This window comes from Panulirus ornatus, chromosome 6, assembly GCF_036320965.1.
Source record: "Panulirus ornatus isolate Po-2019 chromosome 6, ASM3632096v1, whole genome shotgun sequence".
Taxonomy (NCBI): domain Eukaryota; kingdom Metazoa; phylum Arthropoda; class Malacostraca; order Decapoda; family Palinuridae; genus Panulirus; species Panulirus ornatus.
The window spans coordinates 15,570,036-15,714,214 of record NC_092229.1 but is presented as its reverse complement, the minus strand read 5'-3'; the positions used below and the strand labels follow the sequence as shown (position 1 = coordinate 15,714,214).

Below are 144,179 nucleotides of genomic sequence, written 5' to 3'. Positions count from 1 at the left end.
TGAACATTCTTGCCTGCACTTTTCCTGGTATACTTAACAGACTTATTCCCCTAGTAATGCTGCATTCATCTTCAGCATCTTTTCCTTTGAAGAAAGGAACAATGATAGCTTTCACCAAATCGTCAGGTAGAACCTTCTGCTTCTATGCTAAATTACATACCAGATGCATCCACTCTATGACACTCTCCTTCATACTTCAGCATTTCAGCCATAATCCCATCCACTCCAGGTGCCTTTCCCACCTTTAGCCTCATTATTGCCCTTCTTACCTCCCTTTTTGTTATAGGCCCTTGCACTTGAATCCTCTTCCCTCCATCCTCCATACCTGTGCAAGTAACAACTACTGCTTTCCCTTCCACATTCATAAGTTCTTCAGAATACTCTTTCCATCTTCCTTTCACTTGCTCCTTTTAATTAATCTACTCCCCTTCCTTACTTCTCACATTAACATTCCCACTCTTACATCCACCTATCTCCTTTTTCACCTGCGTCCAGTATAGTTCCTTATTATCCCAAATTTTATCACCTAACTTTCTTTCAAAATCTTCATCTCCTCTTTCTTTGCTTTCCTCTATCAGCTTCTTAACATTCCACATTTATAGTTTATATTCTTCCCTCCTTTGCTGAACTTCCACTGGTAGATTTCTATTGAGCAGTCTACCATATGCGTTTTTCTTCTCTTCCACATCATTTCCGATCTTTCTGTCCACCATGCATTGCCCTTTTTATTCCTGTCTCATGACCTTGTATTGAACTACTAATTCTGCAACTTTTAATGATATTTCTCTGTCTCTAAACAGTTTGAAAATTTTATTCACACATTACTACATTCCTACATTCACTGCACTTCCATCTAAGCTTTCAGTAACCTTCCTTTCATACTCCTCCCTGCATTTTTCTGATTCATCTTCTCACCTGCCAACGCTATGACCTCTCCATTCTTCCTTACACCATACCTCCATTTCTCCGTGATCCTCATCCTCGCAATCATAGCCTTTTGCGTTTCTCTTCCTTCATTCCTCATCTATGTATATCTGTAGATTATCTTCAGCTGAGTGTTTACAAGGAATAAAAGTCATCTCTACAAATATCCACAAGATAACTTTCATTCTCATTTACCTTAGGCACTTCCAATTTACCAACTATCTTACCAATTTCATCACATCCCACTTTCACATTCATATTATCCAATATGACCACATTTCTCTTATTCTCAAAACTGTTTATACAGCCATTGAAATTTCTCCAGAAAAGTTTCATTTCATCTTTACCTCATATAGCCTTCATATTTACAAGTGCATATACACATGCCCATGCATGCTTTCCAATCCCAATCTTTCATTTCACCCATACATTTCTTGATCCATTCCATCCATGCTCTGTAGCACCTTCCAGCACTCTTAGTTAGAGCAGAATTGCACATCCCTCTTCACTGTTCCCTGATAATTTTCACTCATTCCCGTCCTTACCATGTGTCCTTCCATACCCTCCCATAACTTGCATATGTCATTTCCATTTTCACTACACACACCCTACCCAAGGATATGGGTTTCCCCCATCCCAGGCACATCCAACTTTTAAACCTCTCCACAAACTCCCTGCTGTTACTCTCACCAGCCATCCTGTTCACATTCACTGCTATCACACTCAATCGCTGTGTGCTTGACCCATTTTATCACACCCTGGCTAGCCTTTTCAGTCAGACAGCATCCTGACACACTTCTTTTTTGGCATTGTTACTCATTATTTGACTAATCTGTCTCACTCCACATTTCTTTGAACATTTTGTTTCCAACACATTTATCCTCATTCCTTTTCATTCAAGACCCAAGACTTACCCATACTGTGCTGTTAGGATTACTGTCCCCTCAAACATACCCATCTTTGCCCTAACATATTCTGACTTTTGCTTTAAGTTGCTCCATGATGCACTCAAGATATGGAACTTAATTTAGTCCTCATGATTCCATCTACCGTTGTGTACAATCCCAGGTACTTAAAACTCTCCCCTTCCTCCAGGTCTTCCACATTTAAAGTTATAGCACACTCAAACCAACCTGTCCTGCTCTGTTGCACATCATCACCTTAATTTTGATCACATTAACTTTCAGTGCCTCCTTTCCACTCTATCACAGACTATGCCACTTGCTTCTGGAGTTGCTCTCTGTAGCAATAGTCATTTGATATATAGCTGTAGCATCTTCAGTAAACTTGTCTTTATGTTCTCTCCTGTACTTTTATGTCAATTGCACCCTCCCTGTGCCACTTCTTATCCATGTCTTTTTTTTTTACTAATAGATTGTTGTTCATCCCTGCTAGCACTTAATTCCACAAGTACTGTATGAAATTTCTCTTCATAATTCTCAGATTATATTTTATTACAGAAGGTATCAAGTTTCAGATGTCCTTAAGAAAGCCAAGGAAAGAAGAATTAGATGTGATAAATTCAGTTGAGTCACTATCTGATCTTGACTTCAGAATGTCCAAAACAGTGCGTGTAGCTGCAGGAACTTTGGCTGTGTTTGTCATTCCAGAGCTAAAGTTGTTTGAGAAAGATAATAGCAGTATGATTGTGGGAAGACACCGTCTTATATATGTGAAACCTGATGTAGGTAAGATTACTAATAATTTGATGGTATAAGGTTGTGGAACCATTCAACATAACCTAAGAGATGATATTGTGTTATATGCAGAAAAATTATCTGAAAGAATTTGGACATAAATTGTGTATGTTAAAGATTGATTATTTAATCATACATGTAGCAGATACTTGATTAGGTAAAGCTGTCAAGCTATGACAGTGGAACAAACAAGCTTTGTCTTAAGTAATTTGGGAATCTTTTAACTAATTCACTGTTCTTGATAGATAATGTGACTGTATCAAGTAGAGATTGAAAATCACTCTTCCACTTTCAGACCTGCAGGTTTTAGCAACTGTGGTGAAGAGTATGGTGATGGACCCACTAGCTAACCGACGGGCTCATGGGAATAAGGTGCTAAACCAGCTGCCTGGCCAGCATAAGAAAGAAGCAATGAGGCAGGTAAGCCAAATTACCATACCCTTTATATACTTTTTGTTGCTTACAGAGGGAGACCAGTCAGATAAGAAATTTTGTTAATGCAATTATTGATGTTTAGAAGGGGCTGCTGAGGGTGGAGTCTCTGTTGAAATAGATACAATCATAAGGGTGTAGTTAAATGGACCAACGGGGGGTGAGCTTGTGTAGCTGTAGTGCAGTGATTAGAGATGAAAAATGGATCTAGAATATTAGGAGAGAGATCACTGCAGTCAGGAATATAGATGGGATGGGTGACAGTTTGTTCTAGATCATTGAGAATGGAGAATTTGAAAGCTTCGATCCCCCTATTAAAAAATCCAACAAGTGTGGATCAGACCCTTCTCCCTCAGTAAGCACCTCCAAATAGGTCCGAGTTTCATTTGAAAATTATTTTTTATTTTTGTATTATACTGAGTCGCTGTCTCTTGCATTAGCAAGGTAGCCTAAGCAAACAGATGAAAGAATGGCCCAAGCCCACACATGCACATATACATACCTATACATTTCAGCGTATACATACATATACATACACAGACATATACACATACACACATGTATATATCCATACTTGCTGCCTTCATCCATTCCCGTCGCCACCCTGCCACACATGAAATGGCCCTCCCTCCCCTGCACCCGCATGAGTTAGTGCTAGGAAAAGACAACATAGCCCACATTCGTCCACACTCAGTCTCTAGCTGTCATGTGTTAATGCACCAAAACCACATCCAGGCCCCACAAAACTTTCCATGGTTCACCCCAGACGCTCCACATGGCCTGGTTCAATCCATTGACAGCATGTTTGGTGTATATGCAATAGAATTTTAGGTAGTGACAATAGCGTTAGAAGGATTTTACAATGATTGCCACTTCCTGATCTTAGATAGATATCAGCAATAATGAATTCCTTGCTGAATGCTTAATTCTTGTATCTACCATGTTTAATAGGGATAGAGGAAACAAAGTAGGTGGTGGTGCCCTGCTGTTTGTTAAAACTCACTTGAAGCCCATTGTAAAAGCTGTTGTAACCATTAAGATTGTTGAATTTGATTTTGAAGAAATTAAAGATAAACTGTGTAAGAATATAAAGATTGTTGAATTTGGTTTTGAAGAAATTAAAGATAAACTGTGTAAGAATATAACAATAAGACACTAGAGATAGACAAAAGTTTTTATGATTAGTTAGCAGAAGTTTGTAGTGAATGAGATTTTATCATAGGAAGAGATTTTAACTTACTAGTATCAAAATTGGGAGAATCCATTTCCAGTAGCACTGGGTGTGTACTCTGCCTAAATTTGCTTGATACTGCCCTAATCCAATTAGTCAGGAAACTTACTCGTGACAAGAATATATTAGATTTAGTTCCAGCCACAAGGAGGATATAGTTAATGATATAGAACTCAGAAAAGTTTAAGTGATCACTAAAAAATTATTGTAGAGGTCATTTCAAGACAGCATGTAATGTTGGTCAACATGCTAGTCATGAAAAAATGCCCGATTTTGAATGTGTAGATTTTGATGATTTTCACAAAGCTTTTGACAGGGTACCTTGGGTTGATATGTCAATGACTATGACATGAACGTAGCTTGGAGAAACTCTAGTAAAACCTTCAAAGCAGTAGAGGGAACATACGTGCCAGTGTAGTACTGTTTATTTAAAAATGAAGCCAGGGTTGTGGAATGGTGAAATAAAGAAGTGCCTGTTATCTAAGAAAGTAGCTCTTAAGAAACTTGGATGATCCAATAACCAAGATGGTAATCTTATGTAAATTTGCATCAAGAAAGTAAAAGAGTTGTATGACAAAGAAAACATCAGTATGATGCTTATGTTGCTGAAAATAGCATAAGAAACCTTTAAGAATTTTAGAGGTATGTTTGAAGCTAGGTATGTTTGAAATAGGCGAAAAATGGGATAGTTAATTAAACCCTTGACCCCTTTTCAATAAGTCACTTGCCTGAGATGAATGGTAGTTTGCCAATATAACATTGACATTAAAAAGAGGTAATAAAGCACTGCATGGAAATTATCATCCTATTAGCTTAATGTCTGTAGCTGGAAATTCATGGAAGCTGTCATTTGAGATAGTCATAAACCATTTAGAGGACCACCTCTTGATAAATGATTCTCAGCTTGGTTTTCAATGTCTGTTAAATCTGCATGATTTCTTTTATGATATAATCAGTGTTTGATGAAAATGAAGCATTTGATGTTTTCTTTCCAGATTTTCAAAAAAGCTTTTGATAAGGTACTGTATCAAAAGTGTCTAGCAAAATTAAGTCTCATGGCATTGATGGGTTGTAATTTAGCAGATAGGAAATCGGTTGACTGGCGATGAACTTAGTTGTGATTGATGGTCTAGCCTAAGCATGGTTGCATGTAACAAGTGGAGTGCCACAAGGATCAATCTTTGGACCAGTTCTCTTTCTCATATATATTAATGAAATTGATAATAGGCTGCATTGCAAAATACTAAAATCTGCTTGTGATACAAAGCTTGGAAATAAAGAAGTAAATCTACAAATATACTTGAACTTCCACAGCTTCAAGCTGATATAGACAAACTGATGAACTGGGCTAATAGATGGCAAGTTCAGAGTTCTACATATTGGTACTAAAAACAAAAAGACAAGCTTCAGTATGAATTATGTTGAACTTCAAGAGGTAAATCAGGAAAAAGACTGGGGTGTTATTATCTGGAGTGACCAGGTAAACAGTGCACAGAAGCAACCAAAAGAGTGAACAAAATTCATGTATTCATGGGTTGAGCCTTCAAGTGTAAGTCCAGGGAAAGCATCCTTACTCTTTACAATTCATTTTCTCATCCACATCTTGAATATTGTGCTTAGTTTTGGCTACCCTACCTGAGAAAACACAGAGACAGAATGGAGAGAGTACAGTTCAAGCCACCTAGATGATTCCTGGACAGAGAAACATGTCTTATGAGAGCAGATTAAATAACTTGAATCTATTGAGTTCAGAAAGGAAAAGGTTAAGAGGTGATCTGTTGCAAGTACAGTATTTAAAATGATCAAAGAGGAAGGACTTTGATATCTTGATTGATCAAGCTATATAAGACTTGGTTCATCTGATTTTACTCATGGTAATGAATATGAAGTGGCAAATGTTTTACCTCGAATGAGGCAGAGTGAATTTTCTTCAACAGTATTGTTAACAGATGGAATGATTTGCCAGTTAGAGAGGTTGAAAGCAGTAGTATAGCTATGTTTATGAATAACCTTGATAAGTACTTCACTTCAATTTCACAACTTACATGTTGCTGTGTGAATTCCTTTGCATTCTTTTGAGTCCAACTGTTCCCTGTGGTGAACGTTGAACTCCCCTAGGAAAAAGATCTTAGCTTGCAGGTGGGAGAATGTCATAGTCTCATGGTATGAGTTTATTTAATATAAGAAAGGTACAAAATCTGTAGAATTATGGGAGCAGTAGACAAAACAAAGGAAAACAGTGGTAGTTGGGAAACAGACCTTGAGCCAGATTTCATAGTTTGGGGACTCAAAGTCCTCAAAGCATAACACAGGTGTGTTGATGTTAGAATAAGAACAGACACCACCTTTGAACTGATAGAATAAGAACAGACACCACCTTTGAACTGAAATCATGAATAGAGATTACATTTGGGTATGAGAAAGGGGCTAGAGAGAACATCAGTGGAGAAATGATTCTTAGAGAGAAGTAAGATATTAGGGCAGATGGTGTTCAGTAGAAGAGAGGTTACTAGAAAGACTGCAAATACTAGTATAGTGAATAGAAAAAGAGGCAAGTCTATTAGAGGGTGAAATGTCGTTGGAGAAGCTACTGTCTGAGTTTCTCATTGGTATTAAAGTCAGGTGGGAACCCGAATATTCTTAGTGCCCAAAGATACTGGTGACTAGGGTTCAGAGAAACAGTTGTACAGACAAGATATTGCAAGAGAACTTGCTTGAAGGGACTTGATGAGATTTGAGTATGGTGCTTTTAAGAAGATGGCAGGACTGACTTGGTTGTCCTGTTTTGATGAGACAAAATTTAAATATTTGAGAGCTATCTTGGGATGGAATTTAAATATTTGGGAGCTGCCTTGGGTGCTGTGGAAAGAGAGATAAAGGAGAGAGCAGTAAAGGGTAGAAGGGTCATTGGGTTACTTAATAGAATAATGATAAGTAGAGATGTAAGTATGGGAGTGAAGAAAGGATTAAGGGACAACATAGTTCTCCCAATCCTAACCTATGCAGCCAAAACATGGACGTAGGATGAGTCAGAAGGTTAGGAATGCAGGCAATGGAAATGACTTATTTGAGAGGAGCATGTGATATGACTAGATGGAATGAGGAAAGTATTGAAGGAATATATGAAAGACTTGGAATGGCAGTGAATGCAAAAGGGAAGAATTGTGGAGTGGTAGAGTGGGTGAAATATAATATTTTGAGGTGGTTTGGGCATATGGATTGAATGCAAAGCGTTGAGATTACAAGGAAAATTTATGATAGTCCTATTAAAGGGTTTGATGTGAGAAGACTTCCTGTGACATGGGGAAATAGATTGGTAGAGTACTGGAGGGAGACTCTGGTTGATGCATGCTTGGAAGGCATATGTGTATGTGAGGGAAGCACGTAAGGACAAGGATAAATGGAGACTCTTCTGCTGTGTCCACCCTGCTTGATGGGAATTCCTGTGGCAACACAGACTTGGAATCACAGCTTTGTGTAGAGAAGATCTATGAAATTTGCAGTGAAGGGGTAGGAACATGGGTATCTGTTGCTTCAAATAGAAAGGGAATGGTAAGAAAGAGGAAAGAATTGTTTCATAAAATATGTCAAAAAAAGGAAAGGAGCTTTGAGATGTGCAGCGGGGAAGATGTAGATAGGTATCCAGCCAGTCAGCATTTGTTTGATATAAGAGAGTAGGATAAGAAGGGAGGAACAAAGTAACCTTGAGAAGAGTAGTTTGAAGAGGACAGGAGAAAATTCAAAACTTTTCCATGTGTTCATTAGGAGTCATTTATCAGTTAAAGAAAGCTAAAGCTAATCAGGCTACGTGATTCAGAGGCTAGAATATTTGAGGATAATGTAAAGATATGTGAGGAACTGAAGAATGAGTTCAAAAGTGTTTTCACTATGGAAGACACTATAACTGCAACGCTGGTGAGATGGAATGGGGAAGAGGTTTTAGAAAACAATGAGATATCTAGAATAGACGTTAACAGTATATGCAAAGGTCTTGACCTGCACAAGGTTCATGGTGCTGATGAAATTTCATCATATCTGCTGAGGATGGTGAGAAATCTCTTGAAATACTGTTCAAGATGTCACTGGAGAGACAGAATGTCAAGGAATTGGGAAAAGGCAATTGTCATACCAGTCAGATGGGGAACAGGTACTGAACCACAGACTGGCCTCTGACAAGTGTGGCCTGTAAAGTTCTGGAAAAGATATATCGGAAGCAAACAGATGAATTCTTCAAGGGATAAATTATTGAAGTAAGAGACAGCATAGTTTAAGAAAAAGGAGGTCATTTGTAAGAAACCTTAGATTTCTTTGAGGGAGTGAGCTCTGTGTTAGGCAAAAAAGAGGGATGAGTGGATTGTTTATATCTGGACTGCCAAAAAAGCATTTGGCATTGTATTAGATGGGAGGCTGATTAGGAAGCTGGACTACCAGAAAGGAATAAGTGATGAACTGAAGATTATCTAAGTGGGTGGGTATAAAGGACGCATGTCAGAGGAGCCTTCTCCAAATGAGTTGAGGTGACCAGTAGAGTGGCATAAGGTCCTGTTCCTTTTGATGTGAATGATTTACCTGAAGGTATGGACTCCTACCTGAATACATCTGCAGATAATGCAGAGGTGGTAAGGTCAGTGAAAAGTGAGGAAGATTGCATCACTTTACAAGGAGATCATAACAAGCTCCAAAGATGGTCTAAGTGGTTGGTGAAGTTCACCCCAAGTAAATGGAGGAAGCAGGCTGCAGGAATCTCTCTGAGAAAAACAGGAGTTGACATTGGCCTTAACCTATTACTAAGGTCTCATCTTAAGAGAACAGTTAAGGAGATCAAGTGTCTGATAGCAAATATTAGAACTGTTTTCAAGTTTATGGATGAGAAAATACTCAACAAGCTTTTTACATCACACAAGGCCGAAGCTTGAAGATGCTTCTCAAGTTTGGTCTTTGTACCTAAAGAAGTGCAGATGTAATGGAGATAGTCTAGAGGAGAACAACAAAGATGACACCAGAATTATGGGAGATGATGTATAAGGAAGGCTTCAAGCCTCAAAATTTTCCACCTAGGAAGAGAGAAGAGTGAGGTTTAGCTTGCTCACAATGTGTAAGTTTTTAAACTGGTTGGTGATGAAGACTGTGAACAGTTCTTTGAAAGATGTAGGGGTAGGACAACCAGAGGACATGATTTGAAATTAAGCAAGAAATTGTTGAAAAAGACGTAAAGTAATACTTTTTTAGTATAAGAGTGGTGGGTGAATGGAATAAACTGAAAGGGGATGGAGTCACTGTCAACACCATGAGTTTAAAAGTTGTGCATTGGAAGAGAATGCTCAAGAAATGGATCCCCACAGGTATAAAACACCCTTCCCTTATAGTACAATTAAATGATTACAAGTAGGTAATAAAATACCTATTACTTTTTTTATTTCATTCTTTTAAGATTTTGAACCTGGAATAAAAAGATTTTGGAATTTTATTTTAATAATGGCTCTTGCAGGTACCAACAGAACCTGGTTATGATGTAACCTTAACACTAATGGTGCCAGAGCCCCATAGGATCGGCATTAACTGGGATGCTAGGGCTGCTGTTGATGGTAAGTACAATATTGTAGTTTGAAATGTTAATCACAACTTTAAAGCCTTGTTCTTATTGTATGACAAGATGGTTTCTGCAGATTTTTGTACACATTTCTTTCAGTTGTGGCACATATGTACAGCTTTCTGCTGTAATGCATGGCTTTAATTGTCCCTCCACCTTTCCATATACTTTTGTATGTCATGTGCTCTTACCTTATTCGTATGCACTTAAGGATATTGCATCTCGTTAATAATAGTTTTATTCTCAACAGTTTGAGGTCCCTTTGTGACTTTTGCAGATCACATGCTAGTGTATTACTCAGTTTTTGGACTACATGACCTTATACTTGCTGTGACATTAGTATGTACCAACATATATCATCATTTTGGGGTTAGTGAGTGTGTGCTGCCATACCAACAGGTTGTTTAGGCATGTGTATTTGCAGTATGCATGTTGTTGGGAGTAAAGTTAAGTTTCATGTATCCCTTCATAATTTTTCATTCTCCCTGAGCTTCTTAGTACTGCTTTTGTCTTTTCAATGGGAATTTTTTTTAACTAAGTTCTCTCAACATGATTTTTATACCCACTGACTACTGATGTACTGTTTATAGTTAGGGATGCCTCTGGCAGTTGACTGTGAGTGTACTTACTTGGTTTGGTTCATTTGAAAATCCCAGGTGTAGTAAAGCATATATGGGAAGTTATGAAAAAAACACTGGCAACTCAGTGTTTCCACATCCCTTGCCCATATTTTTCAACTTGGCTATTATTGTTCATTTATTCAAACAAAGAAGGTGCTAAGAATGTATGTAGCAATTATTGGGGAATGAGTCTTTTGAGTATACCAAGAAAAGTGTATGTATGTAAGAATGTTGATTGGTAGAGTAATGGAAGAAATTGAATACAGAATAAGTGAGGAGCAAGGGTGTTTTAGAAAAGGTGGAGATGTGTGGATCACAGTTTTTGCAGTGAGAATAAACATGGAAAAGTATTTAGCAAGAGGTAAGAGGCTGTATGCAACTTTTATGGATCTGGAGGAAGTGTATGACAGAACTGAGTGGAATGTTTTATGGGAAGTGTAAAGGATATATAGGGTAGGGGAAAACTTTTCAATGGTGTGAAAAACTTTTATAGAGAAGTAAATACATGTGTAAGAGTGGATAGGGAGTTGATCAAAAGTATCAGTATCCATATGGGTGCAAGAAAGGGCTGTGTGATGTCACTGTCTTTTTAACGTATATATGAATGGAGTGATAAGAGAGATGAAATTACAACTAAGGAAAAGGGGTGTGGAGGTGGAGTGTGGAGGTGAGATATGATGGTTAGTGACAAGCCTGTTTACAGATGATACTGCATTGTTTGTTGAGAGTGAAGAGTTGCAGAAGGTTGTAAGTATAATTTATGATATGGGTAAGTGTAGTTGTGAAGGTAAATGTAATGGCGTTTGAAAGGAAACATGGTGAAAGTATAAGTTTTGCAGAGCCCTGTAGAGTGAAAGAAAAAAGTATACTATACCGTCTTTAAGATATGGGGGGAGAAAGACTGGAAGAAGGGACAGAATTTAAGTACTTGGGAGCTAGGTAAGTTTGGTGATATGGAAAGAGGGATAATGGAGAGACTAGTACAGGGTATAAGATTTACTGGATCTCTTAATAGAATAGTGAGAGGTAGAGGTGTGAGTATGGAAGTGAAGGAAGGATTAAAGGACAGCATAATCCTCCCAACCCTGACCTATGCAACCAAAACATGGACAGTGGATGTGGAGGTCAAGAATCCAGTCTGTGGAAATGAGATATATGAGAGAAGCATGTAGAATGACTAGGTGGAATGAAGTAAGTACTGAAGGGATGTATTATTACCAATGAGAGATTTTGTATGGCAAGGAATGCATGGGGAATGAATTGTGAAGTGGTAGAGTGGGTGAAATATAGTACTTTTAGGTGGTTTGGATATGTGGAAAGAATGCGGAACATAGTTTACAAGAAGAGTGTATGGTAATACGTTAAAATGTGTTGGTGTGAGAGGTGTGACATGGTTGAATAGAGTGGAAGAGGGAGAGAAATTATGGAAAAACGCGTGAAATGATGTATACAAGGGAAGCATGTAAGGACAGGTTTAAACACAGACAAACATTTTTGCCATATTCATCCCCTTGATTGGAGTTCCTGGAGGGAGAAGGCATCAGAGATATACGTAGATGAATAGATAGCTAGTCAATGACCATCAAAATACCATGCAGAATAATACATGATTTTTGCACTGCCAAACTAAAAAAATACATAAAAACAACATACTAAGATTTGTATAGACTTCATGTCTACCTGCCAGAAAGGCAGGGAGAGTAAGGACCATCTGTGGAGAACAGATGTCCCTTTGGCCTATATACCTGGAGGAAGGGGGTTTCATAAGTTGGTGTAGGGGGTTGGGACACCTCCAACCCCCAGAACCCCCTAAGACTTCCAGTGGGTTTTGGTGACATGAATAGATATATAGGTAGATCGTGACAGGTATGCATGCTACATCCATTATAATAAGATGATATACATATTTATATTTATTCATTATTCTTAAGTCACTGTTTTCTGCATCAGTGAGGTAGTGTTAGGAAACAGATGAAGAATGGCCCATCCACTCATACACATATATACACATAAACGCCCATGCATGCACATATACATACATTCCCAAGAGTCCACGGGAAATCTGCTTTTTCAACCACACTCGTTTTAATTCCACACATCTCTCTTACCCTTTCATTACTCACTCGATCAAACCACCTAACACCACATATTGTCCTCAAACAGTAACCTTGTACAATTTGATTGTGCTAAAATGCAATTTCTTCCTCTATCTCTTTCTAATCATCATTTGTTTCGTTCTGTTCAGTGTCAAAAAACCATGATTAACCCTGTGATAACATAAACATGTTGGGGACAGCCATATCCTCAACTCTGTCTTGGAAACCCCATATAATCAACTTTACAAAGTCTGCTTCCCAAAAGCTGGGATTGTTGCGTAGGTGCTGTAATTATTTTTCTTGTGAGCAGCTATTTCTTATGTACATGGGATTTATTCTTCCAAGAATGGAATTCTCACATATCTTGGATGGTTCATCCTTGACCCATATGTTAACAAGTGGAATCAAAATCCTTCCATACCACTAGTGTCACCTAGTATCCTAATATTGCTTCTCTTCAACCTTCCCTTTCCGTCTCCTCAACCTTCCCTTTCCATACACTGTGATATTGCTGCGCTCTCTCTCAGTTCTGTTGATATTATTTTGGCAATTGTTCTCATGGTATGTCTGCTTGTTTCCCCACCCCATGGTTTGTACCTGTAACATGCATTTGGCTGTTGCTTCCCACAGTTACCCTAAAAGACTGGCTATTTAAGGGTTCACAGTTATGATACCATCTTCCTTTAAACAGCTACTCTGGAATTCACTTCCTTCTTTGGTCTTTCGCTCTTCGTACAACCTTTCTTCCTTTAAGAGTCAGGTTTGCACGTGGGTTTGCTTCATTGATGCTAAGGCTGCTGAGGTACCTGATTCACCTGTAGGAGTATGTCACAGCACTGCTGGTCAGGGCCAGGAAGGCGATGAGTCAACACATTGGGCCTTGAGGTGTGCCACATGCTTTTCTTTTCCAGTCACTAAGCTTATTGGAGGGACTGCATGGTTAAGATGGTACAGCAAAAAAATACTGGGGCAACAAGTGCTGCTGTGCACTCTGTAGCTCTTCTGAATCATTCTTTTTTGATTATCCAAGATAAAAGGGTTAGGGTAACTTAATGCATAGGAGTTGTGTGGCATAAGTGACTATGTACTCATGTTGGGTAAAGGAGCTTATGCTTATGTTCTTAATGTATTTTCAGTGTGGCTGTAAAAGCTAGCTCCACCCTTCTTTGCCACATTGAATAGTTTTTATTTTTTAGTTTTTTTTGAACTTATGTAGGTTTCATAAATGTATTTTGTCAAAAGGATTAATTAGAATCATTTTAGGATTAATTAGAATCATTTTTTCAGAATATGTTAAGAAGTATTCATTATTCTTTTATTGATATAAATTTCACAGATTACCTGAATCCATTTGTGAAGCAGCTGGAGAATGTAGCTAAGCTGACTGTGAGATCCCAAGTTTTATATATGACTGGCCTTAATGTGTCTCCACAGTGGTCAGCAGCCCACCAACATTATGCACTACCACAGGATCAGTTGCCTCTCACTATCAATGCTATTGAGGCTAAATTAGGTAAGAAAAGTTTTGGTGTCAATTAATCCTACAAATTTCTTTTCAACATTCAGAATGGCCATTTTTCTTTGTTTTAGGTCCACAGCTGAAGACTTGCTGTGTTGTATTTCCTGTCATTTCCAAAGAATGATGGCCTTAAACTACCATCCTTCCTCCTTCACTTTTCATGTAATCATCAACCCTCCTTTTCGCATATTGATCACATCCCCTTGGAAGGTTTATTGCTGGACCCCTCAAGCCAGTCCTCTTTTTGCTTTCTCCTGATGTACCTTAAGTGTTTCAAACTCTCTTCCACTCTTCCATTTACCTTTTTGATTATTTTTTTCAAGTTCACCGACTTGGCATGATCAAAATTTACCCCAATCAAACCCATCTTGGGTGAAAAGAAGGTTAAGGGAGAAATGTAAGAAGCAAGTAAACTGGCTCTGTAGGTGTTTGTAGACCTGACTCTAAAGCTAGAAAGGTTATAGGAAGTGGGAAAGACCAAAGAAGGAAGAATATTTTTCAGCTTTGGTGTTCAAGGAAAGGAGGAGGTACCATAACAGTCAGTCTTTATCCATTTGATGTATCTATTGATCCTATAACCCAAGCCCCTTTAACATTTCATCCATCAAGTGCATCTCCTGTTCCATCTTCTGAATTATGAATGAACAGCCTCCCCACGCACAGGGTATATCCATCATTTGTAGCTTGCATGTCTCTCACTTCAACATTACTTTGTTCTGCCCTACATTCTTTGTATCAGTCCACAGGTATCTGTCTTGTCTCTCTGTGTATCTTTCTAAATCTCTGTCTTTCTGTGTCTGTCTTTCTATCTATCTATCTATTTGTCTATTTTGATCTATCTCTTTATCTGTTTGCTTAAAGATTTGATTACTTATGGGGAGAGAGTTTTATACTCATAGGGCTTCACCTCTGGATCATTTTCTACTATCATACTATTTCTTAGATTTATATGCTGCTGTCTGTTCTTGATATTTAGTTGAGCAGCAGCAACAAGAATGGTAGAATATTCATTAACATTTACAGCATAACAGAGAGGTAGGTAGTGGCATATTTATATCATTTATGTAACACCTTTAATGATCATAAGCAGGACATTTTTCAACGCTCCCAGAACTTTCGCCCCCTCCCCCACCCTGTGACTCACTTCTGCTTCCATGGTTCCATCTGCTGCCAAATCCACTCCCAGATATCTGAAACACTTCACTTCCTCCAGTTTTTCTCGATTCAAACTTACCTCCCAGTTGACTTGTCCCTCAGCTTTACTGTACCTAATAACCTTGCGCTTATTCACATTTACTCTCAGCTTTCTTCTTTCACACACTTTACCAAACTGTATCACCAGCTTCTGCAGTTTCTCACCCGAATAAGCCACCAGTGCTGTATCATCAGCAAACAACAGCTGACTCAATTCCCAAGCTCTCTCATCCACAACAGACTGCATACTTGCCCCTCTTTCCAAAACTCTTGCATTCACCTCCCTAACAACCCCGTCCGTAAACAAATTAAACAACCATTGAGACATAATGCACCCCTGCCGCAAACCGACATTCACTGAGAACCAATCACTTTCCTCTCTTCCTACACATACACATGCCTTGCATCCTCGATAATAACTTTTCACTGCTCCTAACAACTTGCCTCCCACACCATATATTCCTAATACCTTCCACAGAGCATCTCTATCAACTCCTATCATATGCCTTCTCCAGATCCATAAATGCTACATAGAAATCTATTTGCTTCTCTAAGTATTTCTCACATACATTCTTCAATGCAAACACCTGATCCACACATCCTCTACCACTTCTGAAACCACACTGCTCTTCCCCAATGTGATGCTCTGTACATGCTTTCACCCTCTCAATCATTACCATCCCATATGATTTCCCAAGAATACTCAACAAACGTATACCTCTGTAATTTGAGCACTCACTTTTATCCCCTTTGCTTTTGTACAATGGCTGTATGCAAACATTCCACCAATCCTCAGTCACCTCACCATGATTTGTACATACATTGAATAACCTTACCAACAAGTCAACAGTACAATCACCCCCTTTTTTAATAAATTCTACTGCAATACCATCCAAAACTGCTGCCTTGCTGGCTTTCATCTTCCGCACAGCTTTTACTACCTCTTTGTTTACCAAATCATTCTCCCTAACCCTCTCATTTGCACACCACCTAGACCAGAACACCCTATATCTGCCATTCTATCATCAAACACATTCAACAAACCTCCAAAATACTCACTCCATCTCTTTCTCACATCACCACTACTTGTTATCACCTCCCCATTAGGCCCCTTCACTGATGTTCCCATTTGTTCCCTTGTCTTATGCACTTTATTTACCTCCTTCCAAAACATCTTTTTATTCTCCCTAAAATTTAATGATACTCTCTCACCCCAACTCTCATTTGCCCTCTTTTTCACCTCTTGCATCTTTCTCTTGACCTCCTGCCTCTTTCTTTTATACATCTCCCACTCATTTGCATTATTTCCCTGCAAAAATCGTCCAAATGCCTCTCTCTTCTCTTTCACTAATAATCTTACTTCTTCATCCCACCACTCACTACCCTTTCTAATCTGCCCACCTCCCATGCTTCTCATGCCACAAGCATCTTTTGCGCAAGCCATCACTGCTTCCCTAAATACATCCCATTCCTCCCCCAATCCCCTTACGTCCTTTGTCTCACCTTTTTCCATTCTGTACTCAGTCTCTCTTGGTACTTCCTCACACAAGTCTCCTTCCTAAGCTCACTTACTCTCACCACTCTCTTCACCCCAACATTCTCTCTTCTTTTCTGAAAACCTACAAGTCTTCACCTTCGCCTCCACAAGATGATGATCAGACATCCCTCCAGTTGCTCCTCTCAGCACATTAACATCCAAAAGTCTCTCTTTCGTGTGCCTATCAATTAACACATAATCCAATAATGCTCTCTGGCCATCTCTCCTACTTACATACATATACTTATGTTTATCTCTCTTTTTATACCAGATATTCCCAATCACCAGTCCTTTTTCAGCACATAAATCTCCAAGATCTTCACCATTTCCATTTACAACACTGAACACCCTATGTACACCAATTATTCCCTGAACTGCCTCATTACTCACCTTTGCATTCAAATCACCCTTCACTATAACCCGGTCTCGTGCATCAAAACTACTAACACACTCACTCATCTGCTCCCAAAACACTTGTCTCTCATGATCTTTCTTCTCATGCCCAGGTGCATATGCACCAATAACCACCCATCTCTCTCCATCCAATTTCAGTTTTACCCATATCAATCTAGAGTTTGCTTTCTTGCACTCTGTCACATACTTCCACCACTCCTGTTTCAGGAGTAGTGCTTCTCCTTCCCTAGCTTTTATCCTCTCACTAACCCCTGACTTTACTCTCAAGACATTGGAGTGTCTAAATGTGTGTGGATGTAACCAAGATGAGAAAAAAGGAGTGATAGGTAGTATGTTTGAGGAAAGGAACCTGGATGTTTTGGCTCTGAGTGAAACGAAGCTCAAGGGTAAAGGGGAAGAGTGGTTTGGGAATGTCTTGGGAGTAAAGTCAGGGGTTAGTGAGAGGACAAGAACATGGGAAGGAGTAGCACTACTCCTGAAACAGGAGTGATGGGAGTATGTGATAGAGTGTAAGAAAGTTAACTCTACATTGATATGGGTAAAACTGAAAGTGGATGGAGAGAGATATGTGATTATTGGTGCATATGCACCTGGGCATGAGAAGAAAGATCATGAGAGGCAAGTGTTTTGGTAGCAGCTGAGTGAGTGTGTAAGTAGTTTTGATGTACGAGACCGGGTTATAGTGATGGGTGATTTGAATGCTAAGGTGAGTAATGTGGCAGTTTAGGGAATAATTGGTGTACATGGGGTGTTCAGTGTTGTAAATGAAAATGGTGAAGAGCTTGTAGATTTATGTGCTGAAAAAGGACTGGTGATTGGGAATACCTGGCTTAAAAAAAGAGATATACATAAATATACGCATGTAAATAGGAAAGATGGCCAGAGAGCATTATTGGATTACGTGTTAATTGATAGGCGCACGAGAGAGAGACTTTTGGATGTTAATGTGCTGAGAGGTGCAACTGGAGGGATGTCTGATTATTATCTTGTGGAGGCAAAGGTGAAGATTTGTAGAGGTTTTTGGTACCAGGAGGGACTGAGTACAGAATGGAAAAAGGTGAGAACAAAGGAGGTAAGGGGAGTGGGGGAGAAATAGGATGTATTTAGGGAAGCAGTGATGGCTTGTGCAAAAGATGCTTGTGGCATGAGAAGCGTGGGAGGTGGGCAGATTAGAAATGGTAGTGAGTGGTGGGATGAAGAAGTAAGATTATTAGTGAAAGAGGAGAGAGAGGCATTTGGATGATTTTTGCAGGGAAATAATGCAGATGAGTGGGAAATGTATAAAAGAAAGAGGCAGGAGGTCAAGAGAAAGGTGCAAGAGGTGAAAAAGAGGGCAAATAAGAGTTGGGGTGAGAGAGTATCATTAAATTTTAGGGAGAATAAAAAGATGTTTTGGAAGGAGGTAAATAAAGTGCGTAAGACAAGGGAACAAATGGGAACTTCAGTGAAGGGGGCTAATTGGGAGGTGATAACAAGTAGTGGTGATGTGAGAAAGAGATGGAGTGAGTATTTTGGAGGTTTGTTAAATGTGTTTGATGATAGAGTGGCAGATATAGGGTGTTTTGATCGAGGTGGTGTGCAAAGTGAGAGGGTTAGGGAGAATGATTTGATAAACCGAGAAGAGGTAGTAAAAGCTTTGCGGAAGATGAAAGCCGGCAAGGCAGCAGGTTTGGATGGTATTGCGGTGGAATTTATGAAAAAAGAGGGTGACTGTATTGTTGACTTGTTGGTGAGGTTATTTAATGTATGTATGACTCATGGTGAGGTGCCTGAGGATTGGCGTAATGCTTGCATAGTGCCATTGTACAAAAGCAAAGGGGATAAAAGTGAGTGCTCAAATTACAGAGGTATAAGTTTGTTGAGTATTCCTGGTAAATTATATGGGAGGGTATTGATTGAGAGGGTGAAGGCATGTAAAGAGCATCAGATTGGGGAAGAGCAGTGTGGTTTCAGAAGTGGTAGAGGGTGTGTGGATCAGGTGTTTGCTTTGAAGAATGTATGTTAGAAATACTTAGAAAAGCAAATGAATTTGTATGTAGCATTTATGGATCTGGAGAAGGCATATGATAGAGTTGATAGAGATGCTCTGTGGAAGGTATTAGGAATATACGGTGTGGGGGGGCAAGTTATTAGAAGCAGTGGAAAGTTTTTATCGAGGATGTAAGGCTTGTGTACGAGTAGGAAGAGAGGAAAGTGATTAGTTCTCAGTGAATGTTGGTTTGTTGCAGGGATGTGTGATGTGTCCATGGTTGTTTAATTTGTTTATGGATGGGGTTGTTAGGGAGGTGAATGCAAGAGTTTTGGAAAGAGGGGCAAGTATGCAGTTTGTTGTAGATGAGAGAGCTTGGGAAGTGAGTCAGTTGTCGTTCGCTGATGATACAGCGCTGGTGGCTGATTCGTGTGAGAAACTGCAGAAGCTGGTGACTGAGTTTGGTAAAGTGTGTGAAAGAAGAAAGTTAAGAGTAAATGTGAATAAGAGCAAGGTTATTAGGTACAGTAGGGTTGAGGGTCATGTCAGTTGGGAGGTCAGTTTGAATGGAGAAAAACTGGAGGAAGTGAAGCATTTTAGATATCTGGGAGTGGATTTGGCAGCGGATGGAACCATGGAAGCAGAAGTGAATCATAGGGTGGGGGAGGGGGCGAAAGTTCTGGGAGCGTTGAAAAATGTGAGGAAGTCAAGCACATTATCTCGGAAAGCAAAAATGGGTATGTTTGAAGGAATAGTGGTTCCAACAATGTTATATCGTTGCGAGGCGTGAGCTATAGATAGAGTTGTGCGGAGGAGAGTGAATGTGCTGGAAATGAGATGTTTGAGGACAATGTGTGCTGTGAGGTGGCTTGATCGAGTAAGTAATAATAGGGTAAGAGAGATGTGTGGTGATAAATAGAGTGTAGTTGAGAGAGCAGAAGAGGGTGTTTTGAAATGGTTTGGTCACATGGAGAGAATGAGTGAGGAAAGATTGACTAAGAGGGTATATGTGTCAGAGGTGGAGGGAATGAGAAGTGGGAGACCAAATTGGAGGTGGAAAGATGGAGTGAAAAAGATTTTGAGTGATTGGGGCCTGAACATGCAGGAGGGTGAAAGGCGTGCAAGGAATAGAGTGAATTGGAACAATGTGGTATACCGGGGTCGATGTGCTGTCAATGGATTGAACCAGGGCGTGTGAAGTGTCTGGGGTAAACCATGGAAAGTTGTGTGGGGCCTGGATGTGGAAAGGGAGCTGTGGTTTCAGTGCATTATACATGACAGCTAGAGACTGAGTGTGAACGAATGTGGCCTTTGTTGTCTTTTCCTAGCGCTACCTCGCACACATGCGGGGGGAGGGGGTTGTTATTTCATGTGTGGCGGGGTGGCGATGGGAATGAATAAAGGCATATAGTATGAATTATGTACATGTGTATATATGTATATGTCTGTGTGTGTATATATATGTATACATTGAGATGTATAGGTATGTATATTTGCGTGTGTGGATGTGTATGTATATACATATGTATGTGGGTGGGTTGGGCCATTCTTTCATCTGTTTCCTTGAGCTACCTCGCTAATGCAGGAGACAGCAACAAAGCAAAATGATATGACCATAAGAATTTTTGTTTATTTTATTTATTTTACTTTGTCGCTGTCTTCTGCGACATAAATGGAACTATTTTAGAAATGTTTAAAAGGAAACTTCGAATTACATAGAGTTGCATTGATATACAGACTCCACAGACCCAAAGTCCAAGCGAGGTTGTCTTACTTTACTTAAAAAAGAAAAAAAAGTCCCCTTAAAAGCAGTAGAAGAAAAGGATAGCAAAGCAAAGGCTCTCTCCCCACCATCCAATCCCTCATGGAACACATTAGACAGAAAACAAGTAGAAAGAAAATACCATGCAGGATTAATATGTCTGAAGGAAAATCTCTGTAGGAAGGTCATAAGGTAGAATGAACATGAGTATGTCATGCATTTCATCACCAAAAATATGCAGTCCTTCACTTTTTGTTATAAAGACAGTAATAAGGATGAACTTGAATTCCAATCTTTCGACATACCATGCTTATATTATTCCTGATGTTGAAGAGTGGTACAATAATTTTAACAGTCTCACAGAGCAGGTGACATGGAATAATCAGAGTTAATATGTTACTACGGCATGGCCAGGGAGAGATCGGTGGTTGAGAAGGTAGCATGATATATCACTATGTTATGACCGATTCATTGATAGTTCAGTACCAAAGAGTGACAAGAGCTTATCAAGCCTAACTTTGAAGATGTCCAGGTTGTTTCTGTGGACAGTATTTTCTGGGAGCTTATTCCATGCATCACAGATGTCATTGAGAAATAAGTTTTTCATACCGTCCAGATGAATTCGGTGACGTGTAAGCTTTAGTACATATCCTGTCATTCATAATGCTGGCACTACTTTAAAGAAATTTTCAATATCACTGTTGTTGAATCCTTTAAGTATTTTAAAAGATTCTGTTAATTTGCCTCGAAGATACCTCTTGCTCAGGAGAATATGCTTAATTCTTGATGTCTCTCCTCATATGGCTTGTTACACAAGGAAGGAATCAATTTAGTTTCTCCCCTCTTCGCTGCTTCCAATTTAAGAATATCTTTGCGTAAGTGGGAGCCCAAAATTGCACTGCATATTTAAGGTGTGGTCCAATTAGACTTGGATGTAGTGGCAATGTCACTTCCTTGCTTTTATATGTAAAGTTTATGTTCATAAATCCTAACATCCTATTTGCTTTCTTGGCAGCTTCATTATATTGTCGAGAGAATATGAAGTTGTTAGAGACAGAGACCCTTAGATCCTTCAAACTGAAGGTGTCCTTTATCTTATGGCCCATCAATTCATAATCAAGTTTTTTGTTGGGTTTTATACTTGTAACAGGTGACATTTATTGATGTTAAAAGTTCCAGTTATTTATTGGTTCACCTTGCCTTCAGTTTCACAGTCTTCTTTGTCACTTCGTGATGGGAGAGGTTGGTGTGTGCTGATCTTTAGTGGATCAAGTACTCTATGATCTGCAAACATCTTGTTGCAAAGTAGACAGGTGAGAGGGCAGTCATAAGCTTACCCCATTACTCCATTACTGTGGGTGATACCAGCATACTAACAAACACTAGTTTGAATGTCTCTACTCCAAAGAGGTTGTTTTAGTGTCACTGACACCATAGGTTGAAAGCCCATGATGTGGGTTGACAACTTTAAAGGTTTACAGAGACTGCCACCAGTGGACTAAAGCGCTGCCACAAGCTCAATACTTTTCTGTAGTGCTTGGCCTCTGTACCATGGCCCTGTTTATCACTGTTTAAAACAAGGTCTCTTTCAGACTCTCCACTACTGTTAGCATTGCTGGGTTACCAAACAATGGTAATGGGGTTCCCTCACTCTGGAGTCTGTACTTTTCCTTTAACATGGTCTAGAATGGATATTTAGCTGGTTAAGAGAATTGCCACCTTTTGTATTTACCTTCAGTTACATGGAAGGACAGTGGTATTTTATAGAGAACTTTGCTGCATAAGAAGCTTTCTTTCCATGTACTAAGGGACATATTATCCTTTAGTAGCTTCCTCCTGCACCACTATGCATATTGGCGCATATGTTTTGGTAGATGATTCTCTGTGTTGGTATTTTCTGTTACTAACTCTGCAAGCTGTATAACTTGTGTCATTTTCACAATGAAGGATGCATACTTGTCTTACTTTTGATGGGGCAAAATAGAAAATTACTTGTGGCCATTGTCATGGTTGCATATATAGAGTATTTGTGTCCTGTGCTACTAATGAAGTGATTTGAAAAGATATAGTTTTATAATGATGTATGTTTTTTTCGGATGGTTCTTTAATTAACCTTTTCTTACAGGATCGTTTGTGTGGACTCGACCATCATTGCACTTTGTCATATATATTCCACGGGAGAAACAATTACCTCTGCACATCCACAATGTAGATGGCACACCACTTCAAACCAATAGGTAAGCATAATCTTGAACTATGTTGTAAAATAAAGTTTCAGGCACATTCTTGTTCATGTATTTCCCAAAGACAGATTAAATCCTGATTATCTGGTTATGCTTATTCGTATGGTACAGTATAAGAAACTTTTGAGAAAGTTAGTAGCGTAGAATTCAGAAACTTTTGAGAAAGTTAGTAGTGGAGAATTCAGAAACTTTTGAGAAAGTTAGTAGTGTAGATTTCAGAAACTTTTGAGAAAGTTAGTAGTGGAGAATTCAGAAGAAATATGTATGGACTGTTTAAAAGTGGTGTTGCAGAAATCAGGTTTGCTAATTGAGAAAATTTTTTAGAGTAAAAAAGAGGCACTGAGGTATTGTAAACATTAAAGAATTTTTTACTCATATTGCATATTGTAATGAATATGATTTCTGTAAACTCAGTTTTGAATAGTGTGTGCGTGTGTTTGTGTACTTATAACAGTGTCAAGCATATGTGCATATGTATATATTCTCAGTGTTGTAGAAATGTAGTATTTGTTCTTAATATTTTTTAGTTGTTATTATCTGTAAAATTATAGTTTATTTAGAACTTATATTGCTTATATTGTTTATAATATGTATATGTTTGCCTCTGGAAAACACTGTCCCCACTGCCTGTGGTCTGTCCAGGTTAAGGCACTAAAGGCTAAGAAATGGCACTTTAGTCCACCAGTTATGCCAAAGAGCATAAGAGATGAGCAGTTGAGGGTGATGGCTCAAAAATGTTAATGGGAATACTGGCAAGAGTAAATGGAGGTAGCTTGTGGGAAAATCTAAAAGTTTTAGTTTGGATGTGCTTGGGATTGATGAAACTCACATCCTTGGGCATGGTGTATGGAGTAGAAAAATGGAAGTGATGAATGCAAGTTCTGGGAGGGCATGGAAGGAGGAATGGTATGGATTGGAATGAATGAACATTATCAGGGAAGAGAAAAAGGAGGATATGCAGCTGAGCTATTACCAAGAATTTGGAGGATGTTACAGAGCATGGATGGAATAGTTCAAGAATAGTGCAGATGAAAGGGAAGATTGGAATTTTTATATGAAGTATGCATGGGTATGTGTATGTGCTTGTGAATCTGAAGAGTGTGTGAGGTTAGGATAAAATGAAGTGTTTTTGAAGAAATTTGAATAACTGTATTGATGAGCTGAGCTTGAGAAGGAGAGGAAGATGGTTGTAATGGGTGAAATGAATGCAAAGGTGGGATGTGATGAAACTGGTAAGTTAGTTGGAAAATGAGGAGTGCCTGGAGTATATGATAATGAAAGATATCTTGTGGATGTCTATGCTGAGAGGGAGTTATTACATGGAAACACCTTTTTTTTTAGCAAAAGATGATTCACATATGCACATGGACAAGAATGATGGAAGAGAAGAATAAAAGGGTTTGATTGATTATGTGGCAGTTGTTGAAAGATTGAGAAAGGTTCTGCTGGATGCTAGAATTGTAAGAGGATTCTTTGGAGATTCTGGCAATTTTGCAGTCCTTAAGGGGATGAGGGTTAGGGAGAAGTGGAAGTATGGCATAAGGAAGAATGGAGAGAGAAAAGGGTTGGAAAGAGGGAAGATGAAAGAATGCAAGGAGGAGAATGAAAGAAAAGTGATGGGAAGTTTATAAGGCAGCACAGTAAATTTAGGGATGCAGTCATGTGTGACTGAGGTGTGTAATTTTTTCACACTTGAATCACCATTTTCCACGTTAGCAAGGGTAACACCATGAACATACGAAGAAAGGCTACATCTGCTCACAGCCATTCTCAAGCTGTCATGTGTAATATGTTTCAAATATCTAGAGAAAGATTGATAAAGATTTTAGTTTTTTGTAGTTGGATACAAGGTTGTAAGATATTAGAATAAAAGTGGACGTGTATGATGGATGGATGAAATTAGAAATGCTGTGGAAGAGAAGAAAAAGGTATATGGTAGATTTCTCAAAAGGAATGTACTGGTAGAAGTCCAGCAAAGGCAGAGGGAAGAATGTAAGATGTGTAAGTGGAATGTTGAGAGGCTAATAGAGGAAAGCAAAGGAAGATTAGATGAAGACTTTAAAAGAAAATTGAGTGAAAATTTTAAGGGGAATAAGACATTGATTGGAAGGAGGTGAAAAAGGAAAGATATGGATGTAAGAGTGGAAATATTAATGTGAGAAGTAAGAACGGAGCTGCTAAATCAAAAGGAAGAAGTGAAAGGAAGATGAAAATAATATTTTGAAGAACTGCTGAATATGGGAAAAGGTGAGGCAGTGGTTGTTATATGCATGGGTATGGAGGATGGAAGGTAAAAGGACACAGGTGCAGAGGCCTGAGGCAAGAAGGGAGATAAAGAGGGCAATAATGAGGTTGAAGGTAGGAAAGGAGTGGATAGGATTACAGCTGAAATGTTGAAGTATGGGGGAGAATGTGTGATAGAATAAATGCACCTGATATGTAATTAATCCTCTATATTTCAAGTAAGGCCTGGCCTTGATGTGTACTTTTGTCTGTGACTTGAACCTTAAAAAAGATGTGCCTGAGGATTGGCTGAAAGCTATTTTTGCTCCTTTATTCAAAGGAAAAGGTGCTAAGGACGTATGTAGCAATTATAGCAGCTGTAGCAAAAGTGTTGATTGATGGAATAATAGAATTGGATGAATGCAGAATAAGTGAGATGCAATTTTTTTTTTTTTTTTTTTTTTTTTTTTTTTAGAAAGGTAGAGGATATGTGGATCAGAATTGTGCTGTGTGAATACCTGTGGAAGAGTATCTAGCAAAAGGTAAGAAGCTGATGTAGCTTTTATGGATCAGCAGAAATCATATGACAGTTTACCGGAATGCTTTATGAGATGTATTAGGATACGTGAGGTTAGGGAACAGTTTACTGGAATGCTTTATGAGATGTGTTAGGATATATGAGGTAGGGGAACAACTGGTGGATTGTGTAAAGGCCTTCAATTAGGGGAGTAAATACATTTGTTAGAATGGATGGATACATTTGTTAGTGTGGATGGAGAGTTGAATTAGATTTTTTATATACAAGTGGATATGATATGGAGCTTTGTGGTATCACTATGGCTTTTGAGCATTTATATGGATAAAGTGGCTGAGATTGAAGCAAAACTAGTGAAAAGTGGTGCAGTGATGGAGTGTGGTGGTGAGGTGTGGTGGTTAGTGACAAGCCTGATTATAGGTGATACTGTGTTGTTTGCTGAGAATGAAAAGGAGTTGCTGAAGGTTCTTATTATGTTCTTGATGTGTGTAAGTGAAGATGATTAAAGTTCAATGTGAGTAGAAGTATAGTAATGATATTTGAAAGGAAACAGAGTGAAAGTGTAAATTTTGCAAAGCCTTGTAGAGTGAGAGAAGGAAGTGTACTAAAATGTGTTATAGTTATAAGGGCAGAGGGACAGAAAGAGGTAACAGAAATTCAGTATCTGCGAACTGCCTTGGGTGCGTTTGGTGATATGGAAGGAGAGATAAAAACTTTTTACTGCTTCTAACAACTTGCCTCCCACACCATATATTCTTAATACCTTCCACAGAGCATCTCTATCAACCCTATCATATGCCTTCTCCAGATCCATAAATGCTACATACAAATCCATTTACTTTTCTAAGTATCTCTCACATACACTCTTCAAAGCAAACACCTGATCCACACATCCTGTACCACTTATGGAACCACACTGCTCTTCCCCAATCTGATGCTCTATACATGCCTTCACCCTCTCAATCAATACCCTCCCATATAATTTACCAGGAATACTCAACAAACTTATACCTCTGTAATTTGAGCACTCACTTTTATCCCCTTTGCCTTTGTACAATAGCACTATGCAAGCATTCTGCCAATCCTCAGGCACCTCACCATGAGTCATACATGCATTAAATAACCTTACCAACCAGTCAACAATACATCACCCCCTTTTTTGATAAGTTCCACTGCAGTACCATCCAAACCTGCTGCCTTGCTGGCTTTCATCTTCCACAAAGCTTTTACTACCTCTTCTCTGTTTACCAAATCATTTTCCCTAACCCTCTCACTTTACACACCACCTTGACCAAAACACCCTATATCTGCCACTCTTATCATCAAACACATTCAACAAAACTTCAAAATACTCACTCCACCTCCTTCTCACATCACCACTACTTGTTATCGCCTCCCCATTAGCCCCCTTCACTGAAGCTCCCATTTGTTCTCTTGCGTTACGCACTTTATTTACCTCCTTCCAAAACATTTTTTTATTCTCCTTAGAATTTAATGATACTCTCACCCCAACTCTCATTTGCCCTCTTTTTCACCTCTTGCACCTTTCTCTTGACCTCCTGCCTCTTTCTTTTATACATCTCCCAGTCATTTGCATTATTTCCCTGCAAAAATTGTCCAAATGCCTCTCTCTTCTCTTTCATTAATAATCTTACTTCTTCATCCCACCACACTCTACCCTTTCTAATCTACCCACCTCCCATGCTTCTCATGCCACAAGCATCTTTTGCACAAGCCATCACTGCTTCCCTAAATACATTCCATTCCTCCCCCACTCACCTTACGGCCTTTGTTCTCACCTTTTTCCATTCTATACTCAGTCTCTCTGGTACTTCCTCACACAAGTCTCCTTCCCAAGCTCACTTCTCTCACCAATATTTTCACCCCAAAGGCTAAGAAGTGACACTTGATTTCACTAGTTATAAAGAACCTATTGTAGTAGCCACCCCCTTGAGGGGTGTCAGATATATAGATAGATTGTTACAGTAAATACAGTAATTAACATTGCTTGACAACAATTTCAGATTGGTAACAGCCTGGTATTCACTTTACAGACTAGTTTATGGTAAATCTGTGTTGCTTGAGGTAATTACATAGCAGATGACTTTGCATTTGCAATAATTTGCTGCTCTCTGCTCATTATGATATTTCTGTTAGAGCATTCCTACCTATTTGATTTTAACTTAAATGGTTCTACATTTCAAGCTACAGCTGCTATTATTCATTTTGTACAGCCTGGTATATTAAACATGATAGCTAGAGATTGGGCATGTACTGATGAGGCCTTTGTTACCTTGATTTTGATATTATGCTAAGGCAGGTGAGGCAGTTAGGTATCAAAGATAAATGAATATATTAATTAATCCTGGTATTAGGGCAATGTGAGACAGGATGTTTGTTAAAATGGGGAAAGTAAAAAGTGAGAAGGTAAGTTAGATATTATTTCAGTGTTTTGAGGAAATGATACCTCAGTTTATAGTGGGAAGTAATATATGTAGCCAGACAAAGAGACACATGCTTACAAAAAAGTTATTGTACAGGAGTAAATAATTGTATTTAAGATTTTTGGTTCAGTCAAAATTACAAATGACATCATAACACCATAAATAATTGTATATGATATTTTAGGGTTAATCTACATCACAGTGAAAATGGCATCATAACACAATGAGAGTGACCTCTTAGGTCAATACTTGTGACTGAAAAAATATTTTCTCACCATTTTCTTTGTGTATTTCAGCTTCTTGGTACCACGTTGGGGTGGGGTAATGATTCACAATGTACCACCAAATGAAGCAAATGCATCATTGGCCCACCATGTTACACTTGACTCTCACTGGATCATGAGCACTGTTCTAACTCATCTGCACAGACTGTTGCCAATACCATTTGTAGTGAGTAACTCATAATGTGTATGCTGTATCATTCTTATGTTGTGTACTACATGTCTTCTGAACTTGCTGAGGCTAGTTTGTGGAATTTGGTTAAGAGGGGACTGTGGTATGCTTTGTATTTAATGTATCATCTCATTCTGGTAATGAATGACCTTTACTAATCATCATTATTTTTTGTTATCAGTTAGAGAATAGAGGAGTCCAATTTGAGTTGATGATATCTGTTTACAAAATTATTTTTTTAGGATTTTTGGTATTGATACATTACTAGTACTTTTCTTTCAGAAAGAAACAGAAAATGTAGCAATACTGCCTCCAAAGAATGGATGTCTGTTGACTGATTGGCAGCTTGATGGTTTAGCTCGAGCAAGAGTATCTTCCTATTTGACTAATATCCGTATCACTCTACAGGTAAGATATAGCATCGAATGTTTGTAAAGTTACAGACTTTTTAGCTGTGCACAAAATTATCATTATGCATCATAATGAAGCAGCTTTCTATAAAACTTTGGTGGAGATTTCTGTCAGTAGTTTTATTTACCTTGCTTACCTATATTACATTAAAGGAGAAAGTTTATATTTTTGCTGTTGTGCAACAATATGGTTAACACCATCTTTATTTCTTTCCTTTGCAGTCTGTAACATGAGCAAGAGAGATTCTCTCAGTCATTCTTTAGAAAAATCAGGATTAGAACCTTCTTCCTTTTTACCCTGTCTTTCATAGGAGAAAACATTGGCTTTCCATACCTGATGATGCCTGGAAATCCTCCCCTCTCGTTGTCTTTTAATTTTCCAAAAGAATGAACAGAGAAGGGGGCTTGGTGAGGATATTCACTCAAAGGCCCAGTCCTCTGTTCTTAATGCTACCTTGCTAACCTGGGAAATGGCAAATAGTATGAAAGAAAGATGTATGTATATATATATATATATATATATATATATATATATATATATATATATATATTTTATTTTATTATTTTGCTTTGTCGCTGTCTCCCGCGTTTGTGAGGTAGCGCAAGGAAACAGACGAAAGAAATGACCCAACCCACCCCCATACACATGTATACACATACACGTCCACACAGGCAAATATACATACCTATACATCTCAATGTACACATATGTATATACACACACAGACATATACATATATACACATGTACATAATTCATACTGTCTGCCTTTATTTATTCCCATCGCCACCTCGCCACACATGGAATAACAACCCCCTCCCCCCTCATGTGTGCGAGGTAGCGCTAGGAAAAGACAACAAAGGCCCCATTCGTTCACACTCAGTCTCTAGCTGTCATGTAATAACGCACCGAAACCAAAGCTCCCTTTCCACATCCAGGCCCCACAGAAATTTCCATGGTTTACCCCAGACGCTTCACATGCCCTGGTTCAATCCATTGACAGCACGTCAACCCCGGTATACCACATTGTTCCAATTCACTCTATTCCTTGCATGCCTTTCACCCTCCTGCATGTTGAGGCCCTGATCACTCAAAATCTTTTTCACTCCATCTTTCCACCTCCACCTCCACCTCTGACACATATATCCTCTCGGTCAATCTTTCCTCACTCATTCTGTCCATGTGACCAAACCATTTCAAAACACCCTCCTCTGCTCTCTCAACCACACTCTTTTTATTTCCACACATATCTCTTACCCTTACATTACTTACCGATCAAACCACCTCACACCACATATTGTCCTCAAACATCTCATTTCCGGCACATCCACCCTCCTGCACACAACTCTATCCATAGCCCACGCCTCGCTACCATACAACATTGTTGAACCACTATTCCTTCAAACATACCCATTTTTGCTTTCCAAGATAATGTTCTCGACTTCCAAACATTCTTCAAGGCTACCAGGATTTTCGCCCCCTTCCCCACCCTATGATTCACTTCCGCTACCGTGGTTCCATCCGCTGCCAGATCCACTCCTGGATATCTAAAACACTGTACTTCCTCCAGTTTTTCTCCATTCAAACCCACCTCCCAATTGACTTGACCCTCAACCCCACTAAAGCTAATAACCTTGCTCTTATTCATATCTACTATCAACTTTCTTCTTTCACACACTTTACCAAACTCAGTCACCAGCTTCTGCAGTTTCTCACATGAATCAGCCTCCAGCGCTGTATCATCAGCGAACAACAACTGACTCACTTCCTAAGCTCTCTCATCCACAACAGACTGCATACTTGCCCCTCTTTCCAAAACTCTTGATTTCACCTCCCTAACAACCCCATCCATAAACAAATTAAACAACCATGGAGACATCACACACCCCTGCCGCAAACCTACATTCACTGAGAACCAATTACTTTCCTCTCTTCCTACACGTACACATGCCTTACATCCTCGATAAAAACATTTCACTGCTTCAAACAACTTGCCTCCCACACCATATATTCTTAATACACTCCACAGAGCATCTCTATCAACTCTATCATATGCATTCTCCAGATCCATAAATGCTACATACAAATCCATTTGCTTTTCTAAGTATTTCTCACATACATTCTTCATAGCAAACAACCGATCCACACATCCTCTACCGCTTCTGAAACCACACTGCCCTTCCCCAGTCTGATGCTTTGTACATGCCTTCACCCTCTCAATCAATACCCTCCCATATAATTTCCCAGGAATACTCAACAAACTTATACCTCTGTAATTTGAGCACTCACTCTTATCCCCTTTGCCTTTGTACAATGGCACTATGCAAGCATTCCGCCTATCCTCAGGCACCTCACCATGGATCATACATACATTAAATAACCTCACCAACCAGTCAACAATACAATCACCCCCTCTTTTGATAAATTCCAGTGCAATACCATCCAAACCGGCTGCCTTGCCGGCTTTCATCTTCCGCAAAGCTTTTACTACCTCTTCTCTGTTTACCAAATCATTTTCCCTAACCCTCACACTTTGCACACCACCTCGACCAAGACACCCTATATCTGCCACTCTGTCATCAAACACATTCAACAAATCTTCAAAATACTCACTCCAGCTCCTTCTCACATCACCACTACTTGTTATCACCTCCCCATTAGCCCCCTTCACTGAAGCTCCCATTTGCTCCCTTGTCTTACACACTTTATTTACCTCCTTCCAAAACATCTTTTTATTCTCCCTAAAATTTAATGATACTCTCTCACCCCAACTCTCATTTGCCCTCTTTTTCACCTCTTGCACCTTTCTCTTGACCTCCTGCCTCTTTCTTGTATACATCTCCCAGTCATTTGTATTAATTCCCTGGAAAAATTGTCCAAATGCCTCTCTCTTCTCTTTCACTAATAATCTTACTTCTTCATCCCACCACTCACTACCCTTTCTAATCAACCCACCACCCACGCTTCTCATGCCACAAGCATCTTTTGTGCAAGCCATCGCTGCTTCCCTAAATACATCCTATTCCTCCCCCACTCCCCTTACCTTCTTTGTTCTCACCTTTTTCCATTCTGTACTCTGTCTCTCCTGGTACTTCCTCACACAAGTCTCCTTCCCAAGCTCACTTACTCGCACCACTCTCTTTGCCCCAACATTCTCTCTTCTTTTCTGAAAACCCCTACAAATCTTTACCTTCGCCTCCACAAGATAATGATCAGACATCCCTCCAGTTGCACCTCTCAGCACATTAATATCAAAAAGTCTCTCTTTCGCTTGCCCATCAGTTAACACGTAATCCAATAATGCTCTCTGGCCATCTCTCCTACTACATACGTATACCCATGTATACCTTGCTTTTTAAACCAGGTTTTCCCAATCACCAGTTCCCTTTGAGCACATAAATCTACAAGCTCTTCACCATTTCCATTTACAACACTGAACACCCCATATATACCAATTATTCCCTCAACTGCCACATTACTCACCTTTGCATTCAAATTACCCATCACTATAACCCGGTCTTGTGCATCAAAACCACTAACACTTATTCAGCTGCTCCCAAAACACTTGCCTCTCATGATCTTTCTTGTCATGCCCAGGTGCATGTGCACCAATAATAACCCATCTCTCTCCATCCATTTTCAGTTTTACCCATATCAATCTAGAATTTACTTTCTTACACTCTATCACATACTCCCACTACTCCTGTTTCAGGAGTAGTGCTACTCCTTCCCTTGCTCTTGTCGTCTCACTAACCCCTGACTTTACTCCCAAGACATTCCCAAACCACTCTTCCCCTTTACCCTTGAGCTTCGTTTCACTCAGAGCCAAAACATCCAGGTTCCTTTCCTCAAACATACTACGTATCTCTCCTTTTTTCTCATCTTGGTTACATCCACACACATTTAGACATCCAAATCTGAGCCTTTGAGGAGGATGAGCACTCCCCGCGTGACTCCTTCTTCTGTTTCCCCTTTTAGAAAGTTAAAATACAAGGATGGGAGGGTTTTCAGCCCCTCCCCCTCCTCCCATCCCCTTTAGTCGCGTTCTATGACAAGTGAGGAATGCATGGGAAGTATTCTTTCTCCCCTATCCCCAGGGATATATATATATATATATATATATATATATATATATATATATATATATTTTTTTTTTTTTTTTTTTGCCGCTGTCTCCCGCGTTTGCGAGGTAGCGCAAGGAAACAGACGAAAGAAATGGCCCAACCCACCCCCATACACATGTATATACATACGTCCACACACGCAAATATACATACCTACATAGCTTTCCATGGTTTACCCCAGACACTTCACATGCCCTGATTCAATCCACTGACAGCACGTCAACCCCGGTATACCACATCGATCCAATTCACTCTATTCCTTGCCCTCCTTTCACCCTCCTGCATGTTCAGGCCCCGATCACACAAAATCTTTTTCACTCCATCTTTCCACCTCCAATTTGGTCTCCCACTTTTCCTCATTCCCTCCACCTCCGACACATATATCCTCTTGGTCAATCTTTCCTCACTCATTCTCTCCATGTGCCCAAACCATTTCAAAACACCCTCTTCTGCTCTCTCAACCATGCTCTTTTTATTTCCACACGTCTCTCTTACCCTTACGTTACTTACTCGATCAAACCACCTCACACCACACATTGTCCTCAAACATCTCACTTCCAGCACATCCATCCTCCTGCGCACAACTCTGTCCATAGCCTACGCCTCACAACCATAAAATATTGTTGGAACCACTATTCCTTCAAACATACCCATTTTTGCTTTCCGAGATAATGTTCTCGACTTCCACACATTCTTCAAGGCTCCCAGGATTTTCGCCCCCTCCCCCACCCTGTGATCCACTTCCGCTTCCATGGTTCCATCCGCTGCCAGATCCACTCCCAGATATCTAAAACACTTTACTTCCTCCAGTTTTTCTCCATTCAAACTTACCTCCCAATTGACTTGACCCTCAACCCTACTGTACCTAATAACCTTGATCTTATTCACATTTACTCTTAACTTTCTTCTTTCACACACTTTACCAAACTCAGTCACCAGCTTCTGCAGTTTCTCACATGAATCAGCCACCAGCGCTGTATCATCAGCGAACAACAACTGACTCACTTCCCAAGCAAAATAGATAAATAAATGATAATTTTTTTTTTATTTTGCTTTGCCGCTGTCTCCCACGTTTGCGAGGTAGCGCAAGGAAACAGACGAAAGAAATAGCCCAACCCACCCCCATACACATGATACACATGTATATACATACACATCCACACACGCAAATATACATACCCATACATCTCAATGTCCACATATATATACACACACAGACACATACATATATACACATGCACACAATTCACACTGTCTGCCTTTATTCATTCCCATCGCCACCTCGCCACACATGGAATAACATCCCCCTCCCCCCTCATGTGTGCGAGGTAACGCTAGGAAAAGACAACAAAGGCCCCATTCGTTGATAGAGATGCTTTGTGGAAGGTTTTAAGAGTCCATGGCGTGGGAGGTAAGTTGCAAGAAGCAGTGAAAAGTTTTTATCAAGGATATAAGGCATGTGTACGAGAAGGAAGAGAGGAGAGTGATTGGTTCCCAGTGAATGTTGGTTTGTGGCAGGGGTGTTTGATGTCCCTATTGTTGTTTAATTTGTTTATGGATGTGTTGGTTAGGGAGGTGAATGTATGAGTTTTGGAGAGAGGGGCAAGAATGCAGTCTGTTGGGGATGAGAGGGCCTGGGAAGTGAGTCAGTTGTTGTTTGCCAGTTATGCAGCTCTAGTGGCTAATTCATGTGAGAAACTGAAGAAGTTGGTGACTAAGTTTGGAAAAGTGTGTGAAAGGAGAGAGGTGAGAGTAAATGTGAACAAGAGCATGGTTATTAGGTTCAGTAGGGTTGAGGAACAAGTTAATTGGGATGTAAGTTTGAATGGAGAAAAATTGGAGGAAGTCGAGTGTTTTAAATATCTGGGAGTGGACTTAGCATCGAATGGAACCATGGAAGCGGAAGTGAGCCACAGGGTAGGGGAGGGGGCAAAGATGTTGGGAGCGATGAAGAATGTGTGGAAGGAGAGAACGTTATTGTAGAGAGCAAAAATGGGTATGTTTGAAGGAATAGTAGTTTCAAGAGAATACGGGGTTGCAAGACATGGGTTATAGATAGGATTGTATGAAGGAGGGTGGATGTGTTGGAGATGAGATGTATGAGGACATGTGGTGTGATGTGGTTTGATTGAGTAAGTAATGAAAGGGTAAGAGAGATGTGAGGGAATAAAAAGTGTGGTTATGAGAGCAGAAGAGGGTGTGTTAAGTGGCTTGCACATATGGAGAGAATGAGTGAGGAAAGGTTGACAAAGAGGATATATGTGTCAGAGGTGGAGGGAACAAGGAGAAGCAGGAGATCAAATTGGAGATGGAGGGATGGAGTGAAAGAGATTTTGAGCGATCGGGGCTTGAACATACTGGAGGGTGAGAGACGTGCAAGGAATAGAGTGAATTAGAATGATGTGGTATACTGGGGTCGACATGCTGTCACTGGACTGAACTAGGGCATTTGAAATGTCTGGGATAAACCATGGAATGGTCTGTGGGGCTTGGATGTGGATAGAGAGCTGTCATTTTGGTGCACTACACATTACAGCTAGAGACTGAGTGTGAATGAATGTGGCTTCTTTTTTATCTGTTCCATGGCACTGCCTCACTGAAGCAAGTTGTAGTGATGCTGTTGGGTGGGGTTGTCCCAGGAATGGATCAAGGCAAGCAAGTACGAGTATGTATAATCCTGAGTCCACATGGAAATGAAACATGATAATTTCCCAAGTGCACTTTCGTGTAATGATCACACCATCAGGGGAGGTAGAAGAAAGAAATATAACAGTCAGTTGATATACAACAAAGAGATGTAGCTAGGACACCATTTGGTAGACAGGTGACTTGTTTACGAAATGGTGTCCTAGCTACAACTTCGTTGTATATCAACTGACTGTTATATTTCTTTCTTGTATCTCCCCTGATGATGTGATTATGACATGAAAGTGCACTTGGGTACCTGTCATGTTTCATTTCCCTGTGGACTCAGACGATTATATTTGATCATGCGCTAAATTGTAATCCTTTCTAATATATGTTGATATGTATATGTATATGTATGGGAATTTATGTATTTACGTGTGTATATGTGTGGATGGGCCATTCTTTGTCTTTATCCTGGTGCTACTTTGCTGATGTGGGGAACGGCGATCAAGGGTAATAGAATGAATAATATATACAGATGCTGTCTGACGTACGTCCGAGTTCCATTCTTACCGACCAGTTGGATATCGAAATGAATTCGTCTACCCATACAGCATTCTTTTATCCTGCTCACTTTCTATCATGATTATCTCATTTATTTTATTAACCAGCTTTATCACATGATTCAGTAGTTTCTTTTTACCTTTTATTTAAGATTCTTTAGCTCACATTGATTCATCCAAACTTTCAGTCAATTTATGGCAGCTCCTTCGTCAGCACTTGCTGCTTTACCTGTGACTCGAACACTGTGCAAATTTTATCTTCTTTTAAGTCTTTTGAACCTACTGTGACTTGCTGTGAAGTTCTTGATGTAATCCTCTGCAGCTCTTTCCTTCAGAGTCTCAAAAAGACTTCTAGCCTTTGCTTGATTGTTAGTAAAATTAGTGGTTAATGATTTTGAATTTGATCTTCCAACCACAGCATCAACAACTTTTCCATTTCGTGGTTGGGTCCTTGTTGTTGCTTTGTTATTATTGTAGATGTCATACTTACCGAACCTTTTACTGCTTCATGTATTTTTTCTTTGTCCTTAGAATTGTGGAGACTGTCGAGTGGGACAACTGTAGATCACGTGCAATCACGTTAACTTTTTCCTCCACATTGGGTGATTACCTTTATTTTCAATTCCAAATCGAGCATCTTCCTTGGCTTCTTGCCAGATCTATCAACATGTGATGGGTTTTTTCTCATGCCCATTTTCTTTTGGGCTTTATACAAAAATGGTTTAATCCAGCATGAAAATTTGTGAGATTCACATGAATAATGCAGGCTTACTGAATGGCAATTGAGTGCGAGAACTTAGAGAGATGCTGTGATGTACACAGTGCCAGGATCGTCTGACATTCACTATCATACTCACAGAGTAGTTAGCTTTGGTGGATGTATGACCAAGCGTTATTCTTGTCTTTACTTACATTCTTTTGAATTATATGTTTTTTGATGGTCATATGTAAGGATGGTTATAATTGCATAGGTCATAAGTTGAGGAGCATCCATTTATTGATATGTACATACATGCACATACCCATATACACACATATATGTTTCTCTTTCAATCTTGATTGCTGTGTCTTGTTTTAGCAAGATAGTGCTAATTACAGACATAGAACAGCCACATCTGCTCACATATATTTTCGAGCTGTCATGTATAATGCACTGAAACCACAACTCCCTGTTCACATCCAGGCTACACAGAACTTTCCATTATTTACTCAGGATGTTTCACATCCTCTGGTTTAGTCCATTGACAACACATTGACCCTAGTACACCACATTGCTCCAATTCACTCTGTCCCATGCCTGCCTTTCACCCTCCTGTATATTCGGCCCTGATAGCTCAGGATCTTTTCCACTCCATCATTCCATATCCAATTTGGCCCAACCTTTCTCAGTGTTCGTTCCATTTCTGACACATATCCTGTTTGTCAACCTTTCCTTACTCATTCTCTCTATACGTCCAAACCATTTCAGCACACTCTCTTATGCTTTCTCAGCCAATTCTTTTATTATGACGCATCTCTTTTACCCTTTCATTACTTACTTGATCAAACCACCTCATACCATATATTGTCCTCAGACATTTCTTTCCAACTCATACACTCTCCTTCGCACAATGCTATCTATAGCCCATGCCTTGCATCCATATGACACTCTCCTTTGCACAATGCTATCTATAGCCCATGCCTTGCATCCATATGATATTGTTGTGACTACTATTGCTTCATGCATAACCATTTTTGCTCTCCTAGAGAAAGTTCTCTCTTTCCACACATTCTTAGCACTACCAGAGCTTTCGCCACTTCCTCACTGTATGACTCACTTCCGCTTCCCTGGTTCTGTTATTTGTCGTGTCCCCTCCCAGATGTTAAAAATGCTTCACTTCCTCCAAGCTTTCTTCATGTAGACTTAAACCCCAACTAACTTGTCCCTCAACTCTGGTGAACCTAGTGATTTTTATTGAGCTGTCATTTTTTTATGTCCTGATTCATAGAGTAAGTTGATATAGATAAGCAAGGTGTCAGAATGATGAATTGCAATTGGTAAAACTGAACCATGAAACTGGGTCAGCCTTACTGAACTGGAAAGGTAATGAGCCACCTTTGATTCATGTTTAAGGTTAATTGAGCAATGAATAGGGCAGGCCCATTACTTTGTCATAATGTTATTATGCCTTTTACCATAATATTAAACTCACATTGCTTGTTTGAAATGTTATTCTCATGAGGATAGTCTGAAGTTGTTGTGAAAAATTGATATGAAGAGATGAGCAAAGCACTAAAAATATAATTTTTTCCCAGTCCTTGTGTGAACTTGTTGGAGAGATCAGCAACATGGTGATAAGTGACGAAGTTGGTGGATGGGTATGGGGAGCAGTGGAAGAATGGGGCGAGTGTGGCCGGGCTGCGAGAGAAGGCAGGCTGCAAGAGGCAACCCTTTATTGCAGTCGATCCTTTATTCAGGCTGATGCTGCCTTCTTTCATCCTTCTATGTTAGCACTGCTGTACTTTCCTGACAACCAAAAGTGAGTTGATTGTGCATTTATTGAATTATCCAAATATGCATGTACTGTGAACCCTTTCTAGTTTGACATGATAAAGGGGAAGGGATGTGTGTTGACTTAGCTTGAAAGGCTAAATGAGGCCTTTTTTGGGGAAAAACTAGCAGATAAAACACCTTGTGGCAGCCGTGCATGTTAAAACCTGTTTGTATGATACATGGATGAAGTTCTGTGTGCTGTAAGAGGTAACTAATTGGGACAGGAATCAGGGCCTAGAAGCCTTCCTCTCCTTTTATGAAGACCCAAGCAAGGATGGTTACCAGAACACGCAGGCTGATATGTCTTTGCACATGGATGTAACCAGGACGGGAAGAAGGGATGATTAATGTTATGTTTGAGGAGAGGAACCTGACTGTTTTTAGTGTGAATTAAAGAAATCTCAAGGGGAAGGGGGAAAAGTGGTTTTAGAGTGTCCAAGAGGTAAAGTCTGGGGTTAGTGTGAGGACAGAAGCAAAGAAGGTGGGTGACATGAAGGAGGAGCTGTGGGATGTGTTAAAGTGTGTAAGGAATAGAGTTCAACACTGATTTATTTGAGAATGAAATTAGAATGCAAGAGTTAAGTGATTGTGAGCATAAATGCATGTAGTACCTAGAGGATTAAAGAAGAGACAGAAGGCTAATGGGAGATAAGTTAGTGCTTGGGCAATTTTGATGCAAGGGGTGGAGTCTTCTTGATGTGTGATTTGGCAGTTTAGGATATGAATAGGGTGTGTGGGATTCCCAGGGTGAGGAAATGGGAACAAGCTTGTCAGAATGTGTGTTGAAAAATGATTGGTTTTTAGGTATACCTGGTATACAAAAAAAAGGTAAATACATAATATGTATGGGTGGATGGGGTTGGGAATCAGTGGGCATTATTGTTTACGTACTAATGGACAAATGTGGAAAGGAAAGGTTGTTAGAGGCAGATAGGCTGTGGAGGGGACAGCAGGTAAGATGTCTTGTCATTTTCTGGTGAATGTAACAGTGCAAGTTTGTAGTGTTGTAAAAGAGTGAAAATGACACAGATGGTGAGAGTGAGTGAGCTTGGGAAAGACACGCTGGTGTATAGATACCAAGAGATTGAGTGAAGAATGGCATAAAGTGAGAGTAAATAAAGCAGGAGAGGAAAGTATTTATGGAAGCTGTGCTTGTGTGTGTATGTGAAGTGTGGTGTGCAGAAAGTAGTATGTGGGCGTATGAGAAAGGATAGTGAGTAGTGGGATGAGGTTGTTGACTTGTTACTAAAAGAAAAGAGCATTGCATGAAGGGTATCTACAAGGAAAGAGATTGGGTGACCGAGAAGTATTGAAGAAAGAGCAGCAGGAGGTCACAATGAAGGTGCAGAAACTGAAAGGCTGGGTTAAGAGAGTATTAATAGTGTGAGGAGGCCTAAATGAAACAGAGACTTTTCCAAATAGGGCTCAGTTTTGTCTAAAGATATTTTATATTAATGCTCAGAGTATACTAAGTAAAGTCTCAGAGTTGGTGACAACAGCACTAGAAGGGAAATATGATATGATTGCTGTTCCAAATCATGGTTAGATATCAACAATAGAGATATCCTCACTGAATACTCAATTCCAGGTTACATTCTGTTTGATAGGTGGTGGTGTCCTGGGATAGGGGAAACAAAATAGATGGTGATGTCCTACTCTCAGTCAAATCTCATTTAAATCCTATAGAAAAAGCTGCTGTAACTGCTGAGCATATCAGCTTCATTTGTGTAGAAATTATAGATAAACTACATGAAAAATAACAGATTAGTTTATAGGCCCCCCACACAGACACCAGAGGTAGAAGAAAGATTTGATGATCAGATAGCAGAGATTTTACTATACCGGTACCTAAATGGGTTGAATCCCTTTCCATTAATTACGGGCTTGGACTCTACTTGAATTTGCTTGATAGTGCCTTAATCCAATTAGCTGAGAAGCCTTTTGCAACAAGAATTTGTTAGTTTTTCCTACAAATGAAGATCTCATTAATAATGTTGAAGTTGTTGAAAGGTTTGGTACAAGTGACAAACAAGTTTCTCTCGAGGTCACTTTCAACACTGCATGTAATAACAAAATGATAGTTGCATAAAAATTCCCAATTTTAAATCTGCAGATTTTAATGATTGCATTGCTCTTGACAGGCAAATCTGGGATGATATGATTAATGAAAATGACATGAACATAGCTTGGAAAAGCTGCAGAGGCAACTTAAGTAGCATTTTGTAGCAGATGGTCTATTTCTAAAACAAAACCAAGGTGGTGGAACGGTGAAATATAAAAGTGCCTGTTGTCTAATGAATTAGCTCATAAGAATCTCAGAGAATCCAATAACCAGCATGATAGGATAAGGTATGTAAATTTGCATAGAGAAAGGAAGAGAGTTATACGACAGAGTATACATCAGTATGAAGCATATATTGCTGAAAATAGCAAACAAAACCGCAAGGAGTTTTACAGGAATGTTTAGAAGCAAGAGTGTCATTACCCAGTGGATAGGTCCATTAAGTAGAGAAAGTGACTTGGTTGAAGACAACAAGTCTATGGCAAAATTAGTAAATGCCTTTATTCATCTGTATTTATAATCAAAGATACAACCCCTGTCCCAAATCCCTTTTCATTGATAAGAGAGGGGAATTTCTTCAACAAATTGACATGAAGGGTGAAGATTTACTTTCAGCTATAAACAGAATGAAAATAAATAAAATAGACTGCCTTTAGAAGTTTTATTCAAGAACAACAAAAGAGGCAAAAAAGGAGAGTTGAGCCCTTAACTGCCCTTCTCAGTAAGACACTTACCACCGGAAAAGTTCCGGATGAATGGAAGTTTGCCAACATAACATTGATATTCAAAAAAGGTAACTAGTCACTTCCCGGAAATTTTTGTCCTGTTAGCTTAACATCTGTAGTTGGAAAATTTATGGAAACCATCATTCAAGATAGAATTGTTAACCATTTAGAAGACCATCACTTAATAAATGATTTTCAGCATAGTTTTTGATAAAGTTAATTCATATATGACAAATTTGCTTGATTTCATTTATGATATAATCAATGTGTATGTAGAAAGTAAAGCAGTTGATGTTGTCAATCTAGATTTTCAAAAAGCTTTCGATAAGGTTCCCATCAAATATTATTAGCAAAGTGAAGTCACATGGCATTGATGGGGTATATTTATGTGAACTGGGAATTTTTTTTAACATGCCATGAACAAAGAGTAGTGATTAATGGTCAAGCCTCAGAATGGTTAGATGCAGCATGTGGAGTGCTACAAGGATTAGTCTTGGGAAAGGTTCTCTTTCTCATATATTATGATATTGTAATGGGCTGCATTGCAAGATATCAAAATTTGCTGTTGATGCAAAGCTGAGAAATGAATTTACAAATGTACTTGAACTTCTACAGCTTCAAACTGACATAAACAATCTGATGATTGGGCTCACAAGTGGCAAATGGGCATAAACAAACTGATGACTGGGCTCATAAGTGGCAAATGAATTTTAACGTTGGTAAGAGCAAAGTTTTATGTATTGGTGGTAAAATCGAAAAGGCAAGCTACAGTATGAATTATGGTGAACTGCAAAAGGTAAAAAAGGAAAAAGACCTGGTTTAATACTCTCTGGTGACCTAAAACCAATTAAGTGGTGCACAAAAGCAGTGAAAAGAGTGAACAAAATTCTTGGTTTCATAGGTAAGAGTCTTTAATTTGAGTCCAGGGAATCATCCTGACTCTTTTGTAATTCATTGGTTTGCCTACATCTTGCCTACATGTGGCATTTATGGATCTGGAGAAAGCATATGATAGGGTTGACAGAGGTGCCTTGTGGAAGGTGCTACAAATTGATTGTGGCAGGAAATTTAGTAGATGCTGTGAAGAGGTTTCATTGGGAGATTAAGGCATATGAATGAATAGAATTAAAGGAGGAGGAGTGTATCTAGGTGAAAGCGGGCCTGTGTTAAGGGTGTGTGATGTCACCATGGGTATATAATGTTTATGGATGACGTGAGGGAGATGAATGTGAGGGTTTTGGAGAGAGGGGCTGATCCAAAGTATGAAAGTATGTGATGTGACAAGTTGTGGTGAGGTTTTTTTTCTTATTTTTCCGCTTGGATAAGCAGAATTGAAGGACAAGGAGAAATGCATTGTTGAGTAGTCATTGTATGAGTGTATTTAGTTATTTGTGGAAGAGAGGAAATTGTTGATAAAAAGGAGAAAAAGTGTAATGGACAGGACAGAACCTTGAGGGATATTGCTGTTGATGGAGAAGGGGATGGGGAGAGGCTGATTCATCAACAACCATGGAGATAGATCAGCTGGAGAGGAAGCTATATGTGAGGGAGGGAAGCCAAAAGTTGGGGAGCTTAGAGGTGAGACCTCGATACCATCAAAAGCTTTGGATATGCCAAGGCAACTACACAGGATTCCCAAAAAACTTTCAGGGATGATGACCAAACATTAGTAGGATAGGGAAGAATATCACTCATGGATCTTGCTGTACAGAAGCCATACTGATGATGAGAGAGAAGACTGAGATTCAAAATTTCTGAGGATATGGGAGTTGAGGAGGGATTCATAGATTGTACCATGTAACATATGAGTGTATCCCTTATTTGAATACGAGTGCTGAAAGGTGCTTAAACGCAATACATGTGGATGAATTTGGCTAGGTTTCAAAATTTGTGATGGCAGCTAGACTGGAATGAGTTAACAACATTGATCACAGAGGTTAGGTCAGAAAATGTATTTCAAGGTAAATAAGTTATTGAATTTTTTAATCAGTTAGGACATATGTATTAGAATAAATAAAACTTACGTTATCATCACTTACATTCTTCTGTACATGACCCTTCTCAAACACTAAGGGTAAACTCTGTATTTCTCCCCTGCACCTCACAGTATATTGTCTCTGTGAATTGTATGTACATGTTTCATTTTGGCCTCTAGTGTGAAGATCAATTCATTTTGCTCAGTATCTTTCTTTCTTCATTTTTTTTCTTAATCGATGAGTGGTAAGTGTGACATGCATCTCTTTGCACAGGTATGCCATCTATGTTCCTCTGTTCCTGCCTGTGAGCATCCCTGTCATCTTATCCTTAAAGATGGTTTTAAGTCTCTTTTGGAGACCTGCAGTGGACAAGGAAAAGAAAGAGTAGGTCATAATATATGTATACTTTGTTTAGGGGTACATTAAAAAAAATTGAAAACTTGTGAGTGGTTGGATTTTAATTTTGATTGTTTTATTATCAATCATTATTGCCTACTCCATCAACAATTTTAGTATAGATAATTTAGGCTGTAGAGCTTGAAATTGAAGTTTTAATCATTGAGTGATCAGATCTATTGCCTAGAACATTTTGTACATTTCAGAATTTTTTTGAAATTTTAAGTGGAATTGATATTGGCTTAAGTATTCCCATTGGATTTTTTTATGATTATTACAGCGCTACACACAAGTTTATGGACATATAATGCCAAATGTCTTTTGTGTCATAATAGGAGCTCAATGAACTCGGGTTGCAGAAATGAAAGTAATCTTGACTATCAGTAGGATCGCTGACAGTTGGATCTACAACAAAATATGTTTGAATTGTGTCACATGGAAAAAGTCTCACTGGGTAGTTTCCTTTTAGTACTGTGATATCAAGAGCTTTGTAACTTAATGTTTGTGAAAGTATGTTGCAGCATTAGAGAAAGTAGAAATGACATGTTAAAGAAGCTTTGAAAGTAGCACATGAGTAGGGTTACCTGGAGAGTATGAACTTTGTGAGAAGATATTTTGGGAAGTGATGTTTAAGTGTATGGTAGCAAGTGGTGGAATGAGCAAGTAAATTGGTCAAGAAACAGAAAAGAGAGCTATACCCTTAATCAGTGCTTTTTTGGCGTTTTGCTTATATATTCATGAAGAAATAAATTAGTAATGTGAACACGAGGAAAATATAATTTAAAAACCACATGCGAATGGCAGGCACTCACGTTTTGATTGATTGTTTGCTGGGGAGTATGATTTCCATCAAGGCAGCCAGTCTGGTACATGTGAATTTTGATGGTTGTATTCATATATTGTAATATGTTTAACCTTCCCAAACCCTTCTGCAACTACTGTGTGAGGGGAAAGCCTCACATTTTTTGGGAAATAGAGGACTAGGAAGAGCATCAGTTTGGAGGATATATGTGTCAGAGTTGGAGGGAACAAGGAGAAGCAGGAGACCAAATTGGAGGTGGAAGGATGGAGTGTAAAAGATGTTGATGATCATGGCCTGAACATACAGGAGGGTGAGAGGCGTGCAAGGAATAGAATGATTTGGAATGATGTGGTATACTGGGATTGATGTGCTGTCAATGGACTGAACCAGGAAATGTGAAGCATCTGGGGTAAACCATGGAAGGGTCTGTGGGGCCTGGATGTAGATATGGAGCTGTGGATTTGGTGCATTACACAAATATATATATTTTTATGTATATATATATTTTTATTTTTTTTTTATTATACTTTGTCGCTGTCTCCTGCGTTTGCGAGGTAGCGCAAGGAAACAGACGAAAGAAATGGCCCAACCCCCCCCCATACACATGTATATACATACGTCCACACACGCAAATATACATACCTACACAGCTTTCCATGGTTTACCCCAGACGCTTCACATGCCTTGATTCAATCCACTGACAGCACGTCAACCCCGGTATACCACATCGCTTCAATTTACTCTATTCCTTGCCCTCCTTTCACCCTCCTGCATGTTCAGGCCCTGATCACACAAAATCTTTTTCACTCCATCTTTCCACCTCCAATTTGGTCTCCCTCTTCTCCTCGTTCCCTCTACCTCCGACACATATATCCTCTTGGTCAATCTTTCCTCACTCATTCTCTCCATGTGACCAAACCATTTCAAAACACCCTCTTCTGCTCTCTCAACCACGCTCTTTTTATTTCCACACATCTCTCTTACCCTTACGTTACTTACTCGATCAAACCACCTCACACCACACATTGTCCTCAAACATCTCATTTCCAGCACATCCATCCTCCTGCGCACAACTCTATCCATAGTCCACGCCTCGCAACCATACAACATTGTTGGAACCACTATTCCTTCAAACATACCCATTTTTGCTTTCCGAGATAATGTTCTCGACTTCCACACATTCTTCAAGGCTCCCAGAATTTTCGCCCCCTCCCCCACCCTATGATCCACTTCCGCTTCCATGTTTCCATCTGCTGCCAGATCCACTCCCAGATATCTAAAACACTTCACTTCCTCCAGTTTTTCTCCATTCAAACTCACCTCCCAATTGACTTGACCCTCAACCCTACTGTACCTAATAACCTTGCTCTTATTCACATTTACTCTTAACTTTCTTCTTTCACACACTTTACCAAACTCAGTCACCAGCTTCTGCAGTTTCTCACATGAATCAGCCACCAGCGCTGTATCATCAGCGAACAACAACTGACTCACTTCCCAAGCTCTCTCATCCCCAACAGACTTCATCCTTGCCCCTCTTTCCAAAACTCTTGCATTCACCTCCCTAACAACCCCATCCATAAACAAATTAAACAACCATGGAGACATCACACACCCCTGCCGCAAACCTACATTCACTGAGAACCAATCACTTTCCTCTCTTCCTACACGTACACATGCCTTACATCCTCGATAAAAACTTTTCACTGCTTCTAACAACTTGCCTCCCACACCACATATTCTTAATACCTTCCACAGAGCATCTCTATCAACTCTATCATATGCCTTCTCCAGATCCATAAATGCTACATACAAATCCATTTGCTTTTCCAAGTATTTCTCACATACATTCTTCAAAGCAAACACCTGATCCACACATCCTCTACCACACTGCTCTTCCCCAATCTGATGCTCTGTACATGCCTTCACCCTCTCAATCAATACCCGCCCATACAATTTGCCAGGAATACTCAACAAACTTATACCTCTGTAATTTGAGCACTCACTCTTATCCCCTTTGCCTTTGTACAATGGCACTATGCACGCATTCTGCCAATCCTCAGGCACCTCACCATGAGTCATACATACATTAAATAACCTTACCAACCAGTCAAGGTTGGAAAGAGGGGCAAGTATGAAGTCTGTTGGGGATGAGAGAGCTTGGGAAGTGAGTCAATTGTTGTTCGCTGATGATACAGCGCTGGTGGCTGATTCATGTGAGAAACTGCAGAAGCTGGTGACTGAGTTTGGTAAAGTGTGTGGAAGAAGAAAGTTGAGAGTAAATGTGAATAAGAGCAAGGTTATTAGGTACAGTAGGGGTGAGGGTCAAGTCAATTGGGAGGTGAGTTTGAATGGAGAAAAACTGGAGGAAGTGAAGTGTTTTAGATATCTGGGAGTGGATCTGTCAGCGGATGGAACCATGGAAGCGGAAGTGGATCATAGGGTGGGGGAGGGGGCGAAAATTTTGGGAGCCTTGAAAAATGTGTGGAAGTCGAGAACATTATCTCGGAAAGCAAAAATGGGTATGTTTGAGGGAATAGTGGTTCCAACAATGCTGTATGGTTGCGAGGCGTGGGCTATGGATAGAGATGTGCGCAGGAGGATGGATGTGCTGGAAATGAGATGTTTGAGGACAATGTGTGGTGTGAGGTGGTTTGATCGAGTAAGTAACGTAAGGGTAAGAGAGATGTGTGGAAATAAAAAGAGCGTGGTTGAGAGAGCAGAAGAGGGTGTTTTGAAATGGTTTGGGCACATGGAGAGAATGAGTGAGGAGAGATTGACCAAGAGGATATATGTGTCGGAGGTGGAGGGAACGAGGAGAAGAGGGAGACCAAATTGGAGGTGGAAAGATGGAGTGAAAAAGATTTTGTGTGATCGGGGCCTGAACATGCAGGAGGGTGAAAGGAGGGCAAGAAATAGAGTGAATTGGAGTCATGTGGTATACAGGGGTTGACGTGCTGTCAGTGGATTGAAGCAAGGCATGTGAAGCGTCTGGGGTAAACCATGGAAAGCTGTGTAGGTATGTATATTTGCGTGTGTGGACGTGTGTATGTACATGTGTATGGGGGGGGGGGGGTTGGGCCATTTCTTTCGTCTGTTTCCTTGCGCTACCTCGCAAACGCGGGAGACAGCGACAAAGTATAAAAAAAAAAAAAAAAAAAAAAAAAATATATATATATATATATATATATATATATATATGGAGGGATGTCTGATCATTATCTTGTGGAGGCTAAAGTGAAGATTTGTATGGGTTTTCAGAAAAGAAGAGTGAATGTTGGGGTGAAGAGGGTGGTGAGAGTAAGTGAGCTTGGGAAGGAGACTTGTGTGAGGAAGTACCAGGAGAGACTGAGTACAGAATGGAAAAAAAAGGTGAGAACAATGGAAGTAAGGGGAATGAGGTAGGAATGGGATGTATTTAGGGAATCAGTGATGGACTGCGCAAAAGATGCTTATGGCATGAGAAGCGTGGGAGGTGGGTTGATTAGAAAGGGCAGTGAGTGGTGGGATGAAGAAGTAAGATTATTAGTGAAAGAGAAGAGAGAGGCATTTGGACGATTTTTACAGGGAAAAAATGAAATTGAGTGGGAGATGTATAAAAGAAAGAGACAGGAGGTCAAGAGAAAGGTGCAAGAGGTGAAAAAGAGGGCAAATGAGAGTTGGGGTGAGAGAGTATCATTAAATTTTAGGGAGAATAAAAAAATGTTCTGGAAGGAGGTAAATAAAGTGCGTAGGAAAAGGGAGCAAATGGGAACTTCAGTGAAGGGCGCTAATGGGGAGGTGATAACAAGTAGTGGTGATGTGAGAAGGAGATGGAGTGAATATTTTGAAGGTTTGTTGAATGTGTTTGATGATAGAGTGGCAGCTATAGGGTGTTTTGGTCGAGGTGGTGTGCAAAGTGAGAGGGTTAGGGAAAATGATTTGGTAAACAGAGAAGAGGTAGTAAAAGCTTTGCGGAAGATGAAAGCCAGCAAGGCAGCAGGTTTGGATGGTATTGCAGTGGAATTTATTAAGAAAAAAAAAAGGGGGTGACTGTGTTGTTGACTGGTTGGTGAGGTTATTTAATGTATGTATGACTCATGGTGAGGTGCCTGAGGATTGGCGGAATGCGTGCATAGTGCCATTGTACAAAGGCAAAAGGGATAAAAGTGAGTGCTCAAATTACAGAGGTATAAGTTTGTTGAGTATTCCTGGTAAATTATATGGGAGGGTATTGATTGAGAGGGTGAAGGCATGTACAGAGCATCAGATTGGGGAAGAGCAGTGTGGTTTCAGAAGTGGGAGAGGATGTGTGGATCAGGTGTTTGCTTTGAAGAATGTATGTGAGAAATACTAAGAAAAGCAAATGGATTTGTATGTAGCATTTATGGATCTGGAGAAGGCATATGATAGAGTTGATAGAGATGCTCTGTAGAAGGTATTAAGAATATGTGGTGTGGGAGGCAAGTTGTTAGAAGCAGTGAAAAGTTTTTATCGAGGATGTAAGGCATGTGTAGGTGTAGGAAGAGAGGAAAGTGATTGGTTCTCAGTGAATGTAGGTTTGCGGCAGGGGTGTGTGATGTCTCCATGGTTGTTTAATTTGTTTATGGATGGGGTTGTTAGGGAGGTGAATGCAAGAGTTTTGGAAAGAGGGGCAAGGATGAAGTCTGTTGGGGATGAGAGAGCTTGGGAAGTGAGTCAGTTGTTGTTCGCTGATGATACAGCGCTGGTGGCTGATTCATGTGAGAAACTGCAGAAGCTGGTGACTGAGTTTGGTAAAGTGTGTGAAAGAAGAAAGTTAAGAATAAATGTGAATAAGAGCAAGGTTATTAGGTACAGTAGGGTTGAGGGTCAAGTCAATTGGGAGGTAAGTTTGAATGGAGAAAAACTGGAGGAAGTAAAGTGTTTTAGATATCTGGGAGTGGATCTGGCAGCCGATGGAACTATGGAAGCGGAAGTGAATCATAGGGTGGGGGAGGGGGCGAAAATCCTGGGAGCCTTGAAGAATGTGTGGAAGTCGAGAACATTATCTCGGAAAGCAAAAATGGGTATGTTTGAAGGAATAGTGGTTCCAACAATGTTGTATGGTTGCGAGGCGTGGGCTATGGATAGAGTTGTGCGCAGGAGGGTGGATGTGCTGGAAATGAGATGTTTGAGGACAGTGTGTGGTGTGAGGTGGTTTGATCGAGTAAGTAATGTAAGGGTAAGAGAGATGTGTGGAAATAAAAAGAGCGTGGTTGAGAGAGCAGAAGAGGGTGTTTTGAAATGGTTTGGGCACATGGAGAGAATGAGTGAGGAAAGATTGACCAAGAGGATATATGTGTTGGAGGTGGAGGGAACGAGGAGAAGTGGGAGACCAAATTGGAGGTGGAAAGATGGAGTGAAAAAGATTTTGAGTGATCGGGGCCTGAACATGCAGGAGGGTGAAAAGTGGGCAAGGAATAGAGTGAATTGGATCGATTTGGTATACCGGGGTTGACGTGCTGTCAGTGGATTGAATCAGGGCATGTGAAGCGTCTGGGGTAAACCATGGAAAGTAGTGTGGGGCCTGGATGTGGAAAGGGAGCTGTGGTTTCGGGCATTATTGCTTGACGGCTAGAGACTGAGTGTGAATGAATGTGGCCTTTGTTGTGTTTTCGTAGTGCTACCTCGCACACATTAGTGGGAAGGGGGTTATTATTCCATGTGTGGCGAGGTGGCGATGGGAATGAATAAGGGCAGACAGTATGAATTATGTACATGTGTATATATGTATATGTATGTGTGTGTATATATATGTATACATGGAGATGTATAGGTATGTATATTTGCGTGTGTGGACATGTATGTATATACATGTGTATGTGGGTGGGTTGGGCCATTCTTTCGTCTGTTTCCTTGTGCTACCTCGCTAACGCGGGAGACAGCGACAAAGCAAAATAAATAAATAATAAAATAAATAATATATATACGAGTGGATGGGCCATTCTTTGTCTGTTTCCTGGTGCTACCTCGTAGATGTGAGAAAAAGCGGTTAAGTACAATAATGATAATAATGATAATAATTGTAATAATAATTATGGCGAATGTATGAAAAAATAATGATAACTGGATATGGCACCGGATGGAACCGTGGAAGCGGAAGTGAGTCACAGGGTGGGGGAGGGGGCGAAAGTTCTGGGAGCGTTGAAAAATGTGTGGAAGGTGAGAACATTATCTCGGAAAGCAAAAATGGGTATGTTTGAAGGAATAGCGGTTCCAACAATGTTATATGGTTGCAAGGCGTGGGCTATAGATAGGATTGTGTGGAGAAGAGTGGATGTGTTGGAAATAAGATGTTTGAGGATTATGTGATGTGAGGTGGTTTGTTTGATCGAGTAAGTAATGAAAGGGTAAGAGAGATGTGTGGTAATAAAAAGAGTGTGGTTTAGAGAGCAGAAGAGGGTGTATCGAAATGGTTTGGTCACATGGAGAGAATGATTGTGGAAAGATTGACAAAGAGGATATATGTCAAAGGTGGAGAGAATGAGAAGTGGGAGACCAAATTGGAGGTGAAAGGATGGAGTGAAAAAGATTTTGAGCGATTGGGGCCTGAACATGCAGTAGGGTGAAAAGCGTGCAAGGAATAGAGTGAATTGGAACAATGTAGTATACTGGGGTCGACGTGCTGTTAATGGATTGAACCAGGGCATGTGAAGCTTCTGGGGTAAATCACGGAAAGTTTTGTGGGGCCTGGATGTGGAAAGGGAGCTGTGGTTTCGGTGCATTATACATGACATCCAGAGACTGAGTGTCATTGAATGTGGCCTTTGTTGTCTTTTCCTAGAGCTACCTCGTGCTTGTGTGGGGTAGGGGGTTGTCATTTGCTTTGTCGCTGTCTCCTGCGTTAGGGAGGTAGCACATGGAAACAGATGAAAGAATGGCCCAACCCGCCCACATACACATGTATATACATACACGTCCACACACGCAAATATACATACCTATACATCTCAACGTATACATATCTATACACACAGACATATACATATATACACATGTACATTATTCATACTGTCTGCCTTTATTCATTCCCATCGCCACCCCGCCACACATGAAATAACAACCCCCTCCCCCTCATGTGTGAGAGGCAGTGCTAGGAAAAGACAACAAAGGCCACTTTCGTTCACACTCAGTCTCTAGCTGTCATGTAATAATGCACCGAAACCACAGCTCCCTTTCCACATCCAAGCCCCACAGAACTTTCCATGGTGCTTTCCCCAGATGCTTCACATGCCCTGGTTCAATCCATTGACAGCACGTCGACCCCGGTATACTACATCGTTCTAATTCACTCTATTCCTTGCACGCCTTTCACCCTCCTGTATGTTCAGGCCCCGATCGCTGAAAATCTTTTTTACTCCATCCTTCCACCTCCAATTTGGTCTCCCGCTTCTTCTTCTTCCCTTCACCTTCGACATATATATCCTCTTTGTCAATCTTTCCTCACTCATTCTCTCCATGTGACCAAACCATTTTGACACATCCTCTTCTGCCCTCTCAACCATAATCTTTTTATTTCCACACTCTCTTACCCTTTCAATACTTACTCGATCAAACCACCTCACACCACATGCTGTCCTCAAACATTTCATTTCCGACACATCCACCCTCCTCTGCACAACCCTATCTATAGCCCCTGCCTTGCAAATGTATAACATTGTTGGAACCACTATCCCTTCAAACATACCCGTTTTTGCTCTCTGAGATACATAAACTCACTACTGGGTAATTACCATGCTGGCTCATCTTCATTTACACCCTTCAAGCCATTAACATGTGATCTTTGTTGTGCATTTGATTATACAACTCTAAATACCCTTATAATTTTACACTATGCTGTGACATATGTTGGGCCGTCAAAGCACTTTCCTCAGCTGCTTTATTGATTGAACCCCGGATTATTTGGAGTCATATAGTGGCCAGTAGGAAGAAGGGACTTTAGTGTGCCATCCAGACGTCAATTACATTTTATCATGATCATGGGCCACCCCATTAGAATAGTCAAGTCATTGTAAATATTAAAGACAGATGTCTAGAAAATGCTCAGTAAATGTATGGAACTGTCAAAATTACATAGAAATAGAAAACAAAACAGAAGACTATATAATGGAAGAAAACAGAAAAAGGATGCTGAAAAACCACTTCACTTCGAAAAACAGTTCTGATTGACCAACATAATAACCATGGAACCATGGAAGCAGAAGTGAATCATAGGGTGGGGGAGGGGGCGAAAATCCTGGGAGCCTTGAAGAATGTGTGGAAGTTGAGGACATTATCTCCGAAAGCAAAAATGGGTATGTTTGAAGGAATAGTGGTTCCAACAATGTTGTATGGTTGCGAGGTGTGGGCTATGGATAGAGTTGTGTGCAGGAGGGTGGATGTGCTGGAAATGAGATGTTTGAGGACAATATGTGGTGTGAGGTGGTTTGATTGAGTAAGTAATGTAAGGGTAAGAGAGATGTGTGGAAATAAAAAGAGTGTGGTTGAGAGAGCAGAAGAGGGTGTTTTGAAATGGTTTGGGCACATGGAGAGAATGAGTGAGGAAAGATTGACCAAGAGGATATATGTGTCGGAGGTGGAGGGAACGAGAAGTGGGAGACCAAATTGGAGGTGGAAAGATGAAGTGAAAAAGATTTTGAGTGATCGGGGCCTGAACATGCAGGAGTCACCGTGAAAGGAGGGCAAGGAATAGAGTGAATTAGATCAATGTGGTATACTGGGGTAGACGTGCTGTCAATGGTGAATCAGGGCATGTGAAGCGTCTGGGGTAAACCATGGAAAGTTCTGTGGGGCTTGGATGTGGAAAGGGAGCTGTAGTTTCGGGCATTATTACATGACAGCTAGAGACTGAGTGTGAACAAATGTGGCCTTTGTTGTCTTTTCCTTGCACTACCTCGCACATATGAGGGGGAAGGGGGATGTTATTCCATGTGTGGCGAGGTGGCGATGGGAATGAATAAAGGCAGTGTGAATTGTGTGCATGTGTATATATGTATGTGTCTGTGTGTGTATATATATTTGTACATTGAGATGTATGGGTATGTATATTTGCGTGTGTGGACGTGTATGTATATACATGTGTATGGGGGTGGGTTGGGCCATTTCTTTCATCTGTTTCCTTGTGCTACCTCGCAGACGCGGGAGACAGCGACAAAGCAAAATACTAACACTTCAGTGTGATTTGGACCCTTCAGGTACTTTGACACGGGTAGAGCCCCAAAGGTATTAAATGAGCAAGGTTGGAGTGTAATACTTTACAATTTATTATGTGATTTACAAGAAAGTTACAATGTGAATAACAAAGATATCCATCCTTAAACTAGCTAATTAAGCAAATTTGAGTATTAACCATTATGGACAACTTTATGTATATCACCCTTGTAATCATTCTTCCAATGTCTGGATGTTAAAATTAACATTCATCAAATTCAAAATATATTTATCTTACATAAAAATTTTGCAATCTTTTCTTCACAAAGAACATTTTATGCAGATTATTAAAAAATAGAAAATATGATACAGTAAAACAATGGACAAAATCTGTATTTACCTGGTAATGCACTAAATTTATACCAGTAAGAATAACATATACATACATTAAACTTACATACAAATTTTCACAGTGCTACAACCATTAGTACATTCATAGGTTCAAAAATAAAGATAAATCAAAAACATTACTCATTCATAAAAAAACATTTACTCTTTCATCTGTCCTGACTCTCATAATTCTTTCAGTATGGTTTCTTAAAGAGGAATGAAGTGATCATTTTCATAGCTTGTGCTGATCTGTCTTCTGGAACCATGTGTCCAGCACCACGTATGGTCAATAAGTCAAGGTTCTGGTAACGCTTCACAAACCCTGCAACTTGGCTACCCTGATGCCACATCTTCCTATCTTCCAGCACCTAAGGAAGAGATATATTTCAAATTAAAACTTATTAAAAAAATTAAATAGGGTAAGCACTGTAGCAAATCTAGCCAATCTCTAGGGATCCCACTGCTGTAAAATTCCCACATGTAAATGAAACGGTTAAAAGACAGTAACATGAGGATGACAACATACTACCATTTACACACTAAAAAGATGGAATCTGTTCTATCAATGAGAAATAGTTCTTGAGTAATCTTACCAAAATTTATCATGGTACCTTAATTACAAATGGTTATCAAATTCTCTGGATGGAATTTATCCTTTCTTCCTGATGGCTCTGGCCTAGATTACACTTTTCAGTAATGAATTGTTGTATAGTACTTAGTGTTGTCAGCCTATTTGCTGTAGAGACAGGAAGGAAGTATTTACATCATTCAAATGCAAACTTTTATAAAATCATTATGTGACATGACAATCCACAACTTCATACAAAAAAAGTTACAAAAGAAATCAATGAACTCACCTTTAATCCAAGGCTCTCCACAAACCACTCATCCCCTAAGAAGTTGCAAGCCATGTCTACATCACCATTGTATATAAGACCTCTCACGCGAGTAGTCAAGAAGTTGTACTGTGGTCTCATCGTTCCATATTCACGCTTGTAGTTAGTACTCACCTCTTCACTGAAAAAAATACCACAGTTAAAAATATCTTGCTAAAATACTTTACAGCTCTTAATTCTTGAGATCTTTACTGCTAAAAACATTTTTTTTTCATGATACTAAAATTTCCAAACAGGTGCCTAAAAATATAGCCATTAAATTAATTGACATTAAATACTTCAAAATATAAACTATTACCAAATGTGTGAAATATAAATGAATTCAGTTTTGAAGACTGAGACTTCTTTCTTTAGTTGCTCAATGCAAAACTACAGACGTGGATGAAGTTACAGCTTACACATAAACTTAATAGGGACAATTCAAATAGATCACAACTAGGCACTCCCCTCTCATGAGCAAAATAAAGAATAAGTCCACGAGTCAACTCCTGTTATCATGGAAAATCAGAACATAATTTTAACAGTTGCAAATATTTTTGCAATTAATGAACTAAATGGCTCTTCAGGTACATATTTCTGTTAAGAGTTACTCAGCAACATGACTAAAGTTGGCCAATTAATGTCCCCACTGTTGATAAAATTGAGTGAGGAGAGACTATGAATAATTAAGTCATGTTTATACAGTAATTACACAGAATGCCAGTCTTAATGATGGGGTATGCCTCTTGTTTCTGTTGTTCCAGCACTTCAGAATTACCCACACTATCAGGAATGTGACACCGATTTTCAACCACAGAGTCTAATTAAGCCCATAACCTTAAATAGTAGCCACCAAAGACTGATGTGTTCTTAGAAAATGGTGCCCCACAGAAACTGATGTGCTAACTTTTCCTTCTTATGTAAATATAATGAGACAACTTATTGTATCCTCAGTAGTCAATAGAATTCCACAGTTAGGAAGGAACTGGGGAAAAAAATTCTGCTCTCCCCAGCAAAGCTCCTACAACCACCATTATAAATGCACAGTTGTCCATCCAATGGTTACCAAGCAGAAATTATGCAAATTGTTGAATAAACACGTTATTGGGAGTAACTCATGATATGTACCAGCTGGTAAGGAAAGTGAGGAAGAATAACATTAGAAATGTACAGAAGTAAATGACTTGCAATGTTTTAGGAAGAGGGATGCCTTCAAGTTGAAGGTATTCCCACTGAACTTGCACTTGAGTTTATCTGAATTACGTTTTGTAGAATTTGTACATCAGTAAAACTTAATAGTTATTCAGTGCTTTCCGGGATGAATAAGATACCTAAAAACTCAGGTCTACTGAAATACAATTATATATACTTGTTTCCTTTACAAAATCTATCAATCTATTTAACATGTCTAATATTTTCCCAGTAATTTAATTTCCCCCATTGTTTTTGTATAATTCATTCTTTACTCAGAGACTATAATTTTGGCATTCTTTTAGTACATGTTCCATGGTAATATTGTCACTGATGATGTTGATGTCACAGACTGATGCAGGTTTCCATCTCAATAAAACATTAGTCATTACAGGATTATCAATCCTTAGTTAACAAAAATGCTCAAAATGGCTTTCCTCTTGAAAGGAAGGCTACACTTCCAACACGTTTCTTTATCCTCTGTAGTTTGTTATTCTTTTGGACTTCTAAGTCTCATCCAGCTTGCCATTCATATATAACAATTATTTACTCACCCTATTATACCACAGTGCTCCAATTCACTCTACCCCATCGATGCCTTACACCCTCCTGATTGTTCAGGCAATGAATGAACTCTGAAAAACCTTTTTCATTCCATCCTTCCATCTCTAATTTGGTCTCCCCCTTCTTGTCCCCTCTACTTTTAACATATATATAATATCTTTAGCAACCATTTTTCACTCAATATCTCCATATGTCCAAAACATTTTAGCACACTCTCTTCAACTCACTCAACCATACTCTCCTTATCACCATAACTCTCTCTTACACTCTCATTCTTTAATTGATTAACCCTCCTCACACCACATTTTGTCATTAAACATATATTTTCCAACACATTCATCCTTTTCTGTACATTCTCATCTAAAGCCACTGCCCCATATCCAGACAATAAGGTCTTGTGTGTGACTCATCTCATGGTTCCATTCACTGCTATGTCCAATCCTGACTATCTAAAACACCCAATTTGCTCCACGTTCTCTATTCAAACACACACTACCAAACCTGCCTCTTTCCTCTGCTAAACCTAATAACCTTGCTTTTATTTGCATTTACTCTTTCCTTTCAGATACCAGCTTCTGCACTTTCTTACCAACAAACAACTACCTCACCTACCAGGCATCCCCCCTCCCCCCATGCACACACACACACACACACACACACACCTGAGAGATTGCAGACTTGCTCATCTTTCACCAACTTACCTCCACCCCTATTGTGTACTGACTGGCTAGTCTGTCTCCTTGGCTCTAGCTTACAGAGATGTACTTGCCTGGTTGACAAAATCAGTGTGATTTGCCTTCTGCTTACTTGACACTACCCAGCACCTTTTTGACTTAAAATGATCAACTGTTAATATTCCCATAATGGGTATGTGTACTCAGAGTCAAGTGGTGTTAATTGTAGCAAGAAAGGTTAATGACAGGATTTGATTATTGATAATCTTAAGCAATAACCAATTATTCTGGGTTAAAAGTAGATCATGATCAGTAACACCTGAGACTATTTACTTGAAATGGTATGTTTACAAGTTTGATTTCCTGTATAATGGGATGCATGTCATATATTCTTTATGTCACATGCATGTATCCAAAGTTTGCTATCAAGAACAGAAATTAAAAAAGTAAATATGCAGTATTTAAACAACAGTACTTACCTGCAGAGTTCAAACTTCTGAACATCATTTGGAATGTGGATAGCCTTACGAACTTCTGGATTATTGAGGTATAACAGGAGATTGGTCCCATTAGTGCATGGAGGATCCAAAGTAATGTTGTTAATTCTGAAAATAAAATAACTATGAATAGCATGAGAAAAAATGGGAGCAAGAGTGGGGGTGTCAAGTATTTTGAATGTGTTATATGACAGGGCAGCAAATATCGGGTGTTTGGGAAGAGGTGGCATGTAGAGTGTGTCCTGGCATATGGTATGACAAAAAGGAAGACGGTAGTGAAAGCCTTGCATAAGATGAAGTTTGGCAAAGCAGCACGAATGTCTTTGAAAATGCTTTGTAAGGAAGAGTGGTGGCATGCAAACATATGACTGCTGAGGAGCAGTGTGGCTTCAGGAGAGAGGAAAAGCATGTATGGATAAAATGTTTGCTTTGAAGGATTTGTGTGATGTTCATTAAAAGATTTTTTCTCCCCAGTCATGAACTGCAGTGTTTTGTCATCTGCATATGAATGCATTTGGCTATTTGTAGAAGAAGGGAGATCATTGATAAAAAGGAAAAAAAAAAAGGAGACATGATAGAACCTTGGGGACACTGCTGTTGATGGAGAAGGGGGAAAGGCTGAACCATCAACAAATATGGAGATAGACTGGCCCCTCCCTAAAGCCCTTCCATAAAGCATATCTATCAACCCAGTCATACACTGGAGATGGCGATGCAGTTTTCTGTGGGGCAGGGTGGCGCTGGGAATGGGTGAAGGCAAGCAATTATGATGCATGGGAAATTGGTGAGGAATGGGATGTATTTAGGGAAGCAGTGATGGCATGTGCCAGAGATGCATGTGGCATGAGAAAGGCGGGAAGTGGGAAGATTACAAAGGGTAGAGTGGTGGGATGAAGAAGTAAAGTTGTTAGTGAAAGAGAAAAGAGAAGTGTTTGGATAATACTTGCAAGAAGGGAGTGCAAATGACTGGGAGATGTATAAGAGAAAGTGGCAGAAGGTCAAGAGAAAGGTCCAAGAGTTGAAAAAAAGGGCAAATGAGAGTATTAAACTTTAGGGAGATAAAAAGATGTTTTGGAAGGAGGCAAATAACATGCACAAGACAAGAGAACAAATGGGGACATCGGTGAGGAGGAAAGGGGCAAGTGATAACCGGTAATGATGAAGTGAGGTAATGATGGAGGCGGATATGGAGAGTTTTTTGAACTATTGTCGAATGTGTTTGATGATACAGTGGCAGATGCTGGGTGTTTTGATTGGGGTGGTGTGCAAAATGAAAGAATCAGGAAGAGTGGTTTGGTGAAGAGAGAAGAGGTGGTGAAAGTCTTGCAGAAGATGAAATCCAGCAAGGTGTCAGGAGTTAATGGTATTGCAGTTGAATTTGAATTCATAAGAAAGGGGGTGACTGTGTTGTTGAGTGGTTGGTATATTCAATGTATATATGGACTATGGTGAAGTGCCTGAGGATTGGCAGAATGCATCTATAGTGCCACTGTACAAAGGCAAAGGGGATAAAGGTGAGTATTCAAACTACAGAGGCATAAGTTTGTTGAGTATTCCTGGAAAATTGTATGGAAGGGTTTCGATTGAGAGGGTGAAGGCATGTACGGAGCATCAGACTGGGGAGGTGCAGTATGGTTTCAGAAGTGGTAGAGGATGTGTGGATCAGGCGTTGGTGTTTGCTTTGAAGAACGAGTAAGAGAAATAAAGAGAAAGAGATGGATTTTTATGTGGCACATGGATCTGGAGAAGGCATATGAAAAGGTGGATAGACATGTTTTGTGGAGGGTCTTCAGAGTATATGGTGTGGAAGGTAAGCTACTAGAAGCAGAGAGAAGTTTTTATCAAGGATGTAAGGGAAGAGAGGAAAGTGATTGCAGTGAATGTCAGTCTGCGGCAGGGGTGTGTGATGTTCCCATGGTTGTTTAATTTGTTTATGGATGGGGTGGTTAGGGAGGTAAATGCATGAATTTTGGAGAAAGGGGCAAGTATGCAGTCTGCTGGGGATAAGAGGGCTTGGGAAGCGAGTTACTTGTTGTTCGCCAAGCTGTAATATAGCACTGGTGGCTGATTTGAGTGAGAAACTGCAAAAGTCGGTGACTGAGTTTGGAAGAGTATGTGAAAGGATAAAGTTGAGAGTAAATATGAATAAAAGTAAGATTACTAGATTCAGCAGGGTTAAGTGACAAGTTAGTTGGGGTGTGAGTTTGAATGAAGAAAAATTGGAGAAAGTGAAGTGTTTTAGATACTGGGGAGTGGAAATGGCAGTGAATAAACCATAGAAGTGGAAGTGAGACATAAGGTGATGGAGAGGGTGAAGGTTCTTGGAGCAATGAAGAATGTGTGGAAAGAGAGAATGTTACCTGGGAGGGCAAAGACTGGGTATGTTTGAAGGAATAGTAGTCCCAATGATATTATACGGATGTGAGGCATGGGTTTCAGTTAACGTTGTGCGAAGAAGGGCGAGTGTTTTGGAAATGAAATGTTTGAGAATACGTGGTTTGAGTGAGTATGTAATGTAAGGGTAAGAGAGTTGTATAGAGATAAAAAGTGTGTGGTTGAGACAGCAGTAAAAGGGTGTGCTGAAATGGTTTGGACATATGGAGAGAATGAGTGAGGAAAAGTTGACAAAGAGGATATATGTGCCAGATGTGGAGGGAACAAGGGAGAACAGGGAGACCAAAGTGGAAGTGGAAGGACAGTGTGAAAAAGATTTTGAGTGATCAGGGCCTGATCAAGCAGGAGGGTGAATGGCATGCATGAGATAATGATGTAGTATACTAAGGTTGACATGCTGTCAACTGACTGAACCAGGGCATGTGAAATATCCGGGGTAAACTATGGAAAGATCTGTGGGACCTGAATGTGGATAGGGAGCAGTGGTTTCATTGCATTACACATGACAGCAATAGAAACAATGTGACCAGATGTGGTCTTTCTACATCAGTTCCTGATGCTACCTCACTAACATGGGAAATGGAGGTAGTGAAATTATCCCAAGATTTCTAGCGGACAAAGCAGACAAAGCATTGCATGTCGATTTGGAAGTCATGTGTCACGATAACACCTAATATTTTCATTTGTGGGATCTAGTCTGTAGGCATCAGAAGATTCTGCACCTAACCATTTGTGGTTGATAATTCAGTCTTTAAAAAGAAATATATATAAGTACATACACTGACATTATGCCTTAGGAGTCCCTTTTATCTTTATGAGGACCCCACAGCACTCCAAAATCTGGTCATGTCTACCAATGAGGATCATAGGTCATAAAGTGTAGTGATGTGTGTGTGTTTGTGTGAAGAGAGTGCAAGGCAATTGAGCAGTATGCATTCACTGTCTTGGTGTGGTAAAGGCATCAAGGGATGAAGGTTCTTAGAACATGCTGTTTATAGTGTTGTATAGATGGTGAAGTCCATGGCATAGATGGGAAATTGTGACTTGTGTTTGTCTGGGGAGTGTAACTTCTGATTGGTGTACACTTGGAGGTTAGGAGTTTATCACCGAGTTGGGATGGAGGTTATTTAGTATGTTTCTGGGTTATTTCACTCTGTATGTATTTGGGAAGTTGGTAGGCGGCCAACGACCATAGAGGTATATTACCAGTAGTACCTGCCTGAGTATCTGGAGGGTTAGTGACAGCTGCATAGCAAGCCAGCACTAAGGTGGTTGTCAAGATGCACACCTCTGACCCACACAGCTATCTTTTCTTTCTGCCTCACCCACACAAGGACCAATGGCACTCTGTCCACAAACATACAAGCTCTCTTTGTCACACATAACTTTGACAACACTTAATTCACACGGCTCATTCTTCGTAACTAGATTTCCCTATGGTGGACACTGTGTGCTAGTTCTGCCTTTTGGCAGAATGTTAAGAGCAATAGATAGAAGCAGTAGGTAGAAACATTTGGTAGAAGCATTAGGTAGGAGCCTCTGCAAACACTGCACTAGACTTGCCCTCTGCCAGTGGCCTGTTAAGGGTGAGGCATTAAAGGCTATAAAGCAGCACTCGAATTCATTAGTTATGGACACTACAACCATGGTCAGCCCCTTGTGGGAGTTTCAGTTGGGGTCAGGCATCAGAGATATGCATAGATAGGCAGACAGATATGTCTGTGAGTAGAAGTCGCTGTAATGAGAGGAAGGGGTAAGCTTTTCATTTCTACTTAAGGGTTAGTAGTTAATTATGGAATAGTTTGGGTGGGAGGGCTGTTGCACAGAATTGAGCAACGAGCATACAGAGGTGGGATTATGTTGGAAGGCTCTTTGTTTTACTGTGTAGCTGCCATGTTAATAATTGTCCCTGGATCCCAATTCCAAAGTTTAGAAGAAGGAGAGGGATTCCTAATCCACTGAGTGAGGTAAATTTGCTGCCCTAATATTTACATTCACATGGATAGTTATCAAAATATGACAAATATATACTCTTATGTTATATTTGCATTGATAGGGTAAAAGACTTACCTATTCTTTGCCTTAAGCATCATTTTATGATAGAATCTGTGTCCATGTAAAATGCTGGACAGGTCAGCTTCATACCGGGAGAAATTTCCCCCAGTTTTTGTTAGGCAGTTTTCATAAAGGTTGTACATATTCAGGCCTTCATTATAAATAATGTCAACTGCTTTGTTAACCTGATAAAAAGTAAGCCATTATTATTATCCTTTGTACTATAGAATGAATGCAAAGCTAATCAGTGAAATAAATTTTTCTGTGGAAGACAGCATATGGTTATGACAAATAGCACAGAAAATATGGAAATGGGGGAAAATCAGAAAACCTTACTTCACTTACTACCATAATCATTTTTCAAGAGTCACACTTTCACACTTTTAAAGTGGCCAAGTTCAACCTTAAATATTTGGGGAAAGGGAAAAATTTCTGTTCTCTGGTGGACACTGCCTAAAGGATGCAAATCAGGCAGCACTGTTCCAACATGGCAGCTAAATCAAGAGAAAATATCAAACTATCCAAACATACCAATCCAGTGTTACTGGACTTTACCTGCTTGTGTTTACACCATGAGTGAAAAGCTACTTTCAGTGAGGCTGTATCATAGTTAGTTGAAAGGCAGTACAGCTGTATTATCGAAGTCAGTAGATGATAGGTAGTACAATCTCTTTGAGCAACTTCTTGCTCCAATGGGGTCCATCTTTCTGCCAGCTCGCGACTGTGGTGCAGCCTTGAAGCTTAAGAAGCGCCATAAAAGGAGTCTTGTGGTTATGAATAATAATGAAGTGCAACCTTTCCATACTGCCAAGTGGTTATATTAAAAAAAACAAATGAAACAAAACGTCATCATTATCATTACTGAGGGTCAATGCAAGACAGGTGTTGATCACAGAAAAGCCAGGTCTACCAGTAATACAAACTACTCTGAGTGGATGATAAAGGGATGTCCTCCATGCCACCTCTGCCAGAATGCAGAAATATTTCTCCACTCAAAATAAATATGCTTCACTCGACAGACTCAGAAAACACAAACTCACTGCATGGCAAGGAAGCTGTTAACCAACTCTCCTAAGGCCAGAAAGCACCCTTGTATTGGTCCAACCATGAAAAATCTTTAGAACACCTGCAAGTCAGGATGATAAACCACATGCTCAGCTCATGACTAACCAAGGTTATCTAATCATACATAAATGAAATGAAGATAAGAATAATTTAATATTTTCCCATCTTTTCCTTTCCAGTTTCTTAATTCTCTGGACATTTCAATTAAGGCCTGGCCTTGAAGTGGACTTTGTCCGTGACTGGAGCTTTAAAAACAAAGTAAAAGAAAAACTAAGAATGCATGAGAAAACATCATTTTAGAAGGAAGGAAAGATTACTCTTAATTAATAAACTTAAAGGCATGTAATAGAATCCGTGCTAAAAGCTGTCTAGCCTGTGTTACAAATTATTCTGCCTATGAAAAAAGACCCGAGATGATTAATACACAATTTTACTTGAACATAAGGATCCAATATTTAATATCTAAACAATGAATGAGGTAATGTGGTAAGTACCAAAAGAATATTTTAAAATTTAGGCAAGTAATTACTTCATCTTACACTTCCAATAATCTGCAAGTTCACTTAGTTCATGCAAAGGGAATAAAATTACATTTCTAAGACTGGTACCTCACAGATACAACTGTGAGGCAGTTCTGGTGCAGAGCATCTACATCATGATGAGTTTGCATGATATAGAAGAGTCACAGTCTCTCATCACCAAGACCACCCTGAACATATCAAGAAGTCCCCAGTGGTCAACTTTGTTTCCGATATCAAATTTTCTGACAAAAATTTAAAGGACAATCCACCAACAACTCAGTCTTCATGACAAGGGCATTACATTAAAGACAAACAACAGTGACATCAATGAGCTGATCAAGTCCCATCAAGTACAAATCACTTCCAAGGAGCTGATCAACCTATCACAGGACAGCAGCCCTGACCCGGAAAAGGAAGATAAGGAGTGGTTACCTTTAATGTTGATAGCTTTCAGCATTAAGTGCTACAGAGAACTGACGACATCAAACAAATTGTACAGATGGCACACAGCTATAATTCAAACCTGAAAGAGACACCTAGTTTTTCTTTAACCTTGACTAGTTCAAGAAAGGCTACACAGATTTGCTGACTAAGTACAAGGGAAAAGGATGGCATAAGAGCATCACCACTTATTTCCAAGAGTTTATCTTACTATGACCACCCCAGCTCCACCCAAACAAGATAATGAACCATAGCTTTCTATGAGTTTTGCCTGGGTCTTATCAGAACTCTATTCATTGTCTAAAGATAACTTTTAAAAAAAACTACCTTTCCTAACCCTCACACCATCACCTGCAAGCTCCTACAACATAGTAATCACTTTAAGGATCTGACCCCTAAAAGATACTCCAACCACCACAATACCTGATATACTGATTTTTTTAATGCACTTAATTTTCTGTTTTGTGCACTGTAGTTACTTTCATATTGAGAAAAATGCATAAAGGAAAGTGTATATATGAATACCTATTGGGGAAAACATGAAGCAAAACTTTGTATAACTTTGGCAAATGCTGAAAGTATCTCAAAATTCTAAACATACAAAGTAAAGTTCAAATATTAACAGTTCTGAAAGTTAACAAGGTGTTCTTTTAATGCATCCACATTAACTTATGAAGGATATCTATACCAAAAGTGCATGAGAGATAATCCCTGGTTTCTTCACTTCAAACCAAACCTAATTCTTGCTGTTGAACTTTTTCATCTGGTTTACAAGTCACATGTTGCTGATGACTTATTGCTGTCCTGGAAGCTTCTCTGAACCACTTACAAATGGCAGATTGTGGCCAGGTAAGTCTGCATCTGACAGACTTCCATAATGAACAAATTACACAAGCCATCTGAGCAATCCATTAAGCACATAAGATTCTTCTCGTATCAATGTGTGTTGGATATCTTATAAGATAATGCTACAGTTTACCACAATGTGATGTCACTTTTAAAGTATATTTATTTGGGGTGCAATTTATTGCATGACTTTTTGTAACTATGGATGAGTATTCAGGCCTCAAACTAGGTGAACACAGTATGAAGGTTCTGCTCTTCATCTGCTTTTGAATGTGTTACTCACTAGCCTTGGAGAAGAGCTATTGGAAAGCAATCATACTTTTTGGTTGGCTAATCTTTGTAATTTGGTTAATTTGTCTTGAGGGAACTGTGGCTAATATGCATCCTTCAGGTTCAGTCAAATATTAAAAGAATGCTAGAATAATGAAACTGGTGATACAACAAAAGATGTCAGTCAAGGCAGTAAAGTTTCCAAGCTCCAATTGAGAATCAAATATAATATTAAAAGTAATCAAAAAAAATTGTGCAATCAAGATTACGCAAAGGTTGTGAGATATTTACTTACAGCTTCAGTACACAAGGGCCAGTAAGCCTTATAAAAGTTGCAGTTTTCTTTTGAAGCATGTCTTCCTTTGCAGCAATGTGTTACCAGTCGAGTCCACAAACTGTAAAGAATATAACTGAACATCTACAAAGTATTACCTAGTTGAACTTATAACTAGTCCTTAAATTATGCAATTCAAGAAAAGTTATCTATGCCAAGTATAGAAAATATTACTTACAGAATATGTGTATATTATCCTTAAGTTAAGGAAAACCCTATAGTAAAGTAGTATTATCGTTTTCTCTAAACTGGTACAGAATGGACCACAGATAGGGTGGGTTGGCAATGATTTATGGGAGCCTTGAAGATTGTGTGGAAGTTGAGAACATTATCTTAGAAAGCAAAAATGGGTATGTTTGAAGGAATAGTGGTTCCAACAATGTTGTATGGTTGCAAGGCGTGGGCTATGGATAGAGTTGTGCGCAGGAGGGTGGATGTCCTGGAAATGAGATGTTTGAGGACAATATGTGGTGTGAGGTGGTTTGATTGAGTAAGTAATGTAAAGGTAAGAGAGATTTTTTTTTTTTTTTTTTTTTGCGTTGTCGCTGTCTCCCGCGTTTGCGAGGTAGCGCAAGGAAACAGACGAAAGAAATGGCCCAACCCACCCCCATACACATGTATATACATACGTCCACACACGCAAATATACATACCTACACAGCTTTCCATGGTTTACCCCAGACGCTTCACATGCCCCGATTCAATCCACTGACAGCACGTCAACTCCGGTATACCACATCGCTCCAATTCACTCTATTCCTTGCCCTCCTTTCACCCTCCTGCATGTTCAGGCCCCGATCACACAAAATCTTTTTCACTCCATCTTTCCACCTCCAATTTGGTCTCCCTCTTCTCCTCGTTCCCTCCACCTCCGACACATATATCCTCTTGGTCAATCTTTCCTCACTCATTCTCTCCATGTGCCCAAACCATTTCAAAATACCCTCTTCTGCTCTCTCAACCACGCTCTTTTTATTTCCACACATCTCTCTTACCCTTACGTTACTTACTCGATCAAACCACCTCACACCACACATTGTCCTCAAACATCTCATTTCCAGCACATCCATCCTCCTGCGCACAACTCTATCCATAGCCCACGCCTCGCAACCATACAACATTGTTGGAACCACTATTCCTTCAAACATACCCATTTTTGCTTTCCGAGATAATGTTCTCGACTTCCACACATTCTTCAAGGCTCCCAGAATTTTCGCCCCCTCCCCCACCCTGTGATCCACTTCCGCTTCCATGGTTCCATCCGCTGCCAGATCCACTCCCAGATATCTAAAACACTTCACTTCCTCCAGTTTTTCTCCATTCAAACTCACCTCCCAATTGACTTGACCCTCAACCCTACTGTACCTAAGAGAGATGTGTGGTAATAAAAAGTGTGTGGTTGAGAGAGCTGAAGGGGGTGTTTTGAAATGGTTTGGTCACATGGAGAGAATGAGTGAGGAAAGATTGACCAAGAGGCTATATGTGTCAGAGGTGGAGGGAACGAGAAGTGGGAGACCAAAGTGGAGGTGGAAAGATGGAGTGAAAAAGATTTTGAGTGATCGGGGCCTGAACATGCAGGAGGGTGAAAGGCGTGCAAGGAATAGAGTGAATTGGAACGATGTGGTATACTGGGGTCGCCTTGCTGTCAATGGATTGAACCAGGGCATGTGAAGCGTCTGGGGTAAACCATGGAAAGTTCTGTGGGACCTGGATGTGGAAAGGGAGCTGTGGTTTCGGTGCATTATTACAAGACAGCTAGAGACTGAGTGTGAACGAATGGGGCCTTTGTTGTCTTTTCCTAGCGCTACCTTGCACACATGAGGGGGGAGGGGGTTGTTATTCCATGTGTGGCGAGGTGGCGATGGGAATGAATAAAGGCAGACAGTATGAATTATGTAAATGTGTATATATGTATATATGTGTGTATATATATGTATACTTTGAGAGGTATAGGTATGTATATTTGCATGTGTGGATGTGTATGTATATACATGTGTATGTGGGTGGGTTGGGCCATTCTTTCGTCTGTTTCCTTGCCCTACCTTGCTAACATGGGAGACAGCGACAAAGCAAATAAAAAAATAAAATAAATATACACCTAAACACAATCACAATATGCTTCATAGTCTCTTTCCAGGTATGATTTCATAATAAAAGTAAATCTTGTTATCTGAAATGCTTGGGGAAATTGGCTGGTTCATATATCACACATTTCAGTTATTCAATTTTTTTCAACATATTAAATAATCTGAAAATTGCCTATCCCTTGCACAAAAATAAATCACATATTGTACTGGTGGATTCTCCTGTTACTTTCAAATTATGTAACTTACACTCATAAATCTTCAGAGCTTTAGACCATAGCTGAAGGTTACTAAGCCTGCTTTTCTTCTTCGTCTCATGCTGTATATATAATGAGAGCAATTTCCCCATCTTCTAACACTTGTGGTTTCCTTGGTGGGCAGTGAAGTAGACCATAGCACTTCAAATATCAAATTTTCTCTGCATTTTTCATGTTGCAAATTGTAGATTAACCCAGGTTATAAGCATGCCCAAACACTGACACTTCTTCACCAGCATTAGTATGTTTTTAAGATTTTTAAAAGGTTCTTTTCCACGTAACTGCTGGTTCTGGGGTATGAGAAGATGATGCTGGATGTTTGGATGCCACATTAACAAACACAAACATGGCAGGTTGCAAGAAAATCACATTAACAGGTATATCCAAACAGCAGGAAGTAGCAACGATCCACACACAAGGGCATTAACTAAAAGACTGACCCGCTGGTGGGAACATGGTTTGCTCCACCCATGACCCAAGCAAACTCCATCTGCCAACCCTCACTAAAGTTTTGGCACACTTTTTACTATAACACTCCCTCTCCAGCATCAGCACGTCATGAGATATCTAACTTCATTTCTACAGCTAGAGAGCTCTGTTTAAATATCAGTTCTGGGGTAGGAGAAAATGTTGCTGGAAGTTTGGATGCCATATTAACAAAACCTAACAGAGTCAGTTACAGGAAAATCACACTAGCAAGTATACCCTAATCACTCAAGTAGCAAAGATATGTATGTACACAATGGTAATAACTGTGAAACTGACCTGCTGGTGGGAAAGTAGCATGCTCCACCCATGACCCATGCTTACTTTGCCAGCAAACTCTTACTGAAGTTCTGGCACACTTTCTACCATAGACACCCGGTAAGTAGCAAATTTTGACCTCATTAAAAGAGGGACTGATAGAATTACGTTCCTCTCATAATAGCAAAATCAAATCACATATAGTAAATCCACCTAAAGTGAGGACTGGGTGTACTCACTTGGCACTAAACCAGGCCCACACAAAGGTGATAATATGACTTTCATTATATTTCTGTTTTAATTAGTAATCTACCATTTCACTAGGGAGTTTTTCTTTGCACAGCATGATGGAATTTCTAGGTCATGCCCACTGTTTAACCCTTAAACTTCACAATTCAACAGAAATGATACTACCCAGTAGAAAAGGCGAACAAAATTCTTGGATTTATAAGTAGACTTTTGAATATAAGTCAATGGGAATCATTCTCAAAATTCAATGGCTGCATCCTATTTTGAATACTGTGCTTAGTTTCGGTTATCCTTCTTGAAAAGAGACATACTGTAAAATGTAGCCCATAAGTTGATTTTTGAACTTAATTCTTTACTTCCAAGAGTAGGGATCAATTTATAGGATAGGTATAAAATGAGTACACCACCTTCATTAGGCTAGAAACATAAGACAACTGCCTGAGTCAGAGGAGTGCAACTTGACAACCACTGAAGTGTTGGCTCACTATACAGCTGTCACTAACCCTCATACCCAGGAAGGTAGTGCCGGTATTATACCTCCCTGGTTGTTAGCTGCCTACCACATGTACCAGGTCTAAATTACTCATTACAGGGTCATAGCTCAGATTTTAAACACTTACATATTTGGTACACACCTGCAGTTTTGTTTCTCCTATTAAACATTTACTTTTTTCATAATGTATATGATTCAGTATAAATAAGAGCTAAAATTATGGAAAAGCACTGTAAGTCTCATCGACAGCAAATGTAATTACCAAATGATCACATGATGCCTCAATACTGGCATGTCCAGTGTTAGGGGGTTGATTTAAACCAACAGCAGGTAAATGCCTGAATCAGAATTTTTGGCAGAAGAAATTAAGGTCAACCAATACACCATGTTGATTTATAAGCTGCAACTTGCAGTAGACAGAATGGGAAAAGTACAACAATGAGTTACCAAGATGATTCCTGGACTGAAAAATAAATTCTATGAGGGTCATTAAATGACTATTCTTTTTTTTTTTTTTTAACTAAGAAGAAGGGTTGTTGGGTTCCTTAGTAGAATAATAAAGGGTACAGGAGTAAGTATAGAAGTCAAGATAGGATTAAGGGATGGCAAAGACCTCCCGATCCTGAGCTAATGCAGCTAAAACGTGCACATGGAACTCATGAACTAAGCAATTCATCTTTCTATCTTAAAAAGAAAAATAAATCTTAACATTAGTAGAAAAGCAGCAGATTTTTTCTATAACTCCTAATATGTAATACAATAACTGGTAATATTCCAACTGCATACAACAAAATATGCTGAAAAGGCACAATCATTTAAGCATTAATTTCTATTTCATTAAATTTTCATTCCTCCCACAGGCAATAATCAGCTTTAAACAAATTATTATAACAATGTTGAATTCACAATGAATACTTACTCATTACCATAGAGGCCATGGTAGTATCCAAAGAAGATGATGGAGTTAGTATTGAGCTTGTAACTAGAGAGGCCATTGCCAACAGCATAACCCTTTAAGTTAATGGTGAAATTCTGCTGACCCTGCAGCACCCTTACTGCCAATGTTGGTACATATATGCCACCATAAGATTCTCCAGTGATGTAGAATTCATTTTTGCGATACTCAGGAAACTGTTGGTTTTCAAATAAGAACAAATACTAAGAATTAGGGAACAGAAAAAAGGTCATGAAATAAAACTGCATCCTAAGCATTCTGCTTGTGACTTACATCCAACATTCATCACATGTTTACAGATGAACTTAACCATGCACTTCATCGATGAATTTTGCAAAAGTAAGGCACTATGAATTCTATACAATTTCACCAATGACACAGCACTGGTGGCTGATTCGAGTGAGAAACGGCAGAAGATGGTGAATGAGTTTGGAAAAGTGTGTGAAAGAAGAAAGTTGAGAGTAAATGTGAATAAGAGCAAGGTTATTAAGTTCAGTAGGGTTGAGGGACAAGTTAATTGGGATGTAAGTTTGAATGGAGAAAAACTGGAGGAAGTGAAACGTTTTAGATATCTGGGAGTGGACTTAATAGCAAGTGGAACCATGGAAGCATGAGTGAGTCACTGTGTGTGTGTGTGTGTGTGTGTGTGTGTGTGTGTGTGTGTGTGTGTGTGTGTGTGTGTGTGTGTTGTCTCTTGGAGTTAAAAAAAAAAAAAGGAAAAAAAAAAAAAAAAAAAAGAGGGCAAATGAGGGGTGGGGTTAGTGTGTATGAGTAACCTTCAGGGAGAATAAGAAAGTATTTTGGAAGGAGGTTAGTGTGGGAAAAACAAAATACCAAATGGGGACACTGGTGAAGGGGTCAAATGGGGAAGTGGTAATAGGTCTGAGAGGAGGAGATGGAGAGAGTATTTTAAAGAACTGTTGAATGTGTTTAGTGATAAGGTGGCAGATGTAGAGTGTTTGGGTTGGGGAAATATGCACAAAGTGTGAAAGTCAAAGAAAGTGGTTTGGTGAAAATAGAAAAGGTTGTGGAAGCATTGCATGAGATGAAATGTAGATAGTATTGCAGGAGAATTTCTAAAGAGAGTGAGTGACTGTGTTGTTAACTGATTAGTTAGGATTTTCCACGTAAATATGGATAATGGTAAGATGCCCAAGAATTGGCAGAATGCATGTATGTATAGTACCACTATGTAAAGGCTTGGGAGAGAGAGAGAAGTGTTAAAACTAGAAAGGTATAAGTTTGTTACATGGGAGAGTGGTGACTGAGGAAGCATGTACAGTTACAATCAAATGTCCTGAGGCTATGGGTGTCCAGCAAAGCCAGTCATATGTAACAGTGGAAACATGTGCACATGCAGTAGAGCTACCAAAGCAATCATCTTAACATATTTCGACAGTTAAAGGGATGGGTTTATCTGCACTTCTATTTTTTATTTTGTCTTATCATGGTTGCAGGCTAGCAAGTTCTTTAATTCTAAATATGAAATTACAATGAATTGTGATACAGACAGAGATGATGGCCAAGCTGTTTGGAATTGTGATTCAGATAGAGATGATGGCCAAGCTGTCTTAAGTAATATACTTACTTTAATTTCAAATAAATTAATTCTCCATTTACTTCCAAAGAAGTGTGGGCTATAGTGTCTACTGGGTTTCACTATATTCAATCACTATTTCATTTGAAATACAAGGCTAATAACAATGGTAAGTATTTACCAGTGCTGCTTATGTATGTCTCTCCTATGATTATGAGAAAAAATGCATGGTGATGACATATTCTGAGAACTCATTTATATACTCCCCTGACAGCAATCTAGGGTAAGTGGCGCCACCATTACCAAGCAAGCTTGGTTGTACCTATGTTTTAAGCTACAGACAATAAGGGCTGGTTTATAAAGATACAAACTTTGTTCTCAGTAGCTAAGGCACTACAACACTGCAATTATTACATTTGAAGATCTCATTCTACATAAAGTCACGTACCTTAACAAAATATTAAGCCCAGAAATTGATTCTACCCTACCTAACCAAAAACATATTTGAGAGTGCAGTAAACTGCTTCAATACATGAAACTGAGAGTTCATGATAACCCAAATACATATCTAGTTCATGGGTATTAAAATAATTTCCCTTCCAGTGACATTACTTATGTTTAAACCTATAACTTGATGACAAACTCATATCTTCAGATTTAAACCCTCTACAACACATCTTTGACAATTTTCTTACAAGAATATTCAGAACACAATTTGACACTCAACAGAAAACTCACCTTGTTTATAAAGAAGTCTTGAAGAGCCAGATAATTGGACAGTGAGGTTTCATCATCGCCAGTGGCGCAGTCCTTGTTGGAGTCATATGACAAACCAACACAGGCAGGTGCTTCTAAGAATAGCACATTAGCCACCTGAGAGATGCCAACACAAATTTTTAGCTTACATGAAAAAAATTCTTCTGATATCAGTTATTATCAATATTTTCATAACATCCTTAGCCAACATGTTTTATCTGGCCAATCCATATTAAATTCAATCTCACCTTCAGTACACTCTTAACTTCTAATATTTTGCTCAGTATATTCACAGCTATCCATCTATATCTCTGACATCTGTTCCTAACTGGAACTTCTTCAATGAGATGACTATGGCAAAAGAGTCTCTACAACTAGTGAACTCCATTGCTGCTTCTCCGCATTTAGCACCTAGCCCTTAACTGGCCACTGGCACGGGGCAAATCTAATGCAGTGTTTGCAAAGGGTCCTACCAAATGTCCCTACTGGCTTCTACTACCTAATGCTCCTGCCTTGTGTTCCTGCCTACTATGTCTACTTAATGTTCCTGCCTAATGTTCTTTCTAACTCTCTATCTATTGCTGCTAACATTTGGCCAAAAGGCATGACTGGTGCATAGTACTCAGCAAGAAAATCTAGAGTTATAAAGAAAGAGTTGTGGGAGTTAAGTGTTGTCAAGTGTTGTGTATGATATGAAGAGATTGTATGTTTGTTACCAGAATGCCAGTAGCTAACTGGGTCAGAAGAGTTCACCTTGACAATCACTGAAGTGCTGGCTCACTATGCAGCTGTCACTAACCCTCCCAATACTCAGGCAGGTTGTACTGGTAATATAACTCCCTGGTTGTTGGCTGTCTACCAACTACAGCTCCTCTAGATATTGAGAAAATATAAACCCTTGAAGGCAAATAACTTGAGAGTAAACCAATGCAAAAAACCATCAGGTTGCTGTTGTTACTGTCCAAGATTTTCAAGTCCCTTGCCTGGCGTGGGTTCCTTTCTTTAGACGTCTGTACGCCCATACCATTGTAATGATCTTCACATCATAAACATTAAAAGCTAATTACTGCATCTGGGATCTATATCAGTATGCTATGACTATTCCAATCAATCTGTAAAACGATGTGGTTTTCTCGACATTTGTTTTCATAAGTTTTAAATTAGGGATGTGAGCAAATGAAGCCATTTCTTTATTTCTGGAGCTCCCTCACTACTATAGGTAATTATGAACATATAGAAATAAAGAAAAGTTTCAGGACTTTATAATGAACTCTTTGTAATCCTAATGGAATGTATGGATTATTTATTTACTTTATTATACTTAATCTCTGTTTCCTGCATCAGCGAGGTAGTGCAAGGAAAAAGACAAAGAATAGCCCAACCCATCATATATATATATATATATATATATATATATATATATATATATATATATATCTTTTTCTTTCTTTCAAACTATTCGCCATTTCCCGCATTAGCGAGGTAGCGTTAAGAACAGAGGACTGGCCCTTTGAGGAATCCCAGAGGACTGGCCCTTTGAGGGAATACCCTCACCTGGCACAATTCTCTGTTCCCTCTTTTGGAAAATTAAAAAAAAAACGAGAGGGGAGGATTTCCAGCCCCCCGCTCCCTCCCCTTTTAGTCGCCTTCTACGACACGCAGGGAATACGTGGGAAGTATTCTATATATATATATATATATATATATATATATATATATATATATATATATATATATACAATGGAAGTAAGGGGAGTAGGGGAGGAATGGGATGTATTTAGGGAATCAGTGATGGATTGCGCAAAAGATGCTTGTGGCATGAGAAGAGTGGGAGGTGGGTTGATTAGATAGGGTAGTGAGTGGTGGGATGAAGAAGTAAGATTATTAGTGAAAGAGAAGAGAGAGGCATTTGGACGATTTTTGCAGGGAAAAAATGCAATTGAGTGGGAGATGTATAAAAGAAAGAGACAGGTCAAGAGAAAGGTGCAAGAGGTGAAAAAGAGGGCAAATGAGAGTTGGGGTGAGAAAGTATCATTAAATTTTAGGGAGAATAAAAAGATGTTCTGGAAGGAGGTAAATAAAGTGCGTAAGACAAGGGAGCAAATGGGAACTTCAGTGAAGGGCGCAAATGGGGAGGTGATAACAAGTAGTGGTGATGTGAGAAAGAGATGGAGTGAGTATTTTGAAGGTTTGTTGAATGTGTTTGATGATAGAGTGGCAGATATAGGGTGTTTTGGTTGAGGTGGTGTGCAAAGTGAGGGTTAGGGAAAATGATTTGGTAAACAGAGAAGAGGTAGTAAAAGCTTTGCGGAAGATGAAAGACGGCAAGGCAGCAGGTTTGGATGGTATTGCAGTGGAATTTATTAAAAAAGGGGGTGACTGTATTATTGACTGGTCAGTAATGTTATTTAATGTATGTATGACTCATGGTGAGGTGCCTGAGGATTGGCGGAATGCGTGCATAGTGAGATTGTACAAAGGCAAAGGGGATAAGAGTGAGTGCTCAAATTTCAGAGGTATAAGTTTGTTGAGTATTCCTGGTAAATTATATGGGAGGGTATTGATTGAGAGGGTGAAGGCATGTACAGAGCATCAGATTGGGGAAGAGCAGTGTGGTTTCAGAAGTGGTAGAGGATGTGTGGATCAGGTGTTTGCATTGAAGAATGTATGTAAGAAATACTTAGAAAAGCAAATGGATTTGTATGTAGCATTTATGGATCTGGAGAAGGCATATGATCGAGTTGATAGAGATGCTCTGTGGAAGGTATTAAGAATATATGGTGTGGGAGGCAAGTTGTTAGAAGCAGTGAAAAGTTTTTATCAAGGTTGTAAGGCATGTGTAGGTGTAGGAAGAGAGGAAAGTGACTGGTTCTCAGTGAATGTTGGTTTGCGGGAGGGGTGCATGATGTCTCCATGGTTGTTTAATTTGTTTATGGATGAGGTTGTTAGGGAGGTGAATGCAAGAGTTTTGGAAAGAGGGGCAAGTATGCAGTCTGTTGTGGATGAGAGAGCTTGGGAAGTGAGTCAGTTGTTCGCTGGTGGCTGATTCGGGTGAGAAACTGCAGAAGCTGGTGACTGAGTTTGGTAAAGTGTGTGAATGAAGAAAGCCGAGAGTAAATGTGAATAAGAGCAAGATTATTAGGTACAGTAGGGTTGAGGGACACGTCAACTGGGAGTAAGTTTGAATGGAGAAAAACTGGAGGAAGTGAAGTGTTTTAGATATCTGGGAGTGGATTTGGCAGCGGATGGCACCATGGAAGTGGAAGTGAATCACAGGGTGGGGGAGGGGGCAAAAGTTTTGGGAGCATTGAAAAATGTGTGGAAGTCAAGAACGTTATCTTGGAAAGCAAAGAAGGGTATGTTTGAAGGAATAGTGGTTCCAACAATGTTATATGGTTGCGAGGCGTGGGCTATAGATAGAGTTGTGAGGAGGAGGGTGGATGTGCAGGAAATAAGATGTATGAGGAAAATATGTGGTGTGAGGTGGCTTGATCGAGTAAGTAATGAAAGGGTAAGAGAGATGTGTGGTAATAAAAAGAGTGTTGTTGAGAGAGCAGAAGAGGGTGTTTTGAAATGGTTTGGTCACATGGAGAGAATGAGAGAGGAAAGATTGACAAAGAGGATATATGTGTCAGAGGTGGAGGGAATGAGGAGAAGTGGGAGACCAAATTGGAGGTGGAAAGATGTAGTGAAAAAGATTTTGAGTGATTGGGGCCTGAACATGCAGGAGGGTGAAAGGCGTGCAAGGAACAGAGTGATTGGAACGATGTGGTATACCGGGGTCAACGTGCTGTTAATGGATTGAACCAGGGCATGTGAAGTGTCTAAGGTAAATATGGAAAGTTCTGTGGATGTGGAAAGGGAGCTGTGGTTTCAGTGCATTATACATGACAGCTAGAGACCGAGTGTGAACGAATGTGGCCTTTGTTGTCTTTTCATAGTGCTACCTCGCGCATATGCGAGGGGAGGGGGTTGTTATTTCATGTGTGGCAGGGTGGCGATGGGAATGAATAAGGGCAAACAGCATGAATTATGTACATGTGTATATATGTATATGTCTGTGTGTGCATATATATGTATACGTTGAGATGTATAGGTATGTATATGTGTGTGTGTGGACGTGTATGTATATACATGTGTATGTGGGAGGGTTGGGCCATTCTTTCGTCTGTTTCCTTGCACTACCTTGCTAACACGGGAGACAGTGACAAAGTATAATCATAAATAAGATAACATAAGTATGTGTCTGTGTATGTAAATGTTGATATGTATATGTATGTATATGCATGTGCATGGGCGTTTATGTGTATATGAGTGGTTGGGCTATTCTTCGTCTGTTCCCTTGCGCTGCCTTGCTGACGGGGTAAACAGCTGTTAAGTATAATAAGAATGATAATAATAATGGGCTAATGGGGAGGTAATAACAAGTAGTGGTGATGCGAGATGGAGTGAGCATTTTGAAGGTTTGATGATAGAGTGGCAGATATAGGGTGTTTTGATTGAGGTGGTGTGTGAAGTGAGAGGGTCTGGGAGAATGGTTTGATAAACATAGAAGAGGTAGTGAAAGCTTTGTTGAAAATGAAAGCTGGGAATGCAGCGGGTTTGGATGGTATTGCAGTGAAATTTATTAAAAAAAGGGGGTGACAGTGCTGTTGACTAGTTGGTGAGGATATTCAATGTATGTATGGATCATGGTGAAGTGCCTGAGAACTGGCGGAATGCATGCATAGTGCCATCGTACAAAGGCAAAGGGGATAAAGGTGAGTTTTCAAATTACAGAGGTATAAGTTTGTTGAGTAATCCTGGGAGATCATATGGGAGGGTATTGATTGAGAGGGTCAAGGCATGTACAAAGCATCAGACTGGGAAGAGCAGTGTGGTTTCAGAAGTGGTAGAGGATGTGTGAATCAGGTGTTTACTTTGAAGAATGTATATGAGAAATACTTAGAAAAACAAATGTGAGCTGTAGCATTTATGGATCTGGAGAAGGCATATGACAGAGTTGATAGAGATGCTCTGTGGAAGATATTAAGACTATATGGTGTTGGAGGCAAGTTGCTAGAAGCAGTGAAAAGTTTTTATCTAGGATGTACGGCATGTGTACGAGTAAGAAGAGAGGAAAGTGAGTGGTTCCCAGTGAATGTCGGTTTGCGGTAGGGGTGTGTGATGTCTTCATGCTTGTTTTATTTGTTCATGGATGGGGTGGTTAGGGAGGTGAATGCAAGAATTTTGGAGAGAGGGGAAGTATGCTGTCTGTTGTGGATGAGAGGGCTTGGGAAATGAGTCAGTTGTTGTTTGCTGATGATACAGTGCTGGTGGCTGATTCGGGTGAGAAACTGCAGAAGCTGGTGACTGAGTTTGGTAAAGTGTGTGAATGAAGAAAGCTGAGAGTAAATGTGAATAAGAGCAAGGATATTAGGTTCAGTATGATTGAGGGACAAGTCAACTGGGAGGTAAGTTTGAATGGAGAAAAACTGGAGGAAGTGAAGTGTTTTAGATATCTGGGAGTGGATTTGGCAGTGGATGGAACCATGGAAGCAGAAGTGAGTCACAGGTTGGGGAGGCCAAAGGTTCTGGGAGCACTGAAGAATGTGTGGAAGGTGAGAACGTTATCTCGGAGCAAAAATGGGTACGTGTGAAGGAATAGTGGTTCCAACAATGTTATATGGTTGCAAGGAATGGGCTATACATAGGGTTGTGTGGAAGAGGGTGGATGTGTTGGAAATTAAATGTTTGAGGACAATATGTGGTGTGAGGTGGTTTGATCAAGTAAGTAATGAAAGGGTAAGAGAGATGTGTGGTTGAGAGAGAAGAAGAGGGTGTATTGAAATGGTTTGGTCACATGGAGAGAATGAGTGAGGAAAGATTGACAAAAAGGATATATGTGTCAGAGGTGGAGGGAACGAGAAGTGGGAGACCAAATTGGAGGTGGAAGGATAGAGTGAAAAAGATTTTGAGTGATCGAGGTCTGAACATACAGCAGAGTGAGAATCGTGCAAGGAATAGAATGAATTGGAAACAGAGCATGGACACAAACTGTTTACAGATAAACAATGACCAGTTTATGCATAACAAATAATACTCCCACAACATACTAGAACAGCAAAGTTTTTAAAAGCACTCCAAAAATAAAGCAATGTACTAGCCTCATCAGTGATGCAACATATTTTCTAAGTCATGCCATTGATGAAAACTGCAAATTTGTTCAGTTCCCTTTGTCCTCTACCTTGTCAACTACTTCTACAGCATGAAAGGAAACATAAAAAGGAGGAGCCAACCAAAGAATGAGCTGATTACCTTGGGGATCAACTGGCATCAGTTCTGCACTCACATTAGTTAAGACCTATCTCCAATAACTTGGAAGAGAAACAATAATTCAAGCAGTAGACTTTCTAAGATATGATGTTAATTTTAAAATCTAGAATGATGTAAAGTACATCATATGGTAGATTTGTGTGAGCAAATGAACAAATGTTATTAACTAAAGCTTATCCAGATCTGAGGACTGCACTAAATATGCTTATGACAACTCTCTCAAGATGCACAAGATGTCTAACCTTCTGTAACTCTATTTCTGGAAAACAGAGACAAAATGAGGTAAAATTCACATATCTGTCTCCTCCTTGTGAACAGGAGGGCCCTCTAAAAAGTATAAAAGCAGCTTATTTTGTTGGTCTTTGAAAGAAGTTAAAACAGTGATAAAATTAGGACTACAGCGTAACCAAGGAGCTTGTGACACAAGTCTTGCCGAAAAAGTGGTCCTAACCCTGTGGCAGGTAGGGGTCCAGACAAAGTGATTCTAACCTTAAAGATAGATGATGGTATTACCCAAAGGTTATTACTGGAGTTTGACCCATCAATTGCATAAGGTGCAGAGTTCTTCCATTTGCCTTGCCAACTGGCTGACTTTAATTTAGTGGATCATTGCACATGTATAAGCATGGTGCAGATGCAAGTACAGTCATGTACAATATATAAGAATATCAATTACCTACAAGCCTATAACCTGTGAGAGGCTATCAAATATATTCCGGACAAAACATTTTTAAAATGAAGAAAAGCATGAACAATTTAAATTTGCTGTAAAGTACTTTCTATTATTCAAAATCTGCATACTGGTACTATATCATCAACTTATATCTGACAATTTGTTTTTATAGATTTACATCACTTACAGTGTTCCATGCAAAGGTGTTCTCCCGCAGAGTTTTTCCATCAGGATTAACAAGATAAGGTCCTAATTCTGCCAAGAGACCTTCCATTGAAGAACATCCAGGCCCACCATTCATCCACAGCACCACAGGATCATCTGCAGGACTGCGTGAAGACTCAACAAACCTGTAAAATGATCAAGTACCTAATAAAGCAATACTACACAACTTTTGAAAGTTTCTGTGATGCAACAGTTAACATCTTTACTATATGAATCACATTAGCTTATCTTTGAGTCCTACATGGGCTGCTAGCTTAAAGCCATTGCAGCAGTTAATTTTTCTCACTGGGGCAGGGATATAAATGGATATGTAACATTAACTGTAGAATAATTCCTTGTTGTACATATCAGCAATGATCTTCACAAACATGGGGCTCCATCTCTAAACTTCCAGTTTCTATCAAATGGGCTTCATTTCCTACTGCTTTCAGCATTACTGTTTCTTCATTTACAATATTGCTCCACTTCTTTATTTCTCTATAACAAGTATTTTCTTATGTGCTTCCTTAACTCTTTTTCTTCCATGGATGACAAATTTATGGTTTCTAACCTGAGTAAATCAACTCACTGAAATTTACTACCAGTTTTGATGTCATTCTGTAATCCTTCTCTCATTCATTCTCGGTGCTTCTTTAACCTTTAAACTCCATAAACAAATTTATGCAAGGTAAGTGACTTCTCTAGACATACTTTTTTTTTTTTTCTTTTTTGCTTTGTCGCTGTCTTCTGCATTTGCGAGGTAGCGCAAGGAAACAGACCAAAGAAATGGCCCAACCCACCCCCATACACATGTATATACATACGTCCACACACGCAAATATACATACCTACACAGCTTTCCATGGTTTACCCCAGACGCTTCACATGCCCTGATTCAATCCACTGACAGCACGTCAACCCCAGTATACCACATCGATCCAATTTACTCTATTCCTTGCCCTCCTTTCACCCTCCTGCATGTTCAGGCCCCGACCACACAAAATCTTTTTCACTCCATCTTTCCACCTCCAATTTGGTCTCCCACTTCTCCTCGTTCCTTCCACCTCCGACACATATATCCTCTTGGTCAATCTTTCCTCACTCATTCTCTCCATGTGCCCAAACCATTTCAAAACACCCTCTTCTGCTCTCTCAACCACGCTCTTTTTATTTCCACACATCTCTCTTACCCTTACGTTACTTACTTGATCAAACCACCTCACACCACACATTGTCCTCAAACATCTCATTTCCAGCACATCCATCCTCCTGCGCACAACTCTATCCATAGCCCACGCCTCGCAACCATACAACATTGTTGGAACCACTATTCCTTCAAACACCCATTTTTGCTTTCCGAGATAATGTTCTCGACTTCCACACATTCTTCAAGGCTCCCAGGATTTTTGCCCCCTCCCCCACCCTATGATCCACTTCCGCTTCCATGGTTCCATCCGCTGCCAGATCCACTCCCAGATATCTAAAACACTTTACTTCCTCCAGTTTTTCTCCATTCAAACTTACCTCCCAATTGACTGGACCCTCAACCCTACTGTACCTATTAACCTTGCTCTTATTCACATTTACTCTTAACTTTCTTCTTTCACACACTTTACCAAACTCAGTCACCAGCTTCTGCAGTTTCTCACATGAGTCAGCCACCAGCGCTGTATCATCAGCGAACAACAACTGACTCACTTCCCAAGCTCTCTCATCCCCAACAGACTTCATACTTGCCCCTCTTTCCAAAACTCTTGCACTCACCTCCCTAACAACATACATGCATCAATTTTCACACCTCGAAATAAAGGCTACTTGCTGGGCCTGGGTGGTGGCTGAGATGGCAGTGCAACATGATATCTACCAAAGGACAGTCACCCTCCAGCCATATTAAAGAAAACAAATCCCAACCAACTTTCTTGGGAAGAAAATGATCAACTTTTTCTTGATTTTAAGGACCAGCCAGATGACCCTGAATTATTTGATGATGATGATCTGTCTTCAGATAGTGTGGAGACTGATTTCATGGAATGACTCTTCTTGCTTTGAAAATGACCATGATAAGGCATCAGAGGATTTTCCTAGCACAAGTGAAGCCAATGTGCTCGTAAATTTTTCACTCTCCTGATGTATTTTGTATCATTATCCATCCCTATGCTTGTGGAAACAAAATTTTCCAGCATTGAAAGTGACCATGATAAGACATTAAAAAATAGTTTCTATTTTTCTATGTGAAAGAAATTTCAATTTTGAAATATGACAGTATACACACTTAAAATTAAGGGGTCTTCAAAGTTGTAGATTTATTTGCAACATCTAATTTTTTCTTTAACTAAATGACTTGGCTGTACATGTAAGATATTATGTGAACATAAACTAGGCTTAGGTCCATATGGATTCCATTTCAATCCACCACAATTCAACCTATGGCTGACATATGCCTTTCTAATGCATCCTTAATCATAGACATGGTATGAGGGGGCAGCAAAATGCAATGCATGAATCTGAAGTGCTATAAGTGAAGCAAGGATGAAAATTACTGCTCTCACATCTACTTGTGACTATGTTCTCAAATTTCATGTCATCTTTGTTCCCCCTCTTGAGTGATAACTCCATTAGATAGTCCTTACAAGATTTATCAGTTTCCTAGGATGTGAATTTGCCCATGTTGTCTACTGAAGAATGACTGTACAAGAAATAATTACGCTCTAAAGAATGATTCTGTTCTTTCCATAATGCCTTCTTTCTTTCAATGCCAGTTACTCTACCTACATTCACTGCCTATACCCACTCTACAGGATGCTACATATCCTTAAACTTCATAGTCTTCAACAAAGATTACTGATTTCTGAACAGCTGCTGAATCATTAGTAAAAATGACAGAAACAAATACTAAGGATGAGCAAAATCTTGCATTTTGTATTGATAAAAGCCCTCCACATATTAGCTTATTTCAGAGCCTTACCTCCCTCACTAAAGAGTAATCTGCTCGTCATAATACCACTGGTGCAGTCAGAGTACGGAAACGATCCTAGATAATGACTTTCCTTTTCTACTATTCCCCTTGTTGAGGGACCAACTAGAGTACTAAGGCAAGCATCACCTCTCAATTACATTCTCTTTGCAGTCAAAGAATTTTCGCACCTGATCCATTCACGAGTATAAAAATCTCGCAGAGAAATTTCATTAGAAAATGGCAGAAAAAGTCTGGTAACCAAAGAGAGTTCACAAACTTCTACATGTGCCATAATGACAGGAGAATAGAAAATGGCTCATAAAATCTACATATAAGAACAGCTTATGTAAAAACTAATCATCAGTACTTACCAATAATGAAGGTGCTTTCCCTCAACCCCAGACAAATATCCACTGAAGTGACGGAAGGAGATATTATGATTGAGTCCAGGGAGGTTTATTATTTCATCTGCGGCAGGGGAACCAAAAGCCCCCACAACCAAACTGGCTACTACAGCCAGAAGCCAATACATCTTTGCACCTGTGAATAAAAGAAGCATTGAATACAGGAAATAATGTATAATACATAATATGTGAGCGAGGCTTAAGATGAAGTTGCCTGAATGGTAAGTTGTGAGTATTTGAAGTTATGTCTGGGTAAGCAGTTGTCTCAAATTCTACCTTTACATCTTTGTAACAACTTTGTAAAGGCATTTGTGGCTGATGTGTAATCCTGATGTTGTAAATGAAGATGGACTTAAATTAATGCTTTGGGTGAAATCATGGATGAGGATGATGGGAGGGTTGCGAATTATTTTAAAAGGTTTGGTTATGTAAGAATTAGCCTTTATTTTCTTTTAAATTAGCCTTTATCTTTTCTTTTTTTTTTTTCATTTCGTTCAGCAGGGTACTGCTGGCCTGTCAACACTTGTGTCATCTGTCCTATGGGGCCATGATGGCGTTACGCAAGTGTCCTCTGTCCTGTAGGGAGGAGCTGGAGTGATTATCCAGTACCTTTGTCCTCTGGAGCGCCATTTTCATTTCAGTCCCTTAATTCAGGGGTTCCATCACATGCATGGGTGTATGTATATGGAAAATAATAACCAATGCCGCTTTTTTTTATACTAACACTCTTAGAGTCTACAAACTCCTTTAATTCAAAATTCACCTCCCTGTTCTTAATCAAGGAGTAAGTACAAGGAGAATAGAAAAACAAAAAAAAAGACTATGACATATGGGCGGATGTATACATAAGTATATATATATGTAGTTCTTCTTGCCCGCACATGGCTGGCTCAAGGTATAACAGTTTCAATCTTGGTTGACATTAAACACTTACCTTCCACTCGCCCAACACCTTCAGTTGACAGTGGCTTGAGGAACACGATTACAACTGATAGCTTGGCTGGCTGGTGTCCTCCTGGGAATATATATGTATCAGCACTAGTGCATGTAAGGGCGAAATTCCCTTGACGATATGTGTCACTGACATCACGTGAAGCACACCTCCGATTCCTCGCTCAGCATCATGAAAGGGAGATAATATCTTGTGGAATATTGCATCTCTTGCGATATATATATATATATCTATTGTATCACGTGCATCCTGATTGTTTGCCATTGGCGTTGGTATATCTATTTAAAACTTGTATTCTGAAAGGGAGAGGTAATACTAGAAAAGACTATGGTATTTTACAAGACTGACGACAAGCTCGAACACAAGACATCAAAAAAAAAAGGAAAATCTTAGGTGTTCTAAGAACAAAGAATTAAATTTACTTCTTTACGAATCACTGAGAAAAGTAGTTGATCAAGGATTTATTTCTTCTATCTCTTCTATCATCAACGCAAACAAATTTGTATCAACACAGCAACAGTTGACTACCCGCATAGCAACACCAGCAATTACCTCTACTCCAGCCTCCCTCCACACATCATTATCATGTGACATGGTGAATGCTCCTAGGTCTTTGGCCTGTACAGTTTTAGAATGATCATGAGCCAAAATCTTTGATCGTGAACGCACGAAGATGGTCCTTGTGATTTTCGATTTGTTTTTCATGATTTAAGGTAAATGGTCTTCATTAACGAGTCAGTCTAGAATAGTCCATATGGCCAAAAGACAATGTCTCTCACGTATGGTTCGATTTTTCCTAAATAAAACCATATAATCCTGAGATGTATCAACAATATCAGATATAATTATCAATATTTCTATGTATTAGCCAAAATGCTGCTGGCTTGAGGTCCGCTTATCGTACTCCAATTTTTTACCACGGTTATCACACAATTTGGTCAGGTTAACACAACTTTGAAAAACTCACTTGACATAAGGGGATAATGACTTATGGTGAGTGTATTATGACATATTATCACTTTCTAGTCGTGTCTTAGTGAGGGATTCAGTTCTGACGTCGTCATAATAGAAAAATTCCATGGTGAAATGTCATGAAATTCACCCTCACGGCATTTAGGTATGTGTGTTATGTTGAAAAATCCATTATAATTTTCCTAGGATTGTATCCAGTATTCGTTGGAGGTGGGTGAGGAGATGGAGGACAAATTACAAACTTGACAACACAAGAATATGTAAGTACACACTGTATTTGAGAACTGGGAGGTGTTAGAGTAATCTAACCTGATTATGAACTCGCCAACATGATGAAAGCTCATCACAAGAGTGGCACGTCAGTGTGAATTGCATTAGAGAATGCGCTTTTTGAAATATTTTAGCTAATTATGGTATCTTCTGTGCAGGTTTTGAATGAAGTGCCAACAGGCAGCCACCGACCAGGGAGGTATGTTACCCCATGGGTAATTGCATTGTCAAACTGCAACTCTTTGTGCCTCACCCACACGTGAACTGCTGGTATTCTGTCCACTAAATATACAATCTCTCCTTGTCACAAATAACACTTAACATCACTTAACCCGCACAATTCCTTCTTCTCAGCTGTAACTCACGCAGCTCATTCTTAACAGCTTTAAGCTATCCTTTCCTTTCGGACAAATGGTAAGACCAATAGATAGAAATTGCATGTAGAAACGTTAAGACAGGTGCTCTAGGTAGAAATAGGTAGCAGCATTAGCTGGGAACATTAGGTACAAGTAATAGGTTCTGACATTAGGCAGGATAAATAGATAGACATGTTGGATATCAGTGGTTGGTAGGAATATTAAGTAGGAGCATTTGAAATCACTGCGTTAGAGGTGACCTTTACCATTGGCCTGTTAAGGTTGAGGCCTTATTGGGTTTCAAGTGTTATGAAGACTTTTGCCATGGCTTCCTCCTTCAGGGATTAGGCGTCAGAGATTAGAATGATAGATTTAAAATGATCATGATTTTATTCAATTTCCTTTGGAAAGCTCAGTACAAAAGTGGTAAGTACGCATTATATGAGACTTAGCGCTTATTTAGTTTTTAAATCTTATTATGGCATTTATAGGCAGGTTCAAAATTATCATGACTACCATTTTTCTTTGCTTACATAAGAATATGTCTTTATTTACTCATCAGGATAATGATGGAAAGCTTAACATGGTAGGTATATGAGTACGCTGTGTATTAGACATTTTACTTTTTTTTTAAGTCATCTAATCTGAATGTTGTATTTTTTTTGTATGCAGATTGAAAATTGACTTCATCCATTTTTCTAATAGTGGCTACGTCAGGTTCATCATGCCATCTTAATAATGCACTGGGATGTTTGCAAGTCGGATCATGATAACCATAATTTGTGTTATATTTTTTATTAAAAGTTAGTGATTCATGAATGCAAGACTAAGGAATAATGATAGATACAGGCGTTTATTTTCCGCAGTCTTGTTAACAACGAACACACAAGAAGTTACATAACTCATTGGCGGATGTACTTAGACTTTATTCACTTCCTGAACAACAGTAGTCATGCCCTTAATAAATATCAAGACAAACTAGCCGATGTCATTACTATTTATCTAATGTTTACAGTATTGAAATTGTTTTTGATTTGTTTGAAAGGCTTTATACGACTAGGGTGTCGATTACTCGTTTCAGTAGTTGTAGCAATCAACATTGGGAAATATCGAGTAATTATACCATTGTATGATTTTATAATGGATGACAGAGGTAATGAAAAAGAACAAGAATAGACATTTTTCTTGTGATAATTTCAACTTTGTCTCCGATGATCTGGGAATCGGACACTTTGTTTACAATAGTGGCCGGGCTACTTCAGTGCCGGGTAAGCTGGAGGGGGCGACTCTCAATATAAATATTGCAAAACATATGATAAGTAGTTGAGTTGAAATGGTTGAAGTTTATTCGTATGATGGAAAGGTTTATGCTTTAAAAGTAATCCGGATATCACAGAGGTTTCATTTAGTTGGTATTAAGGCTTGGGAGTATGTTAGTTTAGAGGTGGACTACGAGTATGGTCCATTCTACTAGTCTCCAAGAGGGTGCCATGATGATCATGTAGTTTCCACGACAAAATGAAAGATACGGTAAACCCTATCATGCCAGTGTTGTTGCAGAGCCGAAATGTAGTGTTTTCAAATTAATAGATGGAAATGACGTACACTTATTTAGAAATGTAGAGAACATTTATGTATCAGCATTACTGGTAATAAACTTACTTAGGTAACTTTTTCCCCATTTTAAGATGTTCATGTTTAAAAATGAGAGAGGATATATGTTTAGAAGAGCAAAGGGAGTAGGAATTAAAGGAAAGAAGGGTAGGAAGGTGTGTTGGTTTGTGTGTATTGGATTCATCAGCATCAGAGTACATAGGATTAGAAGCAGAAGAGACATTAATATATTTAAAGAGAGGAAAGAAATTAGGTGTTAGGAAGGAATCTGGAAGAACATAATTGGTGATAGAATTTTGTTGGAGAACAAGCTGCTCCATCAGCGACTACCCCATTAAGTGGCTAGAGAGGACACAGCTTTAGGGAAACAGAGAGAAGCATCAAAAGAAGGGAGTTTAAAAAGCAAAGACTTAGGCCACACTGTGTCAGATGCTATGAAGGAAGATTGTGAGGGCTATGACAAAAGTTTCTCCAGTACCCTTGAGAGAGGAGGTCCAGAGGAGTCACATAGAGAAGATCATCGATAGAACGGGCAGTGCAAGATCCATACTAGTGATCAGAAATATGAGAATGGAATTCTAAATATTGAGAAAGAGAGAGTTGAGAATTTCAAATAAAGGTAGCTGAAAGGAGAGCATTGGGATAATAGTTGAAGAGGTTAGAATTGTCTCCTTTATTCTGAATGGGCTGCACCAAGGTGTGCCTACAAGAGGAAGGATAACTTTGGGTTTTTAGACATGTGTAATAGGCAAGCAAGATTTGGTCCTTTAAGAGGTATGTTGTCTGGGCCATATGCCTTATCATTTGGAGCTGGAAGAGTTCTTGGAAGAACCTGCTTGAGGAAAATATATGGAATGGCATAGGTTTAGTGGAAGAGATATGGGTGGAGGATTAGAAGCACAAACATAGAAAGTTAAATAAGAGAAAAATATGGTACCAAAAACAGCAGCTTCATATGTTGGATGAGAGGGGGGAAAGGTTGAATTACACAGCTTGTTTGATATGTTTTGGGTTAAGGACGAGAGATTTTTCTGTAGGAAAGAAGTCAAGATAGCTCACTGTCTTTTTGTGAAGATATGCTTGACTTTACTTTGAACAGCTTTGCTGTCATTCTAAGCAGAAATGAAAGTGGGCTAGATTTCAGGGGAAAGGAGGGGTTTCATGAATTAATACTCTCTGTCCCTTATGAAACTAGGATCAGAGCTGAAGCAATCCAACCCTAAATGGTGGTAGTGGGCAGGGGTGGGGAGAGATTTGATTGAAGCTGGGGTGTAGGACTCCATCACAGCTGAGATTACCACTGCTTATGCATTCAGCGTAATATGAAGCATCCTAGCAAATCATTAGGAAGATGTGCAACAAAGATCACATTACTCTCCCAAAGTGCCAAAATTGGCATTTTAAAGGAGGGAGTTGGGGGGAATTGACAGTGGGCATGACCAAATAGAAGATACAGAAATATGATTGTGGTTGGAAGACTCTTAGGGGACAGAAATAACATTTATGATGAGAGAGTTTTGAAGTTGAAATGACGTTAAGTGTTTTAGAAGAGTTGTCATTACCTTCAGGAGCTCAGGTGCTTGATTATCAGTTCCAGACTGTTATGGAGGGAAAAAGAAAAGTTATCTTAGGTAGGGCCTAACCAATCCTTTTGGTAGATGTGAAGAGAGCAGTGCTTCGTGGCAGTAAGACGTATAGAGGAATAGATGCCCACAGCTGGAGGGAAATGGGTGAAATGTACAAAAAGCAAGTTTATAGAGGTTGGAATGTTTTTGGAGCAGATGGCATTAGGATCAGGAGACTTAAGGTCCAGAGGGTCCAGAATGGGAGTTCTTTTATTACAGTAGATACAGTTATGATGGCAGATATGAAAATTTGAGATTTGTGAGTACAGAAGGGATGCAGCTTTGGATGGTTGGGTTTCAGAGAGCTTAGGGGAGGGAGTGGAGATTTGAGACTGCATTTGTTACAGATTTATCATGACATTGATACCTGAATAGATTTATTAGCTTTATAATGAAGCATTATTAATTATCTTACCATTATGAGTATGCTTTTGATTATTATTACTAAACTAGATTTATAAAGCAGATGAAAAACCATTATGAGTATGCTTTTGATTACTATTACTGAACCAGATTTATAAAGCAGATGAAAAAGTTTTTTTGATAAGTGTTTGTTATGATAGAGAGAAGAAGGTAGGTAGTCTACTGTTTGGATCATGACTTCATTGGCCTGCATTAGTATTTTGAGGATGATTATTGTGATATGAACCCCTAGTAGTAAAAATGGGCATAATCCAACATCCATCATGATGGACAGGAATAGCTCAAGGTTTTACTCCACATGGGAGCATGGTGAGGTGGGCTTTGAAACAGGATGTTTCTCAGTGATTTTAACATCGATAGTTGATGGCTGCAATTTTACTGTATATAGCTGCAATTTGTAGATGCATGATCAAGGAAGACATCAGTAGAAATATTATATTACGGTACAATAGCTATTTGTGAGTGTTTTCTGTTAAACTGTCAAAAGTCTCTTTTTTTCAGATTTGATTGTAAAGTTTACATAAAAAAATGATGGGCATGATAAGACCTGCATGTAAGTCCAGTCATCAGTATACCCTGCAGTTTCTGGCGCTCTTGTCAGCAAGAGCTGTTGGGGCAGGGACTGTATTACCTCACCTACCTCAGCCCAGGTGTGTTCATTTAACAGATTTCTTGTACAGTATGATAGCATCTTGCAATGTTCATATTATTTTATGATGATCCTCTTGTATGCAATTAGGATTATTAAAGTAAATGCCTATTTTGATATTTCATATACCCTTTGAGTTTAGCTGATAGGCTAGTTTTGTATAGTAGACTCGTAAAAGTGTGTGAGGTTTGATTCCTGAATCTGTCATAAATTTCTTAATTGTAAATTTGTTGTAGATATCATGTGGGAAAAATTAGTGTTCAAAGATCTGTAAACATCCTCTTCAGATAAAGGTACAATTTTATTGGATAAGCTTTTGTGAATATTTTGGAAGCCATAACTGTAATATTAGTGTAGCTTTTTTGATAAATACTGATAAGAAATCATAGAACACACTATTGGATGCCTTCTTGTCTGGTTTCAAATTGCCTTTGGTGCTGCTGCTTCACTTACTTTGTAATCTTGAATTGATCCTGCTGCTAACTCTTAATCTTTATTTACTGCAACCTATTCAAAGTTAAGTATGATGAAAGAATCTTTCATAAGTGAGACATTGTACCGGATGTTTTTTATTTCCATTCTGTTATATGTGTAATATAGTGAAGCATTGATGGCAGTCAGACTCTATGACTTGTGTGCTTAGAATTCTTTTAATGCAGGAGTTTTTTTGACATTCTGAGTATTTGCATATGCACTCTTCCCTTCCTTTGTGTGAACCTAAGTCTTAGTCAGTTTCTCTGAAATTGAAATTTGGTTTTATCAGAACTTTTAAGTTTGCCTAGAAAATTTTATATCTGGTTTCCCACTAGCATTGTTATGTCTATTATTTTTACTTTTTCACTCCATCTTTCCACCTCCAATTTGGTCTCCCTCTTCTCCTCGTTCCCTCCACCTCTGACACATATATCCTCTTGGTCAATCTTTCCTCACTCATTCTCTCCATGTGCCCAAACCATTTCAAAACACCCTCTTCTGCTCTCTCAACCACGCTCTTTTTATTTCCACACATCTCTCTTACCCTTACGTTACTTACTCGATCAAACCACCTCACACCACACATTGTCCTCAAACATCTCATTTCCAGCACATCCATCCTCCTGCGCACATCTCTATCCATAGCCCACGCCTCGCAACCATACAACATTGTTGGAACCACTATTCCTTCAAACATACCCATTTTTGCTTTCCGAGATAATGTTCTCGACTTCCACACATTCTTCAAGGCTCCCAAAATTTTCGCCCCCTCCCCCACCCTATGATCCACTTCCGCTTCCATGGTTCCATCCGCTGACAGATCCACTCCCAGATATCTAAAACACTTCACTTCCTCCAGTTTTTCTCCATTCAAACTCACCTCCCAATTGACTTGACCCTCACCCCTACTGTACCTAATAACCTTGCTCTTATTCACATTTACTCTTAACTTTCTTCTTCCACACACTTTACCAAACTCAGTCACCAGCTTCTGCAGTTTCTCACATGAATCAGCCACCAGCGCTGTATCATCAGCGAACAACAACTGACTCACTTCCCAAGCTCTCTCATCCCCAACAGACTTCATACTTGCCCCTCTTTCCAGGACTCTTGCATTTACCTCCCTAACAACCCCATCCATAAACAAATTAAACAACCATGGAGACATCACACACCCCTGCCGCAAACCTACATTCACTGAGAACCAATCACTTTCCTCTCTTCCTACACGTACACATGCCTTACATCCTCGATAAAAACTTTTCACTGCTTCTAACAACTTGCCTCCCACACCATATATTCTTAATACCTTCCACAGAGCATCTCTATCAACTCTATCATATGCCTTCTCCAGATCCATAAATGCTACATACAAATCCATTTGCTTTTCTAAGTATTTCTCACATACATTCTTCAAAGCAAACACCTGATCCACACATCCTCTACCACTTCTGAAACCGCACTGCTCTTCCCCAATCTGATGCTCTGTACATGCCTTCACCCTCTCAATCAATACCCTCCCATATAATTTACCAGGAATACTCAACAAACTTATACCTCTGTAATTTGAGCACTCACTCTTATCCCCTTTGCCTTTGTACAATGGCACTATGCACGCATTCCGCCAATCCTCAGGCACCTCACCATGAGTCATACATACATTAAATAACCTTACCAACCAGTCAACAATACAGTCACCCCCTTTTTTAATAAATTCCACTGCAATACCATCCAAACCTGCTGCCTTGCCGGCTTTCATCTTCCGCAAAGCTTTTACTACCTCTTCTCTGTTTACCAAATCATTTTCCCTAACCCTCTCACTTTGCACACCACCTTGACCAAAACACCCTATATCTGCAAAATTTGTTCCAGACCACCAGATTCGAAGGATTGTAAACTATTAAAACTCTTTTGCAATTATTCATCAACTTACTTTCCACCATGTGCTGATGTGCTGTTTAAATGGCCTGTCATCCATTAGTAGTCCCTGAAACTTAGGTTGTTCCTTATCTACTATATCTTTTCTTTTCATCCTTATTTTTGTGTATTCCTAAGAAAGTGTTAGATTTTCATGTTGGTAAACTTTGTTTCACCTACTCATTTAATATCGTTTAATTTTCCCTGTGCTGTCTGTAGACTTGCTTTTCTAATTTCCACCAGCCCATCAGCATGTGTTTTCATAGGTACTACATTTAGCTGTTTTCACCTACTTAGAATACTTGGTCTTTCTTTGCTTGCTTTATGGTTGATCTGTCCTCTGGTCTTATTTGACTTATATTGACATTTGTTTTTTTCCTTTTTGATGTTTTTCATATTATTTTTTCTCAACGGTCTTTCTTTTTTATGAAAACACTGTTATAGTCTTCATGACAGGCAAACACCTTTGCTTGTCTTAATACCATGTGGCTACTACACTCCTTTTTCCTTTTGTGTCCTTTATTTACGTATTTTGTTGATTTTTGTTTACCAGAAGTGGTCTCTATCTAGTCTTTACAGCACCACTGATCTGCATCTTTCTGCTCTATGTTTAACTGTATATACATAGTATACTATATATACAGAGAAGAGGTAGTAAAAGCTTTGTGGAAGATGAAAGCCGGCAAGGCAGCAGGTTTGGATGGTATTGCAGTGGAATTTATTAAAAAAAGGGGTGACTGTATTATTGAGTGGTTGGTAAGGTTATTTAATGTATGTATGACTCATGGTGAGGTGCCTGAGGATTGGCGGAATGCGTGCATAGTGCCATTGTACAAAGGCAAAGGGGATAAGAGTAAGTGCTCAAATTACAGAGGTATAAGTTTGTTGAGTATTCCTGGTAAATTATATGGGAGGGTATTGATTGAGAGGGTGAAGGCATGTACAGAGCATGAGATTGGGGAAGAGCAGTGTGGTTTCAGAAGTGGTAGAGGATGTGTGGATCAGGTGTTTGCTTTGAAGAATGTATGTGAGAAATACTTAGAAAAGCAAATGGATTTGTATGTAGCATTTATGGATCTGGAGAAGGCATATGATAGAGTTGATAGAGATGCTCTGTGGAAGGTATTAAGAATATATGGTGTGGGAGGCAAGTTGTTAGAAGCAGTGAAAAGTTTTTATCGAGGATGTAAGGCATGTGTACATGTAGGAAGAGAGGAAAGTGATTAGTTCTCAGTGAATGTAGGTTTGCGGCAGGGGTGTGATGTCTCCATGGTTGTTTAATTTGTTTATGGATGGGGTTGTTAGGTAGGTAAATGCAAGAGTTTTGGAAAGAGGGGCAAGTATGAAGTCTGTTGTGGATGAGAGAGCTTGGGAAGTGAGTCAGTTGTTGTTCGCTGATGATACAGCGCTGGTGGCTGATTCATGTGAGAAACTGCAGAAGCTGGTGACTGAGTTTGGTAAAGTGTGTGAAAGAAGAAAGTTAAGAGTAAATGTGAATAAGAGCAAGGTTATTAGGTACAGTAGGGTTGAGGGTCAAGTCAATTGGGAGGTGAGTTTGAATGGAGAAAAACTGGAGGAAGTGAAGTGTTTTAGATATCTGGGAGTGGATCTGGCAGCGTATGGAACCATGGAAGCGGAAGTGAATCATGGGGTGGGGTAGGGGGCAAAAATCCTGGGAGCCTTGAAGAATGTGTGGAAGTCGAGAACATTATCTCGGAAAGCAAAAATGGGTATGTTTGAAGGAATAGTGGTTCCACCAATGTTGTATGGTTGCGAGGCGTGGGCTATGGATAGAGTTGTGCGTAGGAGGGTGGATGTGCTGGAAATGAGATGTTTGAGGACAATGTGTGGTGTGAGGTGGTTTGATTGAGTAAGTAACGTAAGGGTAAGAGAGATGTGTGGAAATAAAAAGAGCGTGGTTGATAGAGCAGAAGAGTGTGTTTTGAAATGGTTTGGTCACATGGAGAGAATGAGTGAGGAAAGATTGACCAAGAGGATATATGTGTCGGAGGTGAAGGGAACGAGGAGAAGAGGGAGACCAAATTGGAGGTGGAAAGATGGAGTGAAAAAGATTTTGTGTGATCGGGGCCTGAACATGCAGGAGGGTGAAAGGAGGGCAAGGAATAGAGTGAATTGGATCGATGTGGTATACTGGGGTTGACGTGCTGTCAGTGAATTGAATCAGGGCATGTGAAGTGTCTGGGGTAAACCATGGAAAGCTGTGTAGGTATGTATATTTGCATGTGTGGACGTATGTATATACATGTGTATGGGGGTGGGTTGGGCCATTTCTTTCGTCTGTTTCCTTGTGCTACCTCGCAAACGCAGGAGACAGCGACAAAGAAAAAAAAAAAAAAAAGTAGAAGTGAAGACATGCTACATATATACAAGTTTAAGAGATGGGGTAACATTAGTGTAAAACTCTTTCCATAACACACAGATAGCAATCTTACATGTATACCCTCTTACTTTCTGCTCCAGGAGTCGCTTCTGTCTTTATGAGGCTCAGGCTGCATTCTGGAAGCTAAACATCCATTGATTAGGACAACAGGTCATCAAATGTTGTGATTTTATCTATGTATCTTTGTGCAGAGTGTGCAGGGTTGGAGGGAAAAGATCAACTTTGTTAAAACGCATGGTCTGTGCTTGAATTGACAACTTTAATTCCAGAGTGGATTCTCTCACTACTTTTACACTTTAGAAGGTCTGATGCATAAACAGTGACTGTTGTTATGTTTAGTGTCCAAGGGGGCATCTGTAATAATGGACAAGGGGGAATACAGTAGGATACAAAGGAACTGAAACAGTAACAGACCATGTGGTCCTTTTGAGGCTGCATTTGGTAGGGGACAATTTCAGTAACTCTCGGATGAGTGTGGCAAGGGTCATATGGCATACAGCTGATTCAAAGAGAAAAATCTGCAAACAGCTCATGTGACTAAGGAGGCACAAATAATGTTAGTTGTGGACTGAGTCAAAATGTTTAAGTTATTCTTTTTTTTTTTTTTTTTTTTTTTTTTACTTTGTCGCTGTCTCCCGCGTTTGCGAGGTAGCGCAAGGAAACAGACGAAAGAAATGGCCCAACCCCCCCCCCCATACACATGTACATACACACGTCCACACACGCAAATATACATACCTACACAGCTTTCCATGGTTTACCCCGGACGCTTCACATGCCTTGATTCAATCCACTGACAGCACGTCAACCCCTGTATACCACATGACTCCAATTCACTCTATTCCTTGCCCTCCTTTCACCCTCCTGCATGTTCAGGCCCCGATCACACAAAATCTTTTTCACTCCATCTTTCCACCTCCAATTTGGTCTCCCTCTTCTCCTCGTTCCCTCCACCTCCGACACATATATCCTCTTGGTCAATCTCTCCTCACTCATTCTCTCCATGTGCCCAAACCATTTCAAAACACCCTCTTCTGCTCTCTCAACCACGCTCTTTTTATTTCCACACATCTCTCTTACCCTTACGTTACTTACTCGATCAAACCACCTCACACCACACATTGTCCTCAAACATCTCATTTCCAGCACATCCATCCTCCTGCGCACATCTCTATCCATAGCCCACGCCTCGCAACCATACAACATTGTTGGAACCACTATTCCTTCAAACATACCCATTTTTGCTTTCCGAGATAATGTTCTCGACTTCCACACATTTTTCAAGGCTCCCAAAATTTTCGCCCCCTCCCCCACCCTATGATCCACTTCCGCTTCCATGGTTCCATCCGCTGACAGATCCACTCCCAGATATCTAAAACACTTCACTTCCTCCAGTTTTTCTCCATTCAAACTCACCTCCCAATTGACTTGACCCTCACCCCTACTGTACCTAATAACCTTGCTCTTATTCACATTTACTCTCAACTTTCTTCTTCCACACACTTTACCAAACTCAGTCACCAGCTTCTGCAGTTTCTCACATGAATCAGCCACCAGCGCTGTATCATCAGCGAACAACAACTGACTCACTTCCCAAGCTCTCTCATCCCCAACAGACTTCATACTTGCCCCTCTTTCCAGGACTCTTGCATTTACCTCCCTTACAACCCCATCCATAAACAAATTAAACAACCATGGAGACATCACACACCCCTGCCGCAAACCTACATTCACTGAGAACCAATCACTTTCCTCTCTTCCTACACGTACACATGCCTTACATCCTCGATAAAAACTTTTCACTGCTTCTAACAACTTGCCTCCAACACCATATATTCTTAATACCTTCCACAGAGCATCTCTATCAACTCTATCATATGCCTTCTCCAGATCCATAAATGCTACATACAAATCCATTTGCTTTTCTAAGTATTTCTCACATACATTCTTCAAAGCAAACACCTGATCCACACATCCTCTACCACTTCTGAAACCGCACTGCTCTTCCCCAATCTGATGCTCTGTATATGCCTTCACCCTCTCAATCAATACCCTCCCATATAATTTACCAGGAATACTCAACAAACTTATACCTCTGTAATTTGAGCACTCACTCTTATCCCCTTTGCCTTTGTACAATGGCACTATGCACGCATTCCGCCAATCCTCAGGCACCTCACCATGAGTCATACATACATTAAATAACCTTACCAACCAGTCAACAATACAGTCACCCCCTTTTTTAATAAATTCCACTGCAATACCATCCAAACCTGCTGCCTTGCCGGCTTTCATCTTCCGCAAAGCTTTTACTACTTCTTCTCTGTTTACCAAATCATTTTCCCTAACCCTCTCACTTTGCACACCACCTCGACCAAAACACCCTATATCAGCCACTCTGTCATCAGACACATTCAACAAACCTTCAAAATACTCATTCCATCTCCTTCTCACATCACCGCTACTTGTTATCACCTCCCCATTTACGCCCTTCACTGAAGTTCCCATTTGCTCCCTTGTCTTACGCACCCTATTTACCTCCTTCCAGAACATCTTTTTATTCTCCCTAAAATTTACTGATAGTCTCTCACCCCAACTCTCATTTGCCCTTTTTTTCACCTCTTGCACCTTTCTCTTGACCTCCTGTCTCTTTCTTTTATACTTCTCCCACTCAATTGCATTTTTTCCCTGCAAAAATCGTCCAAATGCCTCTCTCTTCTCTTTCACTAATACTCTTACTTCTTCATCCCACCACTCACTACCCTTTCTAAACAGCCCCCCTCCCACTCTTCTCATGCCACAAGCATCTTTTGCGCAATCCATCACTGATTCCCTAAATACATCCCATTCCTCCCCCACTCCCCTTACTTCCATTGTTCTCACCTTTTTCCATTCTGTGCACAGTCTCTCCTGGTACTTCCCCACACAGGTCTCCTTCCCAAGCTCACTCACTCTCACCACCTTCTTCACCCCAACATTCACTCCTCTTTTCTGAAAACCCATACTAATCTTCACCTTAGCCTCCACAAGATAATGATCAGACATCCCTCCAGTTGCACCTCTCAGCACATTAACATCCAAAAGTCTCTCTTTCGCACGCCTGTCAATTAACACGTAATCCAATAACGCTCTCTGGCCATCTCTCCTACTTACATAAGTATACTTATGTATATCTCGCTTTTTAAACCAGGTATTCCCAATCATCAGTCCTTTTTCAGCACATAAATCTACAAGCTCTTCACCATTTCCATTTACAACACTGAACACCCCATGCATACCAATTATTCCCTCAACTGCCACATTACTCACCTTTGCATTCAAATCACCCATCACTATAACCCGGTCTCGTGCATCAAAACCGCTAACACACTCATTTAGCTGCTCCCAAAACACTTGCCTCTCATGATCTTTCTTCTCATGCCCAGGTGCATATGCACCAATAATCACCCACCTCTCTCCATCAACTTTCAATTTTACCCATATCAATCGAGAATTTACTTTCTTACATTCTATCACATACTCCCACAACTCCTGCTTCAGGAGTTATTCTTAAATGTATGTATATTACTACTTTCAATCACTAAATTGTTCCATATGATTACAATTCTGTTGAAGAGAAAGTACTTTGCCTAATTTGAGGTAAAACATCAGCCCACGAGTTTTTATCCATTGCTACTAGTGATGCCTGATGACTCAAGCCGTAGATAGCGTTTTAGATTGAGATTATTGAAGCTTTTGATAGTTTTGATTACTGCAATGTACGAAATCATCCCAACCTTCTTTTTTCTAAGTTAGATAGATTTATTTGTTTAGTTGGATCTCATGGGTTTTGTGTCTTAGTCTGCTTTCTCTTACTTATCTCCCTGTCACTCATATTCCTTCCCTGTAAGTACCACACACAAACATAAGTCTCTTTTTTCTCTTTCTTTGACACCTTTACTTCATCATCCCACCATTCAGTACACTCAGTACTTTTTCTCACCTACCCACATCAAAGCCTCCACATGTCACACAGTTCTCTTGAACATACTTGTACTTCTACCCTAAATACCTCCTGTTCCTTCATTTATTCTCACCATATGCCATTCTACACTAAGTCTCGCCTGGTATTTCTCCACACAAGTTTAGAGGTATTTATATAATATATAGTGAATGTGACTAATTTGTATGGTGATAATGTATTTACAATATGTACATCTTGTTCTTTGAAGGTCAGTTGGATGCAACCTTCACACAAGTCCTCACATTCAGCAGAGTTCAAGAAGAGACCCTCCACCAGCAAGAATGAAAGTGTTTTATATCCCAAATCCCTTTAAGTGGCTTCATAATCAAATGGAAATTGCTGCTCTTAAAAGAGAGTGGGATCCAAGTTTTGAAATAGATTCTTTCAAATTTGGTGTGAAACAGGTTAGTGTTTGATAATGTATTCACATATGCCATTTTTCCTATACTTTTTAGAAGGAACAGGCATCAATTATGCCATTTTCACATACATATGGGCAAGAACTGGTGGGATGTGTTTGCCTTGACTAACCTGTCTCTCAGCCCTGCTAAACCTAATAACATTTTTATTGACATATATTCCCAACTTCCTCCTTTCACACACTTCCAAACTCATCACCAACTTCTGCAGTTTCTTGCTCAAATCTGCCACCAGTGCTGCATCATCAGCAGACAACAACTCACTTTCCAGGGCCTGTCATAACCCACAGACTACATAATCATCCTTCTCTCCAAGAGTCTTGCATTTATCTTCCTCATCCCCTATCCATAAACAAATTGAACAGCCATGATGATATCACACATCCCTGCCGTAGACCAGTCTTTACTTGGAGCCATTCACTCTCCTCTCTTCTTACTTGTACACTGTCTTTACAACTTTAATAAAAACTTCCCTGCTTCTAACAGCTTTCTTCCCACACTGTATATTCTTTAGACCCTCTACAAGGCATCTGTATGAACCCTATTATATGCTTAGATAGATATATATATTTAGCTTTACAAGCTAGGTTTGAAATGTTTCACTTTATCAAGAAATTAACTGTATTATTAAGAAATTAACTGTAGCATATAAAGCTTCCCAGAAAAATTTCATTGTGATTAAGTATTGTGTTACTGGAGTTCAGATGTTAACCCTAAAACTTTAATTATTTTTGTGTAAATAGATATTTAGAATTGAATGGTTGATTTTTCAGGCAGTCTGCACTGTCACAGAACTTGTTAGCAGACGTGATTGGGGTGAACTGTGTGGACTTTTAACACAGAAAGCCATAGATAAAATACGTCATACAAAGTGGACAAATGATCAGGTATGCTAGTTTGTTGTTGTTGTTGTTGTTGTTGTTATTATTCGTCTGTTTCCTTGCGCTACCTTGCTGACGCAGGGGACAGTGACAAAGCAAAATAGATAGATAAATAATTTTTTTTTTTTTTTTTTTTTTTTATACTTTGTCGCTGTCTCCCGCGTTTGCGAGGTAGCGCAAGGAAACAGACGAAAGAAATGGCCCAACCCACCCCCCCCATACACATGTATATACATACGTCCACACACGCAAATTTACATACCTACACAGCTTTCCATGGTTTACCCCAGACGCTTCACATGCCTTGATTCAATCCACTGACAGCACGTCAACCCCGGTATACCACATCGCTCCAATTCACTCTATTCCTTGCCCTCCTTTCACCCTCCTGCATGTTCAGGCCCCGATCACACAAAATCTTTTTCACTCCATCTTTCCACCTCCAATTTGGTCTCCCTCTTCTCCTTGCTCCCTCCACCTCCGACACATATATCCTCTTGGTCAATCTTTCCTCACTCATCCTCTCCATGTGCCCAAACCACTTCAAAACACCCTCTTCTGCTCTCTCAACCACGCTCTTTTTATTTCCACACATCTCTCTTACCCTTACGTTACTCACTCGATCAAACCACTTCACACCACACATTGTCCTCAAACATCTCATTTCCAGCACATCCATCCTCCTGCGCACAACTCTATCCATAGCCCACGCCTCGCAACCATACAACATTGTTGGAACCACTATTCCTTCAAACATACCCATTTTTGCTTTCTGAGATAATGTTCTCGACTTCCACACATTCTTCAAGGCCCCCAGAATTTTCGCCCCCTACCCCACCCTATGATCCACTTCCGCTTCCATGGTTCCATCCGCTGCCAGATCCACTCCCAGATATCTAAAACACTTCACTTCCTCCAGTTTTTCTCCATTCAAACTCACCTCCCAATTGACTTGACCCTCAACCCTACTGTACCTAATAACCTTGCTCTTATTCACATTTACTCTTAACTTTCTTCTTCCACACACTTTACCAAACTCAGTCACCAGCTTCTGCAGTTTCTCACATGAATCAGCCACCAGCGCTGTATCATCAGCGAACAACAACTGACTCACTTCCCAAGCTCTCTCATCCCCAACAGACTTCATACTTGCCCCTCTTTCCAAAACTCTTGCATTTACCTCCCTAACAACCCCATCCATAAACAAATTAAACAACCATAGAGACATCACACACCCCTGCCGCAAACCTACATTCACTGAGAACCAATCACTTTCCTCTCTTCCTACACGTATATATATATTATATATATATATATATATATATATATATATATATATATATATATATATATTTTTTTTTTTTTTTTTTTCATACTATTCGCCATTTCCCGCGATAGCGAGGTAGCGTTAAGAACAGAGGACTGGGCCTTTTTTGGAATATCCTCACCTGGCCCCCTCTGTTCCTTCTTTTGGAAAATTAAAAAAAAAAAAAAGAGAGAGGGGAGGATTTCCAGCCCCCCGCTCCCTCCCCTTTTAGTCGCCTTCTACGACACGCAGGGAATACGTGGGATGTATTCTTAATCCCCTATCCCCAGGGATAATATATATATATATATATATATATATATATATATTATTATTATTATACTTTGTCGCTGTCTCCCGCGTTTGCGAGGTAGTGCAAGGAAACAGACGAAAGAAATGGCCCAACCCCCCCCCCCCATACACATTTATATACATACGTCCACACATATATATATATATATATATATTATTATTATTATACTTTGTCGCTGTCTCCCGCGTTTGCGAGGTAGCGCAAGGAAACAGACGAAAGAAATGGCCCAACCCCCCCCCCATACACATTTATATACATACGTCCACACACGCAAATATACATACCTACACAGCTTTCCATGGTTTACCCAGACGCTTCACATGCCCTGCTTCAATCCACTGACAGCACGTCAACCCCGGTATACCACATCGCTCCAATTCACTCTATTCCTTGCCCTCCTTTCACCCTCCTGCATGCTCAGGCCCCGATCACACAATATATATATGATATATATATTATTACTATTTTTTCGTCTATAGATGAAACCATTATGTGAACCATTATGTGAGATAAATAAATATGATATATATATTATTACTATTTTTTCGTCTATAGATGAAACCATTATGTGAACCGTTATGTGACATTCATTTTTCATTTCATTTCAAGCTAGAAGTTTCAGTTTTCTAAATTATTTCTTACATTTTTCATATGTATATATGTATGTATGTGTGTATGTGTGTATATGTGCGTATATATATATATATATATATATATATATATAGATATATATATATATATATATATATATATATATATATATATATATATATATATATATATGGTTTGGGAATGTCTTGGGAGTAAAGTCAGGGGTTAGTGAGAGGACAAGAGCAAGGGAAGGAGTAGCAGTACTCCTGAAACAGGAGTTCTGAAAGTATGTGATAGAATGTAAGAAAGTAAATTCTCGATTAATATGGGTAAAACTGAAAGTTGATGGAGAGAGATGGGTGATTATTGGTGCATATGCACCTGGGCATGAGAAGAAAGATCATGAGAGGCAAGTGTTTTGGGAGCAGCTGAATGAGTGTGTTAGTGGTTTTGATGCACGCGACCGGGTTATAGTGATGGGTGATTTGAATGCAAAGGTGAGTAATGTGGCAGTTGAGGGAATAATTGGTATACATGGGATGTTCAGTGTTGTAAATGGAAATTGTGAAGAGCTTGTAGATTTATGTGCTGAAAAAGGACTGGTGATTGGGAATACCTGGTTTAAAAAGCGAGATATACATAACTATACGTATGTAAGTAGGAGAGATGGCTAGAGAGCGTTATTGGATTACGTGTTAATTGACAGGTGCGTGAAAGAGAGACTTTTGGATGTTAATGTGCTGAGAGGTGCAACTGGAGGGATGTCTGATCATTATCTTGTGGAGGCTAAGGTGAAGATTTGTATGGGTTTTCAGAAAAGAAGAGTGAATGTTGGGGTGAAGAGGGTGGTGAGAATAAGTGAGCTTGGGAAGGAGACTTGTGTGAGGAAGCACCAGGAGAGACTGAGTACAGAATGGAAAAAGGTGAGAACAATGGAAGTAAGGGGAGTGGGGGAGGAATGGGATGTATTTAGGGTATCAGTGATGGATTGCGCAAAAGATGCTTGTGGCATGAGAAGAGTGGGAGGTGGGTTGATTAGAAAGGGTAGTGAGTGGTGGGATGAAGAAGTAAGATTATTAGTGAAAGAGAAGAGAGAGGCATTTGGACGATTTTTGCTGGGAAAAAATGCAGTTGAGTGGGAGATGTATAAAAGAAAGAGACAGGAGGTCAAGAGAAAGGTGCAAGAGGTGAAAAAGAGGGCAGATGAGAGTTGGGGTGAGAGAGTATCATTAAATTTTAGGGAGAATAAAAAGATGTTCTGGAAGGAGGTAAATAAAGTGCGTAAGACAAGGGAGCAAATGGGTACTTCATTGAAGGGAGCAAATGGGGAGGTGATAACAAGTAGTGGTGATGTGAGAAGGAGATGGAGTGAGTATTTTGAAGGTTTGTTGAATGTGTTTGATGATAGAGTGGCAGATATAGGGTGTTTTGGTCGAGATAGTGTGCAAAGTGAGAGGGTTAGGGAAAATGATTTGGTAAACAGAGAAGAGGTAGTAAAAACTTTGCGGAAGATGAAAGCCGGCAAGGCAGCAGGTTTGGATGGTATTGCAGTGGAATTTATTAAAAAAGGGGTGACTGTATTATTGACCTGTTGGTAAGGTTATTTAATGTATGCATGACCCATGGTGAGGTGCCTGAGGATTGGCGGAATGCGTGCAAAGTGCCATTGTACAAAGGCAAAGGGGATAAGAGTGAGTGCTCAAATTACAGAGGTATAAGTTTGTTGAGTATTCCTGGTAAATTATATGGGAGGATATTGATTGAGAGGGTGAAGGCATGTACAGAGCATGAGATTGGGGAAGATCAGTGTGGTTTCAGAAGTGGTAGAGGATGTGTGGATCAGGTGTTTGCTTTGAAGAATGTATGTGAGAAATACTTAGAAAAGCAAATGGATTTGTATGTAGCATTTATGGATCTGGAGAAGGCATATGATAGAGTTGATAGAGATGCTCTGTGGAAGGTATTAAGAATATATGGTGTGGGAGGCAAGTTGTTAGAAGCAGTGAAAAGTTTTTATCGAGGATGTAAGGCATGTGTACGTGTAGGAAGAGGAAAGTGATTGGTTCTCAGTGAATTTAGGTTTGCGGCAGGGGTGTGTGATGTCTCCATGGTTGTTTAATTTGTTTATGGATGGGGTTGTTAGGGAGGTAAATGCAAGAGTTTTGGAAAGAGGGGCAAGTATGAAGTCTGTTGTGGATGAGGGAGCTTGGGAAGTGAGTCAGTTGTTGTTCGCTGATGATACAGCGCTGGTGGCTGATTCATGTGAGAAACTGCAGAAGCTGGTGACTGAGTTTGGTAAAGTGTGTGAAAGAAGAAAGTTAAGAGTAAATGTGAATAAGAGCAAGGTTATTAGGTACAGTAGGGTTGAGGGTCAAGTCAATTGGGAGGTGAGTTTGAATGGAGAAAAACTGGAGGAAGTGAAGTGTTTTAGATATCTGGGAGTGGATCTGGCAGCGGATGGAACCATGGAAGCGGAAGTGGATCATAGGGTGGGGGAGGGGGCGAAAATTCTGGGAGCCTTGAAGAATGTGTGGAAGTCGAGAACATTATCTCGGAAAGCAAAAATGGGTATGTTTGAAGGAATAGTGGTTCCAACAATGTTGTATGGTTGCGAGGCGTGGGCTATGGATAGAGTTGTGCGCAGGAGGATGGATGTGCTGGAAATGAGATGTTTAAGGACAATGTGTGGTGTGAGGTGGTTTGATCGAGTAAGTAACGTAAGGGTAAGAGAGATGTGTGGAAATAAAAAGAGCGTGGTTGAGAGAGCAGAAGAGGGTGTTTTGAAATGGTTTGGGCACATGGAGAGAATGAGTGAGGAAAGATTGACCAAGAGGATATATGTGTCGGAGGTGGAGGGAACGAGGAGAAGAGGGAGACCAAATTGGAGGTGGAAAGATGGAGTGAAAAAGATTTTGTGTGATCGGGGCCTGAACATGCAGGAGGGTGAAAGGAGGGCAAGGAATAGAGTGAATTGGAGCGATGTGGTATACCGGGGTTGACGTGCTGTCAGTGGATTGAATCAAGGCATGTGAAGCGTCTGGGGTAAACCATGGAAAGCTGTGTAGGTATGTATATTTGCGTGTGTGGACGTATGTATATACATGTGTATGGGGGTGGGTTGGGCCATTTCTTTCGTCTGTTTCCTTGCGCTACCTCGCAAACGCGGGAGACAGCGACAAAGCAAAAAAAAGAAAAAAAAAAAATCCACATGGCACTTTATAGATGCATCCAGGAGAATTTTCTGGTGAATTCCTGATTAAGATATTCTTTATAGTACTATTGTTGCTGAAGGCAACATTTACATTAAATGACTTAAGCAACATGGGAAGTAAAGTAAAATTATTATTAAAAGGGAGAACTAAAAGATTCTTGGTGTCAGTGGGAGGTTTGGGCTCAACTCTGTTTAATGATTTCTTTGCTTACTTAAGGGATTTATCAATGAAAGATCTAGGGTACTTTAACTTAGATCCAATAGAATAAATCTTCTCAAACTCATCATCATTAAACTCTGGACTGCAAATAGGTAATGCCCTAAGGAACTTATATTGAAATGATGATAATTTAACTCTGTCATGTTGAGATGAGTAATAATGGATATGTGAGCATACATTGGTAGGTTTTCTGTATATGCTAAACTTAAACTTGTTTCCTTGCCTATGGATCATGCAATCTAAAAATGGTAACATACCATTATTTATTTTAATTTTCTACAGTGAATTTGATGGAAGGTACTAACTTGTTAAGTAAGGGGAGAAATATTTGTAAATTTTCATTTGTTGGCCAAACACAAAGAACTTATCATGTTTCATTTTCCCTGTGGGCTCATAGGAATATATATGTATGAGTGAATGTGTCTCTCTTCATCTCTTCCCTGTGGACTCATAGGAATATATATGTATATGAGTGAATGTGTCTCTCTTTAAATGTTTCCTGATGCTTCCTCTCTAATGCTGGTAATGGCAATCAAGCATATAAAAGAAATGTGTGAAAGGAGAAAGTTGAGAGTAAATGTGAATAAGAGCAAGGTTAGTAGGTTCAGTAGGGTTGAGAGACAAGTTGATTGGGATGTAACTGTGAATCGAGAAAAACTGGAGGAAGTAAAGTGTTTTAGATATCTGGGAATGGATTTGGCAGCGGATGGAACCATGGAAGCGGAAGTGAATCATAGGGTGGGGGAGGGGGCGAAAATTCTGGGAGCCTTGAAGAATGTGTGGAAGTCGAGAACATTATCTCGGAGGGCAAAAATGGGTATGTTTGAAGGAATAGTGGTTCCAACAATGTTGTATGGTTGTGAGGCGTGGGCTATGGAAAGAGTTGTGCGCAGGAGGGTGGATGTGCTGGAAATGAGATGTTTGAGGACAATATGTGGTGTGACGTGGTTTGATCGAATAAGTAATGTAAGGGTAAGAGAGATGTGTGGAAATAAAAAGAGTGTGGTTGAGAGAGCAGCAGAGGGTGTTTTGAAATGGTTTGGTCACATGGAGAGAATGAGTGAGGAAAGATTGACCAAGAGGATATATTTGTCGGAGGTGGAGGGAACGAGGAGAAGTGGGAGACCAAATTGGAGGTGGAAAGATGGAGTGAAAAAGATTTTGAGTGATCGGGGCCTGAACATGCAGGAGGGTGAAAGGCGTGCAAGGAATAGAGTGAATTGGAACGATGTGGTATACCGGGGTCGACATGCTGTCAATGGATTGAACCAGGGCATGTGAAGCGTCTGGGGTAAACCATGGAAAGTTGTATGGGGCCTGGATGTGGAAAGGGAGCTGTGGTTTCAGGCGGTATTGCATGACAGCTAGAGACTGAGTGTGAACAAATGGGGCCTTTGTTGTCCTTTCCTAGCGCTACCTCGCACACACATATATATATATATATATATATATATATATATATGTATGTATTATCCCTGGGGATAGGGGAGAAAGAATACTTCCCACGTATCCCCTGCATGTCAAGACTCACATCCGTATAATTATCACTGTTAGGACTACTGCACTTTTAGACACACATATCTTTGCCCTAACAACTGATTCTTATATTATTTTTTTTTTTTTTTTGCAGGTCAACAACCTTATACTTTCCCCTGAAAGTGTTCAAGTTACACAGATAAATAATATAGCCCTTCAGTATATTGTTGGTAAGTGCCTAAGTTACAGAAACTGTTGGATCATTTAAATTCTCTTGGTTGTAGTTGTAATATACATAGAAGATCTTCAGTCTGAATAACAGTATTCTACAGACTTCCAGATGACCATACTGCTGGATGGTACTTGAGTTTCCTAGTTTGAATTAGAGGCGATAGTGCTTGATGCTTCTGTCAGGTATTTCTTTCACTTTTGCCCTTGTTCTACCTTTTTAATGGCCTCCAACAAGTGTTTTCGCTTGCTTCATCTTTTGTGTCATCATCAAATTTTACATTAGTGTGCTTGACACATATTAGAAGCAGAGATAAAGAGGGATTTTGGGTAAAGACAATGAATTATTTTTTCAATGGTTAGTACTGTGTATATGTATGTATTTTTTTTTATACATATTTGCCATTTCCTGCATTATCAAGGTAGCATGAAGAACAGATGACTGAGCGTTAGAGGGAAAATCATCACTTGGCCTGCATGTCTGTTCCTCTTTTTTCTGAAAAGTAAAACAGGAAGTGAGGATTTCCAGCCACATGGTTCTACACCTTTTTGTCGCCTTCTGTGACATGCAGGGAATACATGGGAAGTATTCCCTGGATGTTGTAAAAGGTACTAGAAGGGGAAGGAGTGGGGGCTGGAAATCCTCCCCTCCAGTTTTTGCTTTTCCAAAAAAGGGCCAAGTGAGGATTTTCGCTCTTAGACTCAGTCCTCCATTCTTAATGCTACCTCGCTAATGCAGGAAATGGCAAATATGTATTAAAAAAACAAATATGTATATATTTATTTATTTATTATACTTAATTGCTGTTCCCGCGTCAGCGAGGTAGTGCTAGGAAACAGACAAATATAGGTTCATTCACTTATATACACATATGTATACATACATAAATGCCCTTACATGCACATGTACATACATGTACATATCAACATATACACATATACATACATATACATACAGTTAATTGACAGCACGTTTCCTCCCGTATACCACATTGCTCCAATTCAATCTATCCCATGCATGCCTTTCGCCCCCCTTTTTGTCCATGCCTCAAGCGCTCAAAATCTTTTTCACTCCATCATTACATATCCAATTAGGTCTCCCCCTTCTTCTTTTCCTCTCCACTTTTTTTTTTTAAGACACACATATTCTCTTTCCCAAGCTTTCCTTATTATTTCTCTCTATATGTCCAAACCATTTCAGCACAGTCACTTCAGCTCCCCCAACCTTACTCATTACCACACCTCTCTCTACCCTTTTATTACTTACTTGATCAACCCTCCTCACACTGCATATTCTCCTCTGGATCACTTTCCTTGAAAGAGCCCTGATGTTACTGATAACCCTTTCTAAAGGCATTCACAGAATATTTAGGAAAAGATTATTCCTTTGAAAATAAAATCTTTAGGTTGGAAGGCCTAAAGATATACTGTAAATGTGTAAAGTACTGAAATGAAAATAGTGTATGACATGGTGATGGATATTGCAGATCGAAAGTACTGTGATATTGATGTAACCGTGATAGGAACTCGGATACCTTACAACACGGACAAGCATTCGCTCATTGTACTGGAATACTTTGCTAGGTAAGTTTCAAGTGTTTCAATTGCTAATATACCTTATTATATGATTAGTTATTTTCTGAAGTAGCTGTGTTTTTTTACAACTGACTAGACTTTTAAGTCTTCATTCATTATTGTGCATTAACCTTATTAGGCATTATAGTGTTTGCTATGTTTTTATTCGTTTTATGGGGAAATGCATGTTAAAGAACCTCTGGTAAATGTCACAGCTTCATTTTAGATGTCATAATATCACTCATTTTTGGTATATTTTGTTTGTCTTTTCAGTTAGGATGAGATGTTATAAGTGATATAATGGTGTTCTATCCATGTGAGGCTTTTCTTGTGACCTTAACCGGATCTATAAGATCCCTGGGGAAAAAAGAAGAATCTTATTTTTGATGGACAGTGATGCACTGTAGATGTCCAGTGCTTAATGAACAGAGGGTCTTGCAAACTCCAAACTCTCTTAGAGTTAACCAAAAAATTATATGCCTTGCTCCATCCAAGTACCCTTTTCTCTGTCTCTTATTCATCTGAGCAGATGCCCTCTTAGGGTTAAGTTCATTGGCAACAAAGGTGTTAGTAGGGAAGGAGGCTCTCAAGTGAGTTCTCTCTTCAGGAGTGGCACCTCAGGTGGATCTCTTCCTCCAGAACCAGTGCATTGCTCCCAGCTTATGTTTCTCCAGTTTTAGATGTAAGGACATTGGCAGTAGATGCTCCTAACTTGGATTGAAATCACTGGAAATCATAATTTCATAAAAGATAATATTTATACCAAAACATTGTGTTATTTTGCCCACATGACTACATTCTAGAAATGAAGTAAAAGAGGGGAGATATATTGATTCACACGTTTTGAAAATACATGGGTAAAACTAGGGATTAAAGTAAATTGAATGGGTAAGGCAAGGGATTAAAGGAAACTGAGTGGCTAAAGTAAGGGATTAAGATAAATTAAATGTTAAGGCAAGGGATGAAAGTAAACTGAATGGATAAGGCAAAGGATTAAAGTAAACTGAATGGATAAGGTAAGGGATTAAAGGAAATGGCGAAGGCAAGGGATGAATGTAAACTGAATGGGTAAGACGAGTGATTGAATTTAAGTGAATGGGTAAGGCAAGGGATTAAAGTGAATTGTACAGGAAGCAAACATCGGTTTAGCAGTATTTCTTATGATGCTGGTGCAGAGTAATTCATCCATTTGTGGTGTCAGTATGATAGGTCATAAGTATTTTGTGAATTAAGAGGGTCAACATGAAAGTTATGAACTCTTTCTCTGTATGTTTAATTTATATCAAGTATTCACGTTATTCATGAAATCAGAATACAAGAAATGTAATAATGATTACAAAATTACTTCAATATCTTTTCATTTATGTGTCAGTTTACAGTTTCATACATAGGTAATCAATTTTTCATCCATGTTTTGATTTTAAGAAGAATGCAGGGTTTCAAATCTCAAAACTGTTAGATAGATCTTAATCATTTTGAATACACAAAACAGTAATTAGAAACTCACCTGTTTATATATGAATTCTGCTTTGTAGGTTTCATCGAGAATATACAGAGGGCAGACTCCCAGATTGGACAATTACCACATTCAGACTTCAGAACTTTCAAGCCATTCCCAGAAAGGATAATAGCTAGGTTTTAAGCGTGTAAAATGTGTCAATATATTTCTTACAGACTGTTCTGTGAACAGATATTGCATAGAATATTTTTTAAATTTAAGACGCAAGTAAAAATAGTTTCTGACTCGTGTTTAGTTTCTCCCTTACACCATTTTCTTATAGATATGAATAAATTCCAAATAAATAGGGAAAACTACCTATGCTTATTTCATTGCTCTGCTGTTATAGGAATAAGTTATAGACTGCAACTGCCAGGGAAAGTACTATGGTCATGACAAAGGAATATTAAGATATTCTCTGAAAGCATCTCACATTGTTCATGTCTGTATTACTGGTCTTACTCTCATTAAGACTAAGCCACCTGACTAATCTTAATGTCTCCCTATGTACTCCTTATTCTTATCCATCTCAATTTGTTTTTTATCTTCATTTTAACACTTGCTTGCCTTCCTTCTTTCATTGTAAATCATATGTTCATCCTATGAATTATAATATGCATCTTTTGAAAAAGCCAGTTTTCGTCCTTGAAAACTCTTTCATTGTTTCTTTCCAAGGGTGGCTCTCGTTGAGCTAATGAGTTATCCCCATAGATCTTCATTCTGCTAAGGTTTATACCTCTTACCCTTTACAAACCACCCAAACAGCAGTTAAGTCAATATCTCTTTCCAGAACTCCCTTCCAATCATCAGCCACCTCCCAGCAATGATATTGCACAGGATGTAGGCATCATCACTGTTACTTGACTAGAAAGATAACATTGGAGGAAGAATCAGGAGGGTACAGGAAACAATGAGATGAGTGTTCCTCAGACATGGTAGTTTTTTGATAGTGGAGGATATTTAGTTTTTAAGAAATAGACAGGGAGATTGATTCTCATGGAGATAAAGAGTCATGGAGATACAAGTTCTTTGTGTATAGTTAAGTTTATGTGTCATCGTACATATCATCATGTAACTGAACAAGAATCATAGAGATTGGAATAGCTGTATTTCTAGATCTTTTGTCTAGCAGCTTGGAAATTGAAAATACAGGTTCAGCATCCCTAATTTGAAAATCCAAAATGCTTCAAAATTCAAAACTCTTTGAACGACACCATGATGTTAAAAGTGGAAAATTTTACATCTAAACACATTATTTTTCCATTGTATTAATGGTATTTCATATCTTTTTACTGTTAGATATGTGTGAATGAGTGTAAGAAAATGATTGTTTATCAGTAGCATATAAATGCAGGAGTCAGGAACGAAGGTGATGCAAAACAACCACAGATTGTTCATATGGGTGGCTGAGGTTGTGACACCTTAGTTTTCTTACACAGACTTTGTTTCATGCACAGAGTAATAAGAGATATTTTATAAATTACCCTCAGGTTATGTGTATAAGGTGTATATGAAACATAAGTGGATTTTGTGTTTAGGTTGGGTCCTATCCCCAAGATGTCTCATTATGAATTTTCCAAAATCCGAAACACTTCTGGTCCCAGGCATTTCAGATATGGGATACTCAACCTGTATTAGCTCTGGGACACCAACTAGAAAATTGATCATGCAATACTTGAGTTTGATGTTGTGTCAAATTAAGACATACAAAGATCAGAGGGGAACTCAAAGTGGTGATGTAATTGTGAAAACTGCACAGAGCCAAACAATTTTGCTAAAAACATGATTTGGGAGATCGAGTTATGAAGCTAAGATACAGATCATTGTTGTGGAAGGTTTTGTGAAATATACATTGGAAAGTTAGATCAAGGGTACCTTGAACTGCAAAGGAAAAGGAAAGTACAGACAAGAGAGAGATATGATGCAATAGAAGATATGTAAAAGCAAAAGAGATAAAAGATGTTTTGTGGAGATAAAGGTGGCACTGCTGGCAGCCAGCATTTGGAGAGTATAAGAGAGCAAGGAAATAAGTATAGGAGGACAAGAAAGGAGAATTCTGAAAAGAATCTTGTAAACAAGGCAGGAGATAATCCAAAATTTTCCCATATATTTACCTAGAATAAATTCTTGGTTATAGGACAGTTAATCAGGCTATGAGATTCAGAGGGAAGAGTAGTAAAGGATGATGTAAAGATATCAGGGGAGCGGAATGACAAGTTCAAAATTTTTAGCGAAAAACACTGTTACCCCAGTACTAGAGATGAAATGGGGATGAGGTATTGTGAAATACTAAAATTGCTTGAAAGACAACCAGACTATTAGAGCCTTGATCCAAAGCTCATGGTGTTACCTGTGTTACTGTATCTCATGTTCAACTTCCCCAAAAGGTGTTGGACAAACACAGCCTAGCTAGAGTGTTGCTTTGCCATCACAGGTAAGCTATAAACTTGTATTTTTCCTCATAAGTATTGAAAGTGAAGGCTCACATGTTAGTGCTTCAGTGAACACAGGTAATTTTGCATGGTAGAAAAAGAAGTTTGTGGGAAATACAGGCAGTCAGTCAGGAATGATATGCAAAATACTCAAGATGTGATTGAGTTGAAGGCTTATATTGTACATCTTTCCTACTTCCTTTTAAGTCTCTGCTCTATAGTAATTCACTCCACAGTAAACAGTTCATCACAGGACATATTGTACATGCTGGCTTCTGAAAGTTAAGGTAGTACATTTTAAGTGCAAGTGGAGTTTACAAGACACAATGTGTGTTAGGGTAGAGGGGAAACAATGAGTTATTTCATAAATTTATGGAATTAAATTAACAGAATTTATTGGATAGGCCTGAGTGTTCTCATCTACTTATTGAATTGAACATCTTAATGATATCTTTCTCTATTAACTTTCATATTAAATCAAACATCAGTATTACATAATCTCTCATTAATACTCTAATTTTAGTACTTTTATTTTTGCCATTCATTACACCATCATTTGCCAATCTTGCTATACCTACAACAATGATATGGTCCTTACATAAATCTCCAGTGCATACTATGCTTGTAACAATGAAAAAGTTTATCATGATTCTATGTAGGTGTAGGTGTTACTTTTACATTCCGTCCTTCACATGGGGCAAGTGATTGCCAGGCTCCCTGTGGCCAACCTGGACACTGAAGAGCTGAGACACTTCCCTGTGTGGTGCCTCCTCCTTTGCCTCTATCAGGTGCTCCTCATCAGGCAGGTCCCACCAAGAGGCGTCGTTGTACAACTGGCTCCGGGTCAAGGGGTTAAATGTTGTGAAGGTTAGAAGAAAGCCTGTAGGGGAGGTCATCACAGCTTTAAGTGGCATGAAAAGTAAAATTATGATTAAAAGTTTAAGTTGACTTCATTCATGAAAGGCTACATAGATCATACACTCCTGCTGTAGACCCACTTTCTCATGGAACCTCTTACCCTCCTCTCTACCTACTCACATGCACGCCTTACTTCCCTGAATATCTTGTATATACACGGATCATATGGAGCATCAAGAATGAGATGAATGGTAAACAAGGAAAATGGATAAGAATAGTGAAACGATTAGTATTTATTAAAAAAAGATGTAAAGCCAGTGAACAATTGTGTTAGTGAGGAGACAGGAGTGGTAGTGCTGCAGAAAGGGGGGCTGAATTAGGTTACGTATCTTGGTGTAGCGGTTAGTGTTCTTAACCATGATGCATTCATGGGGTGCCTAGGGTCGAGTGCCTAGGTTCGAATCCTGGTTATGGTGGTTGGCGCACAGTCAACCCAGCTGTTCATCCATCCCAAGGGGTTGGTCAGTAAGATGGGTACTTGGCTCAGGCTAAAGTATATATATGTACTTGCTTGCCTTCATCCATTCCTGGTGCTACCCTGCCCCATAGGAAACAGCATCGCTACCCCCTGCTTCAGTAAGATAGTGCCAGGAAAAACCAAAAAGGCCACATTTGTTCACACTTAGTCTCTAGCTGTCATGGGTAATGCTCCAAAACCACAGCTCCCTATCCAAATCCAGGCATTAATGGGATGGCCTTGATTAGGGCCTCAGCTGCCCATGCCATCTCAGCTAACATAAGAAATGAATATGAATGAGGGCTCCAGCCAGTAGGGAGGGCCAACTTAAATTTCCAGAAAAAAAGATGTGGAAATAGAACTTGGAAGTAATTCATAAACATGAAGAAATGGTACAGAAGTTGAGTGAGGATGTAACCTAAGAATGGAGGTGGATGAATGGCTTGATAGGTCCAGGGCTGATTGATCCAAATGGGCCTATGGTTATGTCTGTTCTTAATCATTATCATACATATATGATTCTGAGCCTGAGTATGAAAGCCTAGGCCAGTATATTCAACAAAGAAAGCATATATTATGTATCAAATTTCAAGCGTACATTGTGCTTCCAATAACAGTGTGGTACTAATTAGATTTCTACTTGTATTATATTTTCACATATGAACCATAGATGGTGCAATTACTGAATTTGAGTGGGCCTATGTTGGTTGTTGGGAATTTGTGTTTTTGATGGGACCATGTTGTTTTATAGGCGTATGCATCTTGGTGGGCCTGTGTTCTTTGATGGGACTGGAGTTTGCAGTCCATTCAGCCTCTTGTCTAATTTGCCTCTCTCAGAGAAAGCAACATGATGTCAATAACAGAGCCAGTCATTAAGAGAGTACATTCTTCCCTTAGAAATAAAGGCCAGGCTGTCATACTGAAGGGTCGTACCCTCTTACTGAAGGGTACTACTGTTATGTTGATGTGATTAAGGAAGTATGAAGGAGAGTAGGATACCAAATGTGTAGTTACTGAAAGGACCATGAAGGTTGGTGGGAAACAGGTTAAAGAGGATGCATGTAGTAGTAGAAAAAGGAGTGCTTTGAGTAAGGAAACAGATAGAGGAGGGACGGTAGTAGGACTGGTGGATGACCTGAGAAGCGCCACAAAGGTTGATATAACTGTTAATGAACTGAAGGAGCATGTTATGAGGCTGCGTGAATATAATGACAGCAGCATTAAAAAGTCAAGGAATATGGTAATGAATGTACACAACAAAACAGAAGATATGAGATAGGACCATAAGGTTGCTTAAGCTAGCAAACAACTGGGTCCTGCCAAGTTTCATTAGAACAGTGAAGGAGGAGGGAGAAAGGTACAGGTCACTGACAGTGTTGTTAACTGAATGGGGACTACATTTATTCTAAGGAGGAGTGATTATGGAGGTGTGAAATATGATATAGGAATTACCAAAGTCATTGGACATGGGAAATAAAGCTGAGAGAATTGATGGACAAGAATGAAAATACATAAAGTAATGAGAAGTCAGGAATACATTATAATGGCCTGATGATGGTACAGCAGGCAAGCCATCTCCTATGTACTAAATAATTTTGTAGAATTATCATTGTAGAAAAAAAATGCCATGGTAGGAGTTACATGGGAGTGAGGAAATTATTTAAAAGGAGAAAGAAGTGATAAAATAAAAGAAAAATTTCTACAGTGAGAATGGCCAAACATGGTAGACCTGTGTGATAACATGACTGACAGTGGAGCATATACATTGCAGATGGATTAGTACTAATTGGCAAGGAATTTGATTTAAGGGATTACAGAAGGGAAGCCAATGCACATTATATGTCATAAAAGTGTATGAGGTAAAGCTTAATAAGATGATACATATATTTTTATTACTTCCAAAAGGATACACGGCAGCAAGGAAGGAGAGAGTGGACTCAGGATTTGAGGATTGGTCCTCTGATAAGGGACAACCTAAAGTTTCTGGAGCCGCTGTTGGGTGACATTCTCTCTCAGACATTATAGAACAAGAATATTATGGTAAGATGTGCCAGTGTAATAGTTATGGTTCCTATAATCCCCTTGCTAGATTTGATGAACTGGATGGAATACTTACAGCCAGCACTAGTTTCATTGGCACAGAAGGTAACAGGGTCTGTTCTGTTGGATGATGAAAAAATTCTGATGATGAGATTTTTACTACAGGAAACCCTCCAGGAAATATTGCATTCATATGATGGAAGTGAGACATGGAGGCATAATGTACTGGAACAGATTCTGGAAAACTACACAAACACCTACCCTTAATACCCAACCTGTACACAGCAGAGCCATGTGTCCATGGCTGCACATACCAGCAGTGGTACCTGCCACCAGGGACAGGAGGAGAGTGATGAGGGTAGCCAGGGCTTGGCTCAGGGCCTGCTGGCCAGCAGTCCTGTCCTCTCCTCCAGCTGACACTTCCTCAGCCAGCTCCAGGGTGGCCGACCAGTTTCCAGAGGGTGCCATCAGTGGGTATTGCAGGTACAACCTGACCAACAACAAAAATTTGAGCACAGAAAAGGGAGAAGTATATCTTTAGGTTTTCTAAATTGTATGCCATATAATATGACCTTCCACTCCATTGAAATATTTTGATATGTACTTTTTTAGGAAAAGACAATAAATGTGTCACCAAATGTGGTGAAGTGTCAGGTGTGAGGCAAACTGGACTGGCTGAGTACTAGTGTCCCTATCTGAGTCCTTCTCTTTTGTAAATCATATGTGAGAAAATGTTTGTGTGTTGTGCGCAAGCAAGACTCATGCTGAAGACAGCTGGTGACAAGGGATTAGGAGACAGTCTCTCCACACAGGCTGGAACAAAACCTGACAGCTAAGAGCATGGTCTTTGGGCATATCCCCAAGGGAAACACACATATGGCAATGATGTGATCACCCAGTTCTGCCAAGGCCTCTCACTGGACAATACATAGGGTCCCCACCAGGGCTGTCTGGCAGTGTTATCTTTATAACCTCAGGGTCGTTGTGTTACACAGTATAGTTCCCTTGGGCCTGGTGTCATTAAAACCCCCGGGGTATGATGTCACACATTATAGTACCCTAAGGTCTGATGTTATACTCTGTAACCTAAGGGGTCTGGTGTCACACAATATAATGTACCTCTAGGGTCTGGGGTCTAGTGTCATGCTCTGTAACACCCCCAGGGTCTGATGTCACATAGCATAGGCCCCTGGAGTCTGATGTCATACATTATAACCCCCGGCGCCTGGTGTTACACAGTATAACCCCCTAGGTCTGGTCTCACACAGTATATCCCCCTGAGGTATGCTGTCATACATTATAGCCTTCAGGACCTGATGTCACACAGTATAACCCCCAGTGCTTGGTGTGTCTCATTATAACCCCTAGGTCTGGTGTCATACTGTATAACCCTGGGGCAGATCTGGTGTCATACAGTATAACCGGGGTATGGTGTCACACAGTATAATCCCCGGGGCATTGTCTCACAATATACCCTCTGGGATCTGATGCCTCATAGTATAACCCCGGACTCTGATGCCACACAGTTTAACTCCGAGATATGCCTGTCACAGTATAAACTCCGATGTATGGTGTTAGTTTCATCCTAGGCTTGGTATCACACCCCGGGGTTTGGTGTCGGTTTAACTTCCTGGGCTCTAGTGTCACACACTATAACCCCCCCGGCTCTGGTGTAACAACTTACTTCCTGGGGTCTAGTGTCACACAGTATAACCCCCGGGGTCTGGTGTAACACAGTTTAACCCCCAGGGGTCTGATGTCAGACAATGCAACCCCCTGGGCTGAATGTCACACAGTATAACAACCCCTCCACCCGCCCTCTGAGTCGAGTGTCACACAGTGTAACTGTCGGATTAGGAGTTGGGGAGAGGGGTGGGTGGGTGGGTTAGTGGTACTCACCCTCTACCGTACGTGGTCTCGGAGGCGAAGAGGGCGGCGCCGACGGAGACGAGTGCGGAGAGGATGCCCGGGAGGCCGTGCAGGTTGTGGACGCCGCAGGTGTCGTGGAGACCAGTCCGTTCCAGCAGCCACCCCTGGGGCACCAAGCACCACCCGCGCGTCGGCAACACCATCAAGCACCTCCACAAGCAGGTCGTGAAGCACGTCGCCAAGCAGAACACCAAGCCATTATCACCAGGTCGAAGGGGAGAGAGAAATGGTCATTTAAATCCTTTCCTTCGTGCAGATACTAGAGTGACATTAATGCGGAAATACATTAACGAATAAATGTGTAAGTCAACTTTCACCGTAGCAGGTGTGGCTCAAGTATATGATGCATTCAATACCATGGTTCCCCTTCCTTAAAGGTGAGAATATGGTACGAAGAACATTGTACTTTTGGAGTAGCAAAGATTTGAATACGACCGAAGGGGTCGTGTTGGTTCACCAGTCGCTAGGATGAATGCTGCAAATCCTGGTTCTTATGAAGAGTCAAGAGATAACGTAGGTGGGTGGGATGCATAGTGTGTCTGGTGTGGGTGGCGTCATGTCTGCTGACGGAGACGCCGTAGACGTCGACGCTGACGCAGACGCCGACGTGGATAAGACCTTGGATGTAGACGCGGATACAGACGGTGATGTGGATATCAAGAATAGTTTTTCAATAAAAAATAAAATTCTTAAAGTAAAAAGTTTATATACAACAAATTCATTTTACCATCAGTGTTATGGATTGTATAAAACTGATTTGATTGGCTGTCGGCAGCCGTCTTCCTGATTTTATCCCACTTCACCACGTAACACTTCAGTTTAAAAACTGATTCAAGATTCAATACTGTAAACATGGCGTCTGGTGTGGACTGCGAACCGGGATTTTAGTTAAACAGATTTTTACCTCAACGTCCAAATTTTCGAACCTGGCCTTGAACAAAGGTCTACAGACGAAACAAAATGATTTCATTCTTTAAGGACATTCCTTACCATGACTTGATGTAGTACAGTACCTAAATTGTAATTAATAAAAATATTAATTACTCAACATCTATCATGCAATTATTCACAGATTATTACTAGGTCAATGATCAGTTAGACTTCACACAGCCATTAATCACTTGACCATCCCCGAGGTGTAGCTCAGCTGTACACCATCAGTTGCGTGTAGCTCAGGGTCTGTAGCAGTGAGGGACGCACCTGGAGGTGGGTGTATCCCAGGGTGGAGATGAGGCCTGCCGAGGCCCCCAGGGCGAGGGCTCCCCACGGGTGGATCATGAGGCCTGCCACTGCCCCAACCCCCACACCCCCGGCCAGGGTGGCGTTCTGCACGTGCACCATCGTCCACTTGTTGTCCCTGAGGGGCAGACCATGGTCACTACTCAGACACCCAGCACGGTCGGCCGTGCTGATCATTATTACCTTAATCCTGAGGTCATTGATGAACCCATCAGATCAACACAACCATCATCAACACTGGCAACACAACACAACCATCATCAACACTGGCAACACAACACAACCATCATCAACACTGGCAACACAACACAACCATCACCAACACTGGCAACACAACACAGTCATCATCAACACTGGCAACACAACACAACCATCATCAACACTAGCAACACAACACAGCCATCATCAACACTGGCAACACAACACAGCCATCACTGCAACACAACACAACCATCATCAACACTGGCAACACAACACAGCCATCATCAACACTGGCAACACAACACAGCCATCATCAACACTGGCAACACAACACAGCCATCACCAACACTGGCAACACAACACAGCCATCATCACCACAGGCAAGACAACACAATCATCACCAACACTGGCAACACAACACAACCATCATCAACACTGGCAACACAACACAACCATCATCAACACTGGCAACACAACACAACCATGATCAACACTGGCAACACAACACAACCATCACCAACACTGGCAACACAACACAGCCATCATCAACACTGGCAACACAACACAACCATCACCAACACTGGCAACACAACACAGCCATCATCAACACTGGCAACAACACAGCCATCATCAACACTGGCATCACAACACAGCCATCAACACTGGCAACACAACACAACCATCATCAACACTGGCAACACAACACAGCCATCATCAACACTGGCAACACAACACAACCATCATTAACACTGACAGCACAACACAGCCATCATCAACACTGGCAACACAACACAACCATCATCAACACTGGCAACACAACACAGTCATCACCAACACTGGCAACACAACACAGCCATCATCACCACAGGCAAGACAACACAACCATCACCAACACTGGCAACATAACACAGCCATCATCAACACTGGCAACACAACACAACCATCATCAACGCTGGCAACACAACACAACCATCATCAACACTGGCAACACAACACAACCATCATCAACACTGGCAACACAACACAACCATCATCAACACTGGCAACACAACACAGCCATCATCAACACTGGCAACACAACACAACCATCATCAACACTGGCAACACAACACAACCATCACCAACACTGGCAACATAACACAGCCATCATCAACACTGGCAACACAACACAACCATCATCAACACTGGCAACACAACGCAACCATCATCAACACTGGCAACACAACACAACCATCATCAACACTGGCAAGACAACACAGCCATCATCAACACTGGCAACACAACACAGCCATCATCAACACTGGCAACACAACACAACCATCACCAACATTGGCAACACAACACAACCATCATCGACACTGGCAACACAACACAGCCATCATCAACACTGGCAACACAACACAGCCATCATCAACACTGGCAACACAACACAGCCATCACCAGCACTGGCACCACAACACAACCATCATCGACACTGGCAACACAACACAACCATCATCAACACTGGCAACACAACACAACACAACCATCATCACCACTGGCAACACAACACAACCATCATCACCACTGGCAACACAACACAACCATCATCACCACTGGCAACACAACACACCCATCATCACCACTGGCAACACAACACAACCATCATCACCTCAGGCAAGACAACACAACCATCACTCGACACTGGCAACACAACACAACCACATCACACTGCAACACAACACACACAACACACACCACTGGCAACACAACACAACCATCATCACCACTGGCAACACAACACAACCATCATCACCACTGGCAACACAACACAGCCATCATCACCACTGGCAACACAACACAACCATCATCACCTCAGGCAAGACAACACAACCATCACCAACACTGGCAACACAACATAACCATCATCACCACTGGCAACACAACACAACCATCATTACCACTGGCAACACAACACAACACAACCATGATCAACACTGGCAACACAACACAACCATCATTACCACTGGCAACACAATACAACCATCATCACCACCAGCAACACTGTGTGTTCCCAGTGGGGAGTATTTAGCGAGGGTGGCGGGCAGGCATGCAGGCAGGTGGCTCCTACCCTCCGCTGGGGTATGACTGGTAACGTCTGTGGACACAAGACACGTCATAACATCACATTTCACGTGATAATGTTTAGTGACCGATCCCTGGTAGACTACTGTGGTCCCAGACCTGACCGACCCCTGGTAGACTACTGTGGTCCCTGACCTGACCGACCCCTGGTAGACTACTGTGGTCCCAGACCTGACCGACCCCTGGTAGACTACTGTGGTCCCTGGCCTGACCGACCCCTGGTAGACTACTGTGGTCCCTGACCTGACCGACCCCTGGTAGACTACTGTGGTCCCTGACCTGACCGACCCCTGGTAGACTACTGTGGTCCCTGACCTGACCGACTCCTGGTAGACTACTGTGGTCCCTGACCTGACCGACCCCTGGTAGACTACTGTGGTCCCTGGCCTGACCGACCCCTGGTAGACTACTGTGGTCCCTGACCTGACCGACCCCTGGTAGACTACTGTGGTCCCTGACCTGACCGACCCCTGGTAGACTACTGTGGTCCCTGACATGTCCCTCCTCCCTTGCTCAGTCATCACGTGACCCACGACACTTGCTCTCTGGCTTGCCCACCTCACCAGAGGGACGCCACACGTACCGGTGTATCCAGGAGGAGGCGATGAAGGCGGCTATGGTGGAGCCCACGAGTGCCAGGTAGGTGTTGATGACGGCCCGGCCCTGGCCCGGCTCGCTCTCAACCACACTGTTGAATGACGGCCAGTACGCCCACAGGAACAGCGTACCTGAGGATGACACACCTGGTATACCTACACGAAGAGTGAACACACCTGCGGAAGACACACCTGGTATACCCACATGAACAGCGAACACACCTGAGGAAGACACACCTGGTATACCCACATGAATAGTATACACACCTGCGGAAGACACACTTGGTATACCCACATGAATATTATACACACCTGTGGAAGACACGCTTGGTATACCCACATGAACAGTATACACACCTGCGGAAGATACGCTTGGTATACCCACATGAACAGTATACACACCTGCGAAAGACACGCTTGGTATACCTGGTATACCCACATATCTATATATGTCAGGGTTGTGATGACTGTATCATGATGACTGTATGATTGTATCATTATTTTGTTGTTTCAGGTGGAAAAGTTTATGTTTGGTATCTGAGATTATTGATGGCTATTGAGGAAGCTGATCCCCTGAGTGTTGTGAAGTTCTCCACACAGATGAGCCAGAGCGGCCACATCGTACCACTGGTGAGGCCACTGTGGCCCATGATAAGAAGTTAGTGTGGCCATAACGTTGTACTGATATAAACAAGTTACAATTCTCCAGGTAAGTAAATGTTGTGACCATCATTTATGAACATCTGTAGTACCTGTCTAGGTTTAGTAGGCCCAACAGTTTCTCTCCCCTCGGTAACTCCAGTGCTCAGGACGGACACCAGAGGTTCGCCTGAGATCTTGAGTTGCTTCAGTTACATGAAGCTCATCCTACCATCTTTCTCTTCCGTCTGGTTGTGAGGAATGTGACCTGAACCGTTCCCTGGAACCCCGACTCCTGGTTGGCTGGAATCACTCTCCTTCTCCCATCCCCTCGAAGCTCCGAACACAAGGTTTCTGGTTGTTGAATGGAGTTTTCTGATTCGTTATATACCGTGCAAAACGACGGTTCAAATGACCAACATTCTGGTCTGGTTGAAGAACAAAGTCGATTTTACATTAAGGAGAAACGGAGGGAAATGTTGACCAATGGTGTGTCTCCTGAGCCGATCCACAAGACTTCTGTAAGACTGCCATCACGAGCATGAAGGACAAATGAAATAATGTCGTTAACGTGATTGTAGATTACATTGAAAAATTAGACAAGAATTATTTGTCTGCTTTTTTTATTTTATATTTTGCCTGCAAAACCTATTGTGTGAACCTCGTGAAGAAAGAAGCACAGAAGTAGGTCCATCTTGATGGGAGGCGGCCATACATGTATCCTACGTTCAAGTCGTCACCTTGAACGGTGATGGGAATCAGAAGTACCACTGAGGTGTCATACTGGCGTTACCTGCACGTTAACAACAGAGACACAATGAGGCGGGAACACTTCACTGCCGGCAGACCCCTGGAGTCAACAACGAATTGTGTACATTGATGACAGAAGGTGGGTAGGGTGGCTGGTGACCCCATACAGAGTAATGGTGACTGAAGGTGGGTAGGTTGGCTGATGATCTCATACAAAGTAATGGTGACGGGTGGTGTGTAAGGTGGCTGGTGACCCCATAGAAGGGATGGGATGAGCGACGCAGGTTCAAGTCAACACTGACCATGGAAATATTGATAAAAGAGTGAGGACACTGAACTGCGGTAAGGTCAAGAAGTGAGGTGAGGACAATCGTGCTGTCAGCGACTGGCCTCTGGTGGGTCGCCTCCTTCCCCAGCTGTGACCCATGGGGCACTTCCCTCCCTAAGTGTGGCCCCCCATAGGGCGCCTCCTCTCTCAGTTGTACCCCATGGGTCTCCCCTGGAGGGGCAGGACGACCACCGTCTGTGGGAGACGTTGGAAGAAAGGGGGAGAAGAAATACTGATGTATACGACAGGGAAAGATATGGGAAGGCATTCCTTGCTGGACCAGAGGCGGCTGGTCCTCAGGAACGGTCCAGGATGATGGTTGGACCGAGGCTTCAGTTGTCCCAGGTCCTTGTCCACCAGTGTGACCCCAGGGGGTGAGGGAGGGTCCCTGGTCCTAGTGCAGGGGTCAGTATGGGCAAGGCAGGACGAGGACTCACCCAGCATGGAGAACATGTCTGAGGTGTAGGTACTGGCCTCCTGCAGATGATCCTTCACATTCACCCTTCTGGACACCATCCGGGAGAATCCCACGCCGAAGTAGGCGCCGAAGATGTGGACGAAGATGGAACCTAAGACAGAAATTAAGATCATCAGGGGTAAAGACTGAGGGATATATATATATATATATATATATATATATATATATATATATATATATATATATATATATATATATATATATATATATATATATTCCTATGAGTCCACGGGGAAAATGAAGTACGATAAGTTCCTAAGTGCACTTTCGTGTAATAATCACATCATCAAGGGAGTTTACAAGAGAGAAATATAACAGTCAGTTGATGTACAACGAAGAGACGTACCTAGGACGCCATTTGGTATATATATATATATATATATATATATATATATATATATATATATATATATATATATATATATATATATTTTTTTTTTTTTTTATTTTATTTTTTTTTTATTATACTTTGTCGCTGTCTCCCGCGTTTGCGAGGTAGCGCAAGGAAACAGACGAAAGAAATGGCCCAACCCCCCCCATACACATGTATATACATACGTCCACACACGCAAATATACATACCTACACAGCTTTCCATGGTTTACCCCAGACGCTTCACATGCCTTGATTCAATCCACTGACAGCACGTCAACCCCGGTATACCACATCGCTCCAATTCACTCTATTCCTTGCCCTCCTTTCACCCTCCTGCATGTTCAGGCCCCGATCACACAAAATCTTTTTCACTCCATCTTTCCACCTCCAATTTGGTCTCCCTCTTCTCCTCGTTCCCTCCACCTCCGACACATATATCCTCTTGGTCAATCTTTCCTCACTCATTCTCTCCATGTGCCCAAACCACTTCAAAACACCCTCTTCTGCTCTCTCAACCACGCTCTTTTTATTTCCACACATCTCTCTTACCCTTACGTTACTCACTCGATCAAACCACCTCACACCACACACTGTCCTCAAACATCTCATTTCCAGCACATCCATCCTCCTGCGCACAACTCTATCCATAGCCCACGCCTCGCAACCATACAACATTGTTGGAACCACTATTCCTTCAAACATACCCATTTTTGCTTTCCGAATTGTGTACATGATTACAGAAGTGTTAGGTGTGGCCGACCATATCAGCTAATGTCCAAGGTGGGTCGGGTCTTCTCGATCTCATAAAGTATCGTGCAGTCGAGTCGTGTAATGTGGTGAACCATAGAAGTGCTGGGATTTTTCGACGCAGTTCAAGTCAACATGACTAACAATATTGATAATAAGTAAACTTGCTCGTTAACTTAATTACTTGTTCGAGACATCTCCATGTCAGCGACACGGCTTGTGGGTCTCCTTCCCACTTGACCAGTGGGCATCGCTCCCCTAAATTGGCACCCTAGGCGCCTCCTCTCTTGTACCCCAATGGTCTCCCTTGAGGGGCGTCCACAACGTCTTGGGTAACCCTTGAAAACCGGGATGAAGAAAATTATAAAACAGGGAAATAGAGAGGCATCCTTCATTGGACAGAGTGACATGTCCTCATACGTCCAGTATATGGTTACTCGTAAATTTTCCAGGTCTTGTCCACAAGTTGATCCCAGGGTGAGGAGGGTCCTTCCCTAGTGCTCTAGGTCAGTATGGCAATGCTTTAGACCAAGACTACAACATTGGCAGTTATCTAGTTTTAATACGGTTCATGGCCCCTGCAATGATCCTTCACATTCACCTTCTGAGACACCATCCGGAAATCCCCCGAAGTAGCGCAAGAGTTGCCCCGAATAACTAACGAATAATTTAATGTAAATTATATAAATCATATATTTATATATTATTATATAATTTTAAATATATATCTTTTTTTTTTTTTTTTTTTTTTTTTTCATATATTCGCTATTTCCGCGATACAGGTAGCGTTAAGAGTAACTCATTAAGAAGAATTACCACCATCATAATCAGTGTTCCTTCTTTTTGAAATAAATAAACAAAAAAAAAATCGACTGGGGGGATTTCCAGCCTCCCGCTCCCTTCCTTTTGTCCTTCTCGTTACCAAGATTACGTACAGTATTTTTCACCCCTTCCCAGAATATCATATATTTAGATATTATATAATAAATTTAAATATACTTCATATATCACGATCATTTAAGTACGATAAGTTTCTAAGTGCACTTATTTGTTCACTAGTCAGGGAGCTTCATGAAGAATTTAGTTTGATTACAACGAAATAGTATATGAGATTTTATATATATATATATATATATATATATATATATATATATATATATATATATATATATATATATATATATATTTTTTTTTTTTTTTTTTTTTTTTTTCCCACACATATTTGTCATATTCCGCGTCAGCGAGGTAGCGTTGAGAACAGGACTGAGCCTGAGAGGGAAAAAATCCTCACTCCCCCCCCCTTCTCTGTTCCTTCTTTTGGAAAAGTAAAAACTGGAGGGGAGGATTTCCAGCCCCCTTTTCCCTTCCCTTTTAGTCGCCTTCTACGACACGCTCGGAATACGTGGGATGTATTCTTTCTCCCCTATCCCCAGGGAGAGGTAGGGGGAAAAAGAATTCTACCTCCGTATTCCCCGCGTGTCTTAGAAAGCGACTAAAAGGGGCGGGAGCGGGGGCTGGAAACCCTTCCTTCCTGTATGTTCATTTCTAAAAGAGGAAACAGAAGACTATTCAAACGGGGAGTGCTCATTCTCCTCGAAGACTCAGATCGGGGTGTCTGAATGTATGTGGATGTAACCAAGATGAGAAGAAAGGAGAGATAGGTATTATTTTGAGGAAAGGAACTTGGATGTTTTGGTTCTGAGTGAATGGAAGCTCAAGGGTAAAGGGGAAGAGTGGTTTGGAAACGTCTTGGGAGGAAATCCAGGGGTTAGTGAAAGGACAAGAGCTAAGGAAGGAGCAGCACTACTCCTACAGCATGAGCTGTGAGATTGTGTGATAGAGTGTAAGAAAGTAAAACTGAAAGTGGATGGAGAGAGATGGGAGATTATTGGTGCATATGCACCAGGTCATGAGAAGCAGTTGAGTGAGTGTGTCAGCAGTTTTGGTGGACGAGACCAGGTATTAATGATGGGTGATATAAAAGCGAAGGTGAGTAATGTGGCAGTTGAGTGTATAATTAGTGCGCATGGGGTATTCAGTGTCATGAATCGAAATGGTGAGGAGGTTGTGGAGTTGTGTGCTGAAAAAGACTGGTAATTGGGAATACCTGGTTTAAAAAAGAGAGATATACACAAGTACACGTATGTAAGTAGGAGAGATGGTCAACGGACATTATTAGATTACATATTAATAGATAGGCGTGTTAAAGAGAGACTTTTGGATGTTGTTCTGAGAGGGGCAGCTGGTGGGATGTCTGATCACTATCTTGTGGAGGCGAGGGTGAAGATTTGTGGAAGTTTTCGAAGAAGAGGAGGGAATGTTGGGGAGAAGAGAGTCGTGAGAGTGAGTGAGCTTGGAAAGGCGAGATTGAGCGTAGAATGGCAAAAGGTGAGAGTAAATGAAGTGAGGGGAGTGGGTGAGGAATGGGAGGTATTAAGGGAAGCAAGAGATGCACGTGGCATGCTAAAAGGTCGAAGATGGGCAGATTATCAAGGATAGTGAGTGGTGGAATGAATAAGTAAAGTTGCTAGTGAAAGAGAAATGAGAGGCGTTTGAGTGGTACAGGGAAGGAGTGTAAATGACCGGGATATATATAAAAGAAAGCAGCAGGATTTCAAGAGGAAGGTGCAAGGGTTGAAAAAGAAGGCAAATGATAGATGGGATGAGAGAGTATCGTTTAACTTCAGGGGAAATAACAAAATGTTTTGGAAGGGAGGTAATGTACGAAAGACACGAGAACAAATGGAAACTTTGATGTAGAGGGCGAAAGGGGAAGTGAGAACAGGTATTGATTAAGTATTTATGTATGTGACCGTGCATATATGCATTATATATATGTATGTATGAGAGCGGATGTGCCTTCGTCTGTTTCCTGGCGCTAACACGCGAACACGGAAAATGGCGATCGAATTGATAGATAGATTGGGGCAAATATGCAGTCTGAGGGAGATGTAGTAGATGAGGAGGCCTGGGAAATGTCAGTTGTTGTTTGCTGATGACACAGCGCTGATGGCTGATTCGAGTGAGAAACTGCAGAAGTTGGTGACTGAGTTTAGGAAAGTGTGTGAAAGGAGAAAGTTGAGTGTAAATGTGAATAAAAGCAGGGGAGAGGGACAGGTTGATTAGGTTGCGAGCATGACAGAAAAAATTGCTGAAGTGAAGTGTTTTTTAGACACCTGGGAGTAGATATGGCAGCAAATGAAACCATAGAATCGGAAGTGGGTCTTAGGGTAGTTGAGGGGGCAATGGTTCTGCGAGCACCGATGAATGTGTGGAATGAAAAGACAAAAATGGGTGTATTTGAAGTTATAGTAGTCCCAACAATGTTGTATGGATGCGAGGCATAGGATATAGATGAGGATATGCGGAGGAGGGTGGATGCTTTGGAAATTAAATATCTGTGGACAATATGTGGAATGAGGTGGTTTGATCGAGTAAGTAATGAAAGGGTAAGAGAGATGTGTGGTAATGAAAAGAGTGTGGTTGAGAGAGCAGAAGAGGGTGTATTGAAATGGTTTGGTCACATGGAAAGAATGAGTGAGGAAAGATTGACAAAGAGGATATGTATGTCAGAGGTGGAGGGAACAAGGAGAACAGAGAGACCAAATTTGCGGTGGAAGGATGGAGTGTAAGAGATTTTGAGTGATCGGGGCCTTAACATGCAGGAGGGTGAAAGACGTGCACGGGATGAAGAGCGAATTGGAACGATGTGGTATATAGGGGGGTCACCGTGTTGTCAGTGCATTGAACCAGGACATGTGAAGCGTCAGGGGTAAACCTTGGGAAGGTCTGTAGGGCCTGGTTGTGGTTAGGTGGCTGTAGTTTCTGTGCATTATATATAACAGCTAAAGAACGGATGTAAGCGAATGTGGCCTCTCCTCGTTTTTTCCTGTTGCTACCTCACTAACGCAGGGAAACAGCGATCAATATATATATATATATATATATATATATATATATATATATATATATATATATATATATATATATATATATATATATACAAATAAAGACAGATAGATAGACAGAGGGGTTTACCGCCACGGTCGACGGCGCCCAGGAGACGTGCTCCGATGAGGAGGTTCAGGTGGTAGACGGGCACCTCCAGCAGCACCATCAGAAGCAGCTGTGTGGGCGAGGTATTGCCCAGCACCGCCCCCAGCGAGATGAGCACAGCCGCACACGTGAAATCCGCTTCCAGCAGGCTTGTAGGCGTGTTAGGGTAAGGCACGGGTGTTAGTGGCGTCTGAACTCATAGTAGGTGGTAAGGTTATGTAGGCACTCGTTCACGTAGTTTACCTCACACACACACACACACACACACACACACACACACACACACACACACACACACTAGTTGCAGATTTCTGTGTATACATGCACAGATACATAGAAGGGTTGACACTCACAAACATCAGGGCACATATTGCCCCGTCAATAATAAGATGAGGAGGAAGAAAGATCATGGAAGGCGTTGAAGTTGTTAGACAAGACATGAGTAAATGATTGATGACTGTAAAGCTAAATCTCCTGAGGTGATCAAGGAGTATCCAGCTATACTATGCTGAGTATTTAAGATGTGTGCATCAACTCGCTCAAAGGATCCGTGTCAGGGGATCCGTGTCAGAAAGAGCATGTCGTGCTCACTATCAAGAAGGTAGACAGGGGAAAAAACGACTCAGATGTAGGTTAGTACTGCGAGCTAGCGCGCCCTGGATACGATGGAAAAGATGAACAAAGAGCAAATACACGAGTATTTGCCAATAAAAAGTTAGAGTGGGTTTAGAGGCTGTATACATAATTTTGTAAACACCTCTGACAGCGCTAACATTGATCCTGGAGAGGAGAGATGGCTGGATGAAGCGTGTGGTTTTGGCTGACCAGCCGTTTAACACTGTACCCTACCTACAGGAGGTTAGTAAAGAGAGTGTAGGTAAGCGTAAAAGGGACTCCCTTCTGTCGATGTAAGAAAACTGGATCAGAAGGGAACGTGATGAACACCAGTACGAGAGGTGTCTTTTCAAAGTGAGCTACAGTGATGTACCGCAGGCTTCACTCTTGGGTCCAATGTTATTTCTATTTCATATGAACAACTCAGAAGGACCTGGACTGTGCCTGAATATTTGTGGTTGACGCTGAAATCATGAAGAAGTGAGGTGGGTGTGGTGGCGTCACAACCCACAGTGGGAGCGTCACAACCCACAGTGGGAGCGTTATGTCCCACAATGGGAGCGTCACAACCCACGGTAGGAGCGTCACAACTCACGGTGGGAGCGTCACAACCCATACTCGGAGCGTCACAACTCACGATGGGAGCGTCACAACCCACAGTGGGAGCGTTACAACCCACAGTGGGAGCGTCACAACCCACAGTGGGAGCGTCACAACCCACAGTGGGAGCGTCACAACCCACGGTGGGAGCGTCACAACCCACAGTGGGAGCGTCATAACCCACAGTGGGAGCGTCATAACCCACAGTGGGAGCGTCACAACCCACGGTGGGAGCGTCACAACCCACAGTGGGAGCGTCACAACCCACAGTGGGAGCGTCATAACCCACAGTGGGAGCGTCACAACCCACAGTGGGAGCGTCATAACCCACAGTGGGAGCGTCATAACCCACAGTGGGAGCGTCACAACCCACGGTGGGAGCGTCACAACCCACAGTGGGAGCGTCACAACCCACGATGGGAACGTCACATAACCCACAGTGGGAGCGTCACAACCCACAGTGGCAGTGTCACAACCCACAGTGGGAGCGTCACAACCCACAGTGGGAGCGTCACAACCCACAGTGGGAGCGTCACAACCCACTATATGAGCTACACAAGCTGCAGTTCTGACCAGGTTGATCATGGCTGATGAAAAGTAACAGGTTCAACTGATGAAGATGAGGGAGTGACATGAGGCCTAAATATGAGAAGTATTTCATATAACAAATTACCGGAATCTGGCTATAGACGAGTGTTAGGTGTTGACAGGAGTACAATATGTAGCGTCTTTCCAAGATCAAAGAGCGATTAATCATGATGGTAAATCATTTATGACCCGATATCGAAAACCACTTATTATTTTTCATTTGGATAAGGTATGGTTCAGTCAACTATAGGTGGTATATATATATATATATATATATATATATATATATATATATATATATATATATATATATATATATATATCAAACGGAGATTAGAGTATCCATCACCAGTTTATTGACACCACTTGGGGAACGTTAGAGGTCTGCTGGAGGAGGAGGCCCGCACTCTACCTGAAGAAGAACTTTACGTAGCCTAGCATCCCTGGAGAGACTGTATACACCAGTCACACTCGTAAAAGTTAGGAGGACGACATCATCAGTGTGACGCCATAGATATTTCTCTTTAGCTGACTATCCTCAGGGAAACTGTGTTACTGTGTGTGTGTGTGTCTCTGTGATGCAGCTGGAGGACATATATGAATATATAAATCGCATGAAAACACTGTTTCATACACTATCAAACGACTATGATACGTGGCCCTCACTAGATGAATAATATGGTACTCACCAAACAGATCATGTTACCATCACTAGGCAAATTATACTCACTAGGCAAACCACATTGCCCTGAACGAATCATATCCTAAGTCGTATATCTTCAGTGTAGTATATTCCATGTAGATATATGGTCTTAAGCATATGCGTTCACTGTAGTATACTCCGTGGAGACATGGCCTCACCTGAGTATGTTCAAGGTGATGAAGCCTCCCTTGGCTTTAAAGAGTCCGTCGACGAGGAGGCCGAGCTGGAGGGCGAGGGCGGTGAGGAGGAAGTTGAGGCCGAGGGCCGAGTGTCCGTACCTCCTGAGGAAGGTCATCAGGAAGCCAAACCCCACCAGCAGCATCACCTGCACGTCCTGGAACACTGAACACCAGGTGTGGACTGTGACAGGTGTAGACTGTGGCAGGTGTAGGGAGGCACGGGTCAATATGGCAGGTATGAGGAGGCATGGGTCAATGTGGCAGGTATGGGGAGGCATGGGTCAATGTGGCAGGTGTGGGGAGGGAACGGGTCAATGTGGCAGGTGTGGGGAAAGCTCACCAGGTGTAGGTGTGGGGTGACACTTTAAGTGTGGGGAGAGGTCCCTAGGTGCAGGGTGAGACTGTAGGTGTGGGGAGGCGTTAACATCCGTGAAGGATGAGCAAGTGTCGCTAGAGTTTAGCGAGTATAGGGGGACGGTAGCAGGTGTAGCAGGAGCCTTCGTGGTACCAGATCAGCAAGGTCTGGGACCAGGGCCAGCTCGGGACTAAGGGCAGCCCGGGATCATGAGCGGGGTGGGAGCAAGGGCAGCCCGGGACCACGGGCGAGATGGGACGAAAGGCAACGCAGGATCAGATGGGAGCTGGGACTTAGGGTAGCCCGAGTGGAGTGGGAGGGTTGATAGAAAGTAGCAGTGGGGCGCGGGAAGGAGAGGACAAATGGAATGATAGACTCTAACTGTATTAATGTGATTGTAATCCACTGATATGAATACAGTGTTGATATAGATATACGTTCACTTTTATAATGCAGTTCATGTTGTCATACCACTGTCAGTCTGGTGGAGTCATGTTGTCATACCACTGTCAGTCTGGTGTGGTCATGTTGTCATACCACTGTCAGTCTGGTGTGGTCATGTTGTCATACCATTGTCAGTCTGGTGTGGTCATGTTGTCATACCATTGTCAGTCTGGTGTGGTCATGTTGTCATACCACTGTCAGTCTGGTGTGGTCATGTTGTCATACCACTGTCAGTCTGGTGTGGTCATGTTGTCATACCATTGTCAGTCTGGTGTGGTCATGTTGTCATACCATTCTCAGTCTGGTGTGGTCATGTTGTTATACCATTGTCAGTCTGGTGTGGTCATGTTGTTATACCATTGTCAGTCTGGTGTGGTCATGTTGCATACCATTGTCAGTCTGGTGTGGTCATGTTGTCAAACCACTGTCAGTCTGGTGTAGTCATGTTGTCATACCAATGTCAGTCTGGTGTGGTCATGTTGTCATACCATTGTCAGTCTGGTGTAGTCATGTTGTCATACCACTGTCAGTCTGGTGTGGTCATGTTGTCATACCACTGTCAGTCTGGTCTGGTCATGTTGTCATACCTCTGTCAGTCTGGTGTGGTCATGTTGTCATACCATTGTCAGTCTGGTGTGGTCATGTTGTCATACCACTGTCAGTCTGGTGTGGTCATGTTGTCATACCACTGTCAGTCTAGTGTGGTCATGTTGTCATACCATTGTCAGTCTGGTGTGGTCATGTTGTCATACCATTGTCAGTCTGGTGTAGTCATGTTGTCATACCACTGTCAGTCTGGTGTGGTCATGTTGTCATACCACTGTCAGTCTGGTCTGGTCATGTTGTCATACCACTGTCAGTCTGGTGTAGTCATGTTGTCATACCACTGTCAGTCTGGTGTGGTCATGTTGTCATACCATTGTCAGTCTGGTGTGGTCATGTTGTCATACCATTGTCAGTCTGGTGTAGTCATGTTGTCATACCACTGTCAGTCTGGTGTAGTCATGTTGTCATACCACTGTCAGTCTGGTGTAGTCATATTGTCATACCACTGTCAGTCTGGTGTGGTCATGTTGTCATACCACTGTCAGTCTGGTGTAGTCATGTTGTCATACCACTGTCAGTCTGGTGTAGTCATGTTGTCATACCACTGTCAGTCTGGTGTGGTCATGTTGTTATACCATTGTCAGTCTGGTGTAGTCATGTTGTCATACCATTGTCAGTCTGGTGTGGTCATGTTGTCATACCATTGTCAGTCTGGTGTAGTCATGTTGTCATACCACTGTCAGTCTGGTGTAGTCATGTTGTCATACCACTGTCAGTCTGGTGTAGTCATGTTGTCATACCACTGTCAGTCTGGTGTAGTCATGTTGTCATACCACTGTCAGTCTGGTGTAGTCATGCTGCTATACAACAGTCAGTCAGGGTGTAGAGGCCTCAGGTTAGGCATGAACGCTCAAAAAGAAGAAAAGAAAATGATAAAGATATTTTTCATAATGGGATTTGTATAACTACAACACATTTCTGAAGATGACACTTGAAGAGACGGTTCTTTCTGGGGACGTCACCCAGACAATTAGGCAGCAGTGGTCAACAACCAGTATCAGCAGCAGTGGTCAACAACCAGTATCATCAGTGGTCAACAACCAGTATCATCAGTGGTCAACAACCAGTATCAGCAGTGGTCAACAACCAGTATCATCAGTGGTCAACAACCAGTATCATCAGTGGTCAACAACCAGTATCATCAGTGGTCAACAACCAATATCATCAGTGGTCAACAACCAGTATCATCAGTGGTCAACAACCAATATCATCAGTGGTCAACAACCAGTATCAGCAGTGGTCAACAACCAGTATCATCAGTGGTCAACAACCAATATCATCAGTGGTCAACAACCAGTATCAGCAGCAGTGGTCAACAACCAGTATCAGCAGTGGTCAACAACCAGTATCATCAGTGGTCAACAACCAGTATCATCAGTGGTCAACAACCAGTATCATCAGTGGTCAACAACCAGTATCATCAGTGGTCAACAACCAGTATCAGCAGTGGTCAACAACCAGTATCAGCAGTGGTCAACAACCAATATCATCAGTGGTCAACAACCAGTATCAGCAGCAGTGGTCAACAACCAGTATCAGCAGTGGTCAACAACCAATATCATCAGTGGTCAACAACCAGTATCATCAGTGGTCAACAACCAATATCATCATTGGTCAACAACCAGTATCAGCAGCAGTGGTCAACAACCAGTATCAGCAGTGGTCAACAACCAGTATCATCAGTGGTCAACAACCAGTATCATCAGTGGTCAACAACCAATATCATCAGTGGTCAACAACCAGTATCAGCAGCAGTGGTCAACAACCAGTATCAGCAGTGGTCAACAACCAGTATCAGCAGTGGTCAACAACCAGTATCAGCAGCAGTGGTCAACAACCAGTATCATCAGTGGTCAACAACCAGTATCAGCAGTGGTCAACAACCAGTATCAGCAGTGGTCAACAACCAGTATCATCAGTGGTCAACAACCAGTATCAGCAGTGGTCAACAACCAGTATCAGCACTGGTCAACAACCAGTATCAGCAGTGGGCAGGCAGCCGGGTGTGTCGTACACCTGGCGTGCCACCGACCGGGTCAGAGCAGTCAACAGAAGCCGCTGTCGAGGCAGAAAAACCCCCGAGTGCTGGAAGGCATGCAAGTGCTGGAATGAAGGTCGATATGGTGCCTTAGTGTTACCTTGCATTCATGGTCGTCTCAATGTGAGCTACTGCTCAGAGAAACATTTTATTCGGGTTAAGAATACGAGAATATTCCTTCCAGCTTACTTTTTCCAGTGACATTACATCATTCTTACTGGTTTCTATACCCATGAAGTGGAATTGTGGCCGCTTAAGTGAGAGCGTCTGTAAAGAAGACATTGTTCCTTCTAAAAGGACCGACATAATGCGGGTAAAATATGTCCTCATCAAAGGCTATCGTGGATGAAAGGCACAGAGCGAGTGAAGAAGGTGGAAATTAACTAGGTAGGGCTCCGCAGGTGTGTGTGTGTGTGTGTGTGTGTGTGTGTGTGTAGACCTGACTCAAAGGTTGGAAAGTTATAGAAAGAGGAAAAGAAGAGAGGAGGAATAAAACGTTTCCCATCTTGGCTGTTCAAGGGAAAAGAAAGGAGATATCATAACGGTTACTCCTCGAGTAGCCGGTCGCCACACACACAAACTTTTGGAAGAAGCAATCATGTGCGTAACTCAGGTTCGATCCTTGGGAATAGAAACACATGGAGGAAACCCACGAAAATAGCCAACATAACACGAGAGAGAGAGAGAGAGAGAGAGAGAGAGAGAGAGAGAGAGAGAGAGAGAGAGAGAGAGAGAGAGAGAGAGAGCAATATCAAGGCGTAAAGAAGAAAAGTTTGGCTAGAGATAATTCCAGGACAGTTGATGCAACGGAAGGCAACAGCCGGCAGCTGATGTTGTCATCAACAACCAGCAGCAGCAGCGGTAGTCAACAACCAGCAGTAGTGGTCAGCCAGTAATACAAGTGTAGTTAACAAGGGTTAGTAATACTGCTGAAGTAAAAGCTCTTGAATGTTTTATGAGAATTTGCTACTGAATACTTTTTTTCTTGCATTCTTTCCCTTTCTCGGTCAAAGTTGATAGTCAGATCTGGCGTTACAGCGTCACTTCTGTGCAGATTTGTTTCTCGAAAAGTATATTGTAACAAGAAAGTTGCGATGAAAGTTTGGCTGAAGATGATGGGGTGGGGTTGACAAGTGCCACCCGATATGGATTCTTTCTGAAGAGTTGTGGGTTGTAGGGTTAAAGTGTAAGGGTTGTAGGGGAAGAGTTGTAGAGGGTAGGGAGAGAGAGAGAGAGAGAGGTCTTAAAAGTTATTAGATTAAAAGCCGTCGGGCGACATAGGTACGTACTGGTATAGTAAGCTGAGAGGCTGGGCGTGGAGTGGCCGTGGTGGCGGGTGTGGTTCCACTTGCTGCCTTCGTAGAACGTATCGTACCGGACATAACCCATGAACAGCAACATAACTACAATCTGCAACAGTGTGGCATAGACGACGAACCATCCCACTCGACGCACCAGTTGACCCATCATGATCTGTGGAAGACAGACAAGGTCACTGAGGACTGACCCCAGTCAAGGTCAAAGTCTGATCCCATGTTCGTGGGATCTCAAGACTGTGGGTCAGAGATCAGTGGGGATCACAGGGTAAGATAATCTCATAGGATTAGCCTGCGTCACGGGATTAACCAAGGTCACGGGGTCAGTCATAAGCACAGTCTGACCTTCGATCATGGGATCAGGCAGGATCATATAGCCAGTGGGTCAGCAGGAGTCTCAGGGACATGAGGTCATCCCAGTTCAGGGACTCAGCCAGAGATAAAGTGAAGTGGGGTTAAATACAGATGCGTCATCAGTAACAGTCAGGGGTCAGTTAGGATAACGAGGTCATAACGAGAATGAATTCATTGTTAGGTGGTCATTTTATCTTCATAACATTATATCTGGTCAATGTGTCTCTCTATTTAGGTGGAGAATGTTTTGAACGATATATTATCAAAACTATTTGATATTTTGAACACTTCTATCACGTCGCCTCGGAGTCTACGTGGTTTTAGAGAGAACAATTTTCAGTCTCAAGGCTTATCTCTAAGTGAAGGGATGAGTTTAGTTGCTCCTCTTTGATTCACTCAAGTTTCCACTTATCATTGACCAGGTTTGATGACCAGAAATGAATGGTTTACTCTGACTGAGGTTTAACCAGGTCATTGCAAAGCTTGAGTCCGTATCGTATCTTATGTTCGGTTGTTTACTTTTCTAGTTATGACAGTTAACATCTTATTGACTTTATTATTTGCAGCTGAACATTGCTTGCCTTGTTCTTTTTACGCTGGAGGCTCCATTAACAGAAAAAAGTCGACATCGAGGCCATGCCTTATTTATAATGAAGAGAGATTGATTATATGAAGAAAGAAGACATGGGAAAATATTTACGAACTTTGGAGGAAATGAAAAACCTTTCTTTAAAAATGTTCGAAGTTATAGTCACTGGGAAGGAAATGAGATGGCATATAGGTCCAAAGCCTCGAGGTGGAGGGAAAGAAACAGTTATCAAAACGGCCCACCCTTGAGTTGCCAACGGCCACACAGTATTCATATGACGCAGCAGCTTCCCGAGTATTGCGTGGTCTAGTTGATGGTGGGGGACACACAATCAGCCAGCTTTCAAGGGCAAAACCCAAAGTAATACTTATAAAAGAGGGAAAGTGAACCGACATTGCGGCATAGGGCAGGCTGGTCAAGTTTTGAAATTAGCCTGGTTCTTAACTCGGGCCGATTTCGACCCAACTCTGTCAAATGAGGATGAAGAGCTAGAACCACCCCAGATGGAAGAGCACTACTCTATACAAGGGCGGATGAATCCTCCGTGTAAACGGAGCAATTGTTTTGAAGAAAAGAAATTTCGACATCTAAACATGACTCGCAGTTTCTTAGAGGCAGACTAACAATGTCCGTCATGTGGGGTTTCCAAGATAGTGTGGATGTTACAGTAATACCAAGTATGTTCATTGAGTGAAGAGGTGACATTACAAAACTATCAAAGAAGAAAGGAAGGCTGTAAGGAATTTTTGATAGAGAGATGGGTAGAAACTGGGTCTTAGAGGCATTAAACCACAAGATTTCATCTACTCCACTGAGAAATCCTGTCCAAGTCTGAGTTTATTAAGAAAGTTGTGTCGAGATGAGCTGCAGATTGAGTGAGAGAAGGAGCAGAGTATAAGGATGTGACGGAATTCAGTGTTGAGTCATCAGTCAGCGTTGAGTCCATTTGATGGTTTGTAGAAGACAGAAAATCGTTGATGGAGAGGAAAAATAGTGTAGGAGACAGGACAGAGCCTGGAGGGACAATCTGTTGTCGGAGAATGGGGGAGAGGCTAATTCATTAACAACCTAGGAGATGGATCGGTCAGAGAGGAGGCTAGATATGAGGGAGCAAAGTTAGGGAGGAAAGCCAAAAGAGGGAGGAGCTTAGAGATGAGATCCCACTGCCACACACTGTTAAAAGCTTTTGTTACATCAAAGTCAATCTCTCAGGGATGATGACCAGGCATTGATAAGATAGGAAAAAATATATCACCAGTGGATCACGTTTTACGGTTGCCATACTGGTGATCAGAGAGAAGACTGTGAGGTTCAAGTTTTCTGAGGATATGAGAGTTGAGGAAGGATTGAAAGACTTTGGAAATGGTGGATGTCAAAGCAGCAGGAATATAGTTAGAGGGGTTAGAGCGGTCACCCTTCTTAGGGATGAGATATACCAACGCATGCTACCAAAAACAAGGTTAAAATCTGGTCTTTAAACAGAATCGGAACAGACGAGCAAGCACAGGTGTAAGTTCAGAGGGACACATTTTCAGTAAACATGGGACGGATGCCATCAGGACCATAAGCCTTGCTTGTGTCCATAGAGACAAGTGATTTTCGGACAGTCCGAAAGGAGATTACGGGAAGAGGCATAGGATTTGTAAGAGAAGCATCAGAGGTGAAGGAGTTTTAGGGTCATTCAAGATAGTTAGAAGTTAAATGGGAACCAGAGAAAGCCGCTTTGTCAACGGGAGGAACAACTATAGTACCGTCAGGACAGAAAAGCTACGGAAAGGTGGAGCGACAGAAGTTGTTAGCAATGCCCTTAGCTGAAATCAGAAAGATCTCTCAGTGGATGACAAGGAGAGATTATCGCACGTCCTTTGAATAAAGGAACGATTTACCTCATGGATAACGTAATGATTACAGGCAGTGATGAATGCTAAATGGGAGTCGCAGGAAGGAGAGGTTTTCCTGGCCCGATGTATCTGATCCCTTACCTGAATGGCCTCAGAACAGGAACGGTTGAACAATGAACTGGCAGATGTCGTTTCTGAGGAAGAGGGGATAAATGCTTCCATTTCCGCAACACTAACCTCAGCTATGCGTCTGGCGGAGACAGAAGCATTACCCACCCTTGGATAGTGCAAAGAAATTTCTTGATTTGTTCCAATCAGCTTCGTTGAGGTGCTGCTATTTACGCTAAGAAGGGGCTGTTGGAGGGGGAGGTGCCGTTAAAGTACATGCATTTATGAGAGTGTGGTCAGATGAACCAACTGGGGGCGAAATTGTGTAGATACAGTGTGAAAAATTAGAGAAAAAAAAACAGATCTAGAATATTAGGAGTGGCCATAGTGGTCCGGAATATGGGTGGGGTGTGAGATAATTTGGTCTAGATCACAAAAAATGGAGAATGTGAGGACTTCATTCCCCCCACCATCCGTATGGGAGGAATTCAACCATTCCCTATGGTGAACGTTGGAATCCCCTAGGTAGAGGATCTTGGCTTGCAGGTGAGAGGATGCCAAAGTCTCTTGGTAGGAGTTTATATATAGTCGAAGAAAGATATTAGATTTGTATTATCAGGAGAGCAGTAGGCAAAACAAAAGTGTGGTAGTTGGGAGACAGACCCTGAGTTAGATAACATCAAGGTTTGGAGACTCAAGGTCCTCGAGGCGTGCAACAGGTGTGTTGATGTAGGAATAAAAACAAACAACACCTTCGAATGAGAATCGTGAGTGGAGGTTATAGTTGGATATGGAAAAGGGCAAGTGAGAGCATCATTAGACAATTGGGTCTCGGAGGAAGTAAGATATTAGGAGAGGTACTAGACAGATGGTGTTCAATAGAAGAGATGTTACTGGAGAGACCATGAATGTTGATGCAATGAAAAGAAAAAGAAACAGGTCTATCAGAGAGGGAAAGGTCGTGTGAGGGACCGGTGCTACTACTGTCAGAACCCTCCTTCTCATTGACAGTATGTCAGGGGGAAACTCGTAGATTCTTAGCATTCCATGATGCTTGGGACTAGAGGCCATGGGTTTGTTGAACTCTTTTATGATTATATTTAGAGACGATTGTGCAGCCAGGAGATGGCAAGAGGACTTATGTGAAGAGAATAAATAAGGTATGAGTAGGTGTATGATGCTTGTAAGGAGAATATGACAACACTAGCACTCCAAGATCTTCTTTAGCTTTTTGTATAGGTTGACCAAGCAGTTTGCATTCACGATGTATGGTTTTAGCTCCTTGATGCATAACTTTATATTTGCCTATATTTTAATCCGTCTGTGATGTCTGTGTACATCTGCCAGTTTGTTTACATCCGTCAGTATCTCAGGCAGTCTTTCACTATGTTCCCCAACTCTGTGTCGTTGGTAAATTTTGAAATTCTTCCCATGCGTCTTGTCTGTAGGTCATTGATGTGTATGATGAACAGCATGGGTCCTGGGACTGAACCTCGTGGAACAGCAGGAGACACTTGGAAAATCAGATGTTCCCCCATTTGATACCTTTATTTCCGCTAAGGAAGACAATCCACTTTACACGCGCAGATTCAGGACTTAAAAAAGCTTTTATTTCGGATATTATGGTGATGGTCGGTCGTCAACTCATTTCATTCAAGGAATTTAACTGTTTTATCTCTAATTATTGTTTCTGATACTTTAAGCAGGCAGAAATGAGGCAAATGGAGCGGTAGTTCGAAAGACAATTCTTGTCACTGTTTTTGGAAAGTGGTGTTCGCTGGCTAGGCTTCCAGGCGTCAGCGACTTTCTCTTCCTATTATAATGATCTGTTGAATATTTTGGTGACAGGAAAACCTAATTGCTGTCTGGCTTCTTTTTTTCCTTCATATTCTAGGGGAGAAATAATCTGGATCAGCAACGAAATGTTTGGATTTAATTTAGCTAGATATTCAAGTACTTGAGATTCAGTATTCTTAATGTTTAATTTATCATCTTCGGTATATCGTGGTATGTTAGACGAAATTGAAATGGTAAACATCGAGTGGAAATACTCGTTAAGAAAGAAAGACTTTTTTTTTCATTGTTATATGCTAAAATGCCAGTCAAATGTGCTTAGTACTATCAGTGATGCTATTTTTCGTAATTCGAACGAGTTTACATAATTCTTCAGCGTTCATTTTCACAGTCATAAATTCGTTTTTTTTTTTTCAAGTTTTTCTCACTAGTTCTCATCATCTTCCTACAGTGTTCCATAGTAACTATCTTACATACATTTCATAGTCATGATTTGCACCACTTGACTAAGATACCGTGTTGGTCCTTCCTGTACATGAGGTTAGTTAAGTTGTCTGTTTCTCTGTTCATCCAGCCTGCATCCTCCATTTTTACAGCTTTTTTCACCATGTCCGTGACGCTACTTCATCCAAGGGGAATTAGTGTATCATTAAAGCTACTTCACTATTTCTATGGTGTTCGTGGTTACTACTGTAGTAAGGTCTTTGTTTATGAACATTTCCATATCTCATGTATTACCGCCGTTCGTTGGGTCTCGGAACATTTGATAATAGAAAAGCAGTTTTGTGTTTATTCAGTTAACCTGTTTGCCTGATGGTCACTTGTCATAAGGTCACAGTTTATGTTGGGCTTATTATAATCTGCCAAACCGATTGCTTATTATTATTATTTACTCAGAATTCGGCTGTATCATACAAAGCTTTATCGTTTGCTTCATGAAGTTTGGGGATGTCTATACGCTAAACACACACACACACACACACACACACAAGACTTTGGACATCTTATTTATGAGTTTAATATACCACGAATCATATTGGAAAAGTTCACGTTGCAATTCGTGAAGGGTCGCTGGTGCCAGGAGAGGACATCATGGGTGAGGCTTCAACATTGGACGGTGTGAAGCAAGAATGACTTTTGTAGTTTTGTAAATATGTTTCCACGTCAATGTTAACTTAACCTGGCAAGTATCTCAGGCAACCAAGTTCAGTGATGTGAACACAGAGGAACTAGTTACACTGATGTAGTAGGTCAGTATGATACTGACACTGAACCAGGGTTGAGTCTCAGTATAGTCTGGTGGATCAACAATGGGACGTGTCGCTCACCAACAGTTTAATAGGCGTGTCCTGCAGGGTGTAGCAGACCAG

General features: G+C 40.6%; 4 protein-coding genes across 12 annotated transcripts in view; 2 read left to right on the top strand and 2 right to left on the bottom strand.

Moving 5' to 3' along the window:
* Positions 1–44,365, top strand: part of PIG-S (phosphatidylinositol glycan anchor biosynthesis class S) — a 57,206-nt gene extending 12,841 nt beyond the window's left edge. The window contains exons 3-11 of the mRNA XM_071662636.1: positions 2,385–2,612; positions 2,917–3,041; positions 9,773–9,869; positions 13,927–14,103; positions 23,111–23,222; positions 28,727–28,880; positions 29,166–29,291; positions 38,904–39,127; positions 44,178–44,365. Of these exons, the coding sequence (XP_071518737.1) occupies positions 2,385–2,612; positions 2,917–3,041; positions 9,773–9,869; positions 13,927–14,103; positions 23,111–23,222; positions 28,727–28,880; positions 29,166–29,291; positions 38,904–39,127; positions 44,178–44,292 (1,358 nt within the window). The 3' untranslated portion in view covers positions 44,293–44,365. The remainder of the gene's footprint in view (positions 1–2,384; positions 2,613–2,916; positions 3,042–9,772; positions 9,870–13,926; positions 14,104–23,110; positions 23,223–28,726; positions 28,881–29,165; positions 29,292–38,903; positions 39,128–44,177) is intronic.
* Positions 44,366–54,341: 9,976 nt separating this feature from the next.
* On the bottom strand, positions 54,342–85,093 carry LOC139749087 (lysosomal protective protein-like). Its single transcript, XM_071662615.1, has 10 exons — positions 84,931–85,093; positions 83,964–84,132; positions 80,620–80,782; positions 73,427–73,561; positions 71,116–71,327; positions 66,331–66,430; positions 62,908–63,077; positions 58,426–58,551; positions 55,500–55,659; positions 54,342–55,010 (listed from the first exon to the last, which is right to left on the bottom strand). Exons 2-10 carry the CDS (start codon positions 84,122–84,124, stop codon positions 54,837–54,839), a joined length of 1,401 nt encoding a protein of 466 aa, XP_071518716.1. The 5' UTR covers positions 84,125–84,132; positions 84,931–85,093; the 3' UTR covers positions 54,342–54,836.
* Positions 85,094–85,418: 325 nt separating this feature from the next.
* Positions 85,419–111,615, top strand: LOC139749088 (m-AAA protease-interacting protein 1, mitochondrial). 9 transcript variants are annotated; one of them, XM_071662624.1, is made up of 7 exons: positions 85,419–85,543; positions 90,710–90,858; positions 99,861–100,056; positions 100,845–100,958; positions 108,224–108,299; positions 109,785–109,881; positions 111,408–111,615. In XM_071662624.1, the coding sequence occupies exons 2-7, from the start codon at positions 90,737–90,739 to the stop codon at positions 111,505–111,507; spliced, it is 705 nt and encodes a 234-aa protein (XP_071518725.1). In that variant the 5' UTR covers positions 85,419–85,543; positions 90,710–90,736; the 3' UTR covers positions 111,508–111,615. The 9 variants fall into 9 exon arrangements, with proteins under 9 accessions (XP_071518725.1, XP_071518721.1, XP_071518723.1 ...); XM_071662620.1 differs by having other exon boundaries at positions 85,530–85,661; XM_071662622.1 differs by lacking the exon at positions 85,419–85,543 and adding an exon at positions 85,835–85,941.
* Positions 111,616–113,370: 1,755 nt separating this feature from the next.
* Positions 113,371–138,484, bottom strand: LOC139749086 (ammonium transporter Rh type B-B-like). Its single transcript, XM_071662614.1, has 9 exons — positions 138,097–138,484; positions 133,344–133,527; positions 130,662–130,828; positions 125,461–125,592; positions 123,294–123,438; positions 120,347–120,503; positions 119,117–119,250; positions 117,532–117,707; positions 113,371–114,682 (listed from the first exon to the last, which is right to left on the bottom strand). The coding sequence occupies exons 1-9, from the start codon at positions 138,275–138,277 to the stop codon at positions 114,477–114,479; spliced, it is 1,482 nt and encodes a 493-aa protein (XP_071518715.1). The 5' UTR covers positions 138,278–138,484; the 3' UTR covers positions 113,371–114,476.
* Between the last annotated feature and the right edge of the window lie 5,695 nt (positions 138,485–144,179).

Excerpts from the sequence above, each read along its gene's own strand:
- LOC139749087 (XM_071662615.1), bottom strand. The coding sequence starts at position 84,124 with ATGTATTGGCTTCTGGCTGTAGTAGCCAGTTTGGTTGTGGGGGCTTTT. Across the intron at positions 73,562-80,619 it reads ACACCTTTGCATGGAACACT|GTGGCTAATGTGCTATTCTT; the intron begins GTAAGTGATGTA and ends GGCATCTCTCAG. Across the intron at positions 71,328-73,426 it reads AAGACTTCTTTATAAACAAG|TTTCCTGAGTATCGCAAAAA; the intron begins GTGAGTTTTCTG and ends GAAAACCAACAG.
- LOC139749088 (XM_071662624.1), top strand. The coding sequence starts at position 90,737 with ATGATGGGCATGATAAGACCTGCATGTAAGTCCAGTCATCAGTATACC. Across the intron at positions 100,057-100,844 it reads TCAAATTTGGTGTGAAACAG|GCAGTCTGCACTGTCACAGA; the intron begins GTTAGTGTTTGA and ends TTGATTTTTCAG. Across the intron at positions 109,882-111,407 it reads GTACTGGAATACTTTGCTAG|GTTTCATCGAGAATATACAG; the intron begins GTAAGTTTCAAG and ends TCTGCTTTGTAG.
- LOC139749086 (XM_071662614.1), bottom strand. The coding sequence starts at position 138,277 with ATGATGGGTCAACTGGTGCGTCGAGTGGGATGGTTCGTCGTCTATGCC. Across the intron at positions 130,829-133,343 it reads ATCACCTTGAACATACTCAG|CCTGCTGGAAGCGGATTTCA; the intron begins GTGAGGCCATGT and ends CACGCCTACAAG. Across the intron at positions 123,439-125,460 it reads AGACATGTTCTCCATGCTGG|GTACGCTGTTCCTGTGGGCG; the intron begins GTGAGTCCTCGT and ends TGTCATCCTCAG.